Consider the following 121896-nt stretch of genomic DNA (forward strand, 5'->3'; position numbering starts at 1 on the left):
TCTTACCATTTTCACTGTGTGGTCTATGGTCTTCTCAAGATTATATGTTTTGTATTCATTGTCTAATGTCCTGTCTTCCAAGTGGTCTACTCTGTTGGTGATGCTTTCAATTGAGCTTTTATTTTGGTTTAGTGTTTCTTTCATTTCAAGGATTTCTGGATTTTTAAAATCTAGAACCCTGTTGAGGTGATCTTTTGCTTCCTGTATTTGTTTACATAACTCCTTGTCAAAATGATATTTTGCTGCCTGTATTTGCTCTTTTATGTCTTCTTTCAGTTCACAGAAAATTTTAATCATGTATATCCTGAACTCCCTATCTGAGATTTCTTCCTCTGTGGATGCCATGGATTCTAATAATGTGGTAACTTGATTTGTTCAGGGCACTTTCTTCCCTTGTCTTTTCATGTTGCTTGTATGTCTTCCCTTCTAGTTCTGTGGGTCTGGGGTGTTATTGTTTTTACCTTATAAGTTTGTAGTGTTTCTGTAGGGTTCCAAAACCTCTCCTTTGTGGGCAAGGACAATGTTAACAGATCCCAATATAAAAAATATACCACCTATGAACAATTTGTTGCTATTAAGATGTTTATAGTTTGGTCACAATGTAAAGAAATGTTGGATTCGATTATTATCTATAATATTATCAGTAGTTTTCTAAAAGAGATTACAGTTTCTGATGGTGGACAATGAGCTGGGGGTGGGGTGTAGGATAATATGCAGAGGAGGCAGGATGTGAGGATATAGAGTTAATATATCTTAGGAAGTGTGAAAGAGAAATCTAATGAAGAGGGTTAGTAGCAGGAGAATAGACACGAAGTAATTTTGGGTAGACAAGTATGTGGGAAGACAGTAGAGTAAATAAAACTAACACATATATGTATTTAGGAAAATAAAGGATGTTAAAAATAGTAAAAAAATTGGGGGGAACTAAAGAAGAAAAAATAAAAAATAAATAAAAGGCATATAGAACACCACTATATTACATTATTCAGATGTCCCAGTCCTCAAAAATCCTAATTCATGAAAAGTTCTTGGTTTCACATATGTTGGGGATGCGAGGGTGAGGATAGAGGGGGAGAAGAAAAAGAGGAAAAAAAATTCTTGAAGGACGAAACCATGATTGTTGCTAGTTTTAGAGATCCGTATCTTTCCTGCTTCTCTTCTCATCCAATAGGTGCCATTGTCTGTCGTTAGCTGGTATCTCTGTGCTCAGGACGGTGAAGGTAACCAGGGTGGGAAGGCTGTTCCTGGTGCAGGGTACTTGGAAGCAAGGAGTGGTACCCACCAGTCCCTGCAGGGAGACTGCACCTTAAGAGTCTTTTTTTTTTTTTTGGGGATTGCTTGTATGACTTGAGCTCCCAGTTCTATCTCCTTAACTTGCCTGAAGATTTTCCAGTTCCTGTTTTCTCTGTTAGTCTCCAAACTTTTGTCCCATCTCCCTCTTCCTTAGTGGTTCCCAATTGAGGGACTTCTCTCCTCAGGACTCCCAGAGGCGGTGCCCTGGTCACAGTGTGCACTTGTCCCACTGAGTGCTGTTTTGTGTTGGGAAGCTACTGTGCTGGGTTATCGCCCGCTGGGGAGAGGGGGGAGTCAGAAACGTGGTACCTAGCCAGCTGGAGTTTCCATCTGGGAGCTGCCCCCACCAAATATGGCGAGGAAGGTGTGTCAAGATAAAGGCAGCCCGTTTCCAGTGCTGGGGTGTTGAGTGGGGTGGGGGGAGCCAGGCGATGTCATTATGCTGAGGGTAGGTAGCAGCTGAGTGTCCTGTGTGGGAGTGGAGAGATGTCTGGGAGTTCTGCAGTGATGCTGATAGGTGATCCTGCTCAGGTGCTCGGGAGCCCTGCGTTGGCTAGCACTTCAGGGGTTGGGTGTCGGGAGCCAGGAGTCTTGCTGGAATGCTGAGGCCCCGGAGCCCTATGCGGGGGGCACAGTGCTGGTGATTTCTGCCTGAGAGCAGCTGCATAGGGGTCCTCTAACACTCTCAGGGATGCAGTATTCCCACTAGGCGAGATCTGGGTCATGGAGAGACACAGAATGCTGTCTCCCGCTGGCCCACCATCTTGGATTCCCAGTACACTAAATTTTATCGGTGATTTTTATATGTCTGTTGAGAACATCATCAAGTTTTTGTCCTTTGTTCTATAAATTTGGCATACCACACTTATTAATTTGCATGTGTATAACCATCATTGCATCTTTGGGATAAATCTTGCTTAATAATGGTGAGTGATTTTCATGTCCTGCTCAATTTAGTTTGCTAGCATTTTGTTAAGAAACTTTGCATCTATGTTCATCATAATTTTATTTTCTTGCAGTTCCCTTGTGTGTCTCAGGTACTTCTTCTGGAGTGACTGGCCTGTGTTTAGGTGCCATGGGATTCTGCCTGACTCTGAGCCTCATCAGGGAAAGACTAACCTCAAGTTCCTATGAAGTAGTAACTTTGTAATACCTCCCTTTTCTTACCCAAGTGGAAAATTCTCTCTGTGTTATTCTTCCTAAGGTTGGGAGAGGTATTAAATGGGCAGTCCCATGTCCACAATTCTGGGTCATACCTGAAGCCCACAGTCTGCCAAATCCAGTCCAGCACCAAAGCAAGATCAAGATCCATGCTGCTGGGTCTTGCCTGCTGCTATGTTGCACTCATGGCCTGAGACCTTTGCAACTAGCATCGGGTGAAGCTGGCCAGAACAGTAATCTGTCCAACAGGGGCTCTGAATTTTCACTTAGCACCTGGAGTGTACAAAGCCTCCATTCATGGTCACTGGCTTAGGGATAGGGGTCACTAAAATCTGCCTGGTATTGGCTTTCACCAGTCTGGCACTGAGTTTCAAGGAAAAATACTGTGTTTACTTCCCTGTTATACGACTCCTCCCCCACCACCGCCAGTGGAAAGAGTATTGCTTTGCACTATTCTGCCCAAGTATAAGGGAGAGGTAGTGGGGGCCATCCCTGAGCTGCCTGGCTAAATCACGTCCAGAGGCTTGATCTGCAGGCCCTGTTTTAGGCTGGATGCATGGGCTTGGGTTTCACTGTGGCATGACTGTACTGGGATTTGCATTTAAGGCCCAGACTTAATGTTCTTTCTCTTCTCTAACCAGGAGACATTGCTTTCCACATAGTGGTGTTGTAGTTGAAGGGAGAAGTGATGCATTTTTCCATGTATTTTTTCTAATTATTATGTTAGAATAAGGTACTATGCTCTAGTGAAAGTAGTTTGGTGTATGAACAGCTGTTCAAATTGGTAATTTTGTAGGGAAAAAAACCCTGGAGAGTCATACTCAGCCAGTGTCTTGCTCTTCCTCCACAGTATCTTTTCATGTACATTGGGACAGTGAATTCCTAGGATCAGAACTGCTAAATCAAATTATATGATGTTTATTCTTTTAAAAAATTAACATAATTATGTTTTACTTATCTAAATAAACAAATAAGATTATATACATTCATCAGGTGTACCACGATGTTTTAAAATAATTGCACATTATGCAATGGTTAAATCAAGTTGAGTAATACATACCTTTCCTCACAGTATTGTAATTTTGTTTTTTTTTGTCTTTGCTCAAAGAAAACTTCTTGTGCTATTCTAAAGGACTTTTTCTTCCATGCCTCATTTACCCCACCTGCCTGAGGTATACTTTTCTCTTCTAGTCCTGTATACCCAGTTTCTTATTTGACCGAATTCTTTTTACAGGTGTCACCATCTGGCCCTCACAATAACAATTTAGAAGAATTTATCAACATTTTTTTTTGTTCTGTCACTTTTCCTAATATTATTATTAAAGCATTATTTATGCTTATTTGACATTCCAAATTTTCAGTGCCTAGCATACTGTCAGACACCTATTAAAGTATGTCTCAATTTAAATCTTTCCAAAGACAAAATTACAAATTATCAGAATAAAAAAGTAGCAGTAATTTTATACTAACAGTAAGAATAACTTCCTAGGCATTTCAATACAGAAAGCTCAGTAAATGTGTGTTGGTTGAGAGAATTATACTGATTAAAGCAGAAAATATTAGATTTTATGAAAAATAAGATTCCCTTAAAATTTGAAATTAAAAGATAAGATAAAAATTATTTCAGATATTAAATATCATTGACTGATAAGCTCTGAGATAATATCTAGTCCATAAATCCTTTGACTAATTTTGGTACTGTGATCACACAGATTGCCAAGCACAATATTCCACTCTGTTACTGTCTTTCAAAATGAAGATTCTAAGTAAAGATATGACCAGGTCATTTGTATATGGCAAGTCTGACTATAGGGCAAACTGGTTAATCACATGCACAAAACTCCTTGCAGAATATTATAAAGCTAGCTAATCCTGTGACAATATCATTCCTGAGCTTTATTTCTTGACATATATTCCTGATTTTAATGTGCCCTCTCTAACCATCTTTGTTTTTGTTCATGATATAGTGTCTCTTGGGTATCTTTTCTGACCATTAACACTTATTTATATTGTATATCCTACTAATAAATCAATTTTATTTCAATGGAGACATGTACATAAAATATTTCTGACCTTCAAATAAGTTCTTGCCTTCACTTTTAATCTACAGAGTGTTTTTTTAACTTATCTAAAAACAGTCCCTTTAATTGAATTTTAAAAATGGATATCCCTTTATTTATGATTTCTTGTAAGTGGGTTGCCAGATCTTTTGAGGAAAGCATTGAGTTTTGCTCATCTTGTGGGTGTGGACAAAGTCATTTAATGGCTATAGAATCAAATAAGCTGAGAATTGGAGCAATGGTAGGAAAAGATGAGGATATCAAAACCATGTTGTCCATCAAAATCTTCAAATATTTTTAAAAATTTCAGAAATCACTGCCTCTGAGGCATACTGTCTTCCAGCCAGCTTCCTGAGAGCCTCCTTCTACATCCTTGTTCCTAAGGCTCTAAATGATGGGGTTCAACATGGAAGTCATGACTGAATAGAATACCAAGATGACCTTTTCCTTTTCATTCATCATCTTGGAATTTGGTCTCATGTAGGAAAATTTTCCAGAACCGTAGTAGAGAACCACAATGGTGAGGTGGGAGCCACAAATGGAGAAGACCTTGAGCCTCCCCTCCCCAGACTGCATCTGGATCACAGTGGAGATGATATTCCAGTAGGAGATGAGGATGAGGGAGACAGGAGCTAGGATCATCCCCATTGAAAAGAGAGCTATCTGAATATTGTTGATGTCCATAGACACAGCTTTAGGAGAGCAGGCAGTTCACAGAAGTAGTGATTATGACATTCTGTCCTGGTAGGGGAGAAACAGTGTAAATGCACTGTCCACTGAACATAAAACTGCCCACTTATTCAGTACACTCTGGCCAACTGGACACAAACCCTCTGGATCATGATGGTGCAGTAGTGCAGGGGCTTGCAGACAGCCACGTACTGGTCATAGGACATCACTGCCAGTAGTGCACACTCTGCATATCCTCTCGAGGAGGAAGACAACTATCTGTATTAAGCATCCAGCAAAGAAATTTTTTTTTCACAAGGAGGTAGACCAACATCAGGATATAATGCTCATAGAGAAACAGAGGTCAGCAAAGGATAAGTTTTTGAGAAAAAAGTGCATGAGCATATGAAGTTGAGAGTCAACTTGGATGAGGAGTATTATCAGCAGGTTTCCAAATATGATATTTCCAAATATCAGCAGGAGACCAAATTCCAAGAAGAAGAGAGATGACCAGGAAAACACAGAACAACAAGATTTGGATCTGTGGATCCTGTGACAGTCCCAACAAGGTAAATTCAAACACAGAAGTTTGGTTTCTTTCTCCCATTGATTCACATTCTTATTTACCTGTCATCAGAAAGAGAACAGAAGCATTCTGAATGTTATCTTTCACTGCTTTATAAATATGTATAATGCTAACAAGTACAATTGTTGTCTATCAGGTTTTATCTACCTCCTACAAGCAGCCAGTTAGCCTTAAGGTTCATATTTCTGTTTCCTGCAATGCGTATAGCTTTCAAACACATTTACCTTTGCTTGATAAACTTGAAAGTGAGTACCACACACTGGCTTCTTCACTAATCCAGATATGTATATATTTAGGTATTAATAAATTACTATGTAGATATTAAGAGAATTATTTTCGTTAAATTTCATTTTTATTCTTGAAAAATACTTTGTATATACTTTGAATTTTTTTTATATTATAAAAACCTTTTGCTTTTAGATTTCAAATTATCTAGTAGCTTGTTAAAAACAGATATTGATGAAAAATTTGTCCACAATATAACAGGAATTCCAAATATGGTTTGGCAATCAAACAGATAACTTAGATATATTAATTTTTGTTCCTTTTCTATAGTTATTTAAAATAAGACCATTTTTAAATAAATCCACTCTTAAAAAGAAGTCAAAAGCCAGGTAGAACAGCTAGACTGACTTAAGGCGGTCATCAGAGAACATGTCAGGTTTGCTGGGAGAGCCAGTATGGAGCCGAAGTCAGTTCAAATCTGGTATTTTTGTTGTTCACCCAATTTTTGTAAATTTATTTTCAACACTGAGATTTTATTTGCAATGCAGAACATATGAGAGATACCAGAGCTGTTATGTCTAGCACTTTGTGTACTAGACAGCAGAACATAGTACTGTTAACACTAATAAAAATGTTCACCATCATCATCATAACAACTTAAAAACTCACTTTACTTAGCACTGTGGTATCCCAGGAACTCTTTAAAAAAAAGAATTTCAAGAGGTGAACACTACTGACAACCTCATTTTATAGAAAAACATTCTAAGTTCCTATGATGATTTAAAAGGACTTTCAAAGCCATTGAGTTGCAAGTTATTAAATCAGTATTCAGTCCCAGCAGTCTTGTCCCTGATTTTAGACATATTTTTGCGCTAAAAAAATATAGATGATATTTCTAAAGATGCACTCTGGTATTGGGCTCCGTCTGAATCTATAGAAGGAGCCATAAGTAGAATGCACCTCAGAATTAGGATTTGAGACAGGGTAAGCAGAAGTTAATGGTATATACTGAATAGTAAAATTCCTGCGTCTTTCTATGGTTTGGATGTAGGTGGAGAAAAAGTTTGACAGTATTAATTGTAAATATCTGCACTAATCAGGAGAGAATACTCTAGGACCCTCTAAATATATACTGTATTTTGCTTTCTGCTCATCCTTTTTTTAATCTCTGTGCTGTTATTTGAAAATCTCATTTAAATGTGTTTTCTCAAATATTACACAACAGAATGTCTCTAATATTATCTGATGCATGACTGCTAATCTAAATTTAAAGTGTTAATGCTACTACCATTTAACTTAAGAAGGACTTTTCAGACTGGGTAGTGAGAAAAAGTGAGCTCCTTGCTTCCCTTTTCCACCTACTTGATTTAGTATTTCAGTAGCTATAACTTTCAGTACTCTACTTAGAACACAAATTTGTTATTGTTAGAATGTGTCCTTTGTAGGAAAAAGAAAAGGCTACTCAAAGTGTTCAATTTTAAAGTGTGAATTTATAGATTTGAATGACCTAAAATCCATAGTAGGGCTGGCTGAAGGTCAGGACTGTCCAAATATTCAACATGTTCCTTTATGTCCTCCCAGGTAGTCTTCACCACTGTCAACATCATCTCAGTAGGTACGAGGGCTACATGCTTTCTTGCTCACATCTAGTCATAAAAATAAAGTTTCTTGCAATGGCATCTAACAGCACTAGATAAAGTCCATTGTTGTATAAGAACCAATTCTATGAAAAAAAAAACGAGTCCCCAAAAGACGTATACAAAAAATTTAAGCAGAAAAAAGTCTATTCAAAAGATAATGGACACGTATCTTATTTAGCTATGTATTCCAAGTTAGTTCATTTTATTTTATAATATACGTCAGGCTTTAATGTCAAATCATAACACAGAGTACATACAATGATACAAATTTCAATAATTTATTTTAATTTTGATTAAATTATACGATAATTTAATTTAGATTAAAAATGCAAAAAATATAGATGATATAATAACAAATGATATATATATGTATATATACCATACACACACTATCTATATAATATATGTATTATATATAGAGAGAGAGAAAGAGAAAGAGAAAGAGAGAGAGAGAGAGAGAGAGAGAGAGAGAGAGAGAGAAATATCTAATACCTAAGTATTAAATAGAATTTTGCCAAGTAATGTGAGTACTGTTGAACATTAGGGGATGAGTCACATGATAAGACCAGAACAGAAATACAAATACACATAACCTGATTCCCATTTCTAGTAATTGTGGGATACATGATTTTTAACCAACCCTTCCACTGAAAACAACTATGAAGTCAGTAAATTCTCAAGGTACAAAGATGGAGAAAGACACAGCACAGTGTAGTGAGTCTCACAGCAGGATTCCCTGCCCCCAGAGGAAGGTTGTAGATTCTAAAGAAGCAACTGAGAATCTAATAAGCTCAAAAGAATTTGGGGCATGACAGGTTGAAAAGCTGAGGAAAACTTCCAGCAGTCTTAAAATAGTAGGAAACAAGGGATAAAAATTGGACTTTAAAGCTTACCAATATAAGTGATATTGACAAATACTCTAGGCTTTGTTTGGGATACCCTTGGAATGAGGAATGAAATGAAAATATAGAAATGATCCACTCTAAATCAATATAATCTAATTTTTCACAAGAGCTGCTCTTTTCGTAAGTCCCTGCCCAAATCTAAATAAATTTTCTATTTAGAACCTCAAACAGGTTTTATAGTACTGCATTCAACAAAACAAAATTACAAGGCACACCATAAAATAGGAACAAGAATAATGGAGAAGGAGAGGGAGAGGGAGAGAGAACAGCAAATAAATCAAGACAGGCAATCTGAGAGTCATGAGACACAGCCTTTAAAATATTATGAAATAAAATATATACATGCTTTAAACAATAGATTAGACAATTTAATCACAGAACTAAATCTGCTAAGAAGAAAAGAACAAAAATTTTAAATCTGAAAATTGAAATTATTAAAATGAGAACACAAAAGAGATTTTTTAAAATATTTTTTTTAGTTGTAGATGGACACAATATCTTTATCTTATTTATTTATTTTATGTGGTACCAAGGATTGAACTCAGTGCTTCATGTGTGAGAGGCAGGTGTTCTACCACTGAGCCACAACCCCAGCCCCACAAAAGAGATTTAATAGCATATTCTTCATCAATGTCAGTTGATAAAGAATCAGTTCCTCACAACTCGGGAGGCTGAAGCAGGAGGATCACAAGTTCAAAGCCAGTCTTAGCAACTTAGCAATGCCCTAATGCAACTTAGCAACACTCTGTCTCTAAATAAAATATTTTAAAAAATAGCTGGGGGTGGTTAAGTGTCTAGGTTCAACCTTGATACCAAAAAGAACAAAAGAAAGAAGAAAAGGATTAGTGAACAGAAAGGTAGGAAGAATAAGCAAAAAATGAAGGATGTAAAGAAAAACCAAGGACTAAAACTTAGAAGACATAAAGGTATAGTTTTAAAAATATTTAATGAAAGGGTAATTAAAGTCCAAGTTGAGAAAAGACAAAATAGTGTGAAAAAAGACATTTGAATAAATAATATTTTTTAAATTGATGATAAATATTAAGCCAAATAGCCAATAAGTATAATAAAATTAAACTTAATGATAATTAAGTAAATTGAAATCTCATCATGTTTTCTAATTTTGATAAAGGAAAACAATTAAAACAGTTCAAGTACACAGGATTCATGAGCCAATTATAACTAAAAGACACAGAATGCCTAAATATTAAATTATCTGACTTAGGAAAAAAAATATTCCAGCTAACTATTTCTTATTCACCTGATATAATCTAAGTAGAGAGTGATATGTTAGCTCACACAGAATCCCAGTGACTTAGGAGGCTGAGGCAGAAGGATCAAAAATTCAAGGACAGCCTCACTAATTTAGAATGGCTCTAAGTAACTTAGTGAGTACTTGCTCCAGAATTAAAAAGACCTGGGCTTTTGTCTCAGTGGTTAAATGCCTGGCTTCAATCCCCAGTACCAAAACAAACAAACAAAAAACTGAGTGCAGAAAGAAACTGGTTGGAAGAGCTTAAGATCACTAGAAAGACAAAATCCTCCTAATGTGTGAAAACATTGAAAAAGAAGCTGAGTTATATGAATGAATATATAGATATCTTGAGTTAGTAATTTAAATCATGTCTGTTTCTATATTTATTAAATGAGAATATTAGTATCTCTTTTTTTATTTGTTGCAAAAAATAAATTGATAATTTATATAAGCCTCAAGTTAGCATTTGGCACACAATTTTTAGTTATCTAGAATATTAATAAATATGTATTCTTTATTGGACATGGATAGATGAGTAATCTGTGCATTTTCTCATTTAGCTTCAAAGTGAAAGTAATCAAACTTGAGGCCATATTTTTTCCCTTCAATTTGTATTCTTCAAAAATACTCCTGATGAGATATAGATGAAATAGATATGTGCAACTACACTAAAAGTGTAGCTTTACTTTTTCACACTGAAAGTAGAAGTCATTTTTCTTCCCTCTTTATTTTCCCACCTAATGAAGAATATAACCAGTTATGAGATTTAACTCAAATCTCTCTCCTTTTCTCTCTTCCTGGAATTATTTTCCAACCTAGTAGCTTCTGTTTATTTCATCTCTGTCATCTCTCTGCCTCTTATATTGTTCCATTCAACTTATTTGTGTATCCTAGAATAATTTTTTGAGAATACTTATTTTATCATTTTCTGTTCCCCAATTTGACAACCCTCAATTGTGCATAGGCTTAAATTCAAATGAATATTCTTGGCCTAGAGCATCTCTGGCTGCTGATGTCTGCAAGCCAATCTCTCCCACTTCCTAACCCTTAACCAACGCTCTGCCATGATCAAAGGCACATGAGTCCTTTGTGGAAGTATATTTCTTGCTTTATCTGCTAGGTAAATTCCTGTTAATCCTCCAGTGTCCCCACCCTTTTTTTTTTTTTTTGCCCAAGCTTTCACTACTTCTGTTAAGTGAAGTTATTTTTTGTTTTTTAAACATCTTCTTGCTTTTTTGGGTTTCATACTTACACTAATGCATCTTTATATGATACTATATATTTAATTTCAAGACACTGTTTTTTTCTATTTTATCAATCTTCCAAAGATAGGGAATGTTAAAGATCTTATTGCCATCATTTGTTGCAGTTAAGTTTTAAAATAAATATCAATGGAGCAATTCACTAAACATATATCTCAGACACACATTATGAGACACAGAAATGTAGATCTCTTTTCACTCATATACTCAAATCCAAACATTTATACAACAAAAAGGGAAAGAAGTATAAAAGACACAGAAGCCATTAGGCCACTGGAATGCATTCAGGAATGACCTGCAGGACAATTGAAGCATGCTCACCTGGGCAGGCTCATCTATCAAGGATTTATGAAAGATTGCATAAATTTGTAACAAAAATTGCACAAATAATTACCTTCTATCTGAAACCAGAGTGAAGCACTTACACTGTGGCAGAGGTGATAGAACAAGGTAGTGATTCTGACAGTAACAAAATCCCTCAAATAGCCATCACATCCAAGGCTGTAACCACACATCACTTTCCAGATTCAGGGATTTTCAAGATCAAAAGACCAGATTTCCCTGTTCCCCTGCTATCTGCCAGAGATGGAAAAGACAGAAGAGGATGGGAACACTTCAACAAAAGGCTGTGGAGTGTATGCTAGGGTTACAGTTGTTGGGAAAAGAGATCCATGTTGGAGGCTATTAACCTAGAGATTTCGGGAATCTTTGGTGTAGACTGTGATCCCTGCAGACACCCTGGAGAAGGATTTCTGTACTGAGTCCTCTAGGAGGAGGAGGAAAAGTGGCAAAGGAGGAAGGTAGGAATGTGATCCTGGAGAGGAGAGGAAGGGCTGATTCTTCACAAACGCTGTGGAATCTCCTGAAGTAGTGAAGCCAGTTCAACACAGTCAGTCCTGCTTTCACCTGGTGGTCACCCGGTGGACTGAGGTGAGCTAAGCTCAGAACAGTGGGCTCACAGGTGAAAAGGTTGAGGGAGAGGGCAGAGACCTATGGGCTGAACACCAAAGTCCCACTAGGCTGTGTCACTGCATTTGTATGTATTCCTGAACACTCGGAGTTTCTCCATCTTGAACCTTTGTCAACCACTTTTCTCAAGGTCACAAGCCTAAATTCTCCTAGGACCTGAAGAGTGCATTTTCGTAAGAGGGACTTGTTAAAATTGAGGTCCTGAGAACTGATGTAAGTAACGCAGTCCTATGAGTTCTCAATCAAAAGATACCCTGTAGCCTTTCTAATGTGCTTGTAAATACTATGGAAATTTCTGAATCTCCTCTGATTTGGAACTCCATTTAAAAGCATTTTAAAAATATAAATTAACTGCAGACTTTGATTATTCAAAACATGCATTTTATCTTAACTGAATTAGCAGCAAATTTAGATATTTTTCCCATAACTAAGGGGTGCTGAGGTTGCCAGACCTTCCTTTTTCTTTTTTTTTAAGCTCTTGTTTATTTGTATTTGCATGTTTTTCTATTTTTATTTTAGTTATATATAACAGTATGTTGTTTTTTGATATATTCTGCATACATGGAGTGCAACTCATTATAATTTTGATCCCATTCTTGTGGATGAACATGATTAGGACTTACACCAGTCATATATTCCTAAGTGAGCATAGGAAAGTTATATCTGATTCATTCTACTATCTTTCCTTTTCCAATCCCACCTCCCTTCCATTCATTTCCCTTTGTCTAATCCAATAAACTTCTATACTTCATCTCCCTACCCTCCCTTGTTATTAGCATCCACATATTGGTGAAAACATTTGGCCTTTGGTTTGTTTGGATTGGATTATTTTGGTTGTAATATTCTCCAGCTCCATCGATTTACTGGCAAATGCCATAATTTCATTATTTTTATGGCAGAGTAATATTCCATTGTGTATATATACCACATTTTCTTCGTCCATTCATCTGTTGAAGGACACCTAGCTTGGCTATTGTGAACCGAGCTGCTACAAACATTGAAATGGCTGAGTCACTGTAGTATGATGACTTTAAATCTTTTGGGTATAAACCAAAGACTGAGATAACTGGGTCAAATGGTGGTTCTTTTCCAGGTTTTCTAAGGAATCTCTATACTGCTTTCCAGAGTGATTGCACCAATTCGAAGTCTCACCAACAATGTATGATTCTACCATTTTTTCTACATCTTCACTAACGTTTCTTGTTTCTTGTATTCTTGATAATTGCCATTCTGACTGGAGTGAGATGGAATATAAGTGTAGTTTTAATTTGCATTTCTCTAATTGCTATAAATGTTGAACACTTTTTCATATATTTTCTGACCATTTGTAATTCTTCTGTGAAGTGCTTGTATAGTTCCTTTGACCATTTATTGATTGAGTTGTTTGGTTTTTGGGGGATGTTATTTTTTTAAGTTCTTTGTATATTCTAGAGATTAATGCTCTCTCTGAGGTGCAGGTAGTAAAGATTTTCTCCCATCCTCCAGGCTCTCTGTTCATGTTCTTGATTATTTCCTTTGCTCTGAAGAAGCTTTTCAGTTTGACTCCATCCCATTTATTGATTATTGATTTTACTTTTTGTGCTTTAGGTGTCTTATTGAGGAATTCTGATAGTAAAAGGATGATAACAAAAATGTTGATGGCTTAGAAAAGATTTTAAGAGAATTAAAATCACACAAAGGATTATCTTTATTTATAGTGGAATTAAACAAGAAATAAACATCAGAAAGATATCTGTAAAAATCCTCATTGTTTGTAAAGTAAGCAATCTAATTATAAGTACCCATAGTATATACAGAGGAGCAAAAGATAAATCAAAAGGGAAATAAAAATATTAAAGTGAAATAAAATCAATACATAATATATGGCGGTTAAGTGCTCCTGGGTTCAATCCCTGGTGCAAACAAACAAACTAAGAAAACAAACAAACAAAGCAAAACACACATATAAAATTTTGTATAATGCCTTTATAGGAAAGTTTAGAATTAAGTTTATAGCACCAAATGCCTAGAATATTAGAATACAGGTATGGCCTCAAACCAATAATCTTAGTTTTCAACATTAAAAAAAACAAAGCAGAAGAAGAACAAATTAAACAGAAAGTAAGTATAAAAATACAAATAATAAAGACCTATTATAAATATATATTGAGAGAAGTCAGGAAAAAATAGAGAACTCATAAATTGCCATTATCAGAAATAAGGAAGTAATATCAATTCAGATTCTGTAAACATGAAGTCTAATATTAAAATCTTATGAAAACATTATCCAATAATTTTAATATTACATGATATGGACAAATTCATAAAAAGAACCAAAATATTCGCACTCTAACAATAAAAAGTAGGTAACTTTAATACTTTTGTATTGGTTGGCTTTGAGTATGGAAGAAGTTCTATATCTGTTGGCAAAGGTTCTAGATAGCTTCTCAAAGCTGGAAAAAAAGAATCAGGCTCCTGCAGCCTGCATAAGGAATTTGTCCTCTGACATGTGGACTGTGATGAAACTGATTTTGACCTTCTGCCCATCAGAGCTGTAAGAGACTAAGTACTCATTGCTTTAAGCCATCAAGATTGTGGTAAAGTTTTAGAGTAGAAGCCATAGGAACTACAACATATGTACATGCTACCAATTCTTATGACCTTTATAGTATTCTGTTTCCCTACACACATAACAGCATTTGAAAAGTGAAAGAATCTTACTACCCATTTATTAAATTAATAGATGAATGGATGGATGTTTTTCATAATTAATAAAATGTCAAATACACAGCAATGAAAAACAGTGCAAGATGATTGAGAACTTGAGATCAGAAGCCAGACTTGAAGGTAAGCATATCACTTAACCTTTCTACCCTTACCTTCCTCATCCCAAAGTGATGCTATTAATAGTATCTACCTCTTGAGGCTGTGTGAGGAATTAAATACCTATATGATTTCCTTAGGATAGCCTCTATATCCAAAGTTATTAGCAAATGATAGCTAATATTATCTTAATTATTTTCATAATTTGAATGAAGTTGGTGTACCATTCAGAATCATTATTCCATATATTTTTGCCCCTTCCCATGATTCATGACCCCAAGAAATAAATTTATCCTATGTGTAGTCTCATCTCACATTGTATTAGAATTGGCCTGGCGTCAAAAATAGAATTGCTGGAACATGACAGTGTAGAACTTCTAGGGATAGATCATAAGAGGCCTGTAGCTCACACCCTGGTATTTTTTGGAACATTCTATCTTGAACCTGAGAGGCCATGTAAAAGTTCAACCATCCAGAGGTTATTATGCTAAGCAGGTGGCGACACAAGCCATGTTGAGGAGTTTCATGGAAGGAAAGAAGGATGCCCTAATTTGAATTTTGACAGCTATTCCAGTCATCTTATTTGAAGTCCTAAACATAATGGCATTAGCCTTAACTTATGTACTTATCAAACAAATACATGGTTGTCACTTGAGATTTGTTTGCTATGTAGCAGTAAACAATTGAAGCACCACTTTCCCTGTGTCTGGGTTTATTTTTGTCTTGTATATTTTGTTCTATCCTTTTTACTCATATTTGATGAGATTTTTATATAAAAAGTTCTATTTTAAGTTACCTCAAATTCTCCTGGGAGAAAGCATAACATTTATCAAAATACCCCAAAAATAGATATATAAATGGGTATTAGGAGTAGGTCTTGGATCTCCATTGCTTTCATACTCCAAACTGTCTGATTTGATAGTTAAGGAAATAATCCTGAAATTGTGTCTTCTTAAGGGCCTGGTATCTCTTCTTTGTTAGGAAATTGAGAAGTGAAGCCTGCATTTTCAGAAATCTATTAAGGATTAGAGGCAGATGCTTTAGGATTTGTTTCTCTGTTGTGTTTGTGAATAAATTGATGGTGATAAGAGCCTCACTGAAGCTACTTTAAAACTCAAGATCTTATCCATTCATCTATTGAAGGGCATTGTGGCATTTATACACCATGGAGTATTACGCAGCACTAAAAAATGACAAAATCATAGAATTTGCAGGGAAATGGATGGCACTAGAGCAGATTATGCTTAGTGAAGCTAGCCAATCCCTAAAAAACAAATACCAAATGTCTTCTTTGATATAATGAGAGCAACTAAGAACAGAGCAGGGAGGAAGAGCAGGAAGAAAAGATTAACATTAAACAGATACATGAGGTGGGATGGAAAGGGAGAGAAAAGGGAAATTGCATGGTAATGGAGGGAGACCCTCATTGTTATACAAAATTACATATAAGAGGTTGTGAGGGGAATGGGAAAATAAACAAGGAGAGATATGAATTACAGTGGATGGGGTAGAGAGAGAAGATGGGAGGGGAGGGAGGGAGGATGGTAGAGGATAGGAAAGGTAGCAGAATACAACAGTTACTAATAGGGCATTATGTAAAAATGTGGATGTGTAACCGATGTGATTCTGCAATCTGTATTTGGGGTAAAATTGGGAGTTCATAACCAACTTGAATCTAATATATGAAATATGATATGTCAAGAGCTTTATAATGTTTTGAACAACCAATAAAAAAAAATTAAAAAAAAATAAAAATAAAATAAAAAATAAAGATATTGTAAAAAAAAAAATAAAAAATAAAACTCAAGATCTCAGGAGAAGGAAACAGGTAAGATCTATCCTTTTCATGATGTCTTCCCTTGAGCCATTTTATATTTTCCCTCAAACCTCATATCTCTCCTTGTTTCTTGGATGGGTTAATTCACTTTAGAAACCAAAACTTCTTGCATATCATGGAGATCTCTGTAATGTTCTGTTCTATCCCAAACTGGTTTGTTCTCCTTCTATATAGCAAGGAGGTTCTGCTCCCTTCACTCTCTCTTGTGGCCAGAAAGTATCTGTTATTTGCGTTTTCTCTGTCCCTCCATATCTACTCTCAGCCTGTCTCTTCTGCTCTCTGAGCCATAGGAAGATGCCCTCTATGAACTGCAACACCCAGGCTTTCTCACCTTCTGAATAGGAGCCAAATTAGGCTTGGGAAAATGAGAAACTTTAGCAGGAAGAGTTTCCTAATGGAAGTCTCCATAGGAGGTGTTTCATGGACCCTGGTAAGCCTCATTCACAAAAATAAGAACAGGGAGTACAAGCTAAAATGGATTCTCTCAAATTCAGAATGAAGCAGTATAAGATGATGATGAGGATGATGAGAATGATGATGATGATGATTTGATTATATTATACAACTTTTGGTGATTTTTCCTTATTCATTATATTATGGAAATTTTGGTCACATTTCCTTTTATTTTATTACAGTAAATGGGAATTGCTGTGGAGAATAATCAGAATAAGAATTCCTCTGTCTCTTCAAATCCACTCGGCATGAATATAATTATTAGAATAAGCATTCTGTTGATCTCTACTACTTGTTGCATATATACCACATTAACATCTTTCAGTCAAGAATAGTTTTCATCCCATGGTTAATATATTTTTTTTAGTTGTGGATGGACCTTTATTTTATTTATTTGTATGTGGTGCTGAGAATCAAACCCAGTGCCTCGTGCATGCCAGGTAAGTGTGCTACCATTGAGCCACAACCCCAGCCCTCATTCCATAGTTAATATTCATAGCCCAATACAATTATAGTATTTATCTATGTATTTTTCTGATTAATAATTCTCTTTGCATTTCTCGGCTCAGGTCTGCATTAGGTTTGTTATCTGAAATGGGAAAGTACCCAAGGAAAGGTTGACTTTCAAGTCCATTTTGTGAGGTTTTTTCCATCTCCAATCTCAGCATACATAACATCAATCTTTCTGTGTAGTCCTTTTGCAAAGTTTATCAATAATTTTCTTCAAAGTATCCTCTTCTCACTTTCAACATCTGACCGTTTTATACCTTTGGTGTAAAAAAGGGGTTATGGGCTCATTAACAATCACAGGACCATTTGGCTCTTCATTTCCACCTTCCTTGTATGACTTATAAGGTGATTGTGCCCCTCAAACATAACACTTATTGCTTGAGGCATCAGTCAAAATAGACAAAATATTTTAAATATAATCCTATAATGATTCAATCAACACATACATATTTGCCTGTTAAAAGTAAGATATTTATATGCTAGAAATACTATAATGAATAGGATAATGTGCTTATCCTTGAAGAAACTGTAATCTAGTGATTTCTAAAAAAAAAAATAAAATGAGCAAACACTGTGCAATGTGATAAGCTCTTTGTTAGACACACTCTGTGTGCTTTGGCAGATCCCAGATGTACCCAACTCAGTCAGAATGGAGTCGGGGAGTGCAACCGAGAAGGGTGTTGTTTGGCTGAGTTCTAAGTGAATTTTCCATGTGAAGAAAGGGAAAAGAACAATTTAGAAAAGAGAAAGTCAAATATATAAAGCTTTAAAACACAAACTAAAGAACTGCGGGAAGTACCTTTGTACTGAGGGAGGATGCACTGAGGATTGGTGGAAGTTCAGGAACTATAGTAGTCAGATCATGAAAGATCTTGTATTAACTACTTTGGAGATATTGGAAAACAATTGTTAAGCAGGGAATCTTTCATTTTTGAAAGATCTTTCCGATAAATAGACGTGGACTTTCTATCGGTTACACAACAATTTGATACAGGAATGGGCAGTTCCACTCAGGGAGACATGAATCAAACATTTTTTTATTTTTCTACATTCTACATAAGTTCTGAAATCAAGCCTTAAATCTGATGAACTGGAAGAACAAATTTAACTTTGGTGCACACTAGTTGCCACTGTTGCTAAATTTTATACAATGCTAATGCATTAGAGGAAAGGCAAAGTGTGACTCCACTATCAGTCCCACAGTTTCCCAAAGAGAAATGTCCAGGATTCCAGGGATATTCATCTCTGCTATACTTTCATAATATGTTTGGATGATGGAAAAAGTCTTTAGTAAGATGATTTTTGCTTCCTGAATACTGAATAGAGAAATTCAAAAGGCTGCAGAACACAGCAGGAAGGAGAGGAATTCTGCAGGCCAGGGCAGCAGTTGAGTCTCTCAGTCTTCAAGGAGATAGAATTCTCCTCAGGACAGTGAGGCCCTCTTTGCTGGGCAGGCAAAAGCAGCAGCTGCTGGGACAAGGCCCTTTCAGAGGGTGGGACAGTGTCACCACTCCCTACTGGTCAGAACCTTAGATTTTAGACTTCTAGTGGTCATCTTTATTAGTTAATATACGCAGTTAGTGCTTAGGGTTGTTGGCCTTGGTCTGCTTCTGGTGTCTGCTGCCTCAGAGAAACAGATCCATGACTACCCAAGGGATGACACAGTCTTTTCTTTTAAGCTTCAGGTAAAAGATAGGAAAGATTTTCTTTTAAATTCTCAAAACCACAGTGACATTTTTCCTCTGAATATAATGGGTGCTGCTCTCCTAATAAATACCATTATTCAAAAGGTTAGAATACAATACCAAGGAATCTTCTAACATCTCTCTCCCTAAAGAAGACATTAAAAAACAAAACAAAACAAAACAAAAAAACAAACAAAAAACGTGAATTTAACACAATGGGGAATCCCTTCAGTGAAAAATAATCACTAACTATATTAGGTACTCATTAAGAGACAATCACTATGTTAAATGGTTTATATAATAATTTACTTAATTTTCAAAGCAACCCTAAAAGTTCAGCACTGTTATTCTCATTTCAAAATGAGGAGACAGAGAATTTGATAGTTGAATAATTCAAACAGGTAGCAACTGATCACGTTGGACTTATGAATTAGTGTGAATCAGTCCATGTTCTTACCACTAGCTAGATGGGGAAGATATTAATTCCAACATTGGACTTGAATCAATATGTAATGAGGTGGAATTGACAACATTTTAAAGCAGGGATTAGATAAAACCTCTAACTGTGTCCTACCTTCTTGTCAGTAGATTATAAGAAAGTTTGGGCTGGTAGCATCTGTGAGCTGGTATCACCCCATCATTCATTTTTCAGTTTCACTTATAAAAATTTAGCTTTTTAAAATAACCAATTTACAGAAAAACAGGTAAATTTTTAGTGTAAAGGACAACCTTCCCTCCCCTGGTGTGACTGAACTGGAAGAAGACTCAGGATTTATTCTAGTGATTATCCCATTCCCCCAGGGGGTCACAGTGAGGTTAGAGTTCCCTTTTCTCCAGAGATAAAAGGGAAGCTGTGTGCCTGAGAGAGGTCTGGGGCTCAAAGCTTCTTCTATAGTATGCATGAAGGCCTTCTTATTCCTGGGCACTGAATTTTTTTTCTCTGAGTCTCTGTCTTAGATGTTCTTGGTGGAACAATATGTCTCACTAATTCTGGCAGCAATCAAGACTCTGGTATATTAACTAGTTATGCAATTCCTGAGCAGGTGATGTCTCCAACATCTTAGAAGGAAGTGTCATTATTAAGCCACCCAAGATGGAGCAATAACAGGTCTCTGATGCCCTTTTATTTCTATTTTATTATTTTTAAACTGTGGCCATGATTAAGAGGATTGACAGGGACTATTTCCATTGCTTTACCAGAGGTAAAATTGTTGGATCATCTTTAGAACAACCAGAGTGACCTTACTCACCAAGTATTTCTGTTAATCAAAGTTGGAGGTTTCAAGATGATCAGATGCCCTGGTTTCAACAGTAAACTATGACTGATAATTTTACTTCCTATATTTTAAGTTTTGTTGTCTTCAAATGTTGCATTTGTTGTCTTTCTAACTTCTATAAATGTATGAACAAAACCTCTGTCAATATGCTTGCCCAAGGATTTACATTGAGTGCTTATGACTTTTCAGAACATACTGAAGTTGAGTTGCTGAAGTTGAGTTGCTGTTTTTGAACTTAGTCCATTTTGTGTTTCTGATACAATGCTCAGAACTATTTAAACCAAAAGGCATACCTCTGGATCAAGCTTGTTCCCATCAGCTTGCAGCTTCTTCTTGCTCCAGTTCAGCCCTATGTCTCTCAAAAACCTTTTGCTGCATGCCTCTTAGGATCACTGGATATTTCCCTCCATGCTGAGACCTGGCTTCCTGGGAATGAACCCTTCCAGCCCATTTGACAGGATCTTCCTTGAGCAGTGGAGAGTACTGACTCCTGACCCACATTCATGAGTATGGTCTTCACTAAAGCTATTGGATGAAAAGGAGGAAAGGACAGAATAAATAATCATCCACCTGCATCATAATACTACTAAACTTTCTCCTGATCATCTACCAATGAGGAAGAGAAAACTACTGAAACTATATAGAGAGCAAAAATATGTCTTGGATCCTCAAGGAAGAGAAGTCCCCAAGACACAGGCTCCAGTGATCCCTTCTGTGTCTCATTCTCTGACTCCTCTTCCCTAGATGCTTCTGTTTAATCTCCTTTACTTTCCTCTAAACGTTGTTATGCAACTCACTGCTGGGTTCTATTTTCATTCTCCAGTCATACTTTCTTCCCTAGTAATGTTACCAGTTACCTACTTTCAAATGCTGCCTTCAAATACTGATGACTCTCTAAAAAATACCTCCAAATGGGACCCATCTCTTAAAAGATATGTCCCGTGTAAGCCTAATTACTATCTCTACCTGTCTTCATATGGGTATTTCAAATTCAATAAGACCCCAATCTGCTCATGTAACAAACCACGACTATCTCAAAGCATGGCACCATCATCAATCTGTTTGCTTGGGTCAACATCCTAGAAATTACCTGTATTTGTTTTTATTCACTGCATAATAAATTTCCAAACAACATAGTGGCTTAAAATACTAATTTATGTTTTGCAATTTCCATGGGTCAGGTGTCTGTGTTTGGATTAACTTGGTCCTCTAATTAAGCTTTTTAAAGTACATTAAAGTGCTGTCCATATTACAGTTCTCATCAGGAGCTCATAGATTTCAGTTTCTTGCACCTATAGGACTGAGATATCCACTTTCTTGATGGCTGTTAGCCTGAGATCACTCTCAACCCCTAGAGGCTATTGTGGTTCCTTAACATGTGGCCCATGCCAGCAGTTTATAACATGCTCTCTTCCAGATGAAGAGGAGTCCTCCTGCTGCTGCTTCTTGTCTCTTTTAACAGGTAAACTTATTAAATAAAGTGACCCAATGCATACAACTTGCCTTTTGTCATACAAGGTAACACAATCACAGCAGTGATATCTGATCATATTTAAAGGTTCATTCATACTAAAGAAAAAAGTATTATACTGAATATGTACACCCCAGGGTTAGAATCTTGAATACCTTAGACTCTTGCCTACTACATTCTCTTTGAATTTCCACTTTTCTTTATAGCATATAATCAAACCACCAATTATTTCAGTGGTTATATGTATAAAAAAATCTGTGTATAACCATTCCTCATTATTGTCCTTGATAATGTCATCATCTTCATTTAATCACTGAAACAGCCTCTTCATAGCTGCCACTGCCTCTTCCTTGGTAACCACTCTTCTTCATCTCCATCCAGCAGACAGAAGGATCTTTACAAAGCTCAACAAAATAATGTCCTTCTGATGTTTAAAATATTCTAGTTGCTTCCCAGTACACATAGAACAAAGAACCAACTCCTTACCAGATCTAAAGGCGATACTATATGAATCACAACTTTTTGACTTCCATTTTCCCGCTCCTGATTTTCAGTTTTGTTCCAGTCACACTGGCCTTTATCATAGCACTCAAAACACAAAACTGGAATTTGTTTCAGGAATTTGCATTGTCTCTTCCTTATTCATGGAAGATTCTTTAAGACAGACATGTTTATACAGGATGAGGCAGTGATATCAGAAGTTAACCTTTGGTTCAGAATGACCAATTGATTGACCATCCCTTAGAGTTCAAGTAACCTCACAGTAAAAACAAACAAACAAAACAAACAAACAAAAAAAAAAACCCACATATTTGAAATATACCTAAAGACAACAACATTCCTAAATCTTTATCCCCTCACCACCACACCACTTGTAAACAGCCTTTCACATCAATAAAACTAACTCCCTCCCTTTGTTCCAGGAGCCAGCCTGACACTGTCCTGTCTTCTCTGTCTCCCTTCTCAAAGAGAAACCCTAACAGCAAGCTTTGCCTGCTCTCTCCTCTGACTTGTTTTTATTTCTATCATCACCAAGTCAAACTTCCAGCATCATTAGGAAAAGAAATCATATTTATTTTAACTTTGAGAATATTCAAGGATGGGGTCAAAGACCTGGGAAAGCAATGGTATTACTGATATAAAAGATGGCTGCAATAATAACAGCATTAATCTCAAGTGATTGCTGACTTAGAAAAGTTGTTTTACAACATAGGACAAAGTAGAGGCAAATGAGAGTAGGGAGCAGAGGAAACAGTTGAGGATCCTTTAGTTACAAAGAAATCAGAAAACCAATTTTCCTATCATATTTTCTCAATTTTCATGTGCAAATAGAATCTTCTAAAACACCTGCATACCCACCCAACACACAGTAATACAAACACAAATGTCTTAATTTTTCTGTTTCACTATAACTGCTACTAATTCACTTACTTCCCCTCTCTTTTGGGGAAACAAATGTCCCTCCTTCTTTTTACTATATTCCCACAAGGTTATTTAATTACTAAATTCTCCATTTTATTGGCACACTGTGTTGAGAAGGGAGTTACTTGGATCCAATTAAAAGAACTGATATTAATCATGTTAGTTATATAGTGACAATGTATCACTATGAAGACAAAAGTTATAGCAATATTACAAATATTTGTTTTTATGATATGACCTCCAGAGAATGACTGATTAAACTAACCAACATATAGGGACCAAAAAAAAAAAAGGAGAATTTCACCTTTTGTTTTACTTTGGACAAGGATGAGTGAAGATATCTGAGAACTAAAAGTCAAGAATTATCTTTGTCATTTCCAAAATCAAAACAAGAGGCACAGACTTGGTCCCATTTGTTTATGGAAAGACTCATCTAGAAATTGAGTTAGCTTCTATTCACAAAGTTACCAGAAAACATGCTGAATTTGAGTGGAGATTTGTGTTACCCCAGGCTCTCTGGGAGGTTTCAGGGCCAAGACCTAATTGGGTTCTTTGTAACCTTATAGGTTTCTTGTGCTAATGACACTGGAAATATTGGTTAGGTGCCACCATACTAACTGGAGCTTTTGGCAGAAGGCCATGACTGCCATCCAGAGCATTTCTCCACTTGAAAGGACTATTAGTCTTTTACTTCTTAACTTCTTCTATTGTGACCATGAAATATCCTGACATCTGAAATATATATATGTTCTGGGTTATGACAGATCATAATTCCAACAAGGCAGAAAATGCATGGAAGAGTCCTGTCACTAATCGGTATTTGTATATTCAAGAACAAACAATGACAGAAACTAACAGGGATACCCATTGCACACATGAACAGGTGGCTTCCATGCCTTTGGTCCCTGTATTTTATTCTTTTTAGGACTTCCTAACCCCCCGCCCCCAATAGACTACTATATTTGATTAATGTTCAGAGGAAAAGTTTAAATTCCAAGCATCATTTACAGTTGCTAGATAAATGGTGGCGAGCCAGATATTCAGCCAGAAGTGTAGCCCAAGTAGGAAAGTTGTACATTGTACTTTGGCTGGAGAAGGACGAAAAAAAAACACACACACACAATAAACAGAATGAAGAATGATGTTCCTATGGTACATGGGCTCTCTCTTGTCCAATGAGGAGGTCCATGGAGCAGGGTAGAGGAGAGTGTGGCTTCAGAGTCGTTAATCAAGACCAAGCAGGAAGCAGGTCTGATTTTATTGTGCAGTTACCATGTATATATACTCAGGCAGTAGCTAAGCAGATTATAGGCAGCCACCAATACAATTTCTGGCCAACTGTCCTTGCAGCGACCAATCAAGGAGTGTAGCCCCGGAGCAAGCACAGGGACTGCAACACAGGGCCTCACACCCAGGGCTGTGCCTATGGGGTAAGCAGTTTGCCCCTCACAGGCCTAGCACAGGGGAGTGGTTTGCCACTCAGATGCCCTCAACATATGACATGTGTGCAGTACTCCATGCACTTGTCCCCACACTATGGGGTCAGAGGAATGAAATTATAATACTAGTTTGTTATAAATGTGCATTAATGTTTTTTAACCAATTCTTTTGAATGAGTCAATAGAGAAATAAGACAGATTTTAAATTTATATGGAAGAAAAAAGGACTGAGAATATCTGTTTGTTAATTTATTAAAAACATTTTAGGATTTCAATTTGCATTGCATTCAATATATAATAAAATCTACATTTTATAAAATATTGAATCTTCCAATCTACAAACAAGTTATATTTTTTTCCATTTATTTAAATCTTTCACATCTGCTTGCCAATTTTCACTGTAAATTAGAGTTCAGAAATAGACCAATACTTTTATAGTAAATTTGTGACAAAATTTCCCACTGATTTAGCTAGGAAAAAGATAATGCTTTCAAGAAATGCTATTAGATAGCTGGTTATCTTTATAGGTGGTGTGAGTCTCAACTCTTTTCTCATACCAAAAGTAAACAAATAATGGTTCATAGACCTAAATATAATACCTAAAATTATTAAATTTTGAGACAAATATATCACAAAATCTCTATGACATTAAAGCAATAGTTTATTAAACAGAATATAAAACACAAAATATAAAAGAAAAGTATTATAGAATAAAATTTATTAAAATGAAAATGTATACTGTTAGAAAATTTTAGTTAAGGAAAGAAATGGCAATCCATAGAGCAAGAGAAAAATTTTCCAAAACGTGTATCTGACCAAAGACAATACCTAGAATACATTAAAAAAAAAACTTAAAATTAGAAAAAAAATGAAAAGAAAACATGCAGATTTGGACAGATAATTCAAAAAGAAGATATACAAATAGTCAAAAAGGGCATAAAAAATATTCAACTACAATGTAAATTAAAACTACAATGAGAAATTATTGTGCTCCCAAACAACTAACAATACCAACGTTGACCAGTATGTGGAGCAATTGAAATTCAATTACATTGCTAGTCAATGCAAAATGGAACAGTCACTTTAGAAAACAGGATGGCAGTATTTTAGAAAGGTAAATCTACATTTACAATATGACATAGCCATTATATTCTGGGTATTTACCTGAAAGAAATTAAAACATATCTGTCTACATAATGATGTGCACTCACATGTGCTTATCAACATCATTTATAATAACCCCCAAAGGGAACAACTTGGATGGCCACCAACAGATGGATGGTTAAAGAAATTGTGCTATACTGTACTAATTTAAGGCTTTGTAATACAGTAATAGATCACTGGAATAGAATTTGTTTTCCAGATTTTCTTCCTTGAATGACCCTCAGTCCACTATTAGAGAATGACTATATATTCAAGAACAAGGCCCATCTCATAACTATTTCAGAGAAGGAAGAAAATCAGGCCGGGGGAGTCAACCAAATAACTTTATAAGGCCATTTAAAATCTTGTCAAAATTGGACAAGAATATTACATGGAAGAGAAAATGTAAACCACACTGACTCACGAGATGCAAAAATTCTAAATAATACATTAGAAAATTAAATCCAACTATGCATAAAGTGGAAAAGACATGAACTTATTCTCAAGGAATTCAAGATCCAGAGGTAAATGGCAACAGGTTGTGACGGTAAGTGACATGGAAGTTCTGAAGTGGAAGAGTTGGTCAAAGTAGAGGGAATACAACTGGTTGATGAAGGGATTATTATAGTGAAGCTGCCTTTGAACAGACCTTGGAGAGATGAGACAGGCAGTTAGCAGTTCTTTTCTCAGTATGTTATATGGGGTACACTCCTCAAGTCTGTACTTGCCATCTTTGAAATTCATCATTTACTTGCATATCAGCCTCCTCACCTCTGCCCTAGAAGATGGAGTTAGTGTGAACTATGGTCAATTTATTTGTCATATATTTCCTATGACTTCAGCACAGAGCATCATACTAGATACCAAGTGAAGATCTGCTGAAGTCTTTAGAAAAGAGAGCTATTTATGCTAACCATCTCCTCTCTATGTGGAAGTGTCTTTTGAAGAGAAAAGAGAAAGAAAAGAAGCAAGAGGATGCTGGAACAAGGAGGACTGGAATACCCAAGTTATCTCAGCATTTGAGGCCTGGAGGCCCAAGGACAAAATGGTACTGAGATGGGATGAATGTCCAGGTAGTGATAAGAGAAGAAACAGAGGGAATAACTTTAGGGGAAGTGAAAGTCATCTCCACAACCCTGACCTTAATCTCTGCCTCTAGAGAGCAGCTGGCTATAGTAATTGCCTTCTCCTTTCTTGTCCAGATGACTAGTCTAAGAAGCTGGGGGAAAGACCTGGGAGGGAGATGTGAAGAGAGCTGTCCTGAGGAGAGGCATTCTGGTCACTTGGACTCTAAGACTTAGGTGGTTCTCATTTCTAAATTCCACTCCAAACTCATCATCACCCAATGCCCTAATAAACTGCACAGCAAAAATCCAACACTCTTTCAAGCAGTGGTAAGCTATACCCAATGTTGCCTAGGCAAAGAGCCTAACTAAACTTAAAATTGACCTAAAAGGAAAATACCAAGCAGTTATAATGCAAATGCAAAGTGAGGTGATGTTCATTTATCTATGGTGTAGATGGTAGGAAAATATTGGAGAAGTATGGGGTAGCAATAACTTTAGGTATTTGGACCTGAATGATGTAACTTACCGTATGACAAAAATACTGTCTTTCATCTATCAGGAAATTGTTTCAGGCAATGATTGACACCAGCAGTTGCATGCTTTCTTGGGTGTGTTTTATACCTGGAAAAGTATTTTATTTTCACAGGAGGAGACCAGCTCCATGAAGAAGGCAGCCCAGTGGTCACACCAGTCCTTCTGACCTCACATTGGCAGACAGAAGCCTTTACTGTGGAGCCTGAACTCTTTTAAGTAAGGACCTGAGCACCTCTGGGAACCTCAATCAAAGCTTAAGGTGAAGCTGGAGCTGAAGCTGGAGTGGCATCCTGGCCTGGGTTTTGTTTGAGCCTTCACCTTTCGCTAGCAGAGCCTGAGATCCTTGGCAATGCTGGCTTCAGCAAGCTTTCCAGGCTTGGGGTGGGCAATGCAATCAGGTCAAAGGATCTTGTGGGTGATATCTTTTGGGATCCTGGACTTTGTTGGGGTCTGATCTCCTGAGGTCATTGAAAGTGCACCCTGAAGAGTCTGCATGCAGAGTTCCTGTTTATGATCCAAAGCCAAGGAGGCTGGAATGCTGCACAAGGCAGAACAGCAATAATTCCTCACCTTAGGCTAATTCTTGTGGGGCACAATGACCTTGTTTAAGGAGAAAAATAAGGCTTCAACTGAATGACCTGCTATATATTTTAGGTGTATGTTTCCTGTCATATTATGAGAACATATCCTTTTTTTGTCTCTAGGGAAAATGTTTTCTTAATACAAGAAAACAAATCAACTGCTTCAATATGCTAACTCACAGTAGCTAAATTATGGAACCAAACTAGGTGTCCTTCCATAGATGAATGGGTAACAAAAATTGGTATATATACACAATGGACTATTACTCAGCCTTAAAGAAGAATAAAATGCTGGCATTTGCAGGTAAATGGATGAAGATGGAGAATATCATGCTAAGCAAAATAAGCAAATCCCCCCAAACCAAGGGTGGAATATTTTCTCTGATATGTGGATGCTAATTCACAATAAGGGTGGGGGGCTTAGGGAAGAATAGGGTTACTTTGGATTAGGCAGAGGAGAGTGAAGGGAGGGGAGGGGGAAGGAGGGGAGGGAAGAGAGTAGAATGAATTGGACATTATTACCCTATGGACATGTATGACTGCATGATCAATGTGATTCTACATCATGTACAACCAGAAAAATGAAAATTTATACACCATTTAAGTATGATGTGTCAAAGGGCATTGTATTGTCCTGTATAACTAGTTAGGACAAATAAAAGAAAAAAAGATTTAACCTCGCACTGCTCTATAAAACATGCTGTGCAAGAGCAAAGCAGTCTGAAGCTTTGAAGGCTCCCCAGTTCCCCACAACAAACGAATGTCATCTTAAGACTCAAAGTCTTTGTGCATAACTGTAGCATCAAATGCTCAGCAGTAGCTCATTTGAGGCAGGACTTAACCTCCATTAGCTTTACCAGAGCCTTTATAGCACATGCACTTATGGCCTTAACTCTGTGTGTTTGCTTTTTCTGAGGCCCTTCTTGTGCTTCTTGACAAAACACATGTTCCACAAGAACCTGTGGCCTACTGCAATTAAGAGGTTCATATCTTTGTCACAGGGATCTCATGATGTCATCTCTCTGTTGCACAGTTTCTGAAGAGCACCTGGGAGTGGGAGAGTTGACTCTGACCACCAGTCATCTTTACTACCTTGCACACATTCCCATGTGTAGCCTAAGGGACAGGCTAGACAGCCAAACTAACTCAAAGATATCTTTTGTTCTTATAATTCTCTTATCCTTTTAAATGTTTCATAAATCTCATGAGTAGAGGTGATTATGAGCTTCATGTTTGCCAGTCCTCTCAGATTTATTTCTGAAACACAGACTCAAGGTTCTGTGCTCTTTCTAGTTTAGTGCATTAACTCTGGGCTGGAAAGGAAGAAAAAGACCAGAATTAAGCATATGCATTGATCACTTTAGCTATTATAAACAGAGCCATAATAAAAATGGTCATATTGATACCTCTCTCTATGCTGATTTCATCTCCTTTATACCTAGAAATAGGATGGCTGGATCATATGGTAGTTTTATTTCTAGCTGTAGGGTATGTATGTATGTATGTATGTATTAATTTATTTACTAATACTGGGCCTTGAACCCAGAGGCATTTTATTACTGAACTACATCCTCAGCCCATTTTGTTTTTTATTTTGAGACAGGGTCTCACTAAGTTGCTTAATTCTTCACCAAGCTGCTGAGGCTATCCTCAAACTTGCAATCCTTCTGCCTCAGCCTCCTCAGTTGCTGGGATTACAGGCATCTGCCACTGTACCTGGGTATTTTTAGATTTTAAGGAACCTTCATATTGTTCTCCATAATGGCTGTGCTAATTTACATTTCCACCAACATTGTATGGAATTCCTCTTTCTCTACATCCTCTCTTACATCTTATAATTGGCTGCTTATTTATTTTTTATATTTACCATGCTAACTGGAGTGAGGTTGTAACTCATTGTGTTTTTTTTCCTGTATTCATCAAGTTCATTATTGATGTATAGAAAAGCTACTCATATTGTATATTCATTTTGTATCTTACTACTGAGCCTATTGTTTCTAATTGTTTTGGGGTGCAGTCTCTCAGTTTTTCTATGTATAGAATCATATCATCTACAAGTGAGGACAATTGGATTTTCTCCCTTCCTATTTGTATGCTGTGTTTCTTTCTTTTGCCTAATTGTTTCCGCTAAAACTTTGAGTACTGTATTGAATAAGAACAATAAGAGTAGACAGTCTTGTTTCTGACCTTAAAGGAAATTCTTTAAGTTTTCTCCCATTTATTATGTGGTTGGATATGGGTTTGTCATACATAGCCTTTCTTATGTATGTATTAGGTATATACCAGATTTGTTCAGAGATAATTATCATGTGATTTATCAAATAAATTTTCTGCAACTATTGAGATGGTCCTAAGATTTTTGTTGTTCATTTTATTGATGTGATGTTTTGTTTTATTGGTTTGTATACCTTGAACTATTCTTACATGGCTGGGATGAAAGTTGGTTTGATCTTGGTGAATGATCTTTGAGATATGCAGTTAAATTCTATTTGCTACTTTTTTGTTAAGATTTATTTTTGCGCCTGTGTTCATGGTATATTGGTCTATAGGATTCTTATTCTTTTGTCTTTTTCTGGTTTGGGTTTCCTCACAGAATGAATTTAGCACAGTTTCTTATTAATAATTGATTAAAATAAAATTAATTATCAGAGAAAAACAGAAAAGAAAATCAACATAAAAATTAGAAAATACCAATAGGAAAAAGAAAGAAAGCAGGTACAGGTAGAAAAGGAAAGCCATATTTGAAAACAAAAAAGAAAAAATATTAGGTCTTACAAAGAGAGAGTAACAAAAAATAAAAACTTTGCATGTGTGTGCATGTGTGTATAAATATATGTGGACACTCCCTGCCTCTAGGGCCAAGCCAAGGCTCAAGACATATGTTTACGTGTATAGAATTGTGTGTGTGTGTGTATATAGCACACAACAAATGCAAAGCATTCTAATCTTGGCTCTGTTGAGGTGTTCAGCCTTGCAGACAAGTGTGGATGTTTGTTCCCCATGAGGATTGGCTTTTCCATCTTTGTTTTGTGCAATCCTTGGAGACAGCACAGGATGAGGGTTATTTGTATCTTTCTCTTAACTTTTGTGTTAATTTCCAGATAATTGACAAGATTGTATTGGGGTTGTAGCCAGTTGGAGTAGCTCTCAACTGCCCTGTTGAACAGTAGGAGCTAGCATGGACCGTGATGTTCCCTGGGCAGAAATCTTCAATGGAATTATTAGTTCAACGCAGGTCAAAGATTGGCCTGATGCCCAGCACTGGGGCCTGTTTGGATCACTGGTTTCCTGTGGAAAGCCCAGTGGGTTGGTATGGGAACAATCTGCAAAGTGAGGTCAGTAGGTCTCACACAATCCACACCCAGGGCTCTGGCCTTCCAAGCCCAGGTTCCTGGTGTACTCATGCCTGTGTCTGCTCAGACTCCTGAGCCTCATCAGCTGGCTACCTGAACAGCTGACAGTCTTAAAGGGGAAACAAGCTCTGCTCTGTCCCATGTCACTAACTAGTTTCCCACTGGAAAAAGATTTTAGTGGATTTGTTTCAGTGGTGCTCCCTTCCCCTGGGGCCAAGTCAAGTTATGTACCCATTGAGGAGGCATTTCCCACCCCCCCCCCCAAGCAATAAGCTGAGATTCAACCATCTGAAGATGGCTTCTCATTACAGTCCTCATAGTGTATGAAAGAAGTTGAGAGAGCCTGTCCAGTGCCAAACTGCTCTGCAGATTCTAGATCATCTGGGTTTGGAATGTTCTTCTGCAGTGTTTCAATTTCTGTCCTGGTTCCATCCACTGTGACTCTCCCTTCGTCTCTGTTACTTCTGCCCCAGAGTTTCTGCTGCTTCCCCCACACTGATGTGTGCTTCCTGCAGGGCACGTTTTCTCACTCTGTTCCACTCTCTAGGGTGCCTGGGCTTCTCCAAGTCTGTCCTCTGCTGATCCTCAACATCATCTCAGTCACCCACCTTGATGAGGAGCTGTTCTCATTCCAAATCTCAGAGAAGCAGGTGAGTGTTGGCTCCCTTGAATCCCTTGTTTCTGCGTTTCAAAATAAAAATCAATTATCAAACAAAGAAGAATATTTTCTGTTTTCCCTTGTTAGGCGTTGGTTAGGATGAAATCGGTTTTGATTTGAATGTTTGGTCAACTTAAGAGAATAAAATTTTAAAAAACAGATTCCTAAGAATTTTAAGTCTCCAAAAAAGTAAGAAATTAAAAGAAAGAAAATAGAAAAATGAACAAAAAAAGAAGAAGAAGCAATGCATAGAAGAACAAAATACTGGAGGGAAAGGGGAAATACTGGGGAATGATATTGGCCCATTTATATTGCTATGTTGTGTGCATGTACAAAATTGAAAAAATGAATCTACCAATTATGTACAAGTATTTTATAAACACACTTACATTTAACCCACCAATTAGTATTTCTTGAATTCTATAAAGCCATTGGTTTGAAAAAAATTACCACGAGGGTATTTTAATTTTTGACACTCAATGTCAAATTATTTCCCCATTTAACCTCTTTCCTGAATCTGTGCTTTCTAATTATAAACACCTATTGCTATGTCTAACTGGGCCTGTGGTGTCTGTCCTCCTCCTGAATCAGCTTTACTGTTTCTCCAGTGGAAAGACCATGAAACTAACAAACAAGCAAAACCCTGGAGAAAAAAAAAAGATGAGGTTTCAGGGACATGGGAAGTGAAAAGTCATTTGCCTTTAAACATAAACGTCAAGAATAACTTGAACAAAGTTGCTCCAAGACAATCCGCCAAATTGAGCTGATGTGCATTCATAGTAACCTCCCTGCACCAAAAATACCTTCAGGTGCTCTGACTGAATGATTTTCATTCTTTTCATATTGGTAAATTTTCAAAACATGAGGATTGGTCGGTTGTAAGAAAACTCTTGTTGAAAATACAAATAGGTTGATCTAAGTATAGAGTTTTTTTTTTTTTTTTTTTTTTTTTTTTAGTTATTCACACATGTCTTTTCTTTTCCAAATCAGGTTTCATTCCTTTCTTACACATGCTATGAGATGGGTACCCCAAAAAATATTGAGAAAGATTTAACACAGAGAAGGGTAGAGGGTAAATTTAGATATTATGTACATGGAATGAAAAAGAAAGAGGAGGCACGGGATGAAATGAGCAGAATAAGACCTGGACAACTACAAGATAGGAGCTGAAAACAGGTAAACAGAGTGAGAGAGGGATTTAGAAATGACAATGATGACAGAACAGTAAACCAAGGCCTCCTGCTTGTCACACTTTCACATACAGTCCCTTGTCGAGGAGAAGGGAGGGGGCTTTATTTCCTCATCACCTGGCCACATAGCATTTGTCTCTGCTGTGAGGAACCAGAACGTGGGCTCTTAAAATAATTCATTTAAACTATAGATTAGGAGAGAGAGGTGGTGGGGGATGTTTCTAGGTAGTTTTCGTTTTTGGAATTCAGAAGCCAAGCCGGGAACCCTGTGAAAGAAAATCGATGGTGAGCTTCTGCAGTCTGGAACTCTGGTGGGCAGAGTCTCCTATTAAGATCAGCTTGGATGCAGAGGCCTGCCACTTCCTAGAAACCCACCCGACAAGACGAGAGAAAACTCAACTTTTACTACCCTGAGGATCAGTGGAAGTGGTGGAGGCTAAATGTGGAGGCAAAGGCTTGGCCCTACCTGTGCACCCTGAGGAATGAAATCTGCAGATACCTCCTCCTTTCAGTCCTCACCCCTCAGAGTAGCACAGACACCACAGCAGAAGGCAGCAGCCATGAGAACATTTCCCTACTAAACTATTTTTCCTCACTCTTGACAGTCAACTTCCGTGATGTATAGCTTTGCTCCAGGATGTAGTGAGGGTGAGATCTCACCAAGACCCCACCTGAGAGGTTGACTCACAAGATATCACACACCTACCCAGTGCCTCTACTTCTTTCTCTAAGTCCTCTGGAAATGGTTTAGCTCTGTCCTGCTGCACAATATCAAGAACTGGGGAATGTGGAAGATAGAGCCTCTGTGGAATTAGAAGTGTCTGACACTGGAATCCATCATCAACTGAAGCTTTGGACCTTCCATCTCTACAGCCTCAAATTCCACAAACCTGGCAGAGCTCAAGGAGGAGTCTGAGGAGAACACTCACACAAGGAAGCAGGAAAGTGGTTCCACATCAGGAGTCTGAGGAAGGTGCCTGCGGACCAGGGTCTTGAAGCGCTGCCAGTGCTGGAAGTTCTCATAGACGCTGTGAGGTCTGCTGGAATCATCTGGTGGCACTGCAGCTGGGAAGGTTGTTATGCTGGGGAAACGGGGGACATTGAGGTATATTTAATTAATGCTTCCCTGAGTCTTTCTAAAATGGTTGTGAAAGCGGTCCATCTCGGTTCTCCACACCGGTCAGACCACAGAGGAGGCCAGCAGCCACCATGTTGGTAAACTGACGTCACCACACCTGTTTTTGACTGACCGCAGCTCATTCAGCCATAGAACAGGTAATTTCAGGCTGCAATTCGCCTGCGGCTTGCAGACAGATTGCTAGGGTTCAGCGCCTGGGGGCTTCTTAAAATCTGATCTTATCGGAGTGAACACGGAGCGCGGGGCGGCCGAGTCCCGGCTCCCGGAACCGTCCCGGAACCGCCCTGGCTCCGGGCTGCGGAGCCTGCGGAGGCTGCTTCTTGGACCCTGCTAATATCAGAGCAAACACGAAACACCAAGAAGCCGAATTCCAGCTCCCGGAACTGAGCCCGCGGGGACTGCTTCTTGGAGCTTACACTTATAGGAGCTTACACCGAGCACAGAGCGGCCGAGTTCCGGCTCCCGGAACCGTCCCGGAACCGCCCTGGCTCAGGGCTGCGGAGCCCGCGGAGGCTGCTTCTTGGACCCTGCTACTATCAGAGCATACACCAAACACTAAGCGGCCGAATTCCGGCTCCCGGAACTGAGCCCGCGGGGGCTGCTTCTTGGAGCCTACACTTATAGGAGCTTACACCGAGCACGGAGCGGCCGAGTTCCGGCTCCCGGAACTTCCCTGGACCGGGGCTAGGAGCCCGCGGAAACTGTGTCTCGGTCCGGGTCCTGCTGAGGGCAGGTCAGGACTCACCCATTGCTTGGGTTGCCTGGCAAGGGGAACGAAATGCTGCCATTCGCATAGGATACCAACATGGCAGAGATCTGATGTCAGCAGAAAGCGGTGGAGGAGAGATCTTCATCAATACCAGCGGTGACATAAGCAGTTGGTCTCCTGGTAAGGGGGGTGAGGCTCAGTCACCCGAGTCTCCTCAATTTGTCCTCGAGCCAGAGGGAAGGAGCCGGGCCGCCGCCAGCCCCCGGAGCAGGCCCAGCGGCTCGCCAGCGTGGTGACCGCGTGACCCCAATTGGAGAGGGGGCGGAGCGGAGCCGCCACCCACACCCGCCAGGTGGGCAGACCCACGACCCAGTAGTACATGGGCGTGGTAGGAGGGGCAGGGCAGAGCCGCCCTTCGCGCTTGCAAGGTAAACAGACCTGTGACAGCCTGGCGGGTCAGGCCCAGTGGCCTGCCAGTGTGGTACACACGTCACCCCAACTCGAGTAGGGGCAGAGCAGATCCTTATCCCACGCCCGGATCAGGCCCTGCCGGTGTGGTGGTCACGTGACCCCAATTGGAGTGGGGGTGGAGCGGAACCGCCACCCGTGCCCGCAGGGTGAGCAGACCAGTGATCAACCTGCAGATCAGGCCCAGGGGTCCGCAGGCGGGGTAGGAGGGGCAGGGCAGATCCGCCGCCCGCGCCTTCAAGGTAGGCAGACCTACAACAGACCGGCGGATCAGGCCCAGGAGCCTGCCGGCGTGGTACAAACACCACCCTAATTGGAGTAGTGACAGAGCAGAGTCGCCTCCCTTGCCAGGAACAGACCCAGCATCCTGCAGGCGGGGTAGTCACGACACCCCAATTGGAGTAGGGGCAAAGCAGAGCCTCCACTCGTGCCCGAAAGGTGGGCAGATCTGCGACCGACCAGCAGGACAGGCCCAGTGGCCTGCTGGTACGACAGACACGTCACCCCAATTGGAGTAGGGGCAGAACAGAGCCGCCACCAGCTCCCAGAACAGGCCCAGTGACCTGCCGGCGTGGTAGCCACGACACCCCAATTGGAATAAGGAGAGAGCAGAGCCGCCGCCCGCACCTGCAGGAAAGATACGCAAGCAGTATGAAAAGACAAGGAAAGAAAGGACCACAAGCAATGCAGGTCAACGCAACTTTAGAAGAGGTAACAGCTGCAGCAGATGGAATGTCAGATAAAGAATTCAGGATATACATGCTTCAGATGATCTGGAGTATCAAGGAAGACATTAAACAGCAAAATCAGACAATGAAAGATCACTTCGACAACGAATTACGCAAACAAATCCAGGAAGCAAAGGATCAACTATACAGGGAGATAGAGGTTATAAAAAACAAGCAATCAGAAATCCTAGAAATGCAGGAAGCAATAAACCAACTTAAAAACTCAATGGAGAATACTACCAACAGAGTAGAACACTTAGAAGATAGAACATCAGACAATGAAGACAAAGTATTTCAACTGGAAAAGAACATAGACAGCTCAGCAAGACTGTTAAGAAACCATGAGCAGAACATCCAAGAAATATGGGATAACATTAAGAGACCAAACTTAAGAGTCATTGGGATACAGGAAGGTACAGAGCTCCAAACCAAAGGAATGAGCAGTCTATTCAATGAAATAATACAAGAAAACTTCCCAGACTTGAAGAATGAGACAGAATCCCAAATCCTAGAAGCCTACAGGACGCCGAATGTGCAAAATCATAAGAGATCCACACCTAGACACATTATAATGAAGATGCCCAACATACAGAATAAGGAGAGAATTTTAAAAGCTACAAGAGAAAGGAAGCAGATTACATTTAGGGGCAAGCCAATCAGGATAACAGCTGATCTTTCAACACAGACTCTGAAAGCTAGAAGATCCTGGAATAACATATTTCAAACACTGAAAGATAATGGGTTCCAACCAAGAATTGTGTATCCAGCGAAATTAAGCTTCAGGATGGAGAATGAAATTAAAACCTTCCACGATAAACAAAAGTTTAAAGAATTCGCAGCTAGAAAACCATCTCTTCAAAACATCCTAGCCAAAGTATTACAGGAAGAGGAAATGGAAAATAACAATGAAAACCAACAGTGGGAGGTAGGACAGTAAAGGGGGGGGGAAACAATCAAAGAGGAAAACAAACAATGTTTAGTAACAGAAATAAACAAATATGGCTGGAAGAACAACCCATATCTCAATAATAACCCTAAATGTTAATGGCTTAAACTCACCAATTAAGAGACACAGGCTAGTAGAATGGATCACAAAACAAGACCCAACAATATGCTGCCTACAGGAGACGCATTTGATAGGAAAAGACATACATAGGCTGAAGGTGAAAGGTTGGGAAAAATCATATCACTCATATGGACTTCGGAAACAAGCAGGCGTGTCCATACTCATATCAAATAAAATAGATTTCAAGCCAAAGTTAATCAAAAGAGATAAAGAGGGACACTACATACTGCTTAAGGGAACCATACACCAACAAGACATAACAATCATAAATATTTATGCCCCAAACAATGGTGCAGCTATGTTCGTCAAACAAACTCTTCTCAAGTTCAAGAGTCTAATAGACCACCACACCATAATCATGGGAGACTTCAACACACCTCTCTCGCCACTGGACAGATCTTCCAAACAAAAGTTGAATAAGGAAACTATAGAACTCAATAACACTATTAATAACCTAGACCTAATTGACATATATAGAGTATACCACCCAACATCAAGCAATTACACTTTTTTCTCAGCAGCACATGGATCCTTCTCAAAAATAGATCATATATTATGTCACAGGGCAACTCTTAGACAATATAAAGGAGTAGAGATATTACCATGCATCTTATCTGATCATAATGGAATGAAACTGAAAATCAACGATAAAAGAAGGAAGGAAAAAGCATACATCAATTGGAGAATGAACAATAGGTTACTGAATGATCAATGGGTTATAGAAGACATCAAGGAGGAAATTAAAAAATTCTTAGAGATAAATGAAAACACAGACACAACATATCGGAATCTATGGGACACATTGAAAGCAGTTCTAAGAGGAAAATTCATTGCTTGGAGTTCATTCCTTAAAAAAAGAAAAAACCAACAAATAAATGATCTCATACTTCATCTCAAAATCCTTGAAAAAGAAGAGCAAAACAACAGCAAAAGAAGTAGAAGGCAAGAAATAATTAAAATCAGAGCTGAAATTAATGAAATCGAAACAAAAGAAACAATTGAAAAAATTGACAAAACTAAAAGTTGGTTCTTTGAAAAAATAAACAAAATCGACAGACCCTTAGCGATGCTAGTGAAGAGAAGAAGAGAGAGAACTCAAATTACTAGCATACGGGATGAAAAAGGCAATATCACAACAGACACTTCAGAAATACAGAAGATAATCAAAAACTATTTTGAATCCTTATACTCCAATAAATTAGAAGATAGTGAAGGCATAGATAAATTTCTTAAGTCATATGATCTGCCCAGATTGAGTCAGGAGGATATAGAAAACCTAAACAGACCAATATCAATTGAGGAGATAGAAGAAACCATCAAAAGACTACCAACTAAGAAAAGCCCAGGTCCCGATGGGTATACAGCAGAATTTTACAAAACCTTTAAAGAAGAACTAATACCAATACTTTTCAAGCTACTTCAGGAAATAGAAAAGGAGGGAGAACTTCCAAATTCATTCTATGAGGCCAACATCACCCTGATACCTAAACCAGACAAAGACACTTCAAAGAAAGAAAACTACAGACCAATATCTCTAATGAACCTAGATGCAAAAATCCTCAATAAAATTCTGGCGAATCGGATACAAAAACATATAAAAAAATTGTACACCATGATCAAGTAGGATTCATCCCTGGGATGCAAGGCTGGTTCAATATACGGAAATCAATAAATGTTATTCACCACATCAATAGACTTAAAAATAAGAACCATATGATCATCTCGATAGATGCGGAAAAAGCATTTGACAAAGTACAGCATCCCTTTATGTTCAAAACTCTAGAAAAACTAGGGATAACAGGAACATACCTCAATATTGTAAAAGCAATCTATGCTAAGCCTCAGGCTAGCATCATTCTGAATGGAGAAAAACTGAAGGCATTCCCTCTAAAATCTGGAACAAGACAGGGATGCCCTCTCTCTCCACTTCTCTTCAACATAGTTCTCGAAACACTGGCCAGAGCAATTAGACAGACGAAAGAAATTAAAGGCATAAAAATAGGAAAAGAAGAAATTAAATTATCACTATTTGCAGATGATATGATTCTATATCTAGCAGACCCAAAAGGCTCTACAAAGAAACTATTAGAGCTAATAAATGAATTCAGCAAAGTGGCAGGATTTAAAATCAACACGCATAAATCAAAGGCATTCCTGTATATCAGCGACAAATCCTCTGAAATGGAAATGAGGACAACCACTCCATTCAAAATATCTTCAAAAAAAATAAAATACTTGGGAATCAACCTAACAAAAGAGGTGAAAGACTTATACAATGAAAACTACAGAACCCTAAAGAGAGAAATAGAAGAAGATCTTAGAAGATGGAAAAATATACCCTGTTCATGGATAGGCAGAACTAACATCATCAAAATGGCGATATTACCAAAAGTTCTCTATAGGTTTAATGCAATGCCAATCAAAATCCCAATGGCATTTCTTGTAGAAATAGAGAAAGCAATCATGAAATTCATATGGAAAAATAAAAGACCCAGAATAGCAAAAACAATGCTAAGCAAGAAGTGTGAATCAGGCGGTATAGCGATACCAGACTTCAAACTATACTACAGAGCAATAGTAACAAAAACAGCATGGTACTGGTACCAAAACAGGCGTGTGGACCAATGGTACAGAATAGAGGACACAGAAACCAATCCACAAAACTACAACTATCTTATATTTGATAAAGGGGCTAAAAGCATGCAATGGAGGAAGGATAGCATCTTCAACAAATGGTGCTGGGAAAACTGGAAATCCATATGCAACAAAATGAAACTGAATCCCTTTCTCTCGCCATGCACAAAAGTGAATTCAAAATGGATCAAGGAACTTGATATCAAATCAGAGACGCGCCGTCTGATAGAAGAAAAAGTTGGCTACGATCTACAGTCGGTGGGGTCGGGCTCCAAATTCCTCAATAGGACACCCATAGCACAAAAGTTAATAACTAGAATCAACAAATGGGACTTACTCAAACTAAGAAGTTTTTTCTCAGCAAAAGAAACAATAAGAGAGGTAAATAGGGAGCCTACATCCTGGGAACAAATCTTTACTCCTCACACTTCAGATAGAGCCCTAATATCCAGAGTATACAAAGAACTCAAAAAATTAGACAATAAGAGAACAAACAACCCAATCAACAAATGGGCCAAGGACCTGAACAGACACTTCACAGAGGAGGACATACAGTCAATCAACAAGTACATGAAAAAATGCTCAACATCTCTAGCTGTCAGAGAAATGCAAATCAAAACCACCCTAAGATACCATCTCACTCCAGTAAGATTGGCAGCCATTAGGAAGTCAAACAACAACAAGTGCTGGCGAGGATGTGGGGAAAAGGGTACACTTGTACATTGCTGGTGGGACTGCAGATTGGTGCAGCCAATTTGGAAAGCAGTATGGAGATTTCTTGGAAAGCTGGGAATGGAGCCACCATTTGACCCAGCTATTCCCCTTCTTGGTCTATTCCCTAAAGACCTAAAAAGAGCATGCTACAGGGACACTGCTACATCGATGTTCATAGCAGCACAGTTCACAATAGCAAGACTGTGGAACCAACCTAGATGCCCTTCAATAGACGAATGGATAAAAAAAAATGTGGCATTTATACACAATGGAGTATTACTCTGCATTAAAAAATGACAAAATCATAGAATTTACAGGGAAATGGATGGCATTAGAGCAGATTATGCTATGTGAAGCTAGCCAATCCCTAAAAAACAAATGCCAAATGTCTTCTTTGATATAAGGAAAGTAACTAAGAACAGAGTAGGGACGAAGAACAGGAGAAGAAGATTAACATTTAACAGGGATGAGAGGTGGGAGGGAAAGGGAGAGAGAAGGTAAATTGCACGGTAATGGAAGGAGACCCTCAGGGTTATACAGTGGAGGGGGTAGAGAGAGAGGAGGGGAGGGGAGGGGAGAGGTGGGGAGGGGGGAGGGTGGATGATGGGAAAGGCAGCGGAGCACAACAGACACTAGTATGGCAATTTGTAAATCAATGGATGTGTAACTGATGTGAATCTGCAATCTGTGTATGGGGTGAAGGTGGGAGTTCATAACCCACTAGAATCAAAGTGTGGAATATGATATGTCAAGAAATTTGTAATGTTTTGAACAACCCACAATAAAAAATTAAAAAAAAAAAAATAAAATAAAAAATAAAAAAAAAAAAAAAATAAATAAACTATAGATTAGATCAAGCCTGGGTCATCCTCTGGCCCATTTACCTGATTATGCTCTTATGTGTAAGTGACAAATGTGCCCAATGTTCCTGACACCTTAAGGATTACATTTTTTTCTTCCACATTTTTTAATTTGTGCATTATAGTTGTACATAATAATAACATTGGCTACATATTCATACATGCACACAATCTAACAGTATAACTTGGCAATATCACTCCCCAGCACTTCTGCCCTCCCTCCCTTCCTGCCACTCCTTGGTTCCTTTCCTCTACTAATCTCCCTTTGGTTTTCAGAAGATTCCCATCTTCTACCCCTTTTGTTTTCTTCTTCCACATGTTTATAGCTTTCTAGCTTCCACATGTAAGAGAAAGCATATGGCCCTTGATCTTCTGAGTTTGGGTTAACAAAATGGTCTCAAGTTCTATCCATGTACCTACAAATTACATAATTTCATTTTCCCCTGATGGCTGAATAAAACTCCATTGTGTATATATACTATTTTCTTTATTCATTCACCCATTCATGGGTATCTAGGCTCATTCTATAGTTTAGCTATTGTGAATTGTGTTGCTAGAAACATGGCTATGTATGTATCACTGGGGTGTGGTGATTTTATTTTTTTAGAATAAATAGGATAAATACTGAGAAGTTGTACAGCTGGGTCATATGGTGGTTCCATGCCTAGGCTTTGAAGAACTTCCATACAGATTTTCATAGTAGTTGTACTAATTTATGATCCCACCAACAGTGTAAAATTATTCCTTTTTTCCCATATACTCTTTAGCATTTATTATTTGTATTCTTGAAGATTGCCATTAGAGTGAAATGAAATCTTAGTGTAGTTTTGATTTGTTTTTCCCTGATTGCTAGAGATGTTGAACATTTTTTTTATATTGTTTTTGGCCATTTATGTTTCTTCTTTTGAGAAATTTTTGTTTAGTTCTTTTGTCCATTTATTCACTGGGTTATTTTCTGTTGGCATATATTTTTTTTAGTTCTTTATATATTCTAGATATTAATTATTCCCCATTAGAGGAGTAGCTCATAAAGATTTTCTCCTATTCCTCAGGCTCTCTCTTCACTCTTTTAGTCATTTACTTTGCTTTGCAGAAGGTTTTTAATTTGATGACATCCCACTTATCGATTCTTGGTTTTATTTCTTGAGCTTTAGTGGTCTTGTTGAGGAAGTCAGTTCCTGCACCTGTATGATGAAGGATTAACTAGGTTTTCTTATAAAAGTTACAAGTTTTCTAGTCTGATTTATAAATCTTTGATCCATTTTGATTTGACTTTTTTGTAGAGTAAAAGACAGGGATTTAAATATATTCTTCTACATATGGATATCCAGTTTTCCTAACACCATTTATTTATTTGACTTTTAGAGTTCTTTACTTCCAAGATTTGTGTTCAGATCTTCATCAAAAATTTTTTTCTCTTCTGAATGTCTTGATTATATACTATGTTGTCCTCCTGTTTCATTTACCTGCTTATCTGTATTCTCTTGGATCTCATTGAGCATTTTAGTAATCATTCAACTTAATTTTTTAATCAGACATTTTATTTGCTTCAATATCTTTGGAATCTGTTGGTAAAGAGTTATTATGTTCTTTTGGAGACATAATATTATCTTGATTTCTCATATTTCTTGTGTTCGTTTATGAGAGTTTTGCCTGTCATGGATCCAATATTCCTATCACTTGTTTGGAATGGACTTCTTAGTAAGTGATTTTCTCATGAAGATGTATGTGTCTTAGAATGTCAGTTTGTTGTGCAGTGTTGCTTTGATTCTACATGGACAGGATAACATTGTCTCTCTGTAGTTTCTTTGGCTCTGATTAGTGAGCTTGGGAAAAGTATGTACCATGTCAGAATTGGAAAGACCCATTGTCTCTATAGGCTATTCCAGAAACGTGTGGTGTAGACTGCAGTAGATGTGGAGTCCTCACGGTGTGCTTATTCCTACGATGATAGTGGTGGTCAATAACAGGCGATGGAGATTTCTTTTTTCATTTTTTTTAAACATATTTTAGTTTTAGGAGGACACAATTTTTAAAAATTAATTAATTAATTAATTAATGTGGTGCTGAGGATCAAACCCAGTGCTCATGCATGCTAGGCGAGCACTCTACCACTGAGCTACAACCCCAGCTTTGATGGAGATTTCTTTAGGCACTCTTGGTGTTAGCTTTACTACTAGAAAACCTCCCTCTGAGACTGGCAGCACCAACAGTTCTTAGGAGTCTGAAGAATTGTGCCCTATGAAATCAGTGGTGCAGGCCCAGATGCTACATGGGAGGGACAAAAGCAATATTTGCATCACTTCCTGTCTCTGGTACTCACACCTGGTCCTGACTGAAGTATATGGTCAGAGAAGATGCAGAACAGCTAGCAGCAGGAACCTTGTGGTTGGTGTGGCAGCAGGGACTGTGGTGTTCTACTCTGCTGCTACTGTGGTAGTATCCACTGGGAGCAAACCCTTGGCTACAGTCAGGCAAAGTTGCATATAGCCTCCCCAACACCAGCCATGCACAACTGTGGGTGCGACAATAGTTGTAGCCACAGAGTTGCTCAGGGCAGCAGTAGGAACTGTATTGTTACTTCTTTGCTTTGTCAAAATAGGTGCCTCAGCAAGGCACAGGAAAGGAAAGAGAGGCAGCAGGAACTTCATGGGTACTTTTCTTCATTCCTGACACAGGCACATGTGTACAAGTTTCTGACAGTGCCATTGGTCTCAGAGGACAAGCTCCCTGATCTAGTTCTTGAGGAAAGTAGTGTTCCCCTCCATGTCAGAATACCCTTACAGTGCAGGGAATCCAGTGGGATTGAGTCAGAGTAACTCTGCTGGGTACAATGAGAAGCTAAACCCCACCAAGCTAATGCAGTGGAATTTCTGCAGCATCCCAGAGGTGGGAATATGCAGGTCTGATCCCTAAAACAGTCCAAATATAGACTATAACCCCCTTCTCAATGTGGGTTTCTGGCTAAGCTCCCTGGGAGATCACTGAGAGACTATATGAGATTCTTTACCAAAGTAATGCTACTGTGCAGATTTCAGGTTACTTGAGTGGTCTGCAAACCTATGAGGACTGTGAAACAGTAGCTAGGATTACCAGTGTCCATACCAATAAAGTTTGCTGGGACTCTCTTTCATCCTTGCCCTTGTGAAGAGAGATTCTTCCTCTCTTTGCTATAGAAATAGGGTGGCAGATGCCAAATATTTTGTTTTTCTTATTATGCTATTGTCCTTGGTCTCAGAAACTTCCAAGACTCCATTCTCTTTCTTGCTGAATTACAGTGTTCTCCCATGGTCACTTCTAAATGCAGCTATACACCTGATACTCTGGTTCTTCTATGTGAAGGAGAAATGAATACTGGACACCTCTATTCAGGCCTCTTGTCCTCTACCCTGATATTGTTCACTAGAATCTCAAAATAAGATGGTTTAAGGGACAGGTGAAAGTCTCAACAGCATGGAAAAAGAAATGAATAAAGCAGAATGATGGGCGACCATCTCAGAGCTGAAGAGGCTCAAAAGAGATCCTTCCAAGGGAAACGTCTACTGATTTTGGCTTGGATATGGGTGGGAATATAGAGTGAGAGAGATTTTTAGGGTATTTATAATGGGAAGTGAGAATCTCTCAGAGTATATAGAATTGGAAATAGACTGTGAGTACAAGAATTTTAGAAGTTCTGGATTTATGAATAAAATTTGAAAAAAGTAATAAAAAGGATCTTACAAGAAATGAAAACACAAACTTGAAATACTTCTCTTTATGGAACCACAATAACCCATTTGGAAAATAATAAAAGCTTTTTCTTGTCATTGCTTTTGTAGCTATGTACCTTTGGACTGAATGTGAGAAGTTTTAAAAATTTTCATATCCAGTTTATGAGAGAGCAAAATATGTTTCTTCAGGATAAATATGACTTCTTTCTAGGGAAGACATGCAAGTAAGGAATATATAGGGTCCCATTTTGTTGTCTCCAAAGGTGGTCCTTTCTTAGTGCTTGCTAGTGTTTGTGCCACTTCATATAGCTGCATACTGCTGTCATCTAGCACTGCATTTTAGATTTTCCTGAAATTATGATAGGTATAGATAGCTCTCTGAGCTGCTGGACAATCTTGAAGACAAAGGAGGGCAGAACCAGAGATAAAAAGAATCTGTTTCCCTCAGGGCCTGAGCCACAGAGGGACACTATTTGATAGTACACTGCCCCTAATTCTTCATAGAAATTTATTTGAAAAAATAAGAGACCCAGAATAGCTAAAGCAATCCTTAGCAAGAAAAGTGAAGCAGGAGACATCACAATACCAGGCCTTAAACTATATTACAGAACTATAGCAGCAAAAACAGCATGGTATTGGCACAAAAATGAAGTTGTAGACCAATGGTACAGAACAGAGGGCATAGAGACACATAGTTGTGTCATGGGTGCCAAAAACATTCACTGGAGAAAAGATAGCCTATTCAACAAATGGTGCTGACAAAACTGGAAATCCATATGTAGCAAAATGAAATTAAACCTCTGTCTCTCAACTCAAAGTTGATCAAAGACTTAGGCACTAGAACAGAGATCCTGTGGCTAATAAAAGTAAAATTATGCCCAATTCTTCAGCAATCAGCCTAGGATCTGACTTCCTGAACAAGACTCCTAAAGCACAAGAAGTAAAATCAAGAATCAATATATGAGATGGATTCAAACTTAAAAGCTTTTTCTCAGCAGAGAGCCTACAGATTGGGAGAGAATCTTTACCATGTTTACCTCTGATAGAGCATTAATTACTAGGATATATAATGAATGCAAAAAACTTAACACTAAATAAACAAATAACCCAATCAATAAATGGGCTAAGGAAATGAACAGAAGAAAAAATATGATTGATCAAAAAATATATGAAAAAGTGTTCAATATCTCTAGTAATTAGAGAAATTCAAATCAAAACTACCTTAAGATTTCTTCTCACTCCTGTCAGAATGTCAATTATCAAGAATACAGGCAACAATAAATGTTGGCGAGCATGTGATGAAAAGGTACACTCATACATTGCTGGTGGGACTGCAAATTGGTGCAACCACTAGAAAGTAGAAATGGAGAAGAAAGTAGTATGGAGAGTCCTCAGAAAATTGGGAATGGAACCACCATTTGACCCAACTATCCCACTCCTTGGTTTATACCCAAAGGACTTAAAATCAGCATACTATAGTGATACAGCCACATCAATATTTATAGCAACTCAATTTACAATAGCTAGACTATGGAACCAATCTAGGTATATCTCAATGGATGAATGGATAAAGCAAATGAGGTATATATACTCAATGGAATATTACTAGCTTTAAAGAAGAGTGAAATTATGGCATTTTCCAGTAAATGCTTGGAGTTGGAGAATATCATGCTAAGTGAAATAAGCCAATCCCACACAACCAAACTCTGAATATTTTCACAAATATATGAATGCTAATTCACAATAAGGAAGGGGGCACTAGAGAAGAATAGCATTACCTTAGATTAGGTAGAGGGAAGTGATAGGAGGAGAGGGGGATGTAGGGATAGGAAAGATAGTAGAATGAAACAGACATTATTACTGTATGTATATATGTGACTACATGACCAATATGATTCTTCAACATGTACACTCAGAAAAATGAGAAATTATATCCCATCTATGTATGATATATCAAAGTGCATAAATGCATTCTACTGTCATATATAACTAATTAAAACAAATGGGAAAAAAAGACAGGTGTCCCATTTTAGAAGCATGAGTTCTTAGTAGTGGTTATTGGCAGTCCAGGTTCTAAGCCAGAGTGGTCAAGATGAATCTCAAGAGATACAGGCCACCAGACACCAAGGGAGCAGTAATTTCTCTTTAGTAACAGTTGGATAAGACACTGGGATTCAGTGGATAGACGAACTGGAGTCATGATGAAGCTATCAATTTGTTGAATTGTGTAAGATTGAATGAATTCCAGTGGCTGCTGCCAAGAATGATTGCTGCTAGGACAAGCACCACTTACACTGATTCCTCTCTTCAGATTTTGTTTCTCACTCTTCAACCACTCAGAGGTCAGCTGGAACACACTGGAAAAAGAAGTGGCTGCTTGCAATGCCAGTGCATAAAGAGGCCACTCACAATTTTTTTTTCAGCAACAATTTATGACATAAAAACAAGAGGAGGCTACTCCATACCATCAAGATCATAATAAAAGATTCAGATGAGGAAAAGAAAACTTTTTCCAATCACATACAAATAAAAGCCATTCCAAAGAGTTTATTTAAAAGAAAACAGGGACATTGTTCAAGACAGAGTTTACTTTCTTGAAGCACTGGGCCTCTACCCATCTCTCTCTTTTCCTCTTATCAACCTGAGTCAGAAACTAAGGACATTGGCTTCAGGCCCCTAAAAAATATAATAAATTGAGTTGCATTCTTTAGGGAACTGCTGCCTCTAGGCCCATCATTATCCCTGACTTCCATGGTGACCACTCTAAAGCTCAGCCATCTTGACATTCTCCCTGAACTCTCTGCAAAGAAAGCTGCATAAACCTGAATAAACCCTCTAGCTTCAGTTGATTTTCTCCATTAACCAGTTGATACAAGGTTATCAATTTTTCAAGGTCACACAGAAAAGAAAAAAAAAAAATCTCACTAGCCTTACTCTGGATGACATCTCTGATATGTAGGTTGAAATGGTACCAGTTGTTGGAGTTGTTTTTCAGGAACTTGGAGGTAGCTCAAATATGTTAAAACACTCACCCTTCACTGGGAACTGCACAGTGTAAGTGAAGAAGCCTTATCTACTGGGAAGACACCATTTGATAAATTTGCTGAGAAATCCATGTTTTCTAAAGTGAGCATGTTGGGAATATTTTTAGATTTCTTCAATAGAAAATATTCCAAATATACATAGCAAGGGATATTCTGTTCCTCTGCACTTCCTCTGCAGCTGGCACTGCCCTGAGTGGTGGCAAGAGAAGCCCACAGGAGACAGAAACTGATGCCTCCCTGTCTTTCCTTGGGCTGACTCATTTTTCTTCCTCGTCTCCATTTTGTTCTTTGTTGTCAAGTATTGCTCACAGATTTCAAGTGCATAAGAGAGTCCCTTATAAAATAACCTCTTAAACAAACTTTGAGCCTGCTTTAAGGAAAAGTCTAGTGGTAAAATCCAAGCAAGAAAGTGCCACCAATCTTAGAAGCCTTTCCCTCTTTAACTAGTGGATTAGGAATGTACTGGCCAATCCACAAAGCTTTCAGTCAGAGCCAGGTGAGGCCTGGAAATAGGGTAAGGAAATGAGACCCCTGGGATAGAGAGTTGAGCTAATGCTCTCAGTTTCCCTTGCCCCCAAGAATGTCTCTTACATCACCCTAGTCCTACCCTGGATGTTCCTGGGACACAGGACTCTTTTGAAGTTCCCTGGAGAAGTCTCAGTTAATTTCCTTTCCTTCAATGTATCATAAAATGTGAGAATTTTTCAAGTGGAACTTTAGTTAGGCAACTGGCAAGAAAGAAAAAAGAAAAAAAGAAGCAAGTAAAAACAATGACCCATGAACACCTAGAGAAAACAGCTTAAACATAACTGTGTGCTTTTTTTTTTTTAAACAGTCATTTCTGAGAATTGAGATGAGAAAAGTAAATGAAACTGAAAGTCTGTTTTCAGTACTGGGAGTGGGCCAGAATTATAGGACACAGCCAAACTACAGAATGGAGGACTTTACCAACTTCATCAACTGAAACAACACTTTTTGAGATCCTACCATGTACAGGCATTGTGCTCTCACTGTGAAGAAATCTCAGAGGGGATCAGATATGGAATACCACCTGTGGTCTCCTAGCACATCAACAGAGAACCCAGGCTCCAATACAAGCCTCAGCACAAAAGGACAAGGCAATCCCCCAAGAACTGTGTATGGGCAATGGGAAAAATGCTCCTCTGACCTCTCAAGGACAACTGGAAAGAAACAGATAAGGATCAAATAGAAGAAAAGGCATATGGATTTACTATGATGCAAATTAGGAAAACCACAATTTGGGAGACAATCACAGGAGTAGGATTACCCACGTGTTTAACATTATGCACAAACATACATATCCCTTTTTCTATATTTTTATACATTGGTATTAGTGGAAAAGTTGATCTCTAGGGTGATCACTTTGAATTTTGATTGAGCCCAAGGAATAGAATCTTGTAGGGGAAATTCATGCAAATGTAGTTTCATATCTCAGTCCTCTTTGAGATTGACAATGGGAATTCAGGGTGGTGATAAAGGCAATTGTTCCCCTTTGCAGTCTGATTTTCATGCAGATAAAAAGAATTCCAGAGAGAGCTTCTCCCTTTACATCACATTGTTCAGCAGGCCCAAATAAACCAACTTTTGGAAAAGACTTTTCCTAAGCCCCCAAACTCTAAGATGCTGGCAGTCACTCACAGGGAAAGTCTCAGAGGTTCAAATTAAATTCACAAAATATTAGAACTGGAGAGATTCCCTCCAATACCTCCTTTTGTGACACATTTGATCCTCAAAGTTGATTATATGCTGGGGAGAAAAGAATTCACATTTGAACACATACTTCATGCAAATCTTTAGGTGAGAGTCACCTATGTCATCTTCTTTTGTCCTCACAACAGTTATTAGCATTGGTAATAGTACTGCCACTAACAAATTCATCCACCATTTAGCTGCTTCTCATTACTTAGGTTGCCCTTCTCCTACAAAGAGGTAGTGTAAGGAAGATTTAAATTACTCTTTTTCCTCCAAAGGTTTTAATAAGTTTAGTCACCAAAACAAACTCACAATGAACATACCGTGAGGGGAAAAATGCCTATGAATTATTAATGTGCTTAAGCATGGAATTTATACAAAAGTAGGAGACCAAAAGAGGACAAATGCATGAAATTTCTAAACAAAGGTATAGGTGCTGGATTTATGGGAGGGAGGGTGGCACAGACATTAGAAGGACAAGAAAGGAGGAGCCCAGTGTTACCTTTTCATGCAAGTGAAATTTCCTAGGTAGCAGCCACCTGGGGTAATCTCTCTCTGGGCAAGATATCTCAATGTCTTCTTCCTATGAAAATACCTTTCTTAGGTAGGTAAAGGATATCAAGTAGAAAGCTTCTATAGCATGCACTGTGTACTTTACTAGTGTATGCAGATACATATTTCTTTTTACAAAAGAAAAGCTTTCCAGAGTCTTCTTTTGTCTAAGAGGTTGGTAGTCTCTCTGAATCACCAACTTAAGCAGAAATATATTTGGTGTGAGATATTTTGAATTCCCTCACTAGTAGCTGTTGAATCCTAGTGAAGCCAGAAGTAGACAGATAGGCAAGGGTGGGATCCAGAGAATGGAGGGATTGAAATATTAATTCCTTCAGGTCCCTTTCTCCACCCTGATTAAGATAAACAGCCCCTGCTCTAACTTGTTGCTAAGGTAACCTGTCCCAGGGATTGTCCCTCCCTACAAGGAGTTGTTATTATGCCCCCTTCTTGCCCAGATCACGCTAAATTGGCCCCATCCAGCCCATCTGCTTCTCACCTTTTGGCCATCCCACCAAGCATCTCCTGGACCTGATCACGTACACAGAAAAGAAAAAGATAAGGGAAGAGAGCAGGGAAACAAAGGAAGCCTAGGACATACCAGAAATGGCATACCAGGATACCAGCTATGGCCCCCTTCTCCCCCCTGGAAGCAGTCTATGTTACCCCTTTTAAATAAACTCTGCTTTATATGCTTGCTTTGGTGTGCTCCTCTAAGGTTACATTTCAAAATGTGAGGGAGCAGAACTCGATAACTTACGGTATCACCAGGATCAGACTTTGACTAATCCTAAAACTCTTGCTCATTAGATAATGCCTATGCTCCCACTCAGAGAAAGATCAGTCTTACTGGTAATACACTGAGTCAAAGACTTATGCCCCTTGTGTACTTTACAGCAATTCATTAGAATAGCCTTTGTCATCCCCAAAGACACATGTGAAAACCAGGTCAGATGTAAAGAATACCTGTCAATAAAACCTGTCAAGAGATGAACAAAAGAACAGACACAGACCTGATACAAGCAGGCAGAAAAGGTGGAGCACAGTGGCGAGAAGAAGTGAAGAAGTGTAAAAGTGAAGTGAAAAGTGTCTGCCCCTCCCCCCTGCTGAGTTTATTAACTCAAAAATTAAGTTACCTACCACTGTTACCATGACTACATCCTTTTAACCCTGAGTGATAGCTAACTGAGATAAGGTCCAGGTTAGTACAAACACAGAGCCCCTTCTCTCCAAGGACTTGCTAAGGAGGCCAGACAGTGCACTTGCATAGTTATCCTAGTAGCCAGAAGAAGGGAAAAAACTGCTGGGCATTCCAAGGCTGGGAAACAGGGAAACTTGTGAAGAACATTGCTATGGCAGTTGGGCATCCCATGCTTTTGTACAGGAGTTTCCCAGTAGCCAGGTACATCCTAGCAGCCAGGCATTCTATGTCTTTGCACAGAAACTTCTTAGTTACCAAGCATGTCATAATCATGAAGTTTGTTGGAGACCCCAATCCCAAACACAGAACTCCCACAGTCAGATACACTAGTTTCCTTGTACAATCATCACACATTGCTTGAACATCCATATGTTTCAAGTTCTTTTCCAGAAGAAAAGAAATAAACAATGACTATGAGAGAACCTCACACAACAGGAAGGAGAATGGGGAGGTGCCCTGATCTGAGGTTAAATTCAAACCCCTTCTCACACTAAGAAACCAGAACTGCCTGCAGCTATGAATGCTCTGCGGTCCCACCCTGTGTGAAGGAAACTGCTCTTGGCTGTGCACTTTTCTCTGGAGCAACGTGAAGACAGGCTTTTGGCCTTAAGGACACAAGTAGGTGAACAAGAAGTTGAGAAACAGGGTGGACAGAGAGAATATTACACCATGAAGGTTCTAATATTCAGATGGGAAAAGGCAGTTGGAGTTCTTGATTAGGTTTCCAAATTCAAGGGTAATAATGCTTTTGCTTCTGCTTCCTGCATTCTTGGTTCTGCCCTCTGAGTCATCCTTCCTTTCTCTTGAAGCATAGTAAAAGTTCAGAGTTGAGCAGTTTTATCAGGTTGCTTCCTACAGATAGAATTTGGGGATGGGGGTGAGGGAATATAACAGCCTCCTTTTATTTTGTACCTACTGTGTCATTCAAGCTGGCAGGCTGTCGGTTGTACTGATGATATGGGTCTTGAAGATCAGAAAAATGTCCTTGCTCCTTGGTGTTGAAGATTAAACATCTAAGAAATGCCAAGGCAAGTGTAGAAAGCAAGTTTTATTTAATAAAGGGATAGAGACAGACTTCTAAGAGAAGTGGCCCCAGAGCTGGGCATATGTTGTTCTTTCATAGACCTCAGAATCTCCCTTTAAATCATTGCCTTCTCTCTTTTCTCCATATAATGTAAAGAATTTAAAAGCTCTAAAGAAATCAAAAGGAGACAGAAGCAAGTTGCAGAGGCAGAATGACAGAATGGCCCCTTGCCCAAGCTGCCAGCTTTATTTATATCAATAGGCTACATAAGGTCACTAGCCTCAGTAGTACATTATTGTTCATTGTGTCATTAGGCAGGTTACAGAGTTAGCAACATTATGCAGTTTATTCCTGAGTTACATGCTATAGTTGCAATGTGCAATGTTAGGAGTTTTGTGTAGCTCACAAGAAAATTCACTGTTTAAAGCTACTGATATGTGGACAGGTTCAGGTGCAGTGGAGCTTGGTGAAACATTGTGTGAAACAAGAGATTTTTCTTTATTCTCAGGAGCTGTATGCCTAAAATCAAGGTCAAGTCTGATAAGCCTCCTCATGCTGGGCATTGCTACAGCAGCTAGCCATCCTGTGTCTCTGCACAGAAAGTTTCCCAGCTGCTAGGCATCCTGTATTTTTGTACAGAAACTTTCCTTGCCACCAAGCATGCCACAGCCATGAAGTCATCAGAGACCCCAATCCCAAACACAGAACCCTTACAGTATAAGTGCCTGGGAACAGGAAATTGGGGGTTAGTTGTTAGCAATGCAGACTGCCCAGGAGCCTGATCATAGAGGCTAACAATCCATTGTCCTCTATTTAATAACCAGTCCTCACTCTCTCTGGACCCCCATCATTCATTATCTACACTGATTGCCTGATCTTCATCCCCTGCCTCAGTTTGCTGAGGAATGTGTCATATCCTGTCCACTCAGGCCAGGTGAGGCTGCAGGCAGTTTGATTTTTGGCTAAGAAAGCTTGTGCTGGGTGTGGTCAGCACCATGGGCCCATTTTATCCAATTATTCTCCTAACTGGTGTCCCACCATTCTCATCTATCTGTCCCCTTACACTAATATTCTCAAGTACTTCTGATATATTTCACTGGAGCCCCACTCCATGAGACACAAGCCACATCCATAGGCAGTTTTAACATAAATTCTCCTATACATTGGCCTTGATGGAGTTTTTGTGAAGTGTCGCGACCCCTTGCCCGCAAGGAAGACGCAACTCAGGAATCTTCTTTCAGCAGTTTATTCAGGCCCTTGATATTTCTTCTTCTACCCTCAGATGCCCCTCCCAGCCTTAATAAAGCATCTCAAGCCCCAATGCGAAGCTGCCACGTGGAGCTTTCTCATAGGGTGGTGAAAAACCATGCGCCAACTCTCCCAAATAAGGAGTTGTTTGTCACAGACCACAGCGGAGCCAGCGCCATCTTGTAATGGCGACCATAGTCTGCAGAAATGGCAGAAGCGGCTCACCACAGTTCCCCCTTTCTGTTTTCTTAAAACAATACAGGCGAGAGTAGAGGTCCTATCCCACTGTGCAGAAGTGGCTGCATAGTATGGCTCAGTCCTAAGGAGGGCCCTTCCCTAGACCTGGTCCCATATCAGCCGACGCCTTTTTTCGTGAGGTGGGGCGTGGACGCGTCTAACCCGCATGCAATAGGACATGCTCTCCTTGAGGTCCACGTCAAGGATCACTCAAGTGCAGTGCCTTGCCTCGCATCCTGTATCGTGACGATGGTGGACGAAGGGGGATAGCTGAGGCTGAACTGTGGCTGTTTATAACGACAAACAAGTTGACAGCACCCTGAAAGAAAGGCACGGACTTTAAGGCGATAGAAAAGCACTAGTGTGGAAACCCATCTGCGTGCAATGGCAGTAAGACCGGCAGAGTGCAAGGGCTTTCCAACACTAAGAGAATAACAAGGAAAGTCATGTCGATCCCAGTGCAATGTTATAATAACTTGGGGTGTAACGACCATGTCAAAGGTTTACTGTTTAAGATGCGCAAGCCAGACTTGAGGTGAGTTGCCATTTTCTAAAGCTGCAAGAGCTTGTATGATCATAGCCTTATCGTGAGCACTGCGGGCCTTAAGGCGACAGAGAAACCACAAACAGAGGAACATACCGAAGCAACACATTGCACCAAAAATGCCTACCCCCACCCACTCTTTGAAGAAGGAAAAAGCAGAAGATATCCAATCGGTGAATTGACCCAAAGTCACAGGATCGACACGAGTACTGTTCAAGACAGCTATCTGGGTTAGTTGAGACTGGATCATGTCTTCCGCTGCCATGGACCAATTTCCGGCCAAATATTCGCCAATGATGCGGGAGGCATTCCTGGAATCATTAAATCTGACAGAGGTTATGCATAAATGTGCACGTTGGTCAACACAACCCAAAAGCACCAAGTCAGCCAATTCTTCTACCTGAGCTTGGAGTAAATCTATTCTTTGGTTGGCAGCTAAAATCCCTGACAAAATATGTTGATTAATTGTATTTTGGGATTCAAGTATGGTGGAAGTTTGTTGAACAAGTTGATTAATGGCGGCAGCAGTTTGTACTTGACTGGCCATGGCCACTCCGGCCGTAACCGCTGCAGCAGCAGACACTGCCACAGCTGTCACTATAGCTGCCGTAATTCCAAAATCCCTTCGGACTCTAAGTAGCTCAATAATGGGGAATTTATCTGGGTCCGCAGTGACTGGGATTGGGACAAAAGTTGGAATTTTCATAACCACTGCTACAGTCCAAGAACCATTCCAACACTCAGATAAGAGACAGGCAACATCAGAACAATCCAGCATCCCCGACGAGGTGTCATTAGCCAAAAGGAGCAAGAACGGGGACTGGACACAGACCACTGCAGGGGGCAATGTGGCACTATATAGCAGAGAATTGAACGAAACAGATGTAAGTCTATTACCTCGTTCACTCTCCCTAACAGTGCCAGAAACATTAGCCAGCCAGCTTTTGGCTCCCAGCAATTGAGCCAATGCAGAAATATCGGCTGAAGCCCCCTTCTCATTGGAAATCAGCCATTGAAACCAGGACCAACCTACTCCTGTAGAGGAGTTGGCACTGTTGTTAAAGTTATAAACATGCCTCTTAAGAGAGGAGGAAAGGGAGAAACCTTTAGCAACTTGATGTTTCTCCCAAGAATGATCCTGACAAGGCATAAATGTTGGGGGGAAACCAAGATTAGGGGTACAGTAAGGGGAGGCCTTGAAATGAGTGGCATTGTAAGTACTATTAGAAGAAGGAGGCACTGGGATTAGTACCCTGGAGATAATAGCCAAGGTAGTTATGTTTAAAGCAGAGCTATTTGCGGGGGTCCCTGAGCCTGATTGCTTCCCCGAAACTACTTGGCTCAGTACGGCACTAATAATGCTCCCTGAGACCTGACTGGACCGCAATGGGTCCTCCCAGTTAGTCAAATTTTTGGTCTTAAGGCTGATGCAATTAGCGTTTCCAAGGCTGAAACAAAAAACTCCTGTGAGATTAACTTGAGATTGATTAAAAATGCTCTCCATGTCCCCTCTAGGAGAGGCACAGGGAGCAGACATCTCACATGAGGTAGAGAAAAGAGTGGGGAGGACACTAGAATTACCATGAACCGGCATCGGCATTGGCCAAGCCCGTGCCACTGCCCACCACTGCATTCCCCAGTGTCTCAACAAATTATGCAAAATATGGGGTATAGGCCAGGTCTAGGACTAGGAAAAGTGGACTTGAAGATGCGGCACCCATGACACAACAACAAAAGAAGCACAAAAAACAAAAGCGAAATGACACAACAAAAGAAACACAGAAAACAAAAGCGAAAGTAGAAGCGAAAGTACACAGTGCAGCTGCAATAAAATGTAATGCTCTCTCTTTCTTTACAGAGGAGCTGCCCCGCTTTGGTCGCAGATCCCACTTACCTGGGACTAACCCCGCTTTGATCGTGGATCCCACTTATTGGGACTAACCCCGCTTTGGTCGCGGATCCCACTTACCTGGGACTAACCGGTGCACCACCCCTGACTGCTGAAAGTTCTGGTTCCCGGGTTTCGGCACCACTTGTCGCGACCCCTTGCCCGCAAGGAAGACGCAACTCAGGAATCTTCTTTCAGCAGTTTATTCAGGCCCTTGATATTTCTTCTTCTCCCCTCAGATGCCCCTCCCAGCCTTAATAAAGCATCTCAAGCCCCAATGCGAAGCTGCCACGTGGAGCTTTCTCATAGGGTGGTGAAAAACCATGCGCCAACTCTCCCAAATAAGGAGTTGTTTGTCACAGACCACAGCGGAGCCAGCGCCATCTTGTAATGGCGACCATAGTCTGCAGAAACGGCAGAAGCGGCTCACCACAGTGAAGGATGGTATCCTAAAACTTCCTCTGGGACATCTGGTTTGATTGATAGCTCTGTGCCAAACTCTTAGACTCTTGAAAGAGTTCGTTGTGTACCAGATTACTCTGATATTTTGATATTTTTGAGGTTTTAGCAAAATATTGTCATATCATACCTGTTACAAAAATCTCAGTTCTTGATCCTGATGCCAATCCAACTAGAGAAGTCATGGTTTTGAGACAAATGATAAAGAATATTTTTGCCTTCTCTTTTCAATATTGCCAGATTTCCTGCTTTACAGTTTATATTAACAGACCAGAAAGTTAATACTTACAAATATTCACAGATTGGATCATAGGAATAAGAATAATATTCATTGTTGCTATTCCTGACATATTTCTAGTCAGACAAATTTCTCTGTAAATATAAGGAAAGAGGAAATCTCCATTTTTCTAAGAATCTATATCTAGAGATTTTTCTTTAAGACATACATTTTTAATACAACACTGTGATTTTATTATACAGCATAAAAATCAGGCCTTATTAATGCTTATAATTTACTAGTAAAAATGAAGTAAAAGTTTGAGCAGAATTATTTTATAATGATAATAGAGTAAGTGTTCATGAAATATTTTCTATATTTCCTATGTAGCGCAGGAAGAAAGTTGGTTTTTAGAAGGGGCCTAGAAAGAAATTATTCCTCCATAGCTGATTATTAACTTCAGGAAAAATCTGAGAGAACCTCAGAGAGGTTCTGCAAGAGAGGAGTCATCACAGCTATCATTCCCTCTCTGATCCACAGTTCTAAATGTCTTTTAGTCCAAGCTGGGGATGGCTTCTTGAATCATTGGTCATTGTTCTTCTCCTAGAAAAAAAAATGTGTAGACAAATTCTCTTAATTTATTCAGAATACAAATAGAATTCTTTCAAAGGAACTTCAACTAGAAAACAGGGAATGAGTAGCTTACTAAACTACTGATGTAAACAATAGTACAGATAAATTTCCAAATAATAACATTGAATAAAAGACAAAAGGAAAAAAAGAAAACGGGGAATGAAGAGACAGAAAAGTTTACAGAGCACATTCTATGATTCTTGAACAGGCCCAATCTTGGCCAGAAACTGTTTTCTGTCCTCCAAACTGAAAGCTGAATAATCTATGATCTCTGAGATCACAATCAATGGTCTAAGGGAAGCAGACAAGACCATGAAAATTACAATCCATGGTGTGTAGCAGATGTTTAACAACTCTCAGAAGAGGAAAACTCCTGGTTTGGAATTTTGTCATTTGTGGGGATCAAACCCAGGGCATGCTAGGTAAGTACTCTACCAGCCCATAATTCCTGGTTAAAGTATTTTCCAATTTCTATTATATAAATACATCCTGAGTGGCCAATTGAAAGTTACCTATTCCAACCGAAAGTTGGGAAGAGATGCATAGTAACTCATCATTATGTAGTATGTACCCTGTACATATAAGATGGACAAAAGTGGACTCTCGAGCATGAATAATAGTACAATTTAATACAATAATTTAGAAACTGGTCAGTTTCTCAGTTGTACTTTTTTTTTATTTTAATACACTTTATTTAATTGGAAATGTACATGATTTCTTTTTTATTAAGGTGAATTTCACATAATATCAACTTAACCATTTTAAATTATATAGTCCATTAGCATTTAGTACATTCACAATGTTATAGAACAAGCACTTCTTTCAAGTTTCAAGCTAATTTCATTATCCCCAAAGACAACTCCAAGCCCATTAAGCAATTTCTTCCCATTTCTACTTCCTGTAGATCTTGGCAGCCACCAACCTGCCTTCAAATCTATGAATTTAAGTATTTTTTTTAAATTTATGTATTTTGAATATTCTTATAAGGGAATGACACAATGTCTCACTTTTTCTGTATGGTTCCTTTCACTTAGCATAATGTTTTCAAGGTTCATCCACACTGTGGCTGTATCAGAACATCCTTTCATGGTTTATTATGTTCCATTGCATGAATGTACCACATCTTATTAATGCATTAATTAGTGGACATTTGGGTTATCTTCATCCTTTGGGCTATTATGAATGGTACCACTACGAACACTTGTGTATACATATTTTTAACCTTTATTTTCAATTTTCGGGGTACACCTCTCATTAGAATTCCTAGGCCATATAATAACTCACTATTAATCTTTTCTAAGAAACTGCAAAACTGCTTTTTATGATAGCTGTGCCATTGCACCTTCCCACCAATAATGTTTCACTTTCTGCATGCCCTCTCCAGCATTTGTTAGTCCGCTGTTGTTGTACCTATCCTAGTGGATGTAAAATATTCAGTGTGGTATTAATTTGCATTTTCCAAATGACTAATGACATTATACCTCATTTAATGTGCTTTTGGCTATTTGTACATTTTCTTAGGAGAAATATCTCTGCAATCATATGCCTGTTTTTATAGTTATATATATATATATATATATATATATATATATATATATATATATATATATATATATATAGTTATGAGTTGTAAGAGTTCATTTGATATTCTATGCATTAAATCAATATTGGTATATATATATATATATATCAGGCAAATATGTTCTTCCATCCTTTGGATTGACTTTTCATTTTCTTGATCATGTGTTTGACACACAAGGTTTTTAATTTTGATAAGTCCTCTTTCTATCCCCCATCCCCGTTGGCTTTTGGTGCCATGTAAGAATCCAGTGTTGTATCTAAGGTTATAAAGATTTACCCATTTTCTTGAAAGGGTTTTATGTTTTTATCTCTTACATTGATGTCTTTGATCCATTTGGATTAATTTTCGTATGTCATGTGAGGTGGGGCTCTGACTTTATTCTTTGGCATGTGGATATCCAGTTGTTTTTACATAAAGCTAAATTTTGACTGTGTCAGTTTGCTCCACTGTCTCTCTATTCTCTATCTCATTTATCTCCACATTAATCTTTATTATTTTCTTCTTTCTGCAGTCTTTGAGTTCAATTTCTGTTTCTATTTCCTTAAGGTATGAAAATATGTTATTGATTGAGATCTTTCCCTTTTTTATGATTTAGAAATTCATAGCTCCAAAATCCCTGCTGAGCATTGATTTCACTTCATCTCCTAAAATTTGACTGTCGCATTTTAATTTATAATCATTCCAAAGGATTGTCTCAATTTCAATGTAATTTGCACTTTAAAAAATATTTCTTTTTTGACTAATGCATTATAGTTTCACATAATATTGGGATTCATTTTGATTTAAATATAGAAGCGTGGAATATAATTTGCCACCCTAGTACTTCTCCTTTTCCTCCCCTTATCTCTCCCCCTTTGCCTTTTTCTCTACTGTATGGATCTTTATTCTATTTATTTATTGTGTTTTTAAATTATTGCTTTGTTATTATACAAAAGGTGAAATTCACTGTGGTATATTCATGTATGTATGTAGCATAATTTGGACAATTATTTTTTCTACAATTCCTTTTTTCCTCTCTCCTGTCTTCCCTAAAATCTTCTTCCTCTGCTTCACTGCACTTCCTTCTATTTTTCTTGGGGTTTCCCCACTCTTTAACTTATTTAGTGTAGCTTCTGTCAACAAGAGAAAACATTTCACCCTTTACTAACTGAGTCTGGCTTATTTTCCTTAGCAGGATGTTCTCCAGTTTCATCCATTTACTAGAAAATACCATAATTTCATTCTTCTTTATGATTGAGTAAATATACATAGTATATATGTACCACATTGTCTTTATCTATTCATCTGTTGATGGACACCCTGGATGGTTCCATATTTGGCTATGATGAATTGTTCTTCTATAACCACTCATGTGGCTGCATCACTATTATATGCTCACTTTAGTTCTTTTGGAGAAATACCAAGGAGTAGGATAACTGGGTCATATGGTGTTTCCATTCCTGAGTTTTTAAAAAAAATTTATTAATGAATTTATTTATTTATTAAAGTATAAATTTGTTATTCTACCAATTTAAGTATATTTGATTATATGAATAAGAAGATATGAAACAAAGAAGATCACAACTTCATGGATTTTGTCTTATTTATTTTTTTAAGTTTATAATAATAATAGTTTATTTAGATTGGTGGGAGATCTTAACAATGGCTCACAGTGCAAATATTTCTTTTAAATGCACATGATTTCATTTTCTGTTTGTTTGCAGTACTGGAGATCAAACCCAGGGTCTTATGCATGCTAGGCAAGTGCTGTACCTCTGAGTTACATTTCAGGCCTATTTCATTTTTAAAGACAAAATTAACTTGTTCTTGTCTTATGCCTAGGCAGTAAACAGGTTCCACTTTCTCCATTGCTGTGGTCTTTGCTGTTACTTGTTCAATTCTGGCAGAGCATTAGCCAAGAAAGGAAGGAGGGATGTTTGCCTTAGAAATCTGGCTTCCTGTGCTTCCTACAACAGTGGTATTTTGAAGGCAGCTAAATTTTTCAAATAAATCTGTTATGGTTTGATTTTCTAGTTTAGTGTTGTTTTTAATTATTAATTAATTTATTTAAATTAGGTACATATGACATCAACCATTCCTGAGTTTTTGAGGGCTTTTCATAGTACTTTTCAGAGTTACTGTGCTAACTTGCAGTCCCATCAACAATATATGAATGTATCATTTTCTCCATATTTTTACCAGAATTTATTATTATTTTTATTCTTGATAATTGCCATTCTGACTGAAGTAAGTGTCAGTGTAATTCTGATTTGTGTTTCTCTGATTGATAGGGATGGTGAACATTTTTTTTTCATATATTTGTTGCCAGTTTTGAGAAATATTGGTTTAGTTCTTTTGTTCATTTGTTAATTATATTATTTGTGGGGTTTTTTGGTGTTAAGCTTTTTGAGTTATCTGTATATTCTGGATATTAATACCCTGTTGGAGGAATAGCTGGCAAAAATATCTCATTCTGTAGGCTCTTACTTCATATTCTTATTTATTTCCTTTGCGGTGATATAATGCCATTCCTGAAATTGGTTCTTGGTTTTATTTTTTATGCTTCAGAAGTCTCATTAAGGAATTTGGTAACTATAACAAATATTTTCAAGTTTCAATTCTGTTTTCTTCTAGCATTTGCAAAGTTTCTGGTTTAATTCCTTGGTCTTTGATCCACTTTGATTTGATTTTTGTGCAGCGTGAAAGACAGGGACCTAGTTTCCTTCTCCTATATATGGATATCCAGTTTTCCAGTACCATTTGTTCAAAAGTCTATCTTCTCTCCAGTGTATGTTTTTGGCACCTTTGTTGAGTGTCAGATGACTATATCTACATGGTTTTGTCTGTATGTCTTCTAATCCATTGGTATTCATATCTGTTTTGGTGCCAATTGCAGGCTGGTTTTGGCACTCTAGCTGTGTAGTGTAATGTGAGATCTGGCATTGTGTTCCCTTCAGCATCACTCTCCTGCCCAGGATTGCTTTAGCTACTCTGGGTCTCCTATTTCTTCGAGCTTAATTATAGGTCCTTTTCTCTAGTTTTGTGAGGAAAATCATTGGTATTTCTCTAGTTTTATGAGGAAAATCATTGGTGGGCATTGCATTACCTCTGTATAACACTTTTAGTAGTATGGCCATTTTGACAGTATTTAAGGAAATATTATTAAACTGCCACATATTTTGTATTCTAGCTTTCTTTTAGTTACTGATTTATAGTTTCATTCCACTGTAATCAGAGCAGATACAGTTTATGATTTCAGTCTTCTCATTTTTATTGACACTTGTTTTATGGCTTACCAAATAGTCTATTATGGAAAATGTTCCATCAGTAGCAGGTGTATACGAAAGAAGAATGTGTGTTCTGATGTAGTTGGATGGAATGTTCTGTATATATCTGTCACGTCTTATTGTGTCACACAGCTAAACTAGTCAGGGTCATTCCAAGTTAATTTGGGGAATAAATAAAGACACCGAGACAGAAGGTACCTTTTCTTTAGGTTTAGTGACTGCTCCTTAGCTGCAGTTCCCACAAGGGGTCCAAGGCAGAGAAGAAAAGAGAGTGAGGGGCACATGCTGAACCCTTTTATTGGGAAGAAGCCATTCAAATGAAACAAGGGGTCAGGCTTCAGGGGGTTGAGTCTAGCTTTGTGAAGTCTTGCTGTCAGCAGATTGACTGACATCTAGGAAGGCCTCGCCCATCTCATGTGCTGAGTGGGAATCATAGGCAGAGTGAGGGAAAAGACACACAGAGTCACCTGCCCAGGGGACAGTGTGAGTTCAGTCCACTTTTTGTGCTCAGTGCTCATAGTGCACACACACATACAGCCCATGGCTGGCTTGCCACATCTCCACATTCTCATTGCTTAAGGCTTAGGGGTCACTCGGTTCCTATGTGGCAGCTCCTGCCAATGTCTAGTGAGTTTACAGTGTTGTACAAGCTCTGTATTTTTAATCTCATATCTAGCTGTATCTATTATCAAAAGTGGAACATTGAAGGGAAAGCAGAAGGACTGGGGAATGAAATTGACCAAATTGTGTTACATGCATGTATAAATATCTAATGATGAAGTCCACTGCTGTGTATAATTATAAAGCACTAAAAAAAGAAAAACAATTAAAAATGGAATGTTAAAACCTTGTCTTATTATTATAGAACTATTTCTCCCTTCTATACTCTCAATTTTTGCTCCATGTATTTTAGAGATCTCTAATTAGACATATATAATTATTTTATCTTATTAATGGATTGACATTTTATCACTATTTAGTGTCCTTATTTGTCTCCAGAAACAATTTTTTACTTACTATCTATTTTGTCTGATTTTAGGATAGCCATTGCAGCTCTCATTTGGATACCATTGGCTTGGAATATCTTTTCTTTTGTGTTTTGGCTTATTTAATTTATTTGTGTTTGGATCTAAATGAGTCTCCCATAGACAGTGTATAATTATGTCCTAATGTTTTGAAATATTTTGTCCATTTTGTCAATCTCTGCCTTTTGATGGAAGAATTTAATCTTTTTGTATTAATCAATGGTCAAAGGCTTATTTCAGTCATTTTGATTTTTTTTGTATATTTGACCATTTGGTTTCCCATTTTTTCAATACTAATTTTTATATTAGTCCACATTTTCTTTCTCTTTTATTTTAAATAGATTTTTATTTTATTTATTTATGTGGTGCTGAGGATCAAACCCAGTGCCTCACACATGCAAGGCAAGCACTCTACCGCTGAGCTACAACCCCAACCCCAGTCCACATTTTCTTACCCTAATAAAACACCTGCATTATTGAACTTCATAAAGAAGTGAGTTGTTGATTTAAGTCACAATTTTGAAGGCAGAAAATCCAAACAGCATACCACAGATGCTGATGGAGGCAGATGTCAGGACTGTGTGAAGGAGCAAGGAGTTCCATCTTGAACCAGAGAGAAGAGAGAGAAGGGAGCAATCATAAGCATTTTGTGACTCTTAAGAGAATTAAACAGTGTTTCATGGAAACTACCATGGTCTATTTTGCAGGTTTGCCCATAATGACCTAAGAACATTCCACTAGACCCTGCTCCTTAAAAGTTCAATAGCACCTCCCATTACTACCACCTGAAATACTAACCTTCCAATCCCATGGACACCTGGTGACACCTAAACCCTATCCAAACCATGAAAGCTCCTTTCTCTCCCCCACACACTTCTCTCCTTCTGAAGCTTCCAATATATATTCAATGGTATGATTGATGGTGCCCCACAGATCTTATAGTCTCTCTTTATTGTTCCTTATTCTTCATTATCCACTTGTCCTCAGACTGGATAAGTTCGATTAACCTCTAGTAAAATTCTCTGATTTTTCTTCTGTCAGCTTAAGTTTGCTATTGAAACTCTTTGTAAATCTTTCATTTATTTTATTGCATGTGAAGCTCTGGAATTTCTATTGTGAGCCTTTTTATAATTTTATACCTCTTTATAGGTATTCACTATTTTAGGAGACATAATTACCCTAATTTCCTTTAACTCTTTGTTAAGTGCTCATCAGGGAATAATAGACAAAGAACAGATGATATGTATATACAATGGAATAATTCATAAAAATGGATGAAACTCAGTCTTTTGTGGATGATGGATAGAACTGGCCATGCACAGATAAATTAATAATGTATTATCTTGCACACATGGAGAGTCTAAAAATACTGGTCACTTGGAAGTTGGGAATATTTCTAGAAAAAAAATTGTCTAAAGAATGACAGCTGGAAATTTAGGATGAGTTTCTAGAATAAACCATTCTACACAGATAAGTCCCAAGAGACACTACTAATCCAGAGAAATGATAAGAATTCAGAAAGGATTAGACACCAAGAAGCAAGATAAAGTTTAATACAAACTACAAAAGGCAAGAGAGCATAAAGCACCACATAATTAGCAAGAGAATGAGAACTCTTCGAAGCCGTGTTCCCTGATCACATAATCTAAAGCAGCCTCAAACTATTTATAGCCCATAACATAGTTATTCCTTGCTTACACTTAAAACATTCTGAAATTATTTTGTTTATTCATGTGTTTACTCATGAATAAACAATTATATATTAAAAGGGTCTACTTACCCCCTGTTAATATTTAAACTCTTTAAGGATGGGGATCTAGTTTGTCTTATTTATCAATTAACCCACAACACTAAGAACGTTTCCCAGCATATGGAAGCCCTTGATAAATATGTGTGAAATAGATTCCTGAATTTTTTAGTATCTCTTTGCTAAATCTCTGGTCAGAAGTGAGATTAAATAATCAGTGGATGTGATACATTTATCCTTTCATTATACATTATACCAACAAGCATTTGTTGAGAGACATTCTCATTTCCAATATATGTATATTGGAAATATATATATATATATATATATATATATATATATATATATATATATATATATATATATATATTAAACCTCACACTAAAGAAAACATGAAGAAGGCACAAAATTATAGTCAGGGAGAAATTTGCATTTAAGTGGAATGAAAATATTTGAGTTTGTTCTCTTGTCCAAATTGAGTACAATGCTCAAGATATCTTGGACTTAAGACACAGAAAATAAGGCACAAGGGGAGATGGTTAGGTGCAGGAGGTTAAAGACACTTCTTCCGTGGGTACCAGAGGGAAGAACACAAAGATGAATCTTAATTACAGTCCTAAATTTTAAGGTGGAAATATTTGAAGGTGAGAAAGGCCTGACCAGAAATCTTAGCTATTGTCTGTATTTACAAAGTGAGGTAAGCTAAAGTGAGAGAAGCCTCAATGAATGCTTTGTTTTCCTTCCTAATGCCCTAGCCTCCTCTCTATGCTGTGTATTGGACAACTTCTTACTTATTTCTCCAACCCCATTGTCTAGCAAAGTGCCTGGAAATGAGGAAGGAATCATGTGCATGTAAATTACATGTAAAATTATGAATATGTGATATCTGATTGTGAGGTGTGAAGGATGGAAAAGCCAAAAAATGATTCTCTTTAGGGCCTGAGACACTGAGAAGATTGGAATTTTATAGGTTATTTTTATCCACTATTTATCAATTAGCGTAGATATTCTTTTATATTGGACTTCTTCCTCGCAACTTAATATTGTGAGGTTAATCTATATTTCTGTGTATAGCTGCAATGTTTATTTTCATTTTTCTATACTATTTCATTGTATGAATATATTATAAATGCTTTACTCATTTGGATGTTATTGGGCATTTGAGTTGTTTCCAGAGTGTTACATAAACATTCTCATGGATATGTCTTGAGATCCATGTGTATATATTGAAATATAGTTAGAGGTGGAATTTCTGGGTTATTTCTGCTATTTTATTTTGTGTTTCCATGATTTACTTGTTTTATTTGCATTTGTTCTTCTTTCCTATCTTCTTGTGACTGAGATTTATTTTATTTTATCATCCCATCATGTAGGTCATTATCTCCCTGTTTTGTGTCATGGCTACCCTCCATTGTTATCTGATACATTAAAAAATAATTATCAACTATTCACATAGTTACCCTCACCACCACCAGCACCAAAGACATTGTACCCATTCATCAAATATCATCTCCTGTACTGAACTAGCAGCAATTTTAAATACACTCTGTTCCAATGTTTATATTACATACACATTTTTCATGCTAATAGTTTTTTATTTCTTTATTAATTTGTTTGGTATGTGCTGTTAGGTTCCAAATCAAATTCCTTAAGCATTGTAAAGGCAATGCTTTACTACCACATATTCAGTGTTGCTGTGGAGAAGTAGATATCAGTGTGCCTTATGCTTATCCATAAATAATATAATTTATTTATTTTACTCTTTATTCTAAAAGTATAAAAATTTTCCCAGCACTTATTCAAGCAGAGTAATTATTATTATTAATATTGTGCAACATTTGGTGTATATCTTCAATAACAACAACAACAATTTGGGAACAATTCCTTGTGTCTTTGATTATTTTCACCCATATTCTTAGTGATCTGTCCTCACAATCAGTCAATCAGATTTGGCAATGTTTCTGGAAAAATGCTGTTTGATGTCTCTTTACACTTCAGCCTTTCTGTTTCTTTGTCCTTTGATGTTAAATTCTGGAACAACCCTCAGCTAAACATCTAGCATTCAACTTGAAGCTTCATGTGTATTTTAGCAAATGTTCAGGCAGCAAATATTTCAGCAATTAGCCTCAAATGAGTTGTTTTCAAGCCCAGTTCATCTAGAATGGCAATTTTATTTTTTATACTATCATATTTTCTCCATCAAAAATGTCTCCTTATGATAACCACCTTCAAAATGTGAACGACAATTTGGCAACCTTTATCAAATATGATTTGAGATGTTTACAAAAATTATAGCTCCTGAACAATAGCTAGATATCTCCTGTCAGAACTATAGGTAAAAGCTGGGCACGATGGTGCACACCTGTAATCCCAGAGGCTCTGGAGGCTGAGTTAGGAGGATAAAGACTTCAAAGCCAGCCTCAGCAATAGTGAGGTGCTAAGCATCTCAGTGAGACCCTGTCTCTAAAGAAAATACAAAATAGGATTAGAGTGCACCTGAGTTCAATTCCCTGTACCACAAAAAAAAAAAAAAGAAAAAGAAAAAAGAAAAAAGAGAAGAAAAGAAATCAAAAAACAAAACAAGACAAATCATAAATAGAGCTAGGAATCCACATTTTTAAAAAGTCCAGGTGCTTATTTTGCAAAAATTGCGAACAACTGCACTGAAATATTAACTTAGTCTTTTAATATTAAATTGGCTTAAAACCAAGCCCAATTTTCTAATTTATGAATACACTAGTTGAATCAGTCACAGCTCTGGGAGCATTAGAATTCTAAGCACCTCTCTTACATTGCTGCAATTTTAGCCTTTCCATGACTGAACCTCTCCTTCCCTGCTCTAAATCTATATCCATAGCAGAAGAAAGTTTGATGGAAAGCTAAGAGGAAAAACCTTTGTTTAAAACATTGTCTAAATTTTTCTAGCTTTAAAAAATATGGGCAAAACAGTCTACTTCCAGCTTATAAGTGCCTCTTTATGGGCAACAGTAGCATTGACAACATTTTTCTTCTCTTCCATGTTACTATTACTTCTGTCTCTACTTCATCTCAATTTCCACAACCCAGCACCAGAGGCATACAGGGATGTAAAGAATGACTTACTATACCTTTGGAAACTTTCTGTATGAGTGTCTCATACACAGTTCTTAAATGTACACAGTAATTTATATGTATGTTAATTAGATGAGAGGTCAGTGAAAAAAATATGGACTTAACAAGAATGTAAACCTGTGCCTTGTTATTAGAGTCTTCTTAGAATTGACAAAGTTGGCTTTTATGTCATTACAAAGGATTTCCTTCCAGACACTCTAGCCAAGGGAAAGGGGTTCCTTGTACATTTCTTATCAATTAATGTAACTAACTTCTGGGAAATATACTAACCTGTGTTCTGGAAGTACCTAGTAAATGCCTTGCATAATCCTCATTAAAGATCCTTTGGAAGCTCCATAATGTCCAAGGACTCAGTCTTTAATAAGAGCTAAACATAAGCATTAATGGCTATATTGTTCTTTCTCTGCTCAGTCTCAAGGAATCCTCATACTGCTTTCCATAGTGGTTGTACCAATTTGCAGTCCCACCAGCAATGTATAAGTGAACATTCTTTCCTATATCCTTGACAATATTTATTGTCACTTTTATTCTTGATAATTGCCATCCTGGCTGGGATGAGATGAAATTTCAGTGTAGTTTTGATTTTCATTTCTCTAATTTTTGGAGACGTTGAACATTTTTTTCATATATTTTTTGACCATTTGTATTTCTTCTGCTGTGATGTGCCTGTTCAGTTTCTTAGCCCATTTAGTGATTGCTTATTTTATTTTATTTTTTTGTTGTTAAGTTTTTGAGTTCTTTGTATATCCAGCAGATTAATGCTCTGAGGTGCAGGTGGTAAAGATTGTCTCCCATTCTGTAGCCTCTCTCTTCACATTCTTGATTGTTTCCTATGTGGTAGAGAAGATTTTTAGTTTGATACCATCCTATTTATTGATTCTTCATTTTACTTCTTTTGCTTTTATGAGTCTTATTTAGGAAGTTGGTTCCTAAGATGACATGGTAGAGATTTGGACATAGTCTTTAGTCTATGCACCTCTCCTTCCCTGCTTTAAATATATATCCCTGATCCACTTTAAGTTGGGTTTTGTACAGGGTGAGAGATAGCAGTTCAATTTAATTCTACTACACACTATTTCCAGTTCTCCCAGCACCATTTTTTGAGGAGCTCATTTTTTTTTCTCTGTATGTTTATGGTGACTTTGTCTAATATGAGATAACTGTACTTATATTGTTATGGGTCTGTGTCTTCTATTCTGTTTTATTGGTCATAACATCTGTTTTTGTGCCAATACCATGCTGTTTTTATTATGATAGCTCTGTAGTATAATTCAAGGTCTGGTATCATGATGCCTACTGTGTCACTTTTCTTGCTAAGGATTCCTTTGGCCCTTCTTGGCCTTATATTTTTCCAAATGAATTTCATGACTGCCTTTTCTATTTCTATGAACAATATCATTGGAATTTCAATAGGGATCACATTAAATTTGTATATAACTTTTGGTAGTATGACCATTTTGGCAATATTAATTCTGCCTATCCTAGATCATGGGAGGTCCTTTCATCTTCTAAGGCCTTCCTCAATTCCTTTTTTTAGTGTTCTGTAGATTTGGTTGTAGAAGTGTTTCACCTCTTTTGTTAGATTGATTCCCCAATTTTTTAGGCTGTTTTGATGGTTTAGTTTCCTGATTTCTCTTTCTGTTGATTCATCATTGGTGTTTAGGAACACAATTGATTTATGGATGTTAATTTTATATCCTGTTACATTATTGAATTCATTTCTGAGTTCCAGAAGGTCTTTTGGTGGAGATTTTTAGGTCTCCTGAATACAGATTTATGTTGTTGGAAGTAGGGATAATTTCAGTTCTTCTTTTCCTACTTATTGCCTTTAATTTCATTCTTTTGTCTAATTTTTCTGGCTAGGTTTTCAAAGACTATGTTAAATAGGAGTGATAAAAGAGTGTTACCCTGTTTCATTCAAGGTTTCAGAGGGAATGCTTTCATTTTTTCTCCATTTAGAATGATGGTGGCCTTGGATTTAGTATATATAGCTTTTATAATGTTGAGGAAGATCCCTAGTATTCCTAGTTTTTCTAGTATTTTAAGCAGGAATGGATGCTGAATTTTGTCAAATGCTTTTTTCTGCATCCATTGAGATAATAATTTGATTTTTGTCCTTAAGTCAATTTATGTGAAGAATTACATTTATTGATTTCAGTATGTTGAACCAGATTTGAATCTGTGGAATTAACACCACTTGCTCATGGCACACATGTTTTTGTATATGGTTTGCCAGGATTTTATTAAGAATTTTTGCATGTATGTTCTTCAAAAATATTAGCTTGAAGTTTTCTTTTCTTGACGTATCTTTGCTGGTTTTGATATAAAATGAGTTTGGAACGATTTCCTCCTTTTTTATTTTATGGAATAATTTGAGGAGTACTGGTGTAACTTCTCCTTTTGAAGGTCTTTTAGAACTCAAATGAGAAGCCATCTGGTCCTGGGCTTTTCTTTGTTGGTAGGCCTTGATTATTTTTTTTCAATTTCATTGCTTGAAATTAATTTGTTTAAATTTTCTATGTCCTCTTGATTCAATTTGGGTAAGTTTTATATCTCTAGAAATTTGTCGATGTCTTCATGATTTTCAATTTTTGGAGTATATATTTTCAAAGTAGTTTTTGATTTTCATCTGTATTTCACTGGTGTCCATGGGGATATTTTCTTCATCATTATGAATTTTAGAAACTTAAGATTTATCTCTCTTTCTCTTTGTCATCTGGCTAAGGATTTGATAATATTTTTTTTTCAAAGAATCAACTTAAAAACGTTTTTGAATTTTTGTTTCAAATTTATTAATTTCTGCTCTGATTATAATTTTTGCTGCTTTTGATGTTGATTTGTTCTTCTTTTTTCTAGGGCTTTGAAATTCAATTTTAGGTTATATAATTGGTGACTTTCTATTCCTTTAATGAATGAGTTCAATGCAATGAACTTTCCACTTAGAACTAACTTCACAGTGTCCCCGAGATTTTGATAAGTTCTGTCACTATTCTCATTTACCTCTAAGTATTTTTTAATTTAATTCTTGATTTCTTCCACTACCCATTGGTTACTCAATATTGTATTATTTAGTTTCCAGGTGTTAGAGTAGGATCTATTTTTTGTTTTATTATTGATTTATAATTTTATTCCATTATTTTATACTAAGATGCAAGGTATTATCTCTATTGGTTTTTTTTTGTATTTGCTTAGAGTTGCTTGTGGTCTAATATATGGCTTAATTTAGAGAAGAATTCATGTGCTGCCAAAAGAATATGTATTCAGTCTTTGATGTATGAAATAGTCTATGTCTTTTAAGTCTAAATTATTAATTGTACTTTTAATTCTGTTGCTTATTTATTTAGGTTTTGTTTCAAAGATCTATTTGGGGGTGAGAGAGGTGTATTAAAGTCATCCAGTATTATTTTGTTGTGTTCTATTTGATTCTTGAATTTATGAAGTGTTTGTTTTATGTACATAGATGCTCCATTATTTGGGGCATAAATATTTAAGACTTTTATATCTTCCTGGTGTATACTCACCTTCACCAGTATGAAATATCCTTCTTTCTCTCTTCTGATTAATTTTGACTTGAAGTCCAATTATTATCTGAAAATAGAAACTTCTGCTTTTTTATGAGATCCATGTGAATAATAAGTTTTTTTTAGCATCCTTTGACCTTTATTCTGTAGAGGTCTTTGTGTATGAGGTGAGTCTTTTAGAGAAAGCATATTTTTGGTCTTGTTTTTAATCCAATCTTCCAGTCCATATCTTCTTATTGATGAGTTTATGTCATTTATTTTCAACATTATTGAGAGATGATTTTTATTCTCTGTCATTTTGGTTTGTTTCTGTTTTTTGATTTGAATTAGTCTCTCCTTTAATTTATTGTTCTTTTAGTGTAGTTCCTCCTCCCTTTGCTGTTTTTTTCTTTTATTTTTCCTTTCTTAACCATGAAATATCATGCTGAGAATGTCCTGAAGTTAGTACAGGCTTTCTAGCTGTGAATTCTTTTAACTTTTGTTTATCATGAAAGATTTTTACTTCATCATAAAAACTGAAGCTTAACTTTGAAGGGTATAGTACTCTTGGTTGGTATCCACTTTTTTGCAGAGCTTGGCATATGTTTTTCTATAACCTCCTAACTTTAAGGGTGTGGTTGAGAAATCATCTGAGATCTGGATTGGTTTCCCGCTAAAAGTAATCTGACATTTTTCTCTGGCAGCCTTTAAAATTATGTCCTTATTCCAAATGTTGGCCATTTTCATACTAATGTGCCTTGATATGGGTCTATTGTAATTTTGTATACTTGGGTTTCTGTATGCCTCCTGTATTTGATTTTTCCACTTCATTCTTAAGATTTGGGAAAGTTTTAGACATTATTTTATTGTAAAGATTATACATTCCTTTGATTTCTATTCCTGAGTCGTCTTCTATTTCAATAAATCTTAAGTTTGGTCTTTTCATGTTATCCCATATTTCTTGGAAGTTTTGTTCATGGTCTCTTAAACATCCTTTCTCCATGGTCAATTTTATTTTCTAAAGTATATATTTTGCCTTTATTGCCTGAAACTCTGTCTTCCAATTGTTCTAGTATGCTGGTAGTGCCTTTCAATTAATTTTTAATTAGGTTTATTGATTCCTTCATTTTGAGAATTTCTTCTTTTTTTTCAGTGTCTCTATCCCTTTGTTGAAGTGATATTCACTTCCTGTATTTTCTCCATTATATTGTCTTTTACCTCACTTATCAACTTAAGTATGAACATTCTAAACTCCTTCTCTGTCATTTTTTTCACTATAATATTAATGGATTCTATTATTGAATTATGTTGGCTTGTTGGAGGCAGTTTGTTTCCTTGCTTTTTCATGTTGTTTATATGTCTGCCCATTTGACAGTATGGTTTTGAGGCAGTAGAGACTTTACCCTGTGTATTTACAGGGACTTAGAAGGTTTCCAGTACCTCACAGTTTAGATGGAGACAGACATTAATAAGAACCAATGCAGAAACAAACAAACAAACAAATAAAACAAGGCAAACAGTTTATAGTATCAAACCAAATAGTTCTGCTTTATCATCTAAGATGTTAATTGTCCCAATAAATGCAGATGATATGATCAGTTATTACCCATGGTCAAAACAGTAATTTTACAAATGGGTTTATAATTTAAAATTGTAAACAAAAATTGAAAAGAAACAGTGTAGGATGTAATATTTGTGTGGGTAAATGAGAGAAAATAGAAGTAGAAAACAGAGGATGAAGGAAAGACAGAACAATAATGTTTGCCTGTTAGCAGAGAAAAAGAGACAGAGACTCTAGAGAGATAAGTGAGAGAAAAAGTATGTAGAATAGAAATTCAGAAATTAATAGTAATAATAAAAATAAAAATAATAATAAAAGTGTACAAGTACAAAACTGATATATTCTAATCAAACAGTGTAGTTCTCAAAATATTGATCAATGAAAAATAATAGCCTTAAGAATTCATAGGAATGATAAATAATCAAACAAAACTAGGTATGAGAATGTATAAATAAATGTCCATAAATCATTCAGGTTACAATTGAATAGTGAGTGAGAAAAATAAGCAAAACAAAACAAACCCTAAAATAAAGCACAGGATCTTAATGAAAAGTTAGGGAACTATTTCCATTGTACTTCCAAATAGTCTTCTCAGTTGTGTCAGGTAGAGTTGCTGGAGTGATGGGAGATCCCATATGCAGGACTCCTAGGGGCAGAGTTTGGGCTTAGATAGTCTCCAAGCTGTTCCTTGGATTGATCTGAAGATTTTAAATCAGTGCACCTCCTAGTTTGGGGCAGTTTCTTGGCCATGCTGGGAGACTTTCCCCCAGGAAAAAACCCTGGTTTTCACTCTTGTGGTAGAGTTGCCAATTCTTGATCCCCTCAGACATGTGCTGTTTTTAGACATCTCAGTTTCAGTCTCTGAACTCACTCAATTTCCCCCTCACCCTTTAAAATTCTTGGCCTGGTGTGACTTTCCCAGCCCAGCCTACAAGCAGCCCATCTTATAAGCTGCCTTTCTGGAAGAAGAGGAGGGGGGAATCCAGGTGTGTTTTCCTGACTGGTTTTCCCCTATTTAAATGTGCTCCACTTTTGATTTTCTTCTGGTCTCTTAGACACACACTATGCCATGTGTTGTGGGTTTCCAAAACTGTTTTTCAGTTTAAGCACACTTGTAATTATTCAGATGCCCTGGATGCTGTTCCTCCTTGCTGGAGCTGCAAAATGGACTCTTCCCCTGAGTCTCCTGGTCACCAGGAAAGAGTTGGTTTCTTCTTTTCTATCTGACTGCACAACAGTGTTGTGTAAAGAATCTTTAAGATTAGTCATGCAGTGTCTTTGATCTCTGTTCTCTTTGTATCCATACATAACTCAGACCTCCTAAATTTGGGGGTTCCTTTAATTGACATATGGCACCACTATTTTAGCACTGGGGGAGGGTTGGTATGGCATCTGCAGCCACCACAACTGGTGACTGCAGCAGCATTGGGGATTTTTTAAAATTTTGTTATATCCAATGGCCTGATTCTGCAATCTGTTTTGATTATCCAGAGTTAATTCCCCAAAAGGTTCCCCCTCTCACATTGCAGAGTCTAAATTCATGGCTTCACACCATTGAGAAACCAGAAAAGCTACTCTCTCTAATCTGCCATTTTTTTCTCCCTCTATAATCAATTTTGAAATATTCAAAATAAAGATCATCTAGGTTGAGATGAATTTCATCTGGAAAAAATCCCTTAAAAGAGAGACTGGGTCCTTACAAAAGAGACTAGGCAAATACTTTTCTCTCTTGGTGGCTAGAATAAGTAAGATGCCATGTTGTGAGAAGGAACTGTGGGCAGTCTCCAGGAGCTGAGATCAGTACAGATGGCAGCCAGAAAGAAAATGGGAATCCCAGTCCCATAACTTTTAAGAATGAATTCTGCCTGCAGGTATAAGCTTAGATACAGTTTCATTCCAGTTAATCCAACAGATGAGAAAATACTTCAGTTCAAACCTTCATTGGAGGATTGTGAGACCCTGAGCAGAGGAATCATTCAAGCAATTCTCTTTACCAATGGGCTAAGGATTCTTTTGATAAATATGTACAGAAATTTGGAAAAGACAAATTTGCGACTATTTTGGTGACATCAGCTATGAGCCATCGGTGCTGGGGCTCTTGGCCATTAGTGTTGGCAGCTATCCAAGTTGCTCTCAGCAACTTAGTCAGCAACTCCTCACAATGCTCCTCAGCCAGAGCTAATCATCCCTAGTGACAATTCTGAAGCCAGAGCTAACAGCTTTCAGAGCTATTGATCTTTCTCTGAAGCTCTTCAATCTATCTAGCTGCATGGTATTCTCGGCATTAGCAACCTTGGTATTACCAGCTTTTAGTGCAAAGAGCTCACCATTCCACACTATTTATAGAAATATTGAAAACACAATATAAACTCATCCAAAAAAGGTTTTATTGGGGTTTATGCTGAATCACAGAAGGTGGGTAGTGCAGTGAAGGAGCTCCCTAATTGACCCAGTGAGACTGAGAAGAATGCTGTTTCTATAGACAAAAAGGGCAGATCCAAGTATGTGCATAGCTTCTTTCCTGTTAATCTCAGGCTCTCTGAACTGTAGTGCCAGTCTATGCAGACATACTGGGATCAACTGTCCTGTCTCTCATGTGGCTGAGATGCTATTTATATACCAGAATGGCAACAACTGAAGCAGCAGTAAGGTGGGAAGAGATATCCAGAGTGGTTGTAGGTAGTCATCTGAGGTGGTTGCAGGGTCTGAAGCTGCAGCAAATAAAGTAAAGTGCCCCCTGAGACACCTTAGACACCCGGAGAAATTAGTTGTCAGGATGACAACTTGGCTGGACTGCTACAGAAGTAGTCACTAGATTGGCAATTCCCATGGTTTCTATGGTGGTGGTGGGAATGAAGGCAAGTTGCTGCTGCCTTCTGACTTCAGAAGCAGTGGTGTTGATCAGCAACCATAAATACTTGCCTTTGCTCATCACTCCAGAGTAGCTGAGGCTGCAGCCTTGTATTGCAGATGGCATGGCCCCAGCTCTGATCCTTGTGCTAACTTCACCCTGCACTACAGGCAAAGTGCAGCCATGGGGCTGTATCTTAGGATGGCAGTAGGTATAGTGGGGGTGTACCAGGGAGAGACTTGACATTTATCAGTTGAACAACTAGGCCAGAGATGGCCCCTGCCACAAATTACCTAGCAGATTTAGCTATTTAAAATGAAAGAATAGAATAATACACTCAGGACCTTCTAAAATGCAATGATTAGAGGTAAAGAAGTTTGTATTAATGATAATATAGTTACAAAGCACTTCACTTGTTATGTATTACCCACAGAGAATAAAATCCTGGATTCTAAAAAAAAGTTTCAATACATGCTGACATTCTTCTTTAGTAACTTCAACTCAGCACTTATTCTTCAACTCAATGCTTTTATAAGGAATGAGGTTAGTATCCCTTGGAGAGGGTCAGGCCTATTTTGTCTCAGTGCTTGGACTCCTCAAAGAAACTTTGATTTTTGTGTGTTGTTTCAAGGTAATAAGTATATGCTATTTAGTTACAAAGTGATATAAAAATAGCATAGGTCTTAGTCATGGAGAAATTCAGTGCTGCTATAGCAAACAGTGAAAATTATGGGTGAATATTTGGAATAAGTCTAGTGGCTGGAGACTAGAAGAATGTTGAGGAACATGACAGAGAATTTTAAAAGGAGCTTAAATAGAGCATTAGTAGAAACCTAGATTCAGAATGCTGCAGTGGTGCTCGGGAAAAAGTACAGAACATATTATCAGAACAGGAGGAAAAAGACCCTTGTTATGTTGTGACAGAAAGCCTTGCAAAATTATGTCCTGAAGTTATGTAGAATCTATAAGTGATCAATTGGTTATGTAGGTAAGGAATTTCCAAAGGGTTGAAGTGACTCCAGATTTCTTCCTGCTGAATCTAATAAAATGTGAGAGGAGAAAGTTGAATTGAGGAAAGGATTGCCAAACAAAGAGAAACCAGGAATATATAATGTTGAATTTCTCATCCACTCCAAAATGTCAAACACATTAGTATTGAGACTCAGTCATGAGTTTCTGAATCATAAGTTTGTTGAATCTTTTCCTAAAAACTCAGAAATATCAAAAAGTTAGAATAAGCAGGTACAAAAATTACTATTTCAAGAAAATGATATTTTGCCTCACAGATACAAATCAAACCAGAAATCCTCAAGAAAGCTTTAGGACACTGTCTCTTACCAACCTCAGTAGGAGGCCAGGGAATAGGAGAGTTTACTCCAAAATTACCTATGAATATGACTAGCATCTAATGGACTAAGCTCAGTGAAATACACAGAAGCCTCACAAGTTCTTGAGAACATTAGTATAACAGAAACAATGTCAACTGACCTGAAAGACAAAAAAAAAAAAAAAACATAAAATAAAAAGAGGTTGCAAGACCCTGATATGCAATGGAATCTGGAAATCAACTTTCTTGTCTTCCACCTGAGGATGACAGCCTTTTGTATTTGTTTAACATATCATGGTTTCTTTTTTGTTGTTGTTGGAGTAGGGTACCAGGAATTGAACTCAAGGATACTCAGCCACTGAGTCACATCCCCAGCCCTTTTTTGTATTTTATTTAGAGACAGGATCTCACTGAGTTGTTTAGTACCTGGCTATTGATGAGGCTGGCTTTAAACTCCTGCTTCAGCTTCCTGAGCCACTGAGATTACAGGCATGTGCCACAATGCCTGGCAACATATCCTGGTTTCAGAATTAATAATATGAATGATGATCAGGCTGGGAGCAGGATACATTCATAGATTTACCTAAAAAGAGGAGACATTCACTTTCAGCAATGCTTTAAGCAAAATCCCCATTTATCCCTCCCTGCCAGTGAGAATGAAAAAACCTACTTAGTCACCAGGACTTCTGTGTGTGAGCATATTTTTTTTGTTGTTGCAATGTATAGGCCTATTTCTTCATTTCTGTCCTTTCATTTAATTAAATATTTAAAATTCTTGAATCATCTGTAGCTATGTTGGGAGCAGCTACATAAAGTGGAGAGATTATCTTATTGTAATCTATGACAGTGCTCCAAATTCCATCTGTATTTCTTACCAGGCACAAATGGAAATTAAAAGGATTGTCAGTTGGGCAAATTATGTTTACATTAGCCAAGTATCATTTGGTGGCAACTACCCAACCAGTGGGAGGATGTGTTGCATCCCCCTTTAAATGGCTTTCCAGCTAACATGGGCTTAATCTCCCAACAATACAGACAGAACTCACCTAAGATAATTTGAAGGCATTTACCCTACATCAATAATAATAATATTATACCATTCAACATTACCTTACATTCAGGAATGAGAAGTATGAGCACCAGGAAGAGAGTGAGCAACAGATTTCTAAACCATAGCATTAGGGCTATGGCTCAAACTCTCACTGTATTCATCAGTAGCAGTTAACCCATGTGAGAATTTTTTAACCTTACCATATATCCACATGAATTTAGATCCTATGTACACAAAGGCTGTTACTCTCCAAATATTTTTTGGAGACCAGTGTATTGCCAATTCTATATAAGGCCTCTAGTGCCGAGACATGGCTCAAACCCTAGAATACTGACCTTTACCACCTAATTCTCCCACAAACAACTGTTCAAAGACTTATCAAGGGAGCCATGCATTCTTCTTTTATTATATCTCCTAAATTTGTTGACATTTCTGAGTAGAAAGATGTCAAGTTACTAATGACCCTACATTCATCAGCAGCACTGCAGTAAAGGTGCCAATGTAAGCAGGGTGGGGAGTTAATAAAGTCATTTTATACACTTTGATACCATTCAACTTTATCCCGTCTACTCCAGTGTTCATGCTGGTATACTTTCTCATTTTCTGCCTGAAGTTGGACCCCAACTCTACCAGCTGTGCTGGGGTGTATGAACTCATGGTAGTATACAAATACCTGTTTGTAGCAAGGAGCAGATTTGAATCATCCCCGTTAGGCCATTCCCCCTGGATCTTTAACCTTTGAGCCATTATTGGTCTAGCCTTATGAGGGCTCCACTAATTGAGGCTCCTCCTTTTTTTCCCATAGAGGCAAGGTCCCTGCTGCTCCACATGCAGCTGAAGCTGGGCCCTAGAACTGTTTGTCTTATATGATTGTCCCTGCCTTTCACTCTAGATCTCTAAGTCTGATAGAAAAAAACTACAATTTTTATATTTTAGACATCAGTTCTTGAACAAAATCTGGGTGTCTATATTCCTCCTGGGCTATTGTTTATATTGGTCATCCCCTTACACATTTATACAAATGGGTACTGCCATAGCCAGCATTGTCCTGCCCCAATGCTGGATGTTTGGCCAAATGAAGTAACCTATTAGTTATTAAAAGGGGAAAACATTCCCATCCCCAGATCATAACCTCTAGGTGCCAGCAGCCTGGGTTCTACTGCTGCCACATTCTCTTCAACCAGCAGGCAGAAGAGAGTCTGCCTGAGGCAGGGGTAGGCTTGAAGTTAGGATAGAAGCTCAGACCTTTGGAGTCGCACCTCCCCTACTCAAAAATTATTTCTCCCCATTCTACTCAGCTTCCCCAGCTTCTTCCTCTAGTCTGAGGCCAGCATCTCCAAACAGTGTTTTCCAGTAGGGATAACCCAAAACTCCCTGGACCTAGGGCCAGTGCTAGAAGCAGGTCAAGATGAAGTGCCAGCCAGCTGCAATTGAGTTAAAATGATTTATTGCTTTCTTAATTTTTCCTTTTGGTGTTCTGCTATATTTTTGCACTGAAGACTGTGGGTTTTTTGTTTTTTACCATTATCTTAGTTCCAAGTCATTCAGATTATTTATCATGTAATTACATAAATATGAATGCCTGCATATACAAAATGTCCTTCCTTTTTGTGACTTCTGGCAGAACAACTACAAGTGCAATATTTTATAATAATTCAGAATAATATTCAACAGCAATCTTTTCTCATTTTCCAAATCATGCATCTTTCAGACTGTGTTAAAGTAACATAGCATCTTTTGCTTAGTCAAACTTTAAAGCTTTATGTGACCCATTGGGCCAAACTCGTTTCTAGAGACCACTAGCAAAAATGGACATGGTGTTGCCCATATCTTCAAGGGCCAGAAACAGATATAACAAAAGCACATATATAGACAAGGAGGGTGATTTAGTCAGCCTTATCATTGCTAGGACCAAAAGACCTAGCAAGAACAATTTTAGAGGAAGAAAATTTTATTTTGGGGCCTCACAATTTAAGAATTCTAAGTATTTAGACAACCTACTTTATTCCTTGGGTCCTGCAGTGAAACAGGATGTCAGGATTGACGTTTATGGTAGAGAACAGAACAACAAGAAGCAGAGAGAAAGATAGAGACTCCACTCTCCAGTGACAAAATATATATCCCAAAGTCACATCCCCAATGACCCAGCTCTTTCAGCCACACCCTACATACCTTCAGTTACCACCCAGTTAATCTCAATCAAGGAATTCAGTCACTGATTGAGTTAAGGCTTACATAGCCCAATCATTTCACTTCTAACTTTCTTGCATTGTTTCACACATGATATTTTGGAGGACACCTTATATCCAGCCCATAAAGGGGATTCCCAAAATCAAGGCTAACAAATTGGAAACCTTTAAAACAGACCAACTAGATGAGGACAAATTACATAGTTTCCCTACTCCCACTGAATTATAATTCCTGCACCTGAGACTCACATATGTCCCCACAAAGAGATATGAGATGTTTCAGTGAAGGAGAACCAGGTGTATAAATTCAAGGGTCTTGGCATACACACATAGGACTTACCAATTTGCTAAGGCATAGACCAAGGCATAGCAAATTTATCTCAAGTGAAAGAAAAATCTAAAAGACTGTGTGTAGGGAATGAAAAGAAATATATATAAAAGGAGTTTTAACATCAAGAATACAAATAATAATTGCTGATGAGGATGTGAGGGAAAACAATACATTTATAAATATGCATTTATATATTATTGTTGAAATGGTAAATTAGTACATACACTTAAGAATGTAGTATGGAGAATTTTTCAAAGACTAGGAATGGAATAACTATATGACTCTTGTGTACCACACCTATTTATCCAAAATAACTAAAATCAGCATACTAGAGTGATATATGTATGCCAATGTTTAGAGCAGTGAAATTCACAATACAATAACCAAGTTATTGAGTCAGCCTAGGTGTTTGTTAACAGGAAAATAGATAAAGAAAATGCAGTATATACACAATTGACTTTTATTCAACCATAAAGAAAAGTAAAATTATGTCATTTGATGGTCAATGAATGGAATTAAGAACATCATGCTAAGTGAAATAAGCCAGCTCCAGAAAGGCAAAGATTGAATGTTGTCTCTGCCTAGAGAAAGCCAGAGAGAAAAAAAGTAATGAATCTTAAATAAAGGATCTCATAAAAATAGATGTGAGAACAATAGAATAGATAGAGGGGAGAAAGAGGAGAGGAAGAGGTGATGGCATAGGGTAGTACTGGAGAACAAAATCTATCAGACTAAGCTACCCAGGCATGACTATACCACAACAAAGAATCTGAACCTTTTATATTACACTAATTAAAATAATAATAACAACAATCATAATAATAATAGAGGGGAGATCAATAGAGTAGAGCAAGTAGATCAGTGGAGGATCTATGGGAAAGGAAGGTATCAATGAATGAGATTGATCAAATTATGTGCATGTTTGAATAAGCATAATGACTACTCTCACTATTATATATAATTATAATGTACCAATAAAAATTTAAAAATCAAAATGGATGGCATTGGAGAAGATAATGCTAAGTGAAGTTAGCCAATACCAAAAAAAAAAAAAAAAAACAAATGCCAAATGTTTTCTCTGATATAAGGAAGCTGAGTTATAGTGGGGTATGGAGGGAGAGCATGGGAGGGAGAGCATCATAGATGAATTCTAGATAGGGAAGAGGGGTGGGAGGGAAAGGGAGAGGCAGGAATTAGCAAGGATGGTGGAATGTGATAGACATCATTATGCAAAGTACATGTAATTGAATTGAAGACATGAATTGATGTGAACATACTTTATATACAAATAGAGGTATGAAAAATTGTTCTATATGTGTAATAAGAATTGTGATGCATTCCGCTGTCAGGTATTTAAAAAATAAAACCAATAAAAAAATTTAACTAAAAAGAGAGACTTAATGGGGTAGGTTAAAAAGACATGGTGTAATAAATTTACATTCATAGGAAGACAAGTGTATAGGATACTCATTGAGCAGGGATGCTAGTGCCATTGATGGGATAGGTAGAATAAAAGGAAAAAAACCTGAATAATGTATAAACTTGAAAGAAATGAAACTATATCTCATCTACAATCAAAGGATATGTGCTGAAGATGGAGTGGGTGCAGAACACTAATAAAATCCAGATTGAGGAGAGTCTGGAGATGTATATACATATATTTGAATGACATCCATATATAAATAATTGTTCATATAATGGAAAGACAGTATTAACTCAGTAAAGATGAAACAAAGTAGTGATCTAGAAGTGTAAAAAATGTTAGAAGTTCATTTTAAAGGACAAGAGAACAAATAGGCATTAAATATCCTAAAAAGAACTGACAGAGTGATAGGAATGAAGTAATTCAAAGAAAAAAAATAGTAGAAAGACAACTAAGTGTTGATATTGCTCTAGTTTAAAAAATAAACATTAAGCTGAGAAACTCATGGATATTCTCACACTCCATGCCTCAGTCTCATAGTTTCAGTGAAATTGTTAGGGTGTAAAGTGTTCAAATTAGGCCATTAAGTTTCAATTCACCATAGAAAATTTTTAAAAAGTCTATGTTGAAAACACAGTCAATGATGTCTAGAAAATATACAGAAAGATTTTGATGAAAAATAAATTTTAGAATAAGTAAAGCAAGGGATGAGAAGGCCTTGGAGACTAGCTTTCCTAATACATTCATGCTTTTCATCACGTGGCTCACACTTCCTAATCTCAGGACCCAGTCAACACTAACTGAATGTCTTTTTTTCACACAGCCATGGACACAAGCAAGCAGATCCCTGATGAGCCTCTCCTCAGAAGCAAAAGGAGGCAAGATCTTCCAGAGATGCTCAGAGAAGTGGGACTGGGAGTTGAGTACTGGTTGATCAAGCTGAAGGAAGTCCTGGGTGTGACCTGTGCCCAGTCATTACAATATTTAAAAAGAAAAGACCTCCAGAAGCTGAAATCCCAGATACAATATCCATGGGAGAAAAGGGCCCTGGAGAAGCTGCTTGACCTGTCCCACTCAAATAGTCTTGCAGAGTTACAGGAGTCACCAGTGGAGAGGAAAAAGGAGAAGCAGGCAGAACAAGCAGTGAAAGAGCTGAGGAACTTGCTGTCAGAAGGGAGACAGAGACAGGAAGAGGCAGTGAAGAGAAAGGAAGCAGAGCTGAGGCAAGCCATGGAGATCCCTGAAGAGAACAGGCTGAAGCCTCCAAAGCCCCTCAGGGAAGTCATGGAAATCATGAGGAGAACATTCAGTCCCACGGAGCAGACGCCATCCCACAGGCCAAACCTCCCAGACAGAGATCTGGTAAGATGGGCATCTGGAGGGCTGGCCCTGCAGGGAATATACAAAACCTGCCACCACATGGACCTGATACAGAGGAGAGAGGAGCTACTCAGTGTCCCCAAGGAGTTCTCACTCCTTGGACCTCAGCAGGGCACATTGATGAAATCTGAAGAATTTACATCTTCTCAAGCAGAAGTCATGTTCACCCAGTCTATGGAGAATTTAGGCTTCAGTTTAACTACTTCAGCCAAGGGTGGAGGTTGGGGATTTAGTTTAGAAACTGAACTGGATAAAGGCAAACATTCAGAATCTAAGGAAACCCACCTAACAAATTCGGAGTGCTCTTATTTCTGCTCAACCAAGTTCAGATACACTCCCATGGCAGCCTGCCACTTCCCCATTGATCAACTCCAGTTGTCCAATGCTGCTCTTCAGGAATTGAAATGCCTTGAAGACCTTCTGGATCAGACTACAGACCCTCAGGAATCCCAGGTGCTGAAACAGTGGAGTGAAAGATTCTTCCACAGGTTTGGCTCTCATGCTAACCAAGGCCCTCTGCACCTGGGAGGAATCTACTGGTGGAAGGCTGTCTCAAAGGGGTTCCAAAGTGATCAGCTTGTTGATATAAAGCAGCAGGCAATAGAAACCCTGAATATTTACATAAGTTGTGGCTACAGTGGCTTTGGAGCGAATGTTGCTGCAGGTATAAATGTGTCAGACTCACAGTCAAAAGCAGATACTCAGAACAAAACTTTCCAAAATCTCCAAACCAAATTCCAATTATCTGTATCCAAGACAGGTGGACCACCAGAAGCAGATGACCTTGCTCAATGGAAAGCTGGCCTTGTTGCCAGCAATCAAACCTGGTGTGTCATTGATCGGGGAATTCAACTGGTACCCATTTGGGACATCATCCTCTCCAGATACAGAAGTGATTTTACGGATCCCCTTAAGATGGCTAACTGCCTGAGAGACAATTACACTTCTCTGACTGGTTTCTCCGCACAGATCCAAGAGGGAGAGGAGTTACTGAAAATTAGGCAAGAGGTTAGAGTTTTTCTAGATGGTGTGAAGTCCTGGTTGGTGTCTGATCCTGAAAAACAACTTCAAAAAATGATAGATTTCATGCAAATATTGAGTCAAAAAACAAAAGGTGATGATACTTGGATTAATCTATGCCTCACAGATAAAGATCTGCAGACCTTTTTAGTCAATACTGTCAACTTTTGCAAAATGTCTTTCAATTATAAAACAAAATGTATTAAAATGCTGTTGGGTATTCTTCTTGATCCTCACATCTACAAAGTGGAAAACTTTCCTCAGAATCACTCCATTATGCACTGGATCAACCAGCCAGAGTCAGAAGAAGAACTTGTCAAATGCTTCCAATTTTCTGAATTTATTAATATTATAAAAGATACCCAAAATGAAGTCTTGGAAGTAAAGGTAAAATCTGAGTCTCCAGAATCAGTTGAAAAAGTTCAAAGAAAGGCCACATATAAGGTCAGCTTGGCTCTCAACAGCTTCTTAAATCACCTCCAAGCAACAGAGCAGACAGACACACAGCTCTTGTTACTTTCCATTGCAGCTGGTGCAGGATATCAGGTGATAAGTAATAATTTTCAACATCTTTTGAGCCATGATGAGTTAAACTTCCTTCTGGATAAAATGCAAACTGCCTACAATAAATACCAGCAGCTGAAAACCACTTCTAGCTCCAGGGCACATGCATTTCTGGTGTTCACAAGTCTGACAGCCACAGCTGGTGTCACAGTTATTTCACCAGAAGAGAAGACAAAACGCATGGAATTTATAACAAAACATATGGAACAATTATTTTCTGAAGAAGTTGTGCATGTCCTCACTAAATGTGGGGGAGATCATGATTGGGAAAACTTAGAAAGAGACTTGAGTCTACTCATTGATGGAGATTATGAAGCTACCATCTCTTCTGTGAAAATGGATGAGGTCAAAAGAGAGCTACAAAGTCTTCTTGATGAAAAGAAACAGCCCTGCGAACCAGAAACTAATACAAATAACACACATGAAATAATAGAAAATGGAGCTTTCCTGGACTTACTCCAGCGTCTTGGCCTAGAACATTACTACCCAAAAAGGATGAGTAGAGCTGACTTCCATCTGATCTACAAGCCTTCTGTGTGCAACACTCAGCCCAAATCTGAACAGGAACTTCCCTTTTATTTCCTTCAGAAGCTACTGATGCAGGATTATAGATTGAGATACCAGGTTTTCAAAGAGGATGGAAACATAGAACATCAGGTCTCTCCAAGTATTTCTAATCAGGAAAATGAAGCTAGTAATCCATATGAAGACTTTTTTGAAGATGATGATAATCCCACTAATACTTTGATCATTGATTCCAAGCCCCACATTCACCCCATGGATATTCAGATGGCCATCTTTCACTGTGCAGATGATTTTGCCAGACAATACATTTTAACCAAACTTTTCATTTGTCAATTTGCCCTGCCCCTCCTGGTGCCAAATCCCTGCACTTCTCAAATTGAATTTTCTGTCTGGTCTCTCAGACAAATTAGGCGAAGTTGGCAGCAAGCAAGGGAATCACCACAAGGGAAGATTAGTCACCAAAGTCAGCAGATGTGTCGTGTCTCCACTCCCTTTGTGTCCTTCATTAGAGTTGGCAGTGGCCTGTCAGCTTCCAAATCTGAGATCATGAACTGTCTTCTCAGTGAATGCAAACATGATGTGTTTTTCCACCGATACTGCAGAGAAAGCAGCAAGAACTGCCTTTTGATGGGGGGTGTGGTGGAAATCTGCTGGTTCTGCCCTGGTGGGGAAGAGGAAGACAGGTTTGACAACTGTGTGACCTTCACCAATCTTCATGGAGATGCAAAGGAACATAAAAGGCAGCTCACTTTTCTGCAGGAGGTCTCTTCAATCATTGTGGTCCTCATGTCAGCTTCTAATGACAATGAAGAAAGCCGAGCAGTTGTTAATGACTTGTGGCAGTCCTCAAAATCATTGATCTGCTTGCTTGATGACAAAGAAAAATCCAAGTCCAATTATTCTGATAGAAAGGTGAAAATTGGTATGAAGAGCAAAAATGGTGCAGAATTGACAGAGGAACTCACAACTGCCATCAGACATTTGCTAAAGTTCTCTGACACTGCTCTCAGCATAGAGGACTGTTGTCATATTGCTTACCAGAAAGGATTTTTTATTGATGAAGACCAGAGTGATTTCAAGGAAGTCAAGAAAAAGGCACAAATTATAAGGTCTCTCCTAGAACAAACGGAGTTGACTCAAGTGAAGGAAAATTTCCTTCCCCTTCAGGGACAACTGTGGCATCTTTGGTGTAAGAAGGACAAAGAAATGTATCACCTAAGAGAAAAGGGGAATCGAAGCATTGAACAACACAAGAGTGAGATTGAGACAGATAAACAAAGAATAAGGCAACAACAATTGGAAAAAGCTTTTCCTCTAAAAGATGTAATGAAATTTGTGCTTCAAATTCTCTACAAGTATTCAGAAACTCACACTTTACTCTACTTCTTACAACGGATGAGTATGTTTTTGGATATCCTGACTGCAGAGCATTTGAAAAACCTGAATGAAACATTAAGTAATTTGTTTTCAAAAATACAAACAGAAAAGCGAAAATCCCAAAACAGCAACTCTTTGAAACTCTTGCAACATCAAATAGAATCCATCTCTACCAAGATTATTAATTGTACCTTAGGAATTGAGCAGTTTCTCAGAGAAATTGGCCAGATCTATGAAGCTCTGGAAGAAACTTCTTCCACAAGAGATATACTTTTTCTCTTCCTTCCCCAAATTGCTGCAGACCTGATGACATCTGGTGTCCCCATAGAGCTGATTGATGGGGATACTTCCTATGTGCCCCTAAAGTGGGTGGCAGCTGTTTTTGACAAGCTCTCTGAGAAACTGGGAGACAAACGGCTCTTTGTTCTCTCTGTCCTTGGCCTGCAGAGCTCTGGAAAGTCCACCCTACTGAATGCTCTTTTTGGGCTACAGTTCAGTGTAAGTGCAGGCAGGTGTACCAGGGGGGCCTACATGCAGCTCCTAAAGGTGGATGAGTCATCAACAGAGGAACTTGGCTTTGACTTTGTGCTGGTTGTAGACACAGAAGGACTTTGGGCCCCAGAACTCAGCAACAAATCCCAGAATTGGGACAATGAGTTAGCCACCTTTGTCATTGGACTTGCAAACTTGACCCTGATCAATATATTCGGGGAGAATCCATCAGAAATGCAAGACATCCTACAGATAGCTGTCCAAGCCTTTCTGAGGATGAAACAAGTGAAAATCTCCCCAACTTGCATATTTGTGCATCAGAATGTAGGAGAAGTGACAGCTAAAGACCAAACTATGGATGGACGAAGGCAATTAGAGCAGAGGCTAGATGAAATGGCAGCACTGGCTGCTAAACAAGAAGAGTGCTCAGATGTAACCTGCTTCAATGACGTCATCAAGTTTGATGTCAATACTCACGTGTACTACTTTGCTCACCTCTGGGAGGGCAATCCCCCCATGGCCCCTCCCAATCCTCGCTATAGCCACAATGTCCAAGAACTGAAAAGTAGAATCCTTTTGACCGCCAAACAGGAATCCAGAGGAAGTATCATGAGGATATCAGATGTAAAATTCAGAGTTCAAGATTTGTGGAGGGCCCTAGTAAATGAGAACTTCATTTTCAGTTTTAGGAACACCCGAGAGGTCATGGCCATGAGCAAACTGGAAACCATGTATAACCACTGGACCTGGGAACTCAGGAGTCATATGTTGGACTTGCAGAACCAGCTTCACAATCAGATTCAGAATAGAAAAATTCTGACACTTAAAGCAAGCATGATTGAGGATCCAGTTGTAAAGAAATATGAAACCATCAAGCAAGAATTTGAAAAATATTTCACTGAAGACACAGAGAGCTATATACTCATCCAATGGAAAGCCCATTTTGAATATAGGCTGCTAGTCCTTAAAGAGTCACTTATTTCAGACACTAAAAGAAAAGCCAATGAACTTATTCATCTCAAAGAAAGTCAAGAACTACTGGAACAGAAAAAGAAGGTATATCAAAATGAATTACTGGATAGGAGCCAAAAATTGGCTTTAAGTTTAAACGGTGAAAAATTGAGTGATGAAGATTTACGTGAGAAATTCAACCAAATTTGGGGAAAATGGGTCTGTGAAGTGTCCTCAAATGTCTCTCAAGCCATAGAACCTAACATTGATGTGGATGCTGAAAACATCCTTTTAGATCATTTCAAAAAGGAGAAAAACATAGTAGAAAAAATAAAGAGAAATACTAGAGAGGATTTTCAAATAGATTTTGTAAAACATGTCAAGATTTGTCCAGAATATTGCACTTTCTCAAAGAATTTAGAGGCCTGTGATAAAGTGCCCATTAATATGACTACTGAACGCATTTTTTCAAGATTTGATGAATCTATTAACAGCATTTGGAGTCACCAACGTGATTATGATCAAAGTGACTTCCATGAAATCCTGAGAGTAGTAGAAAATGAAGTGAATTCTGCACTCACTAAGGACAGATATATATTTACCGGTGAATACAAAATTGAATTATGTTGGTGTTTATTTTGTAGAGCATCAAAACATTTTAAGGAAATGCACAGAGCATTCAAAATAGCAAATGATCCTGTAAGGTATCTAGAAAACAAGAAAGATGATTTTTTCATGAGTTTCAAGATCTTCTGCCAAGGTGCAACCTCCATCACGTCTTTTGTTGATTTTCTATGGCAGAAGCTCACTCCTGCTGTCTCTGACACCATATGGGGGAATATGTCCCTGAAAATAACTGGGGACATACAAGCTACCTGCCCTGCATTCAGTGGAAACAGGGCTAACCTGGAGAAACACATTCTCATCTCTCTAGCAGAAGAAGAAAATTTTGATAGTTATTGGCAATACATTCATAATCCAGAATCATTTTTTAGGACTTACATTAGAAACAAAACCACAAAGTACTTTTCAGTCAACAGAGGTAAAAATATAAAGACATTTTTAAAAACAAGTTTGGAGGACATCAAGTCTGCCATCCTGTCTGCCATTCATGAATCCACAGCAGTAGCTAAAAATAAAAGCAGCACTGCATCTGAGTGGCTGGATTTATTCTGTGACTATCTGGGGAACAAGCTGATCTTCCCTCGAAGAGACTTGATAAGCATTGAGCACCAGGAAATAAAAGATATGGAGTTTCTCAAAGAAGCCATGAGTGCAGCTTTGGATCCTGCAATGAAAAAAGTAGAAGAAATTTTTTCAAGTAGGAATATAGATGAAATGGTTCCTGAAATTGAGAAAACCCTCTCTGAACATCTCTGTGGTTGCTGGAAACAGTGCCCGTTCTGTAAAGCAATTTGTACAAACACAATTCCTGAACATGATGGAGACCACAGAGTTTCATTTCATCGTCCTCAGGCTATCAATGGATGGCATAAATATAAATCAGAGCACTTTGTCATTGATTGTTGTACTAGTTTAGTAGCAAGTGATTCTTCATTTATTTTGAGAGATGATCAGATATTTTTATATAAGAAATATCGGCAGGCAGGAGGGGATTTTGCCACATGGAGCATCACCCCAGATTCATCCACCCAACCATACTGGAAATGGTTTGTCTCTCACTTCAGATCAAAGCTAGAAGAAAATTATGAGAAAAAATTTACTAACCTTGGTAAAATCCCTGATGAATGGGCAAAAATCACAAAGCAGGATGTGCTCAATGATTTGAATAAACAATAATCCTCAATGACCACATAAGATCCTTAGTATCTGAACAATGTCACAGTATATATCAACCTTAAAACACATCCTCCTTACAACTAGAACTTTAAATATTCCACTTTGTGAATGAAATGTGTAAAAAGAGATCCTTTATCACTTCAAGATTTAAGAGTTCCTGAAAAAGTATTTAATATCTCTCTTCCTCAATTCTGTCTGGATTAGAAAGAAATTACTAAAATAGGACCATATGACAAAATCAAATAAACTGTATAGAATATCTACTTCCTAATTTGAAGTATTTTTCTGAGTACTCTTTAAAGATAAATAATACCTCCGAGAAAGTCATCTTCATACAGGAAATTTAGAGTCATTGCATGATGCTCAAAGTCCTGTAGAGTGACTGCATCACGCAGTTGAACAAATATACAGATCTTGAAACTTTCTCTCCTTTCATGAATGTTTTCAACCTTTCAACTCATGAAGAAAATTTACTCACCCTTAAATACAAAATCATCTATGAAAATTTTGTGATTCCCACATAAAATGTTATTTAAACATATTTTATTCTAGCAAAGGACAAACCAGAGAATTGACCAGGATAGAGTCTTCATCAACTCAGGAAACCTTATCAAGTAAATATTGGAAATAGAAATCAAATAACTGTTTCCTTCATTTAATCAACACTTGTTGGAATAACTTTCAGTTTGCTGCTAGCTGCTACGAGCAGCTCAGAGAGCTAGGAAAACCCTTGTTTGTACAGACCTGACAATAACACCTGTAGGACAGGGTGCTCTGCTCTGGCGAGCCATCAGTGAAACCACAATCTCAGTGCTTGAGGTCAGCATTGCCAAGCTACAAGGCCAGAAACTGAGAGTTAGGTGCTTCATGGCATGAAATCCCCAACTCATAAGGCCCCCTCCCCTAGGAACAATGATCTTCCAGTCTGCCTTCCACCACATAGCAATATTTAGAGCTTCCTCATAGTGTGGCTACATTAATCATAAGATGATTGGTTTCTAGATGTTGTATAACCTGCTTGCTTATGTATGATTGGAAGATGCATTCTATATCAAGTGTAATCACTTCTGCATTAAACAAGCTTTCCTGGAGTCGACTGTGGTTGTCACCTGTCAGCTCTCACCAGCTCCTGGTGTCTGTGTGTTGACTCCGTGTCTCTAACCCTGCGACTGAAGTAGCCGAGTGACCAATTGACCACATCAGTCACCGACAGCCAGGCCTCGGAAACCGAGCCAAAAGGAGAAGAAGAGATCAACATGACTCCCCACTGGACAGCACACAAGATAACCTGAGTTTATATCAAAGCCCTATCAGATCAAGCTCAGACCATGTCACCTGCCGGAGACCAGAACACTTCTTGCTTATGTGTGCAATTATAACTTGCAACTCACAGGTAAGTGCACAACAGGTAAGTATGAAAGAAGAAAGGCCTCTGCCTAACAGCCTAATAACTCAAGGCCCCATGCTGGCCTGTCAGAGCAAAATGAACGTACTTCAAAGCATGGCCCGTGTGGGAAGAATTACTTTGCAGTCAGCTATAACACATGAATGGCTGTCTGTGGGACAGTTGTCCTCTAGTGGAGAGCCTCTAGTATTATCTAGTGGCAAAAACCCTTCCGTGAGCAAAATACTCTTGCCCCTGCAATTAAAAAACCATGAGAGCAATCCACGCTCAATAAATTATGATCAGGATGTTTTACATACTTATCTCTCAAATCTTGCAGAATGCATCCCAAGGACAAATCTCAGAAGGACAACGGGAGCCCTCTGGATCAACATCATCATAAGGCTTGCAGTCCTCACAGCCACAATTGCAACTACCACTCTTACCGCTCTCCTGTACCCCACCAAAAGGACCACACCCAACTGATTGGAAACAACTTATGCTGTTGCTGGGAGTTTAATTGGACTTTCCCCTTCTTTTGCATCAACACAGAAAAGGACCTCCTTTATGCTATTGTGCATCATTCTGTCATTCAGCCTGCAAATACATGCTTGGTGGGTAGGGGCTCCATCTCCCGGGATTCTTTTACCTGTTGGTTTGGATGATACTGTATTGCCTTTCTTGTTTGCTACTGATATTTCCTTGTGATGCCCTGTTACATCTGACCCAATAGCAAGGCACCCTTGGAATATGTCACTCTCACTTGATCATTTATGGGCCTTTACTACATTAAGAAATGTGTCTAGGGCACAGAGGTTATGTCAGTTTTCAGTTTGCCTTCATAAAGATATTCTTTGGGAACCAAGAATAGGAAGCATTATAGGTTTTCGGCTACTCTCCTTAGAAGGAGAAGCAAAAGTAGTCTCTCTCAGTGATCTGCCTACTGGCATGCGCCCTCATGCTAAAGACTCACATTATTGGCCCCAACCCTTTCTGCAGCAATGTCCATGGAGAAAATTTAAAGATATCAGTGAAGGTATACCTCTAAGAGCTCTATCTTGGAGAGACTGTCTCTCCCTTTCCAGACCCTATCTCATTTCTGATGAGCTTATTAGTTGGTCCAGACCCTATACAAAAGGTGGACAGAGAATGGAATTTTCAATAGAAACAAATACATTAATATTTAAATATCATACAGATTGGATAACCAATGCTCAAAATACAAAAGAAAGACAGACAGGAGACTTTTTGCAATTAGGCAAACAATTGTTATGTGGTGCTTACAAATGTATAGATATGAGTCTTATTGTCACCATGAATACCATTAGGTTTAATGTCTCTTTTGAAAAACCCTCAGCTAAACATGCTACTAAAGGCCATGTATGTGTTAAGCCACCCTTTTTCTTTGTAGCCTCCACTCAGAACCACAAAAGGATCATCTTTATTGTAATAATTCCCAATGTGAGTTAACTGATTGCTGGAATTCCTCAGTTAAGACAGTAGTGGTAATGAGAACACCCCCCATGTTATGGTTTCCAACAGAGGATGACTCCTCCATTCAAAAGTTTCATTTTACAAAAGATATTTCCCTTCCCAGAGGTAAGCGAGATTTTGGGATTACTGCTGCCATATGGCTGCCTCCCTTTCTGCGATTGTAGCAGCTACTGCTGCTGATGTAGCCTTGACCCATGCCGCAGTCTGGCTGGGCACAAAATCACGAGCCACCACACAGCTTGTAGATTCAAACAGCAACTCTTTATTCCCGAACTCACACCAGCCGTCTACAATCATGTTCTGGGGAAATCCACGTTCTCTGCCCAAATCCACCTCCACTGGGCTTCTGTCTCCCAAAATATATTGTCTGAATCCCATGAGAACTCAAGGGGAACTCAGGCAGCAGGATATGCCCTATTCCCAGCAGGAATAATCTTAAACCTTAAACCTGGAACCTAAACCGGGAACGCCCTAATCCGCCTTGGTCCTTGAGCAAGGTCACCTACATTCAATGTCACTGCAACATGGGGTACGCTGGCAAGGAAATTGTCATACCTACTTGGCTAATGGCTCCCAGCAGACCCAGTCTACAACAAATGCTGCAACCATTAATCAGGGAGTGCTCCATCAAATCCCTGACCACCCAGGATTGACTAAACCTGCAATTGCATAACCTGCTTGCTTACGTATGATTGGAAGATGCATTCTATATCAATTGTAATCACTTCTGCATTAAACGAGCTTGCCTGGAGGTCAACTAAGTTTGTTACCTGCCAGTTCTTATGAGCTCCAGGTGTCTGTGTGTTGACTCCATGTCTCTTAATGTTACAACAACAGATTGACCTTATTGATGAAAAAATTGATAGGCTTCAATTGAATGTTAGAGTACCCTGCAGTCCTCAATTTCTGTATAATTTTCAAACCCCTGTCTCAATAAAAAATGTAACAGAAGCTCTGCTTGAACTAGCAAATAGACTTAAGGGACCTTGGGATATGACTTTTAGAAATTTCACTATGATGCTGCATGCTCAGATTCTCAGCCTAAATGAAACCAGAGCAAAGCTAATTCTTAACCCCTCAATCTTACAATGGCTATGGGATAAATTGTCAGCTTTAATTGACCCTGCTAATTGGATCCTTGCTGGTATTGGCATAGTTTTTCTTGTTTTACTATATGCTCTTTTAAGATGGTTCCAAAAAAGGCTCAACAAAGTAGAGATAAAACAAGGTTCTTGCATGTAAGGAAAGTCAAAAAGAAAATAATGATTCCCTGGCATCCGTATGAGTGGCAGCTATGGATCGGATCTAAGTAGTACCAACTAGGGTTCAGATTTCTATGAGGGATCATGCCCTGAGTCTTAGCACTGCTCTCCTTTTCATCTATCTATGTCTCTCAGTTCGGTCACAATATTACTGTTTGTCTATGGCCTTTCTCCTTTCTTCCTGAATGCAGCCTCACCAACCCAGTGCTATGAGCTGGGCCCTCCATGGAGAAGAAATCTGAGTTTCCTGATCCTAAGGTAAATGCTAGCATGGAGGCCACAGGGGCATTTTCTATCCAGGAGACAGAGAACCCTCTCTGGGGCAATGCCTTGCACACTTCACATCACCCTATTTGGCCCGGGAAGATGGCTGGTTAGTCAATGACGGGTAAGATTCCTCAAGGGAGGAACAACCTAAGACAGGCACAGCCACAGAGGGGCCATCAGGAGAAAACTTGGGGACGAACAGAGGTGAATCACAGAACCTCACCCCCACCAACTGTGCAAAGACCTAAGTCTTCACCCCATCTGAGAGGGGTCTCCTGCCCCCATGGCTGCTTTGCTCTTGATGCCCAGCTCTGATCGGGACCCAAGAGACAGACAGAGACCTACTCAACAGTGGCTGCCTCACCACAGCAGGAAACAACTGCAGCTACAAGAAAAGGCTATATTTAGGTGTTTCTCCTTTCTCTTCCTTGGTTATTTCCCTTTTTCTGTGCTTTTCCCTTTTTCCTTTCTTCTCTCAGCATGGTTCTCCTTTGGCAAAAAATTGAATAAAAAGGGAGAAAATGTTGGAATAACTTTCAGTTTACACCTAGCAGCTATGAGCATCTCAGAGTGCTAGGAAAACCCTTGTTTTTACAGACCTGACAGGAACACCTGCAGGACAGGGTGCTCTGCTCTGGCGAACCATCAGTGAAACCACCTCCTCAGTGCTTGAGGTCAGCGTTGCCAAGCTACAAGGCCAGAAAACTGAGAGTTAGGTGCTTCAGGGCATGAAATCCCAGACTCATAAGGCCCCCTCCCCTAGGGACAATGATCCTTCCAGTCTGCCTTCCACCGCATAGCAATATTTAGAGCTTCCTCATAGTGTGGCTACATTAATCATAAGATGATTGGTTTCTAGATGTTGTATAACCTGCTTGCTTATGTATGATTGGAAGATGCGTTCTATATCAATTGTAATCACTTCTGCATTAAACCTGCCAGCTCTCACCAGCTCCCAGTGTCTATGTGTTGACTCCGTGTCTCTACCCGCCACAACTGAGGTAGCTGAGTGACCAATTTTGATCACACCAGTAACCAAAGCATACACAAACACTTTCTTCTTCCTGATTTCTTGGAACTTCTCTGTTTATGTTACAAAACTTTGAGGTATTCACAAAGTTTAGGTCTTCAAAGCCTGTATGATTTTGAGAGGGATTAAAACTGAAACAAAATGTATTATAACCATGTAAATGTGACCAGTCTGTGGACAAGATCAAATTTAATTAAGCCATTAATGATTACAAATACCCTCTAAAGAAAAAAAATTAAAAATATGTACTTTTAAAAAATCTAATAATAATTAACCTTAATTGAGTTTTAATATTTCAATAAAAATTTATTTTTCATATTCAAAAATATAAAGGAGTGCTTATCTTCAATTCAGACAGATTTGTGGCTCTTTATACTATGGCATTACTAAGGGAATTGCCCTTATACCTTGTGGTTCAGTTCTCAAAGCTGATGACCTAAAGGAATTCTGATGCAAAGAAGAAAATTTCCTCATTTTATACATAAAAGAAATGTTTGGTTTCCCTTTGCGGGTACAGTCTCTACCTTTTCATGGGAAGTTAAAACAGCCCAAGGGACAGCAACTAAACAACTTGGATCTTCAGAGATGAGAGATAGGCATGCTGACTTAATCTCCTCTGTCTGCCATAGAGGTACACATATATTATCATTTTCAAATCAACAGACTATGATCTCCACAAGCTTTCTGTTGGTTTGTTGTAAGCCTGTGGATTAAACCCTGGTTTTGCACATGTCAAGAAGCACACTATTTATGAACTATACCTTTTTATTTTTTTTCTGAGGTGGGGTTTCATTAAGATGAAATTTATGATACTCCGGCCTCAGTGTCCCAAGTAGCTGGTAATAAAGATTATTTGTTACCATGCTAGCTTTCAGAAGTCTTGAAAAAGAAAAATTATAAAGGATATAGGTGTTCTTGAACAGGATGATTTTCTCTTTTTTCTCTGAAAAAATACTCATGGTGGGAATTGGGAGGGTCTCTTAATGAAATCAACTGAAGTAGCAATGGGAACTGAAGCCCTGCACAGCATAGTGCCTGTCACTCTCATCACTGCAAGCTTTCAAATTAATTTTCATATAAATTGAGCAGTGCTCAAATAATATTTGCTGAATGTTTCTTATATTCAACAAATCCATAAAGCCTTTATGTAAGAAATATCATATATTACTTTTGATTTACAAGCCAAAAATATGTGGTATAACTGAAAAGGTTTTTAATAAACTCCTGAGGTATTTAAGCAGTGTGATTCTTAAATGAGATCCAGAGGCCAACCTAGAAAGAAGACAAAAAATATTGGTAAGAGGTAAATTAGGATAGAAAGAAGATGACTATGTTGAGATGGTGTTTTCTGTGATAGAATTAGGAAAATTAATGAAGTTGGGGCCAGAATTGGAAGAGATGACAATATTAATGGTTTGCATGTCACTGGTGAGAGACTTGAACAGAGCAGAGCAAAGGAGTGAGTGGGAATGAGATTATCAAGATGGAGAACACTGGATCTGACTAGAGGTCACAAAATTAGAGCTGTTAAGAGCTACAAAGTTAGTAGTCGTAGGGCTCTCATGGGCAGCAGAATGAGCCTCAGTAACTGAGTTGGGGAGCAGAGAAACAAGAATTGGGGATCAACATGTCAGAAGATTTAGGGATGTTCCAGTCAGTTAAGACAGAGGTGCCAAGTAGAGTGGGAAAGGAATCACAAGGCCATGGGGCTAGAATGGCAATGATCTTAGGGGAATATCAAATTACATAATCAAGGTGTGAGTTACTCACTTAAATTGGACTCTAAAAATTAGAACTCACAGATATAGAGAGTAGCATGGAGATACCATAGACTGAGGGGAAGGTGAGGGAAAGGAGAAAGATTTATTAAAAGGTAAAGTTTCAGGTAAACAAGAGGAATAAATTCTGGAGATCTACTGCACAGCCAGGTGATAAGTATCTAGGCTAGATATTGACATTATTAGTATTGCTAACATATTGAATTGTGGTTGTGTCTACACTGTGCTGACTTGTAAGTAGATAAAGAAGCAAGTCCAAGCTCTCTCTCTTTTAATCCAAGTAGTAATCACATAAGTGTTTGTGTTGCTATTTTCTCTATCTGTATTTTACTTTCTTGAAAAATAATTTTAAAATAAATTAGAAATAAAACACAATGTATTGTACAATTCAAATTACAAATTGAATTTTAGGTACTACCACCAAAAAAATAGATAAGTATATAAAGTTATGGATATGTTAATTTGCCTAATTTTCTCATTCCTCAATGCATGTGTGCATAAAAGCATCACTTTTTACCCAATAATTATGTATAATTATTATCTATAAATAAGTATAAAAGATGACCAAATAAATAAAAATATGAATTACTTAAAAAAAGATGAAAAAATTGCTGTGAGAGGTTTTGAAGGAGATCTCTTTTTCTTTGAGGCAGACAACATGAATCTAATAACCTCCAGGGAATGGATATGTCTGTAAATTGACCTGCCCACCCCCCCACCCCCACCCCTTTTTAGGTGATTTCTCTTTTGGCCACTGGAAAAAGGAATGTGAAATGTACAATTGTCATTTTCTCTTTACCTCAGAATGATTATTGTCTCCATTCCAACTCTTCAGTAAATTCTAAACAACTAGTCAACCTTTTACTTTGGTATTGTTGTATATGAGTTATATGAATATGAAATGTAAAAAATTAAGAGTGTTAAATTATATTCTAACACATTATATTATATTATATCAATCATAGTATTGTGATGACTACCAATAGTACTATCACTGTAGTAGCAGTGCCTGTAGGACCTTGGAACTGTAATCTAGCCTTTGTGTCCTCAAGTACCCTAATACTGCAATGATGGGATTCTCATTAACAAATAAATGACTATAAAATAATTCTCATTAATAAATGAAGGCATGGAATACAATGCCACCCATGGAGTAATTATACTGTGTCAGTTATTATGTTATGACGCCTACTGCAAATTCCTCATTCCTTTGTTTTTGAATAAAATTTTACTAGAAACATGCTAATAGGTGAAATAGTCTCATCAGAGGTTCATTGACAATCATATTCAACATGGACTCCTTGGGAAATCACATTTGAAAATAAAGACTTCAAGAAGTGTAATTTTGTGACTAAATCAACTGTTTTAATAACTGATTATCAGTTGTTAAAAAATTAAGTTGTGAACCAACTTATGCCATTACCACCTGAAAGAACGAACAAGGCTCCTTGTCAGAGAAAATGCCCATTTATTGAGGAACAGCTCTGCTTATTTATAGAGCCAGGGATGGTTTGACGGTTATGACAGTTTAATGGTTGAATGGTTTGACAGTTGGCATGGGGTGCTTTCTGATTGGTGGGTAAGGATCATGTGAGCCAGCAGGGCTCACCATTGGATGGCTCTTCTGGGGGGGGGGATGGGGAAGTTAGTCTTTGGAGCCGGGGCAACTCCCAACATTCCCCCTTCTTTGTTATTAAATGAGAGTGGCCATCTACTCATTCTAGCTGTTTCCCACTGAGATGGGGCGGTGTGGGAGAATCAGAGAGGAGGGAAGTAAGGAACCCCCACAGGAGGGGAGAGAGGACAGGTATAACTTCAGGAACTAGATCAACAAAGGTTCCTTACCACCACAGATTCATGATGATGTCAGTCCATTCGGCATAGGTCTCGACTGGAGGTATCATCAGTAGCCAGGAGTTGGTAATTCCTGAGGAGAAGCTGGTTAAAAGCTTGATTAGAAATCTTTTACCCACCTGAGTCTGAATGAACTTTATGATAAAGGGAAGGAATAGGCACAAGGAGTTTTTATAGCCCAAATCTAATGGGGTCTCTGGGTCTGCAAGCTGCCTTGTTGCACCAAGGGGGGTTAAGTGTTCAGCCTTGAATGGGGGTTAGGCATTTGAGCTTGAAGCAAACAGATAATAAAGAACAAGGTCATCTTGCAGCTAACTTTCTTTGGCAGACCAGCCTGTCCTGCACCTAACACCCTCAATTCCACTCTTCATTCCTAGTCCAATCTAGCTCCCTCCACTCTCTATTAAGGCTGCTCTTCAAACTTTCTCCTACCTGGGTATACCAGCTTGCTTCTGTCTTTACCTTTCTCGAAATAGCTTCTCCCATGCTCTGAACGAAGGCAGCCAAGGAAGGACGGTGGCCCATTGTTCCCAGATTTCCCTTTGAGAGAAGTCAGATCTCTTCAGATTTTATGTGAAACACCTCAACTTTAAATACTGATACTTGAAATTCTTACAAAACTGGGAGGGTAAACAAAATACACATGCTGCTCCTTAGGCCCAGAAGGCAACTGATAAAGTGCTCTCTTATGATAAAGGTAGTTCACACTTATTCAGGGGTCACCATGCTCCGGATACCTAAGTGGTCTGTCAGAAGGACAACACACAATGGTCCCACTACCGGCCAGATCCAAGCAAGTAAGGGGTCTGTAAGGAGGAGAAGGGGGTCTGGCTGGAGGGGGCCCTTAGGGTCACTTGCTTTGAATCTCCAGACACAGGGCAAAGAGAGGACCCAAGAGGGGCCAGAAATGAGGGGTAGCAGTAGGAGAACCCATTTATGGAACATCTTCAGGTATTGGGCTAAGAACAGCGACACAGAGAGGTGGAGCTTGAGGGGATCTTGTGGGGAGGGATGACAAGAGTACTTAATGACAAGTGAAGATCATTGGCTCTTCTGATGAAGGTGTAGGAGTGCTGGGCTTAAGCCTGGAAATGTGAATCCACGGGGTAAGTTGGTTATTAGACAGCTTGAGTTTGGCTACCAGGGGAGTGCACATAATTGCCTGAGCAGGACCCTCCCAATTTGGTTTTAAAGGGGGCTTTCCCCCCGGTGGGCAATAGTAAACAAGTTGACCAGGTGTTAAGGGGGTAGGGTTTTGAAAGAGACTGGGGTCAGGAAGGAGCCAGTCTTGATAGTGCCAGAGTTTAGAGTGTAGATGGAAGAGGAGGGGCAGGGCATAGGTTTCAGAGCTGGTAGGGGTTCTGTAGGCAATTCGGGAGGAACGAGGGGAGGGCCATTCATGACTTCATAAGGTGAGAGATTAGGAGGCTTCTTTGGCAAGGCTCTAATGCGCAATAAAGCCAAAGGGAGCAAATTTACCCAGTCCAGGCTTAATTCCATGGTGAGCTTGGTGAGGGTCTAAGGGACCAATTGGTCCTTTCAACCTTTCTGGAAGCCTGGGGGCAGTAAGGGCAATGGAAATGCCAAGGGAGTGATAGCGCATGAGCCAGTCCCTGAGTTATCTTCGAGGTGAATTCTGGGCCATTGTCTGATTGGATAGAAGTAGGCATTCCAAAATGGGGGATTATGTGAGTAAGCAACAGATCAACTAAGTGATCTGTTGTAGGAGGGTCGCGTGGGGAAAGGGTGAAAATGGAGTGAAGAAAAATAGTGAGACTCTGTGGACTATATTGGAATAGAGAGTGAAGAAACTGGAAGAGTTGTTGGGATCTTAGGGCGGCTCATGGAGATGCCTGATTGGCCTTGGAATTCCCAAGAGTAGTAAGGGAGGAGTCAGTTTGGTGGGCTTTGCACTGGATTATTCCCAGTTGGGAAGGCAGCCTGGAGGCTCAAAGTAGGCCAGAAATAAGTGTGGAATTAATGACTGCCATCCCTTTGGTGGTCAATAGCCCCCTTTCTTTCCAAATGGCTGTGTGGGAGATCAGGATATGGAAGATGTATTTGGAATCTGTCTATAGGGAGAGGGTTTTTCCCTCTGCTAGCTCACATGCCCTTGTGGCAGCTATGAGTTCAGCTTGTTGGTTGGTGGTATTGGGTGGGAGAAGTTTTGCCTCTATGATGAATGAGAGGGAAATGACTGCATTCTCCGCCACTTTAACCCCTTTGTGTATAAAGGAGCTACCATCTGAGAACCAAACAAGGTCCAAAGACAGCAGGGGTCCCTCAGAAGTGGTGGTAGGGCAGGGTAAAATTGTGTCTAATACCTCCAGGCATTTGTGGATGGGATCTTGTGAGGGAGAAGATGGGAGGGGGGAGGCAGGGTTTAATGGAGAGCAGGGCTGAAAAACGATGGAGGGATTTTCAAGGAGAGACAAGGAGGGATAGAACCCTGGAAGGAGGAAGTGACTGTAGCCCCTTATAAGTGAGGAAATCCTTTAGATGGTGAGGAGATGAGATGGTTAGCAGGGAGCCAAAGGTAAGCTTGTATGCTTCTTTCTGGAGGTCATGGGCTGCTGCTGGGGCTCTGAGGCATGGGGGCCAGCCCCTGATGGTGGGGTTGGATAGGTAGGCCACTGGTGCAAATGTGGGGCCATATTCCTGACCCAGAATGCCCAGACTTTGTCCCTGTTTTTCATGTAGATAGAGGGTGAAGGGTCAGGAGACATCAGGGGAGATGCAGCGCAGGTGCCCAGAGGAGGGCCTTTTTAAAGGGCTTCCCTACCGCTGAGAGTAGGGTTTCATCTTGGGGGCCCTTGGCCAGATTATATAGCGGCCTGGTGAGGAGGGAGTCCAGGCCCTGAAGTACCCAGCCAAACCCAAGAAGGATAAACTGTTTTAATGGCCTTTTTCCCTTGAGAGATAGAGAACCCTAGATGCTATTTGGGCCTTTTGTGGAGAGGCCCGATATCCCTTTAAGGCCAAGAAAGTAGGAGAACTGTGTCATCTGTTGAGTGCCCTTTGGATGGGCTAGAAGAATTTGCAGAGGTTTGCAAGAGGTGCAGAGAGCAGGATTGGATAGGAGCAAGAAGAAAAAGCCTGGACATAAGCGATATCTACCCATTTTTTGAACGCTCACAGTAATTGTAGAGATCCCTTAGAATGGAGGGATCCAGGGACCCAAAAAAGGGCCATCTGCTTTGGTTGTCTAAGGGATAAGTGGGCCAGGCTTGGGTGCTATATTTCATCCAAGAGGCATTGTAAGTGAGAGTTGACCGGCAGAGAGGACACATTACCCATGTAAGGAGGAGGAAAGAGGACACAAAGAAGGAGGAAACTGATTTATTGGCAAAAGAGGCATCCCGGCTAGAGCCAAAAAATCAGGAGTGCCTAAGTGGCAGGTTCCAGCTGCAGAGATGGGTCGTCACCGAATCCTGACAGTTGAAGCTCTCATCCTGGCCGGAGCAGGAACTGTGAGAGACCTTAGCCAAGACTTTTCAGGACCCCTCCTGGAGAGGCTGGATACTCCCAGGGCCAGAAAGAGGGGAGATGCAGGGCAAGAAAGAGGAAGGGGAGGGTAAGCGTCTCTCTAGCGGCTGAGTCTTAAAGGTAAGAGGACTAGGACTTTGGAATCTGCCCAAGAAAGGAGTCCCTGAGGGCTACCGTAGCCTTAAAGGCTGTGGCGGGGTGCTTTAATCAACATATTGCAAGAGGGTGGATTCGCGGCACTGGGGGTGAAAAGATTGGAGTCGGAGGCCAAGGTTTTTCCAAAGAGGTGTGGACTATCTCGAAATCCCTGAGGAAGGACAGTCCAGGTTAAAGGCAAAACGATATAGTTTAAATCTACGACTGAGAAGTGGGTGGCAGTGTGGGGGATCTGAATAGAAGATACAGAGACAAATCTACATAAATACAGTTATCTCCCCCAGATAAAGGTGCCATGAACATACATTGGATAAAAGATAGCCTCTTCAAACAATGGTGCTCAGAAAACTGCACATTCATATATAACATAATGAAATTGAACTCCTATCTCCCACCATGCACAAAACTCAACTCAAAATGGATCAAGGATCTGGACATTAGACCAGAAAACCTGCACCTACCAGAAGAAAATGTAGGCTAAACCCTCCTTATGTCAGCTTAGGAACTTACCTCCTCAAAAAGACTCCTAAATCACAAGAAGTAAATCAAGAATCAATAAGTGAGATGGTATCAAACTAAAAAGCTTCTTCACATCAAGGGAAACAATCAAGAAGAATAAGAGAGAAACTGCAGAATAGGAGAAAATCTTTGCCACCAGCACCTCAAATAAAGCATTACTCTCCAGGATATACAAAACACGCAAAAAACTTAACACCAAAAATAACAAATAATTCAATCAATAAATGGGAAAAGGAACTGAACAGGTACTTCACAGAAGAAATATAAATCATTAATAAATGTATGAAAAAGTGTTTGACATCTCTAGCAATTGGAGAAATGCAAATTAAAACCGCACAGAGGTTCCATCTTACTCTAGTCAGAATCGCAAGTATCAAGAATACAAATGACAATATATTTTGATGAGGATGTGGAGAAAAATGTACACTCATACATTGCTGGTGGGACTGAAAATTGGTGCAACCACTATGGAAAGCAGTATGGAGATTCCTCAGGAAACTTGCAGTGGAACCACTATTTAACCTAGTTATCCTACTCCTTGGTTTATACCCAAAGGACTTAAAATCAGCATACTGCAGTGATGCAGCCACATTAATTTTATAGGAGCTCAGTTCACAATAGCTCAGCTATGGAACCAACCTTGATGCCCTTCAACAAATGAATCCATTAAAAATGTGGTATATATACACAATGAAATATTACTCAGCTATAAAAAGTATGAAATTATGGCATTTGCTAGTACTAGAGACTATCATGCTAAATGAAATAAGTCAATCCCATAAAACCAAAGGCCAAATGTTCTAATCTGTGGATGCTAACATACAATAAGGTGATGGGGAGAGTGTATGTTCATTTGAATAAACAAAGGGAAATTGCCAATGTCTGGCTGGGCACAAATGCCACAGTCTGGCTGGGCACACGATCACGAGCCACCACACAGCTTGTAGATTCAAACAGCAACTCTTTATTCCCGAACTCACACCAGCCGTCTACAATCACGTTCTGGGGAAATCCACGTTCTCTGCCCAAATCCACCTTCTCTCCCAAATTCACGTTCTCTGGGCTTCTGTCTCCCAAAATATACTGTCTGAATCCCGTGAGAACTCAAGGGGAACTCAGGTAGCAGGATACGCCCTATTCCCAGCAGGAATAATCTTAAACCTTAAACCTGGAACCTAAACTGGGAACACCCTAAACAAGATTATCTTAAAACCGGGAACACCCTAATCTGCCTTGGTCCTTGAGCAAGGTCACTTACATTCAATGTCACTGCAACATGTCAGCAACATGGGGTACGCTGGCAAGGAAATTGTCATACCTACTTGGCTAATGGCTCCCAGCATCTCCCCCCTTCTGATTAATTAAACAACAAGCAATGTGGCTTAAGGACCGTGCCTGGTAGGTTGTCCAATTCAACATATGGTTCTTACCCGTCATGGGAAAAACTGACCTTTAGGCGTCAGCCTCCTGTCTTAGGTTGATACCACTGCAATTGAATCATACCCGTCACTGACTACCGGTCCAGCATACAGCCATACTTGTGGATAGGTCTATGCACCAGTGCGGGGGTGAGGTTCTTTGCCTCACCTCTGTTGGCCCCCAAATTTGGCCTTGGTGCCAGTGGGGGAGTGAGGTTAATGTGGCTTATGGACCGTGCCTGGTAGGTTGTCCAATTCAACATATGGTTCTTACCCGTCATCGGAAAACTGACCTTTAGGCGTCAGCCTCCTGTCTTAGGTTGATACCACTGCAATTGGATCATACCCGTCACTGACTACCGGTCCAGCATAAGCCATTGGCCCCCAAATTTTAGACCATCACTAGCAGAAGGGAGGAGGATACAGAAATGCCACGACACCAAGCCAATTGACGGCTCCTTGGGAAAAATTGCATCACTGGTGACACCATCAGCAAAGATATGTCAGCACTACCACAATTAACATGGGGTGCGCTGGCAAGGAAATAAAAATTGCATCACTAGTGACACCATCAGCAAAGATATGCTAGCATTACCACAATTCGCTGCACCAAACGATAGTTACATAGTCCAGGCAAGTTCTGCAAGCAGTTCAAAGCAGAGGAATCTATCAATATGTCCATTTCCTCCCAAAATCCGTTTCCTCCCAAAGTAAGTTGACTCTTTGATTGAGCATTACTTGTTGAGTTCTTCACCGGCACTGGGATGGAGATAGGAATTCTGGCAATGATGCTAAAGAGACATTATCCTGAAAAGAATTATTAAATATAATGAAAAGGAAAGGTGAAAGTAAACAAACAGATCTGTTAACCTACTTTAAAAACAATCCTTAACAGCTTTTTACCTAATTTAAATTAGTAAACAAACAGATCTGTTAACCACCTTTAAAAACAATCCTTAACAGCTGTTTACATAATTTAAATTAAACCATTTAAATCACGTGAATAAAAAAAATAATAATAATTCGGATCCATTTTTTCTTGAGCGCTCCTCATATAAGAAATATGGACATACGCACATACAGACATACAACACAAAACACAAGAGTGTACACAAACGTACAACACATAAGAAAATAGTAAAGGCCTTGTAGCTTTACCTAGGTGAAATCTCCATTGCAATGTTTAAAAACTCCACAGTCAAAAAATAAAACTGATCAGAAAAACATTAACCTAGGTTTGTATGAGCTCAAAAAATAAAAATAGAACCTTATGATGTGGAAAAATGCAATAATAAAATAGCTATTGAAAAAAGCATCCTGGTTAATCACTGTCGCAGATGTAAGAATGGCCAAGCTGGAGTTCTGGATATCAACTGTTATGGATTTGAGTCAAATCATCTTCTTTTCGATCTGTAGAAACTGTTTTAGTTAATCTCTCTGGAATCCAAATGGGCTGCTGTTCTCCCTGTGGAAAAACACAAACAGACCCCCGACTCCAGACAATCACTGGGTCAGGACCTTTCCATTGTCCTGTTAGAATATCTTTCCAAAGTACTTTAGGCTTATGTACATTTTTTGGATACATATGCCTTTCCGCAGCACTAAGTCCTGATGAATCCAAATTTAAAAAGTTTAGAGTAAAAAGCGTTATTTTAAGTTTATCTTTGGGGGATATATACCCCCTTCCAATTCCCTCTTTTTGCTTTAATAAGTATGTTTTAATAGTTTGATGAGCTCTTTCAACTATGCCTTGTCCCTGTGGATTGTATGGGATTCCTGTTATATGAGTAATACCAAATGATGAGCAAAATTGTTTAAAAGAGGTAGAGGTATAGCCAGGACCATTATCGGTTTTTAACTGTTTAGGAACGCCCACAGTGGCAAAATTTTGTAAGCAATGAGCTATAACATCTTTAGTTTTTTCTCCGGCATGAAGGGAGCCCATCAAAAATCCAGAAGAAGTATCGACTGTAACATGTAAATATTTTAATTTTCCAAATTCTGGCAAGTGTGTGACATCCATCTGCCAAATATGGTTAGGTATCAGTCCTCTAGGACTGACTCCAAGATTAACTTGTGGTAAAAATGTCACACAATTTTGACATTGTTTTATTATATGTCTGGCTTGTTCCTTAGTTATTTTAAAACGCTTTTGTAAAGTATTAGCATTAACATGAAACCTTTTATGAAAATTTGTAGCTTCTTCAAATGTAGAGAAAATATGTATGTCATGTGTAGTTTTATCTGCTAAATCATTGCCTAAACTAAGGGCTCCAGGCAATCCTGTATGTGCCCTAATATGTCCTATAAAGAATGGATCTTTTCTGTCCCAGATTAGACTTTGTATAGTGGAAAACAAAGAGAAAACAGTAGAAGAAGGGGAAATCCTACCAGCATCTTCAAGAGATACTATAGCATTAACTACATACTGACTATCAGAAAATAAATTAAATACAGAATCTTTAAACATCACAAAAGCTTGTAAAACTGCATTAAGCTCTACCTTTTGAGCTGATTGTTTGGGTACTAAAAATGTAAAAGTTTGATCAGGGGTAACTACTGCTGCTGTACCATTATTTGACCCATCAGTGAATATATTTGGAGCATTCATGATAGGTGTTTTTCTTGTCATTTTAGGAAAAACTACAGGATGCTTAGACCAAAAAGACAACAAAGGATTAGATGGTAAATGATTATCAAATGAAACATTAGATTTACACATGATTATTGCCCAAGTATTTAACTCATTAGCTAACTCATCAATTTGATCCATAGTATATGGAGTAATAATTTTATTGGGAGAAATTCCAAACACTCCCTTCGCTGCTTTTATTCCTTTGAGTATTAATTGTCCTACAGCCTCAGGATACCTAGTAAGAATAGTGTTAGGAGAATAAGATAAATGTATCCACAATAATGGACCTTCTTGCCAAAATACTCCTGTAGGAATATTTTTTGTTGGTAGTACAATAAATAATAAAGGCAAACTTATATCAATTCTATCCAAATGTATGTTTTCCATATATGTTTCAATAATTTTTAATGCCTTTCTTGCTTTAGGAGTTAACATGCGGGGTGAATTTGGATCTGATGGACCTTTTAGAATATCAAATAAAGGTCCCAATTCTCCTGTTGGTATACCTAGATAAGGCCTTATCCAATTTATGTCTCCCAATAACTTTTGAAAGTCGTTAAGTGATTTGAGTTGATCTACTCGTATTTGAATTTTTGGTGGACGGACCATGGTTGAGGATAATAGAACTCCTAAATAATTAATTGGAAAATTTAATTGTACTTTATCTATTGCTATCTCTAGATTATAATTTTTTAATAAGTTTGTAAGTGTGGCATAACATTCCAGCAATATGTTTTTATCTTTATGTGCCAATAATACATCATCCATATAGTGAAATATTTGTAGTTCAGGATTTTGATTTCTAAGTGGCTGGATTGCTTTGTTAACATATATTTGACACATAGTTGGACTGTTAGCCATCCCTTGAGGGAGTACTTTCCATTCATATCTCTGATCAGGACCTTCATGATTTAATGCAGGGATAGTAAATGCAAAACGTGGACTATCCTCGGGATGAATTGGAATTGAAAAAAAACAATCTTTAATATCTATAGCTAAAACATGCCAGGTTTTTGGCAAAGCAGACAATTGAGGAATCCCTGATTGAGCAGGTCCCATAACAACCATCTCATTATTAATGGCTCTTAAATCTTGCAATAATCTCCATTTACCAGATTTCTTTTTGATGACAAAAATGGGAGTATTATGGGGAGATATGGAAGGTTGTATATGTCCTTCCGTTAATTGTTGTTTGACCAGATCATGGGCTACTTGCATCTTTTCTTTAGTCAGGGGCCACTGAGGAACCCACACTGGTCTTTCTGATTTCCAAGTAATTTTGATTGTCTCAGTGGCCCTTTCTGAAAATCCAACCCATGTCTGTCTGTTCCTTGATCTATTTGTACTGGTGCTGCTATACCTTGCCCTTGTTTTCCTAATCTTTTTTCTTTCCTAAAGCCTTGTCTAGCCCTAGTAGTGGGTGCATTAGGATTGATGTTATTTGTTAACGTCAAACCTAATTGATCTAGGACATCTCGTCCCCATAAATTTATAGGAAGATGATCCAATACATATGGCTGTATAGTTCCTTCACATCCTTCAGGATCCTTCCAATCTAATATCATAGAACTTCTATGGGGATTAGTCGCCACTCCTAGGCCTCGAAGCGTTTGAGTGGCTTGTTGTAATGGCCAATGTTTTGGCCATTCTTGACGAGATATGATGCTAAGGTCAGCTCCTGTGTCCAGTAGCCCATTAAACTCATGACCTTGAATATTTAGTTTTAGCATTGGGCGAGAATCTAAATTTAAAGACAACATAGCCCAATCTACACCTGTGGAGCCTAATCCCCTGGAACCTCTTTCTACACTATGACTAGGAAATTTATTATGTAGGCTGGGTATTATTAACAACTGTGCTATTCTATCTCCAGGTGAAATTACTGATATACCTCTTGGAGAACTAGCTATAATTTTTATTTCACCTACATAATCGGGATCAATTACCCCAGGACTTATCATAAGTCCTTTTAATGTAGATGAACTACGTCCCAATAATAAGCCTACTGTTCCTTGGGAAAGAGGTCCTTTTACTCCTGTGGGAATGATTTGAACTCCCATCTCTGGAGTTAATACTGCTCTGGCAGAGGCACAGATGTCCAACCCTGCGCTCCCTTGGGTTTGTCTGATGAGGGATTTAATGGACAATGTGTCCTGGGCACTACCCTGATGGTGTTGCTGGGATCCTCCACTGCCCCGTATATTTGTGGTTGTGGGCCCCGGAGCATTGGGCCCCCCTGTCCGTTTTTTGGCAATGGAGCCTGATGCCTTTCTCCACGATATCTTGGATAAATACCTGGTCTTTGTCCATTTTTTGATAAGGGAGTACCTTCTATGGTGGTTTGAGAACGGCATTCATTAGCCCAATGTCTCCCTCTACGGCATCGTGGGCAAATACCTGGTATTCTATTCCTTTGATACCTACTTTTGTTAAACCCTCCTCCTATGGGGCAATTCCTTTTAAAATGTCCTGTTTGTTCACAATCATAGCATGTTTTTGGCCTGGCATCTAAAGCCTGTTGTACTGCAGCTGCCAAGACTTGCCCTTGTTCATTAATATCTCTACATAATTTAATATATGTGTTTAAATCTTCATGTCTCCATGGTCTAATAACCTCTCTGCAGCAACGATTTGCTTGGTCATAAGCCAGTTGTTTTATTAATGGCATTGCTTGTTCTGTATCCCCCAAAATTTTGGCAGCCGTTTGAATTAGCCTATCTACAAAGTCAGCATAAGGTTCATTAGCTCTCTGTATTACCTTAGATAGCTGACCTTGTAAATCTCCATGTCCTTGTAAAGTCTTCCATGCCCTAACTGCGTCTGCAGCAATTTGTGCATATATAGCAGGATCATATTCAATTTGTTGCCGTTGACCCTCATAAGGTCCTTTTCCTAACAACATATCTAGATTTCTTTGAGGGTAACCGGCTGCTGCATTTCGCCTAGCTGTCTCCGTGCAAAATTCCTCATTGGCAACCTTCCATAACAAATATTGTCCTCCATTTAGTACAGATTTACACATGCTAGCCCAATCTGCTGGCGTCATGTCCAAGTTAGTAATGGACTCAACCATGCTTACCGTGAAGGGAGCTTGGGGACCATAGGTTGTTACAGCCTCCTTTAACTGCTTCACTGTTTTAAAATCTAAAGCACGGTGAATTCGCTGCCCTCCTGCCTGTTCAAGTACAGGGCATGCTAATCTTTGAGGTCCTGTCTCAGGATCCCATTTATCAACTACGGGGTTTGAGGGCCACTCAGCTGTCTCCATCGGTGGGGCTGTTGGTTGAATTACGCCCTCTTGTGATAAAACGGAGTTAGTAACAGCCTCCTGTTGTGGCCTTTTTCCTAATAACCCCTTTTCCTTTAAATTTTCTTCCTCTGTCTGACTAGCTCGAGAGACCATCTCTTTTGCTTGATCTAAAATGTCTTTCTCCATGGTCTGAACCTCTAACAATTTACTTAACATCTTTTCGGTTTGTTTTTTACTAATTTCTAATCTACTATAAAGATAACGCAACCCAATAAGATAGCACAAAACAAAGCCGAAACTGAATGAAACAAAAACGGAATAAAAAATCGTTGTATCAATTTTCTCTTCCTCAGGGCCGACAAACTTCAAACCTTTAGTCAACCATTTTTTCCAGTTTGCCTGAGAAATTTCTAGGGATAGGCAGCTTGAAACAAAAACAAGATAAATCAAAACAATAACACATTGTTTTTTGAGTTGGTCACCCATTCTTTCGCTCTTCCTCAGGGGCGAGCAATTTCACTTACCTCTAAGCTTCAGAAGTTCCTCGTACGGGCCACCAAATGCCAATGTCTGGCTGGGCACAAATGCCACAGTCTGGCTGGGCACACGATCACGAGCCACCACACAGCTTGTAGATTCAAACAGCAACTCTTTATTCCCGAACTCACACCAGCCGTCTACAATCACGTTCTGGGGAAATCCACGTTCTCTGCCCAAATCCACCTTCTCTCCCAAATTCACGTTCTCTGGGCTTCTGTCTCCCAAAATATACTGTCTGAATCCCGTGAGAACTCAAGGGGAACTCAGGTAGCAGGATACGCCCTATTCCCAGCAGGAATAATCTTAAACCTTAAACCTGGAACCTAAACTGGGAACGCCCTAAACAAGATTATCTTAAAACCGGGAACACCCTAATCTGCCTTGGTCCTTGAGCAAGGTCACTTACATTCAATGTCACTGCAACATGTCAGCAACATGGGGTACGCTGGCAAGGAAATTGTCATACCTACTTGGCTAATGGCTCCCAGCAGGAAATGAGTGGACGGAAGGAAATATCAATAAGAAAGATAACAGAATGAATTGGACATAACTTTCAACGTATGTATGTTAGAACACATTCTACTGTCTTGTAATACTTCTTAAATTTTTTTAAAGTAAAAATTAAATTTCTAAGGTTTTTTTTCCTCAATATAATTCAAATTCCTTTTTGCATTGTAAATTGTGTCTACACATATTGTTCAGCTTTCTAATGATTTGTGTATGAATTAAATTTTTTTCTGTTAGCATCATGTAACTTGAGTGACTCATTATTGACAACTTATTTTTATTCTTAATCACTGGATGTTTAAGAGATTTGCAAAATATATTGTAAATAATTATAAAATAGCCTTGAAAATTTTGAGAAAGATCAAAATCAGTTAAATTACAAACTGTACTGGGCATGATGGGACATTCCTGTAAATTACCTAGGAGCTTCCCAGTTTTACGCAGGAGGATTGTGAGTTCAACGCCAACTTTAGCAACATAGTGAGGTCCTAAGCAACTCAACAAGACCCTGTCTCTAAATGAAATATAGAAAAAGACTGGGGAATTGTTTCAGTGGTTAAGCATCAAACAAACAAACAAACCAAAATAAACAGACAAACTCAAACTATGTTCACATATTATCATGAAGATGACAGCTACAAAAATTGGTATGAAATCATTGAAATTCTGATCAAAATCACAGCAGGCATTTGTGTGTTTGTGTTGAACTTCACAAGCTGTTTTTAACATTTATATGATAATCCAAGAACTAAGAAGACACTACAGAAAGAAAAAGCAATGGAAAACTGACCTTATCAGATATTAAGGCCTATGCCATAGTTATACAGATAGCACACCATACTAGTACATGGATAAATGAATTGCTTAGTATAAAGTTCAATATGGAGTCTAGAATGAAATTCACACTTACATTAAAATTTGATGTTTGCAAGATTGATATCTCAAATAAATAACAAAATCATAGAATCCAAACAAACACAGGTGTTTTTTTTCTGGCCTTCTTGGTCAATGTATAATACTTGGAGAATTGATTAATCCCTTGGAAATAAACAAAAGGACCTTCTTACCTCATGTTATACACAAAAGTATGCAATAAGTAAATCAAAACTTGAATGGAAATGAAATAATATAACAATTTTACAAAACAATGTAGAAGAATATTCCCTCAGTAGAAAATATTTATAAAACACAAAATACCCCTCACAAAAAATATAGAATTTAATTTTTCTCCAGGATATATAAACAACACAAAAAGCTTAACACCAAAGAAACAAATAACACAATCAATAAATGGGAAAAGGAACTGAACAGACAAGTCACAGAAGAAGAAATATGGATGGTCAACAAATATATGAAAAAAATGTTCATCACTAGCAATTAGGGAAATGCAAATTCAAATTAAAACTACACTGATATTCCATCTCACTCCAGTCAGAATGGAAATTATCAAGAATACGAGTAACAATAAATGTTAGCAAGAATGTGGAGAAAACGATTCACTCATACATTGTTGGTGGGACTATGAATTGGTACAACTACTCTGGAAAGCAGTTTGGAGATTCTCAGGAAACTTGGAATGGAACCACTATTTAACCCAGTTATCCCACTCTTCCGCATATACCCAAAGGACTTAAAATAATCATTCTATAGTGATGCAGTCACATCAATATTCATAGCAGTTCAATTCACAATAGCTAAGCTATGGAACCAAACTAGGTGTTCTTCAATAGACGAATGGATAAAGAAAATGTGGTAGAATTACACAATGCAATATTAGGAATAAAGAATAATGAAATTATGGCATTTGTGGATAAATGGATGGAACTGGAGGCAATCATGCTACATTAAATAAGCCTCCCAAAAAAAGCAAAGGCAGAATATTCTGATGGCAGTGGGGAAGGAATGGTAGGAAAGGGGGAATGAGAATGGAAAGACAGTAGAAGGAGTTGGACATAACTTTCTTGTGTTCATATATGAATACATGACCATTGTAACACCACATCATGTATGACCACAACAATAGGTAGTTATACGCTATGTATTTATGATATGTCAAAATATATTCTATCATGTATAACTGAAAAGAACAAGTAAAAAATCAATGAATTATATTCATTTGAACACATCATAGCAAAAAGATACAAAATAAACTGAGAAGATATTGGCTACCTACATTACTGATAAAGACTTAGCATGAGAAGTTTGTACAAATCAATAAAATTAAAATAATCTAGTGGAAAAACAACTTAACAATTACTTCAAAGAAAACATAACTCAAATGGTATGTAAGCCTATGAAAAGATACTCAATGCAACTAGTACTTTGGAATAAGAAAAGTAAGCTTACAATCAGATTTATTTTCACTGCTACTGGATTTGCATGAATATTATACACTTAATAATTTCAAATTTTGGAAAAAACTCGCAGGGGCTGAAGTTGTGGCTCAGCGGTAGAGCACTCGCCAGGCATGTGTAAGGTCCTGGGTTGGATCCTCAGCACCACATAAAAATAAATAAATAAAACAAAGGTGTTGTGTCCAACTATAACTAAAAAATAAATATAAAAAAACATGCAGCATTGGGATAATCTTATTACATATTGTCTAATAAATGCGAAGATGAGCTAACTCTGAAACTAGTAATTCTATCCCTATGTATATGCCTCAAAAAACTTACATATGAAGAGAAGAAAGGAATAAGATTGTTAATAGTAAAATTTAATAGCAAAGAAAAACAAAACTCAAAATACAAATGCGCATCAATAGTAAAATGAACAATAGCTCTAATATATTCATAGATTTTTTTGTATTTAATATAAAATAATTAATTTAACCATAAGAAACAATATGGATAAAACCTTAGCCCTTAATTTGGTGCTCATAAAGCCAATTACTTAATACTATAGGCAGCATGACTCTATTTATATGAAGTGGAAACTATACACATGTAAATAGTCTATATTGATCAATACACTATGAATGCTAGAACTCTAAAGGAAAACACATGTGTGACTCACAAAATACAGGATCATTTTTACTTAGAGGACAGAGATATGAGAATTAGTTTGGGAAGAGACGTGTAAGCCACATAAATGGTAATGTAATGTTATTTTGTTATTTTTCTTAAACTGGGTGATGGTTCCATGACTTTTTATAAACTTTGGGCACATATTTTTACACATACACCCACACACATGCATATATATATATATATATATATATATATATATATATATATATACAAATTTACTAACTTTTCAGTAAATATACTTTTTTAAAATAAAGAAGCATTTTGCAAATAATAATTCTCTTAGAATCGTCTTTCTTTGCTCCATGATGTTTTTGTCTATCATCCATGAATTGCTTCTGACTATAAGATCCCTCATGACAAATTGGGAACCTGAAGCTACAAGAGAACTTGAAAGCTGTGTGTGTATGCATTGAATATAGTCAATAGTGCTTCAAGTGTCTACATGAGCTAATTTTTTTTTTTTTTTTTTTTTGGTGCTGGGGATTGAACCCAGGGACTTGTGCATGCGAGGCAAGCACTCTACCAACTGAGCTATATCCCCAGCCCCTACATGAGCTAATTATACTCCCTTAAGTAACTTAATGTAAGAAAAGTGGAAAATTCATATTTAGGTACCTTTTTAAGTAAATATAGACAAAGCTGGACTGAATAAAATAGCACAGGAATACTTTGAGTGTTCTTAGCTTGATTTTTCTCTTACATTTTAAGTATCTATGATAATTCATAGATGAAGGGAAGTTTTAAGTTTAAAGTTATAATTTTCCAGTGATGTCAAACTAATAGACACAATGAATTCAGTTGGATACTGGTAAGAAGGACTTTATTTGGGTTAATCTCTCAAGCGGGCTACTCACCTGTTTAATTTGACAGTGAATCAATGACTTGACTTCCTCATGGATTCTAGAGTGTGGCAAGATTGTCTGACCTCAAAGGCATGTTGAAAATCCATTTAAAAATTTCTCTTCAATCAGGTGACATATACTACATTGAAAATGAAGACACATCTACTGTCTCTGTAAAAACAAAAAGTAAACAAGTTAATTGGAATCTGATCAGGGTAGTGAAAAAGGAGTCCCCATGGTAACAGAGTTAATGGGAAACCCTCTTTCATCAGTAGCCAAGGAGAGTGCAAGCACTTCTGTCCTAGAAACCTTTTAATTAGGTTATAGGGAAGAGTCTGGATATAATATTCAAAGAGAGAATCTGTAGCTAAACATGTTAAAGATTGTTCCTGGAAAGTATTTCAAATTCCTTAACACACATGTTCCAATTTTAAGTTCAGGCCATATTGTCATTTTAGACTACGGTAACTTTTGTTTGTTTTTGAAGTGTTTATAAATAGGAGATTTGGGGTTTTTTGTTTTGTTTTCTTCTAGGATAGGGATGTAGCTCAGTGGCAGAGTACTTTCCTATCTTGCTTGAGGCCCTGTGATTGTTACCCAGCTCTAAAAAAAATTATAAAGTTCTGCTGAAAACATAGTTATTATGTAGGACAGATGAGGCTGGACACCCAAAGAATTTTCAGAAAGCAGGTTTATTTAAGCTTTATGTGCATAAAAATCTCTGGAAATTCTTAGATTTATACTCAGTGGGGTGGTTATACAACAATTGATAGCTATGTAACAGTTACTCTTTGTCCTATATTCTTAGGCTAGACAGATGTTTTACAAGTTTTTATCAAGAAAACAGAGAGAGCATTTCTTGTACAAGTTCAATTGCAGACCTAGCATTTAAAAGAAAGAGGAAGTTACAAACTACAACGAGAGCTCTTTGCAAAAATCTTGTTGATAGTCTTTGTAAATTCGGCTGACAAGAAGCTTAATTATGGTGGGAGTCCCTGGAGAAGCTTAACTATGGCTCTTTGATGTGTGGGGAGATACCTCATGGCTGCATCAATAGTAGTAATGAAATCATGGCATTTATTTGCTTGCCTGTTTTAGTCTTGCATTGCTTTATTTTTAGATGAAAACTCAAATTTAAATGATGTATGAAAATATCAGACTTCTTTTCTTTTAATATTTTTTTTAGTTATATATGACAATAGAATCCATTTTGATAAAATTATGCATGCATATTTCATCTTATTCTAATTAGTACCTAGTTCTTGTGGACATACACAATAGTGGAATTCACTCAGGTTTTTTCATATTACCAACATACTAGCTTTCTAAAAATGTCACTTAAAATTTAAAGATCTTTCTCTTTTCAAGTGAAAATAAGCCAAGTTGTTTACAAAACTTATCTGAGAAATTTTAAAGCTTGATTAATCTTGTCCCATCTTAAAAGTTATGGTTGGTTGTCTATATTTGTTAAATAGCATTCATGGTTGTTAGTTCAAACATGCATTAGTCGTGCAAGTAATTACCACTGGAGAGAGTCAAGAAGATCAAAAGTTCAAGGACAGCCTGGGCAGCTTAATGAGACTCTGTCTCAAAAACACAAATAAAAATAAAAGTTTGGGGGCTGTAGCTCTGCGGAAGAGCACTTGCCTAGCATGAGTGTGGCCCAGGTTCAATACCCAGTACAGAAAAAAAAAGCCCAAAGTAATTGAACTTAACGTTCAGATCATGAGAATGAAGAGAAGCTCCCATGGCTTGGACTAACTAGTTGTGCTGGAACTATTTTAGTCTGAAAATTGCTCTATACAGTTCCTCAGATATATATTTTTTAATGTCAGGCAATGACTTAGGTAATCTGCTTCAGTCTTCACATTTTTTATGCAAGATTTGTATTTACGACAACAGAAGAGTTACATTGACTTTTATTAGAAGGACATATTGGGGCACAATCATGTCAAAAATGAATTAATTTAATCAAGGAAAAGATGTATTGAAAAGGTCTTTGGACTATGTGTTTTATGTGTGTGTGTATAAAATCATGTTTAACTAGTTAGGGGTCCAACTATATGTAAGCAATAGGTCAGTTTTTTAATAATGTCCAAAATTAAAGTATTCCTAAGTATATGAAGATATAAACAACAAATTTGTACTGGAAAAAAGATGAATCATGATGATCCTCAGCAATACATAAAAATAAAAAATAAAGATATTGTGTCCACCTAAAAAACTAAAAAATAAATATTTAAAAAAAATTCTTTTCACCTTCCAGACAAATGAATTCCTCAGATGGACTAAGGAGAAACACTGATCATGCCGTCTTTATCCACATCCTTGTCCTCAGTTTGCTTTGTCTGATGAATACAAAGACTGTGCTCTGTCTTCTTCAACTCCAGGCCTCTGAAGTCTGAAGATCAGAGAAAGAGAGGGGCTGGAAGGCAACTGCCTTGTGGTGGCAGCTGATACCATCACTGAATTCTCACAGAGGGACACTGATGTAAAACATCACTTCATCAAAATTAGGGTTCCGTAATTTGGGGACTGTCACCATTCATTCAATACACATTCGTAGAGTAATCATGTGGCATACACTTCCACAATTACAATGTGTGGCTCACTGATAGCTTCCTCTTCATGTAGCAACTCACCAACATGGTTTGAAACAACAAATTTATCTTCCAGTACTGGAGGCTAAAGTCCAAAATTAGGTCTCATGGAACTGAAAACAAGGTATGGCAGGACTGCATTCCCTCTGGTTTCATTAGGGGAAAATCCATTTTCTTGTCTTTTCCAACTTCTAGAAACTGCCTGCATTCCTAGACTCATGACCTCTGCCATCTTTAGCGCCAGCTATGGCCAGCCAAGTTGTTCCCACACAGCTTCACTAACTCTGACCCTGCTGTCTCCTTCTCATGAGGACCTGGAATTTACATTGGGCCCCTAGATAACCCAGGAGAATCTTAATTACTTAAAGACATCTGCAAAGATATTTTTACCATAGAACATATTCACAGGTTCTGGGGATTAAGATATAGATATCTTTAGGGGAGACCTCTATCTATACTAGATTCAAAGAAAGAATGACTCTCAGTAAGTCAGAAGGCTACAAAACATGTGGTTAATCATTTTATTCTTTTTATTTTAAAAAAGGAAATATAACAGATATATTAAAAACTATACACAGATTGCATGTGAACAGCTCAGTTTAATTTGTCAGGAAGCAAACACACTCCTGTAACCATCATCCAGGTGAAGTTGTAAAATATTATCCACAACCCCACGTTTTTCCCCCATCACATGCCTCTCCATAAGCACTATACCCTCTTTCTTCCCCACAGGCAATTTAACACCATAGATTAGATTTTGCTTGGAATGATAAAGTATTTGTGTTTTGTGCCAGATATCCTTCACTAAATAATCTGTTTGTGAGATTTATCCACTTTACTACCTGAGAACTCTACTGGTTCATTTTCATTGTTGGACAATATCCCACTATATGATCACATTAGATTTTATATTATTCATTTTACCATTGATGAACACTTTAATTTAAGCTTGGGGAAATATTAAATAACGTTGTAACAAACAATTTTTGCATTTTTTTGCACTTACATACCATTAGGTATACACTAGGAGTCAAAATGGTTAAGTCATAGCATACACTTATTTTCAAGATCTGTAAAGAATACCAAATGGCTTTTAAATATGTGAACAGTTTTTTGTTATTGTTTTGTTTTAGTTTGGTTTTTAGAGAGTGATGTGGGTGTGGTGCTACAGAACATGATTCAGTTTGCTTATGCTGCACACTCACAGCTGTTCTCTCTTGCCCAGGAATAAATCAATCAGGAGACTGCAGCACAGCGATGGCATTTAAAAATACGGGAAGGACACCCTACAACCTGAGGTGGCAATTTGGAGAACTAGAATTACCCTCACCACCTGCAATGTGAAATTGCTGGAGAAAGTGTGTGCTCACTTCATCAGAGGCACAAAGAAAAGAATCTCAAAGTGAAAGCATCTGTTTGCACACCTATCAAGATTAAGAAGGGCTGCAAGAAAAGCCTTGTGGTGTAGGTTCCAAGTCATGGGATCACTTCCACATGAGAATCCTCAAGGGACTCTTTGACTTGCACAGTCCTTCTGAGATTGGTTTAAATAAACAAAAAACAAAAAAACTCCATCAGTATTAAGCCAGGAGTGGAGGTTGAAGTCAACACTGTAGATGTCTATGCCAACACTTGTAAAAAATTGATTATCAGTTTTTAAAAATTACAATTTTTTTCAAAGTGTCCATTTATGTCAGAAATGTATGAGAGTTCTAGTATATTTATATTGTAAGCATTTGGTTTTATTCTTTCAAATTTTTGTCATTCTGACATGTACATCAGTATTTTAGTATTTAATATTTAATATAGTCTGGATAAGAAATTCCCTTCTTAATAATGAAGTTGTGCATTTTAAATACTCTATTGACTATTTGGATATTCACTTATATAAAATGTCTGTTTATTTTTCATCCATCTTGTTTTGGGTTGGTTTTATTGAAGTCCTTTACATATTCTGCTTGAAAGACTGCTCTAAGATTGATGTCTTGCATATGTGGTTTCTCTGCCACCAAAATAAGTACACAAAATTGAAACTAAATGTCAATTGATGTATGAAAATTTCATTTGTCACTTAAACTTTTGTTAGTATATGACAGAACAAGAGAAAATATTTTACAATTTTGTGAAAATACATTAAGTACAAAATGTAAATTTTTTTTTGAAAACTTAAACTCCTAAGGACATGGATGGGCCATATTTTTAACTAGTTTATTGATCCTTAAATGAAAATAACACCCAATGCTGAAACAAGACTGAGTTCAGTAGAGATTAACAGTAAAAAGAAAACTTACTGAGCCACATGAAAATACAGGGCTTAAAAAGGTACATATTGTTGTTGAAAAGATTATTTTCAGTAGAATTAGCAATATATGAACTTTTTTTCTGACTGTCCTGGTTAACATATGTTGCTATACACCAGTGTTTCTAATCTGGAACTTCCACACCAGTCCATTGGCTTCATTACAGCAGCCAAAGCATTAGTAGTAGCTGTAAATGAAATTACTTCAATCACCCATAAAATGCTACCATGGTTTCACA

At 38.1% G+C, this 121896-nt stretch overlaps 1 protein-coding gene and 2 pseudogenes across 3 annotated transcripts; 2 read left to right on the forward strand and 1 right to left on the reverse strand.

Moving 5' to 3' along the window:
- Positions 1 to 4901: 4901 nt before the first annotated feature.
- Positions 4902 to 5483, reverse strand: LOC124088412 (olfactory receptor 2D3-like; annotated as a pseudogene).
- Positions 5484 to 52477: 46994 nt separating this feature from the next.
- LOC124088584 (interferon-induced very large GTPase 1-like) lies at positions 52478 to 96665 on the forward strand. Of its 3 annotated transcripts, XR_009226129.1 has the most exons (4): positions 52492 to 52602; positions 56896 to 58656; positions 84022 to 92700; positions 93032 to 96665. XR_009226129.1 is itself a non-coding variant. In XM_046438282.2 (3 exons), exons 2-3 carry the CDS (start codon positions 58563 to 58565, stop codon positions 91305 to 91307), a joined length of 7380 nt encoding a protein of 2459 aa, XP_046294238.1. In that variant the 5' UTR covers positions 52492 to 52602; positions 56896 to 58562; the 3' UTR covers positions 91308 to 96665. The 3 variants fall into 3 exon arrangements, 1 of the variants encoding a protein (XP_046294238.1); XR_006850379.2 differs by lacking the exon at positions 56896 to 58656 and having other exon boundaries at positions 52478 to 52602; XM_046438282.2 differs by having other exon boundaries at positions 84022 to 96665.
- Positions 96666 to 120615: 23950 nt separating this feature from the next.
- LOC131423930 (small ribosomal subunit protein uS10-like) lies at positions 120616 to 121018 on the forward strand (annotated as a pseudogene).
- The last annotated feature ends 878 nt before the right edge of the window (positions 121019 to 121896 follow it).

Source organism: Marmota monax, unplaced genomic scaffold (assembly GCF_021218885.2).
Source record: "Marmota monax isolate L192 unplaced genomic scaffold, Marmota_monax_Labrador192_F-V1.1 WCK01_AAM20220418_F8-fsc00061, whole genome shotgun sequence".
Classification (NCBI taxonomy): domain Eukaryota; kingdom Metazoa; phylum Chordata; class Mammalia; order Rodentia; family Sciuridae; genus Marmota; species Marmota monax.

What these genes read in the sequence shown, in the direction of transcription:
- LOC124088584 (XM_046438282.2), top strand. Translation starts at nt 58,563, where the DNA reads ATGGTGTGTAGCAGATGTTTAACAACTCTCAGAAGAGGAAAACTCCTG. An exon ending in TCAAACCCAGGGCATGCTAG is followed by an intron (nt 58,657 to 84,021) that starts GTAAGTACTCTA and finishes TTTTTCACACAG; the next exon opens with CCATGGACACAAGCAAGCAG.